This window comes from Centruroides vittatus, unplaced genomic scaffold (genome assembly GCF_030686945.1).
Source record: "Centruroides vittatus isolate TY-2023 unplaced genomic scaffold, ASM3068694v2 contig_651, whole genome shotgun sequence".
Taxonomy (NCBI): domain Eukaryota; kingdom Metazoa; phylum Arthropoda; class Arachnida; order Scorpiones; family Buthidae; genus Centruroides; species Centruroides vittatus.
This window is the reverse complement of record NW_027122405.1, coordinates 2,377,693-2,502,318: the sequence shown is the minus strand read 5'-3', so window position 1 is coordinate 2,502,318 and position 124,626 is coordinate 2,377,693. Positions and strand designations below refer to the sequence as shown.

The 124,626-nt window shown below is 29.7% G+C and overlaps 2 protein-coding genes across 2 annotated transcripts; one reads left to right on the top strand and one right to left on the bottom strand.

Annotated features, from left to right (window-relative positions):
* Nucleotides 1–19,271: 19,271 nt before the first annotated feature.
* Mekk1 (mitogen-activated protein kinase kinase kinase 4) lies at nucleotides 19,272–123,479 on the bottom strand. Its single transcript, XM_067275878.1, has 26 exons — nucleotides 123,432–123,479; nucleotides 123,264–123,320; nucleotides 123,131–123,143; nucleotides 114,810–115,918; nucleotides 110,282–110,530; nucleotides 102,687–102,839; nucleotides 96,975–97,129; nucleotides 94,108–94,227; nucleotides 92,284–92,383; nucleotides 88,463–88,546; nucleotides 83,483–83,525; nucleotides 83,207–83,412; nucleotides 82,981–83,130; nucleotides 76,107–76,268; nucleotides 74,549–74,682; nucleotides 69,223–69,304; nucleotides 67,280–67,467; nucleotides 65,909–65,979; nucleotides 65,179–65,352; nucleotides 31,205–31,275; nucleotides 31,020–31,136; nucleotides 29,568–29,727; nucleotides 25,600–25,719; nucleotides 23,033–23,139; nucleotides 22,306–22,485; nucleotides 19,272–20,467 (listed from the first exon to the last, which is right to left on the bottom strand). Exons 1-26 carry the CDS (start codon nucleotides 123,477–123,479, stop codon nucleotides 20,441–20,443), a joined length of 4,080 nt encoding a protein of 1,359 aa, XP_067131979.1. The 3' UTR covers nucleotides 19,272–20,440.
* LOC136979919 (angiopoietin-related protein 1-like) lies at nucleotides 34,779–65,183 on the top strand. Its single transcript, XM_067275963.1, has 8 exons — nucleotides 34,779–34,929; nucleotides 44,095–44,303; nucleotides 46,591–46,883; nucleotides 47,879–47,997; nucleotides 48,229–48,374; nucleotides 52,822–52,918; nucleotides 58,353–58,523; nucleotides 64,781–65,183. Exons 1-8 carry the CDS (start codon nucleotides 34,809–34,811, stop codon nucleotides 65,035–65,037), a joined length of 1,413 nt encoding a protein of 470 aa, XP_067132064.1. The 5' UTR covers nucleotides 34,779–34,808; the 3' UTR covers nucleotides 65,038–65,183.
* Nucleotides 123,480–124,626: the final 1,147 nt, after the last annotated feature.

Sequence of the window (124,626 nt, the reverse complement as noted above, 5' to 3'; positions counted from 1 at the left end):
TTTATTCTGCTCTCCCATCTTATATTACTTACGGATTTCAATGTTAAACCGGTGATATTACGATTATAGTATGTCTCATCTGTAAGGGAATGCAGAAAAAACGTGTACAATTCCAAGGGCGTCGCCAGCCAATGGGCCAGGGGGGGCAAGATGATATAAATTGATAGAGGATGTGAATTGTATGTAGGTAAAATAAAAACGATTCATAAATTTTAAGAAGCTTAAGATTATTTTAATTAAAACATAATCTTCTTGGGTTTTTCGCGCGGGAATTATAAATCGGGCAATAAATGACTTAGCATTTAAATAATATTTTTCGCATGTCTAGGGAGGGGCAACTGCCCCTCTGCCCCCCTCTGGCGACGCCCTTGTACAATTCTAGTAGTGTTAAAAAATTAACTGTTACTTTGGCAGCATCATTTAAAACCAAATTTAATGAATGAGACGTACAATGGTACAAAAAAAAGCTCTAGAATTTATTTTCTTTAAATTTACGATTTATGTATCGGTTGTCATAAAAATTTCTTTCCTTTTCTTTCCCAAGACTTCAGATATTCAAGTACAAAGTAACTGGTTTCGACTTATTTCTACTAACTTGTAAGAAGTAGTTAAATAATTAAGAGATTAGGGAATGGGGACATAAATAAAACCCTGCTGAAAAAGCCAGGATTTTACTTAAAAGCTTAAGCGAACCAATCACTAGCTCATGTAAGTTCGCCGAAATGGGGGGAGTTTTTATTCCCAACCGTCGGGATGGCTAAGGGCTATTCGCATGTGGGTGGCGGTTTTGAGGAGGCAGAAAAACAAGCGTTTCACATAGAAACCGTTTATTTTAGTCGAAAATGCTTACATAAATTTAGCAATGGTCCTTGAGTTCAGAGCTTTAGGTTGTTTTCGGTTTCGGTCTGGTCCTACGCTGGAGGGGCCCCGTAGCAACGTCGAGTTAAAAGTTCGAAATTCTGAAGAGACAGTGCACAAAAGATGAACGGAAACACTACTATTGGAGGTAAATGAACACAACAGGTAGTCTAGAGGAAGCTCTTCTGTCCTTGACATCGAAGGCTTTATAATTTTCTCGGGATCGAATCATCGCTAATTGGCTAACTCTTCTCCTCCTCGCTTCCCAATTGGTATCCCACCTGTCTCCAGGTGTAAATGGAGCTTCGTTAGATCGCAGGAAAGGTCGACAAAAGAAGGTTTATCCGACACCGTCTTTTAGACTATGATCGCGTTTAATTGTTGACTATGACACCTACGCTCATTTTGATATATATATATTTTTTCCTAGTTTCGTTTTGCTTTCTAAATTGCGTCTTAAATTTTTAATATTTTTCTTTCTAAATTTTCTTTACCTAAAATTTTATTTTTCCCGTTACTCTTTATGAGCGTCGGCATCAAAGTCCGGTGTCGCCGACTCAACACTTATAAAAGTTATAATCTTAGGGTTTGACTTAACAAACTTGTACATATCCCCTTTGGGGGGCTATTTCCGGGCCTCACACTCAGTACAGTGGGGAACTGATTTCCGTGTACACCTGGTATTAAAACGAATTAAGACAACTGACTAAACGAATTAACAAATGACTATTAAGTTTAACATATTTAGATTTTTACAGCTATGGTGAGAAACGTTTAAAATTTACAACAGCCCTGTCGCGTCCTTTGAGATATATTAGTGATGCGACAAAAGAGGCATTTGACATTGACCGGTATCGGCACCCTCGGGATTTGGCAACCTGCGTGCATGCACGCGCCACACATCTACCAGGACGTCTCTGATTCCATTCATTAGTCACTCGTAGGGAGCTATTTCACTAAGTGGATTGTTTTAAGATTTAAAAAGTAAAGAATATTTTGTTATTTTTATATACGTAAGTTATATTTAATTATAAGTTTCCTTAAAATTTATTCATACAATTGAAGAATTTTTTGTACTAGGCATGCATATTCATCACACATTTTGTTTTACCAAGTAAGTTTTTTTTATAATTTTAATTTTAGCCCTTATATCGTGGCTAGTGATTCAAAAATTTATTTTAAAAAAGTTTTGGCTCAAGACCGTATAATGAAAGAGAAAACGTTATTAAAAGAGAAAGACCAATGCCTAAATTAAACATAAATACGTCGACAAAAAAATTTCGACATTTTGACGATAAAATTTATGACGAATGACGATTCTTTCGTAAAATTGAAGCAATTTGGAAATCAAAGCGGAATAGAATTTAACATTGGTAGACAATATAAAATAAATATTGAAAATTATAACAAGATAATTACGATTAATAGATATATCTAAATTAATAGAAGTTATATGTTTTTTCTCAAAGCAAGAATTGGCATTTAGAGGGCATAGGGAATTTATTGAATCTAATAAGAAAGTTCAATATAATTACCTCTGTTATTTATTAAGTACGTCAGATAATCTATTAAAAATACATTTAAAGAAGTATACGGTTTTTACTGGCTTATCGAACAAACGAATACAAACGGGCCCTGACGCGCAATTAATTGATTGCCCTTGTAAGTCGGCTTCTTACAGAAACACAGCTTCCTTATCATCAAATGTCACGGCACGCCACTGATCCACAGTATAAATATACATTAATAGATTAATAACAACGTAAAACACGTAAACAGATAATAAAAATATCTTCTTTACTTGCCATGTCCAATCACCAGGAACAAACTATTCTCCACAGCAGAGACGACCTTTCTTTAGAGGCTACGCCTCTGCCAAAGTATGTAAAACAGTCTAAAACGTCCACAGGTGACAATCCCTTCACAATTAAAAATATAAGATTTCTTTGTAAAATAGGGTTGGCGGAAATACAGTAATAACAACGTAAAACACGTAAACAAATATTTTTATATATCTGTTTACGTGTTTTACGTTGTTATTACTGTATTTCCGCCAGCCCTATTTTACAAATACATTAATAGAATTTACAAAATATCCATCTAAAACGTCCCTTTTACACATCTGAATGCAAATGTATAAGCGAGACGTTTTAGATGCGTGTTTTGTAAATTCTCTTAATGTATATTTATACCGTGGATTCATTATGATTTCGTCAATTTTTTCCGAGGTTATATTGAATTGTACAAGTTTTCATTCAAGTTTATGTACTGTTTTAAAATGGTCTTGTTCGATGGAGTTTTGTCGCATATGTAGGCCTATATATATTGTGAGGTTCTAGCGTGAGATTTTACTCGGCGCATACGACAACATACAAAATGTTTGTCGTATGGGCGTTTGCCATAAGAGACCCCACTGTAATATATGTAAAAAAGAAATTGGCATAATATAATTAAATGACGATTTAATTTTATAAGAGAAATGAAACGAAATGTTGACATAAAAATCGTTAAAAATCTGAGTAACAATCTTATGTAAAAACGCCAACGAAAATAAGAGTATAGAACTGTTTAAAGAGTGCTAAAACAATAAATTTAATAATATGATAAAACATAATCAACATAAATTACTACACAGGCGTTATATATTAATTTACAAAACAAATAATAAATACATTTTGTAAAAAAACTCCTATACCGACAACTCGAAAAACGAAAATAAATTCTTTTGTATCCGAAGTGAGTTAAACCGATTTCGTGTTTAAAAGGTCAATCTCTCCTCTCACGATATAATTATTATTAATATCAGATACACCCGAACTACTAAGTTTTCATGTAACTAGAAATGCTATTATTTCGAATCCAAATCAGAATTTTTCAGGCTCTCTCCTTCGAAATTATAGTTATATCGTACCGCTTTACCTTAAAAAATAATTACAATACTGAATTATTATTATTATGTTCCAATATATATGAGAAGTACATGAGCCAATTACAGCCCGGCACACGGGCTGTGATTGGCTCATGTATTTAAGTGACTCGTACAACACGGATTTATATAACACGGAACTTATCTACCGTGTTATAGGGGGTCTACTGTACAGTCGAACTCGGCAATATTTCCTTGTTATAACCCTTACTCGTTATATCCGTGAAAATCAATGACGTAACTAGGGAGAGAACGAGCGAGCCCGGGCGCCAAAACGTAGGGGCCCCCGCGAGCGGAAAACAGAACAAATAAATAATCGAATTACTTTAATATTAATTTAACTTGCTTGATGCAGGATGATATTTCGTACCCATTAATTCTTGATAAGTATTACATTTTATTAAAAAAAAAAAGTTAAAATGTTAAATCATTGAAACTATTTCAACTGAAGCATATTTGTGTATTACTTAATGTATAATAAAAATTTTAATCCTAAATTTTGAAGACAACGCTGAACATGACCTTTGTCACGTGATAAAAGAATGGCGAATTTACACACTTCTTTTAAAGAGTTGAAGTCGTAACTGCAGCGTTAAAGACTGTGATAAGTATTCGGTAACTAAAATCGTCTTTATTAATGAAAATTTGCCCATTATTAAAGAATACTGTGAACTTTCTATTCATCCCGGTCTAATTAATTAAAAAGAACACCGACACGCTTCTTTCACAACTTTCCTGGCTCTAGAACAGGAGTTTAAGGAGACAGGAAGGAAGTCAGATAAATTTCAATTTTACAACGATAAAAATATTAATAAAAACCTAAGCGTAATTTTATTGAATTATGAGCAATTTCTCTATTTTTCAAAAAAAGAATATTTAAAAGTTTAAATGTAAAACATTGTCTGGCGCCATCTGTTATGAGGTTTTATTTTAAAAGTAATCTTTATTATATTTTTAATTATAAAGCGAAAAAATCTTTATTTTTAGAGGTAAAAGTGAATTTTTAAAAAATTATAACGAGTAAAATTTTCATTAAATCTGAATATCATCAATGCCCCACATAAAGAAATGATTCTTTGTTTTAAGCTTTATGTACTATGACAGTGCATTTTTTTAAAAAATATTACAGCGATACACATTGAATTTGTTATAAGTTATTGTTATAATATACGGTACAGTGTTATGTTAAACGTATTATAATATACCGTATAACAAATTTAATAAACCTCCACGTTTATCGCTGTAATATTTTTTAAATTGTAAAGAAGTAATTTATTTAAAGCATGTACAGTACCATATCATGATTTATTTTAAAGCAATTGTACTTCTCTTAACAAGTAATTTCTCCTTTACATATTTTAGTATCCACCATTACGGTTGTATTCTGTCGTAACAGGCTGAGGAAGGGAGTAATGTTTCTGCAGAAAGGCATCCAGAAATAATTAAAATTGTAAGAATTTTTTTATTTTTGTTTTCATATTTTTGTTAGTAAAATAATTATTAACACTACAACTTAAAAACCTCACTATTTGCATATGACAAGTTCTAAATCATTTAAGCAAGAATTTGAACTTAAAGAAGAGTTTCTACTCCTCTTCTAGAAATAATGCTCCCAAGTTCAAAATTTTTCGTTTATCTATGTCTGAGATAATGCAAATGTGTGGTCCTGTGCTGGGATGAAAAACATTCTTTTAACCATATATCCAAACAAAAACAAATCTTGATCTTCGCGATTAATTAAAATTAAGGGAACTAAATTATAAAGGGAAAGGGAAAAAATAAAATTATTTTAATATTAAAACCACACGAAAAAAACAGAAAATTAGTAAATTAAATTTTTTATAAGACAAGACGAACAAAAAAGGAAATATTAGTAAGGTACAAGGTTCGTTCAACCTCGAACGAAAGACGGTGTCGAATTGTATTCGTAAACAATCGTCTTTCTCGGAAACCGATCTGGTCCAATTTCACCTAGTAACAGAGAAAGACCAATCTGGGATCGAGAAAGGGGATTAATAACCAATAAAGTGACGATTTGAGAGACGAAAAGATATTTAAGCCCAGGCCACAGGGACACTTGGCTCTTTTCTGTGGCGTCCCACGAGGCTATTTTCCCTCGCTGGGGTGCTTCCTGCAAAGTTCTATCTTCGTCCTTTGCCGAAGTATCCTCCGAAAGTTATAGACCTTCGGGAGAGAAACCTTGACATTCCGGTCTGCATTCACTGGACATCGTTTCCTGTTTGAGAATTGGACTTTGAATGCAACATCCGGTCAGCGATGGGAAACCACTCTCGTCGCCGGACTTTCCTCTTCTTTGAAGACTACGAGCCGAAGTATGCAAGGACTTAAACCCTTTGTGACTATGAAACTTTTTTAAGTTAAATTATCTAATAAATGGGTTATGTTTGTAAACGAGGCATCGATCTCTGACTCAACCGCTCCCACATGTCGTGACTGTTACCACTGGGCAGTCCAGAGGCAATGGAGACGATAAAGATATCACATATAATCGTTTTTTCGTTTTTGAAATCCCCTCGGCCCCCTCACACAAAATAGAAGTCGACATAAGCGCACAGAGATTTCTGTGTGGTTTTTATTTACATTTTTGTGCTCCCGGAGTGTCTAAACGTCGAGAATGCGAAAAAAAAGGGGAGTTAAAAATTTGACCGATTACCATACTTTCCCCTTTACGTTCTAAGTTATAACAACCGGAAACATAAAATTGGCTCAGGTTATTTTAAAGTTCGATTTTTCTCTGTATTATTTACTATTTCGTAACCCATATCTCTACTTGTTCATATATTTTCTCAAAATATTTCCTTACCGTATATTTTAATACATCATCATCATCATCATCATCATCATCATTCATCTTCTTTCATATATATAAATACAGTAATGTCTGTAATGCTCTTTGAATCTAATAAACTTACGCAGAAATCTTTCAGCTTACACATTTTTACAAAGCATATGATTTACGATTGGCCTTAATTCTTACCTTTATTTTCTTGGCTGCTATACTCGAATATAACATAATGAGATTAGTCAAAAAAGCCCCTCAAGATTTTTGCAGTTTTGGACTCAGGACCTAGAAACGTCGAGAAATACAAAAAAAAGTAAGAGGGTTTTTTCTGTATGTATGGATGTCTGTGGTGTGGGGACATATTTTTTTTTCATCCATTTTGAAGCTTAATAATTCCTGTGCCTTTTGTCGAAAATTTCTGAAAATTTGCAGGCTGGTTTGTGTGTTAAGGGAAAATGTTTTTTTAAATGTTCAGAAAAATTGGACCTTTGGTTACGGAGATATGGCCCATTATCTTCTTAAATTAATATCTCCCGAACCAACCTGAAGACTTGTAAAGGTAATGGTAACATTATTAGGGATGAAAAATAATAATGCGGGAAAGCACAAAAACAACGCTGCCAGATTTTTTATTATTTCGTAAATTCGTCTACAATTTTTATTTTGTTTTTACAAAAAACGATAACATACTTTCCTTGCTTTCCGATAGAGGCAAAACCATCAACTTTAATTACAGGTATCCACCGTATAACACAGTAGATACGTTCCGAAAAACTGCCGTGTTGTGCGAATCCGTGCTATACGAAACAAAGGACTAATGCAAAACATGGGGTTAGATTCCAGAGGTTAGCAAAAGTATACTTATACTATTTTTTTCGTTACACTAAGACAGTGGCGTGCCGTGACATTTGATGATAGGGAAGCTGTTTCTGTAAGAAGCCGACTTCCAGGGTCAATCAGTTAATTGCGCGTCAGTGATGGTCTAGGCTAGGGTCCATTCGTATAGTACGTGCGTGGCGGCGGAAAAGACAAAGACGACAAGTATATGACAAAAACCGTTTATTTTAACACAAAATAAACATACACTATGTACAAAATAGTTTGCTTTAGGACAATCAGCCGTTCGGACGTCCTGGGCGTAGATGTGGTTCTGTGATCGTCCATCGAAAGTGGTCCCGGGACAGTAGCCTTGACAAGTCTGTAAGGCACGGGGAGACTTCGTCCGTTGGCGTCGGGGACACGGTCTAAGTCCGAAGTGGCACGGGTTACAGGTTGGCACAATAGACGAGAAACTGCTTTTTTTTTTTTTTTTTTTTTTTGCATGTTGACACACGGCGTTTTGGTTATTCGGAACGTTAACCGAGTGCGAAGTGTCCTCGATTGTCGGGGATTATATCAATCTCCATTCTTTCGTCCATTTTGATTGGTCATTCTCCCTCAATTACGCTTCCCGAATGGTTGGTCCCTCGTTACTAAACGTAGCGAGACTCTTACCTGGAGCGCGAGAAAAGTCAAAATCGAAGATGAGTTCGATCTTCCACCGATCATAGGACGACTTCCTTCCGCGATTTATGGTTTCTGCCTGGCAATTTGATATAAACAATGGGTGTCCGACTACAAACGACTTTTCCCTATGTTTTTTTAAACTAATAAATTTTTCTCTAAATTAACCGTTTTTTTGCGTCTTTCGTGACAGTTCAGAACTGTCCGGAACCTCACATTTCCATAAAAATTTTAAACAAATACTGGAAATAACAAAAATAAACAATTTATGTATTTTAGTTCTAAAATACAAATAATACATAATACAAATTGATATGATACAAACAATGATAGAAAAACTTCGTTTATTCGCTTGTGCCAACGATAATCTGACACCTAGCGGTATTAGCGCAAACTACATAATGGCGGCTGCTATGGGTATAGTTTGTTACAATAGAAAGTGTTCACCCTATCTAATATAGGCCTTTGTCAGGTTTAATATTATGTTCCAAAATGGAACGTACCGTTTTCGAATATTTTACATATTTAAAATTCAAAAAAATAATTTAACTTTAAAATAAATTGAAAGAAGTGTGTATATTAAATAAATAAACAAATAAAACAGAAAACAAAGCTAAGTAGAAAGAAATGATTTAAGGGATTTTAAATGCCATTCTTTTTTCTATTATATATTTCCACGCTGTTGTAAGCGCATTAGCATCCATAACATTTAGGCAAAGGTTTTTCATTTTACTTTTATAAATTTCCACCTTTTCCATCTCCAACGCAATGGATGGAGAGTGCACCGTTTAAAGGACTTTAGCCTCTTCCTATTTTACAATCATTCCTTCAGTCTGTGCCATAATTGCTAATAGTGTTGTGTCCTTTGTCAAAATTGTATGTGTGTTCTCGCAGACGTACCGCCAGATATCTTCTAGTCACACCCACAATCTTTTTCGATTCCTAACTGTTGATTTTCAAATGGAATTTTATATACCCCAGCTTTACCTTTCTTTTTTACGCTGTCTTTATCGTTCCGCAGCAAGCTACAGATATTAGGTGCTCTTTTATAGATCATTCTCGATTTTTATAAGAAAAAGAGCATTTGATACAACGTTGACAAACGACACAACAACACATATTATCAGATAGAGTGAAAACCTTTGTATAAAAGAATTTTAAGCTCAGTAAAATTCGTTGTGGTGAAACTGAAGTGAATTGTTTGCTCAGAAAGAACTGAATAGATGTGAAGTTATCAGTTTTAGTATTTCCTCTCCTTCTGTAAGAAATCTTCGATCAGCCAAATATTCTAAAATGTCACAAAGTGTAATCATCACGACTTAAACAACTACGAATCAACTAGGATTAATGTCGGATACAAATGCGAATAAAACGTTTTGACTACAGAGAAAAAAGTTATTAAAAAGACAACACACAAGTAACTCTCGTACGTTGTCAAGCACGTTATACCCTTTGTGGCAGCCATTTTGGTCGACTCATACGCTACCTATATGTACTGGCAAAAGCGAATGAAAAAATTAAAACAACTCTATTCGGCCATTTTTCCCGCAAAGTCGTTAATTAGTTTATGATAAAAGTCGCTGGTCATCGACTCCATCAATGTATTTAAAAGCTATTTTTCTATCGGAAGCAACGCTAGCGACCACAATTTTTCCTCTGACCGAGTGTTCCTGGCCAATGTAGGAATTTGCTTCGTGGTCGAAAAACTGCGCTCAACAGACGCACTGGTAGATGATACAGTAAAAATTAATGATATTAAATCATATAATTCTTTTAGTACGTCTTTGTTCGGATCGTCATTAATTATAATACTTTTTATGTGTAAGAGTTACGTGTCAATACAGTTCGGACACCAATATAAATATTGCGATTCACTACGTAACAGTGGCGTGCCGTCATTGGAAGCGGTGGAAGCGCCGCTTCCTTTGTATTTTCTAAAATATTGGGCGATTATTTTCATATTTTAACGTACTTCGAATTAATTAAAATTAATATTTTATTATAACCGCATTATGTATCTTATTACAGATTTGTTTACTACATGTGAAAAAAACGATAAGATTGCTATTGTATATTCGAATATCAATGGAGGAATGGAAGCGCTGTACTGTCGAAACCGGGTCAGCTTCCACGGCGAAAATAACTGAATAGTGTAAAGCAGCCAGAGGGCATTGGCGCATGCACTTTGCAGAGCATCAACTTCACCCGGTTTAGCTGGTGGAAGCTACACACCAAAATATCGTATAACGCTTCCAACGATTCTATCCCTTATCCACTGGCAGGAAGCTATCTAAGTGAATTGTTTTAAGATTTAAAAAGTAGAGAGTATTCAATGTTATTTTTATATACGTTTCTTTGCAAAGTTATATTTAAATAATTTTTTATATTTTTAATTATTATCGAATGGCAAAAAGCTTAATTTTGAGGGTAGAGATGAATTTTACAAAAAAGAGGTAAAAACTGTAAATGCTAATGATGAGGCTGCCTCACTACCCGGCCGCCCCATTGTGGGCTTGGCCGAATCCATAATGGGCTTGCTAAAAGAGGCACTCAGTGGCCACAGGACGGAAAGAGTAAAAAAAATTCTTTGTCGTGTTATACGAATCTGTGCTATAAAACTATTTTTCGGGACGTATCTACCATGTTATACGAGGGATACTTGTATTCGATATTTTAAAATAAAACCTTCAAAACAGCTAACAAGAAGCAGTCAGCTATCGAAGGAACTATTAAACATATGCAGACTGACTCCTAGATTGTTTGGTAGCTTGTCGCTATTCTCTCTCGTTGTAAATCTAGACAATAAAATACTGATCGCCTACATTCAAAACGATCCAACAAATTTATTCAAAATTTAAGATTTCCATAATACTCATCACGGACACTAAATATTTTAAATTTCATTCAAATGGGGTCATTGTCGTGGAGATATTAAGGATTGAAGTTGGCACTTTAACATTACACCCCTGGCTGAGCTATAGGATGAAGTAGAATCGCACCGTGACATAACCGGATGCGACGATGCGTCGCTATTATCATCGTCCGGAACAGGAATCATTTTCGTCTCGAACAACTATAAACGCAATACTAATCGAGAAAGTATTTAATAAATATATAACTATTTTCAAAATATATGCAGATTACAACAAACTTTTGAATTAAAACGTGCTGTGAGTACTCGAAATAATCGATTAAATCTTCGAAGCGTGTGCAAATAACGGCAACGCTTCCGGTTTGCTGAAGTGCAATGTTAGACTTGTACGATTGACAGAATATAGATCATGTGTCGTAGACGAAACTCTGATTCTGATTGGATGTGTGACATTTTCGATGCTTATTCCTTTACATACAATATATTAGATTTTCACTATAATTTTTTTATGCAAACGGCGACGTAACTTATAACTCGAATAACTTCTAACACAGTTTTTTTTAGCCAGGTGACTATTGGTATCTTTTTTAAAACTCTTTCGAGAGCCTGTTTAATCAATCCTATTGTGAGTTCGGCCAGGCTCACAATAGGGCGGCCGGGTGGAGAGTAACGGGACCACTCCCGAAAAATTCCTAGTTTTTCGACCGGTTCGGATGCGATCCCGAGATCACCTTAAATTGCTCGACCATCCGGCTGTCTATTGCCGTCAATGAGATTCACTCACATTTCATAATCAAATAATTCTAGTTACAGTCCTAAAAATGTGAGTTTAAACTCGAACTTATAGGACTTTGTAACTAGAAAATAAGTTTCCAATAACAATTCAAGTTTAATTATAGTTTTGTGCATTCCTGTCTGCAAATATTTGGAAATGGTAAGGAAATACGGCGACAAGTAACTGGAGATGTCAATGCTCCAACTACATGACACAAATCTTAAAGCTGTCCATAAATTACGTCCGTATTTTTCCTGAAATTTTTACTACCCCCTTCTTGTCCCAGTTTGTCCAAGTTTCCGTAACCCCCTCCCCTCTTCGGACGTCCAACAAAACTCGATTCCCTTAAAACCTTCTTCACTTTATGAATAATACAAACCATAAGTAGAAACGAAACGTAAAAGAAATTTTGAAATAAATATAATAAAATGGATAAATTGTATAAAAAATTTAATGAAATAAACGGACGTCCTTTGAAGCTGGACCCTTGTCCGACTTGTCATAACCCATCTCTCCCTTTCATTGAGGACGTCATTTATGTATACAATCCCTGAGAATGAATAAACGTGTAGTGATGATTGGAATGTTAAATAAGTTAAAAACTGAAATTATTTTTCCAAGATTGATATTAAGGAGATGAGAGAATCAAAATCGACAATTTAATATAACTATGTTACGGTATTTGGATTTTTGGAAGTGTAAAAAAAAAATTTATGAATTGTATCAATGTTTTAAATCTCTGAGTCTTATATATTACTTCGAAGGCTTCTGAACCAATACGGATTCAAGAATTTTCTAGATAGGGACTAAGCTTCGAGTTAGTATCCTAAGAAATCAAATTATATAACCATACAAATAATTTAGCTTGAAATTATGTCAAGTAAATATTTCAAGCACAGAATGTTGTATTGAAGTTCCTTAAATCTCGAAACTGGATTTTCGCCATTTCAAGAAATGTTTTTACAAACTAATCATCAAATTATTTTCCAAAATGTGCTATCAACTTTAAAATTCACCCGACACTTAGGTTTTTTTACGATTTAAATTTAGTATCAGTGGATACTCTATCTTGTTTTATATTAGTTTGAAGTCCGAACAGATAGTTACACGGTCGAATTTCCAATAACGGACACTTCTAAACGGGGAACGTTTCATTTTGAAGAAGAAAAAACAAAAATTCGATTGTTCCGAGTTAATGTTCCCGTTAGTGGCCGTTGTTCGGATGTTTGATCGTAAAAATAAAAACACCTTGATATATGGCATTATTCCAAATAATTTAAATTTTTCTAGAAGTTCTGATTCATCAGTAATATAAAACTATAAAATTTAATTAGCCTAATTATCCTTAGAAATAAAATCTGCTGTAGTTACAGAACAGAAAGAAAAAAATTAAAGCTTAGGATAAAGGGGAAAAACATATTTAAAAATCTTGCTTAAAGGTTTAAATTCATTAAGAATTATCTATACTCTTCCTTTATTTTCGCCAGTAAATTTTTGTTGAATATGAATAATTTAATTATAAGCATTTTAATTTACGCATAGAATTTTTTGTAGCTAGAATACTTCTTACTATAAAATTTTATAATTAATTAATGTAAATGATAACATTGAAATAAAGATTTAATTTTAAGGAGAATTAAAGAAATAAACACCTAAAATATTACCTTAATTATTATGTAGTATAGTTATTTAAAGTACGTATTTTAAAATTAAGACAAATGATAACATGGAAATCTATATTGTTAATGAATCCAAATGTTTAGTTCCAATTTGAAATAGTTGGAATGATGTCAAATATCTATTCTAAGGTTGTTGTTCCGAGAGGGTAGGCCGTTTTCGAAAACATATAAAAATAATGTGCTCCGTGCTCAACTAAAAGCTGCTGCAATGTAATTTTTATGTTAATTAATTAATGTAGTTCGGACAATGTATAAAAATTTTAAATACCGGTAATCAAAAATAAATGTTTTCTCTAAATAAGTTTTGAAGTAGGTTATGTTAAAACTTGTTTCTGCTAAAATAGAATCGTTAACTTATTTTACATCAATAATTTTACTGTAAGATTTTATGGAATTAACCTCTGAAAAACAATTTAAAACTTTAAAATAATGTTTTAAAGTTCTAAATTGAATACGAATAAAATTTAGTATTAAAAAACTAAGCTTTATTTTATATCAGAAACACTTTCTGATGAAAGGATAGAGATTCCATAGCATGTATAATCTGTTTAAATCCAGAATTTTTAGTACTCTGTTATATCGCGCTTTTTCTGTCTCCCAACAAGCACGATACAACGAGGGGTACTGTATATGGCTTCTGTGGTGATAAGGTTTGGCCAGCCCTAGTAATATTTATATACTCGTTGACATAAAAATTTGCGCACGTATCGATGCGAAACTTAGCATGCAGATAAATCTTAAGCAGATTTGGGAATGATTAGAGTTATGGCTTGATGGCTCATTACGTAATACCAGCAGAGGGTGTAACTGCGTTTCATTTGGCTTATAAAAAACGCATAAAGGCATCCTGTCTGTAGTTTACCTGTTGCAGAGGGTCGCTGTATCACTAAAGATGCCTTTATGTCGCAATCGAAGACCATATGAACAACTAACCGAGTTTGAGGGGGGAGGATCATCGGGTTAAGAGAAGCTGGATGGTCATCTCGCTGAATAGCCCACCACTTAGGCCGTTCTGACAATACTGTGAAGTGGTGTTGGGACCAGTGGATAAGAGAGACCTCACACATGGCATTGAGGCTTAGGATGTCCTAGTCAGACCACTAGCCGAGAGGATCGCCTGGTCCTCCGACATCACGCACACAGCCGACCGCAGCGTTGTCCACCATCCGGACACAGGTGCTGCCATCATTATAGGCCCATGTTTGTCTGTCTACCATTTTGAGGCATCTGGGTGAGGAACATTCGGTATCGCAGTATTACATATGCTGCCATTGACACCAACCACCATCACCTGCATTTGGAGTGGTATCACTCCTGACATGGCCCACCAGTGGCGAAATGATCTTTGTTCCTTGAACACTGGGAGTTTGGCCGTGCCTCGCTCAGATGGGCTGGCCACGTGAAGTTTTCCGGGTTTTCTCCATGTCTGTAACACCTAAATAGGGACCAGTTTCCCTCAAGACCTCCGGAAGGCATCTCCCCTAGACAGCTCGCCCAAGTGTTGCGTTGCCATAACTAAACAAACAAACACTCCTGACAGGATTCAACTGCACTGAGTTGTCTACAGCAACGAATCCAGATTCAGTTTGGGCACTGACGACAGCTGTGTTTGTCTGTAGGCCCCAATACCTCATCCTGTCTATGCTTTGGAGCGGCACACTGCCCCACATCTAGTGTGATAATTTGGATGCAATCACATATGATAGCCAGTCACCAATAGTAATGATCTACGGGACTATATGACAACTCAATGGTATGTTAGTAACATCCTACAGCCACATGTGTTGCCTCTCACAGCAGGGCTCCCAACAGCCATTTCCCAACTGGACAATGCTTGATCACACACAGCAAGTGTGTCACAGGACTGCCTCCATCACATTGCCACACTTTTCTGGCCTGCCTGGTCCTGATTTGTCACCGATCGAAAATGTCTGGGATCACCTGAGACCAGGGGTGGATCTACATAGGGACTAATAAGGCTTAATCCCTGGGCCCCCAAGAGTCGAGGGCCTACAAAACTTGAATTATCATCATAAATTTTTAATACTTTTTTTTATTAACAATAAGCACTTATCATATAGTAAAAAATAGTTAATAATGATAATTTATAGTATTATTTATTTTATTGTAATAACTCTTAATCTAACAAAAGATGGGGGTGCCTATTGGACTTCAATAACCCCTAGGTCCCGAAAAACCTAAATCCACCCCTGCCTGGGAAGCCAAGTTGGATAACATTTGGCCAAACTAGAGGACTGCTTGCAGCAACTGTGGACTGAGATGCCGCAGGACACCACATGGCACCTGTATGCCTTCATGCCTGCAATTATCACATCGTGTATTCACACTAGAGATGGCTGAACAGGGTACTAGAACCTCCTTTCATTTGTGGTTTTTTCTTGCAATGAATGATCCTTTTACTTTCATTTTGTAACTACTTAAGTTATATCACATATCATTCCTTCTTGATGTGCTAATTTTTATGGCAATGAGTATATTTTGTAATAATTATTTAAGTGTTAGTATACAATCTTTTTGATGACACAATTTTTGAATTTTTTAACAGGCTATAGAATGAGATTTTTTTGCTGCTTTTATTAAATAGTTCTATTAAAAGAAATAAAGTCAATATTAATTTATAAAATAAATATTTTATTAATGTTCTCATTTTAAAAGAAAACTGTATCATACAGATTCATAAAGAAAACTTCATGTGAGTTTTTCACAATACAGAGTGCTGATTTTTTAGAATAACAAAATTATTATAATAAAATATTTTGTAATGATTTACAAAATATGATAAGTTATAAATTTATAGGAAGGACACAAATTTTGAGGATATTCATTACATTGAACTCATGAAAGGTCAAGCTCAGACATGGAAAAAATTATTAGACAACCACAAAACCACACTATATTAAATATGATGTATGATGTGTTTGTATGCATATTTTTCTTTCATTTTTGGCTTTGGATTAATTTGCCCAGTGGGTACTAAGACCTTTTTCCATACCTACTCTGGATTTGGCCAGGCTCACAATGGGAATGACTGAATGATGAAGGATGAGGGTCTTATATATCTAGGACTTATATTACCCTTGAAAAATTTCTGGGGTTGCTCATCTGGATTTTATTCTGGGTCCCCAGAGTAATGATAGGCCAGTATCTTAACTGCCTTGCCCATCTGGTCATCTCTATACAGGATGTTCTGCTCAAAAGTACCTGATTTTAACTTGCCATGAAAAAATAAATGGTTTAAGATATATAAAAGCAACAAGTAGTAACTGATGGAAAAACCTCATCAAGTTTCATAGAGATTTTTTCATATTGCAAGTTGGTGCAGAAGTCGAACTGTGAACTTTATTGTCCAGTCATGGCTTGCCACAGGATAAACCACAGATTATGATCTGGTATGCCCAATAGTGTGGATGCCAAGATTTCCTGATCTGACCTCCTTAGATTTCTTTCTGTTGGGCTACATGAAAGATGTTTTCAGTCAGAGATATTCAGAATCTCCAGGAGCACATCATCACATCCATTGCCACTGTGAGACAGGATTTGCTACAGCATACTTGGCAGAAAATTGCCTACCATCTTGATGATGTCACTGTGACTGATGAAGTGCACATAGAGATGTGGTGATTTTTTCAATAAAATTTGGTGAGTTTTTCCTTGTATATAAAATCTTTGGTGAATTTACATCTTTAACCATTAATTTTTTATAGCCAAATCAAATTGAGTGCTTTCAAGCAGAACACATTATAAATCATATAATGCTGAATCTCATTTTTGTATTTGCTAATAATTGTGATTTTACATGTTTTTATATAATACAAGAGATGATAATGTAAGTAATCTATAAAATAAATAAGAATAAACAAAGAAACATAAGATGATCAAATCAATTATATGCAATCATACTTTGAAATCCAAGAACATAGGAACAGGCTTTATTGAGGAATCAAATTTTTAAATGCTTGATTAAAAATTCAAAAGTATATTATTTGTTTCAACAGGGAGAATTAAGTTAACTGTTAATCCTTTCCATGTATTATTATTAATGTAATGCATATTTATATGTAACTAAAAAAATACATTAAAAAACATTTCTGAATTCTTCACATACTCACTTTTACACCTTCCTTGCATAAATATAAACAGATGATGTGAAGATTTCAGAAAATTCCTTTTGATGTGTTTTCTGATTATCAATATCTTTAGTAATTCTACATCCTGGTTTTTATCATATATTGCTGTTATTTGTCTTAAAAAATAAACTGATAAAAAAAATGAAAAGTATTCTGTATTTAACTTTTGTTCTTGTAAAGAAATTTGTGAAAAATTTTTAATATTCTAAAATTTCATTTTTATATTTTGTAATCTGACAGCTGAAAACTTTTTTCTTTCTTTCTTTAATACATTGCTAAATGTTCAGTGACATTAAAAATATCTTAGATGCTGATATAAAATGATTAAAAATTATTCAATAAATTAAATATAAAATCCATTTTATTGTTTGTTTTTCTTTTTAAATTTTGATGTTATCCATTATTGTTATAATATTCTGTTTGATGATAAATTGAAGCTCGCATTTCAAATATTAATTATAATTAATAAATCTGAGTTTTTTTAATAATCCTTGTTTCTTGATGTCAAACTACTTTCATTTAAAAATGATTACTGTAGAAACTCTATTAACTAAAGAAATAATGGAAAAGTGGGTTCTGGATAATTGAAAACCACAGATAATAAATTCACATTTACAATACTTCATTTTTATTTATTTGACATGAATTTCAAGAGTGCAAAATATTTTCAAAACATAAAATTTCTCCAAAAATTATTGTAGATGAAATAAAATAACAGTTTACGAACTAATTAATAATTGTTACTAATAGTTTGGAAAATTCAAATTAAATAATACAAATAATTAAATAGACCTAAAGCATAATTTGCCATACAACACTAAATTGATAAGTTAATGTAAAAATTATTTAAATTAAAAGAATGCTTTAATTTAAGCTCATCACCATCATATGGTAGCAAATGCAATTATAAATTTGATGTTATTGCCAACACAACAGATGACCTACTTTTTAGCATGAGATGCCAGTTAAAGGACTTTTCGACATCCAAAAATGAAAAATTTATTTATGACGACAACATAAATAATTTTTCAGAAAAAACTGTACAAAGAAATGTACTAATTTTTTTCAAAATGGATAATAATTATTATTAAGTCAGTCAAGTACTTCATATAAAAAATTTATTATTTACAAAAAAGTATGAAAAATAAAGAAAAATAATGTTTATAAAATGATGATAAACTTCTAGTTAGCTATTTAATCAAGACAGTTTAGAAAGTTTTTAAATGCAGTTTATAAATTTGCAAATTTTCTATGTGGAGAATTCCTGACTATTTCATTTTAATTGAAGCCAACACAAAATAACATCTATTAAATAGTGTTGTAAAAAATTTTGAAATAAAACAGATTTTCTGTTTCATTTTTTGTTTCATCTGTTCTTTTTTAAACTCTGTTTTGGTTTGGTAACCAAGACCAACTCATTCTTACTGCAAATATATAACAATGTAAGTAGGTAGTAATGTAACAAGTGAGTGAACTGATCAGAAACAATAGGGAGAGATGAGGATTTTTCCTCAGGACTGGAGAAAACTTAGAGCTTCCAAGTAGTTCCTATCCCTGTAAATTAAAGTTGTTTTTACTATTAATAACAAAAATAAAATATTTAAGACTGATTTTTATTAATAAAGAAACATCTTACAAATTTTCATTGTTCTAAAAAAGAAAAAAAAAGAAAAAAGTGTCTGCTAAGGGACAGAGGGGATCGATCTGCTTTACACCCTGGGCCCCATACAAACTCTTGGCAGCCCTGAATTTATAATACAAGATCCTTGCATTTTGGTGAATTTCCCCAATTAATGCCTAGAAGCTAAGCTGAGATGCTACTTCATTTTTTGTGACTATCACCATAATATTTTTTTTTCTACTGCAAATTTTCCTGGAGCTGCTTTAATTTCCCTAAACTTTGTTTGTGTGATCAGACATATTCTGCACCCCTGATGAATTCAACACAATTTTCTGATGTTCTCACCTTCATTGCATGATTAATTATAGATATTTTTTGCTTTAAGGATAACAACAAACATTTTAATTTAACATTCTTTCTATACTATGCTAAAGTATAGATTAAAACCGGAGAGGGGGAGTCGTATTCCCTTTCTATCAAGAGTGGATACAGAGTGTGGTGGTGCAGGGCACAGCTGCATCCTCTTCAGGAAGTAAAGTGTGGTACCGAAGGTATTAAAAAATTCTGTAAGACATATTTTCTTTCTGCATCCCCTTCTAAAGATTTCTGGATCTGCTATTGCCTTCTATCAATCTAATCATAATAAATACATAATTTCATTCTCTATTACTAATTGTTTAAGATTCATTCATACATAATCTACAAATTTTTCAAAACAACACTGAATAGCAAGATCCCAACTGATTTGATCTTTAGTTAATGGAGTTTCTATTGCATTATATTTATTTGATAATGTATCAATTCTAATTATAAAGATATTTAATTAATACTGAATATTAATTTCTATAATTATTAATAAACAGATTTAAAAATTCTATAAATAATATTTAATGATGAAAAATATCAATAAATGTACTACTTGTTTCATTTAATAACTTATAATTAAATATTTTTACATAAGAATAAATTATGGAAGACCAGATTATTTGCAGATATTCTAAAATATTGTATTTACAAATGAAAGTTCTCCTCAAACATTAATAGAAATGATATATATAGTATATACAATATATATATATATAATTTCAACAATTTATTTATATCTTACAACTTTCAACAGTCTTTTTATAAAAATTTTTATCATCTGATTGAATTTGCATAAGAATAAATACTTCATGAATTTTCAGGTTTTTTTTCTCATAAATAATTTTGTTTTTAAAATATCTTTTTTTACATTAGCCTATATTGATGAATTTCATATAATGTCATCATCTTCAATTACCTGAAATATTAAATGATACAATTTAATATTTTGAAAAATATATTTGTAATTGTGTGTGTGTGTGTACATACAAACATTAGTATATTTAGAGATCTAACAAATATTTTGAAAAAAATATATAATATCATTTACATAAAGTTGATACATAATATAGAAAGAAAATGCTCTAATAAAAGAATTAAGATATTTTTCCCTTCAATTAAAATTGGACTTGTAACAGAAATAAAACACATTATTAAAAAATAATGTGTTTTATTTCTGTCTATTTCTTTTATTTTAAATGTTTGTCCATGAGGACTGAGCTTATTAATAGGACATATTGCACTGATGTTTTGGTTTTTGAAACCGAGGGAAAAACTTATTCAGAGAAACAAACAATCTTTATTTTCACCTTGTATAATACAAGGTGAAAATAAAGATGCCACCACCAGTGCACCAGTGCAATATATCCTATTAATAAGCTCAGGACAAATTGTAGAAAATAAGGACATAGAGGCATATGAATTAAAATACATTATTATTGATTCTTTTTATTCAATATAAATAAAACAGATAATTTTAGTAAAAATAAAATAAAATAATCAAAAATCCTTCAGCCTGTATGAAAACTCTTGAAGTTAAAAAGTTAACAATTTAAAGAATAACAAAGACCCAAATTGCTTTTTTTTCTTTTGAGTTTATATTTCTCACTCTTTCCAGTGTTTTTGGGTTTTGCAAAACTAAACAGAACATCTTTCTGTTGAACACACACATTGTTTTTGATCATTTTCTCACATGAACTAATATTATCAAAGAAAACTTATACTTTTAGAAAATTTCCGTAATAGTGTTCCCTGATAATGAGCTACAGTAACCAAAATTTACTAGAAAAAATGAGAAATATAAACTCTGAAAAAGTAGTTTAAATATCAGAATTTTTTACTAATCCAAATTTTCCAGAAGTACAAAGAAATTAGCTTGTATTAGAAATTGGAAAATTCCATAATTTCTTCAAAATTTTTTAATAATAATTTATTTTTAAATGGGCATAATAAATTCTTTATAAAAATAATCTAACTACAAATAACTAAAAATTGTTAGGGTCTTCTAATATTCTAATACAATAAGAATAAATTTATGGCTATAAAAAGTTTATGTTGAAAACATATTTTTTTTATATAATGGAATAAAAGATTTTTCTTGTAAATTTAAGCTTAGGCATTTCTGTAGTACAGTACATAACAAATTTATTACATATGCACTCTACATGACTATTGTTAATTAGTATCAACAAAATTCAAATGAAATTATTAAATTTATTACTTGAACAGATGAAACACTTATTCTTTCCAAAGAAAAAAATATTTATTAAATATCTAATAATAAAAATCTAAAACTACTCGATTTCTACTTTAAAGAAACATAATGTTTTTTATGCATATAAAAAAATTAATAAAATACAGGTCAACAATCTCATACTCAAAATCCTTGAGACCAGACCTTTTTGGATTTCAAAATGTTATACTGTATTTAAATATCATACTATGAAAGTAAGGATTCCCTAGGTTCCACTAATAACTGACATAATTGACATAGGCCAGCTGTTTTTGACATTTTATGTTTTCCAATGTTTTCCACATCAAAAAAAAAAAAAATCATCTAAAAATAAACAAAATATCTGACCAGCAGAGATATGTCTGACTTGTAAATGACCATTGCAAATAAGTGTTGTTGTGTACACTAGTAACACTCCAAGCTCAATGAAAAACCTTCAGTTTTTGAAGCTTTTTGGTTTTCAGAGCTTCAAATAAGAGATTGTCAACATGTATTTATAAAATCTTTTCAAACAGTCTACATACTTTTGTGAATGGATGATCTAATAACATGCTAGCTGTCCATCTTTGATGAGGATCATGTTGTAGACAATGATTTAAGAAGTCACGTCCTTCGTCACTAAGGGATTCTGGAATATTTGGGATTTCGCCCATTCCGACACGAAACATTATCTGATAACTATTTTCTAAATCGTGCCAGGGTCTCTATAAAATAAAATTAAATATAATGTATTTTCAAAAAATATTTATTTAATCTATAATCATGAAAAAAATTAAATAAAGAAACAAAAATTAAAGCTAATAACTTTAATCTTTCTTATCTACCAAATAATTTTGCATCTTTATTACTAAGTTAAATTAAGTGCAGTAAATGCTTTAAACTGTAAATTAATAATTAACAATAGATAATTTTGGAGCAACTATTGAAAAACATTTGGCAACATTCTTTAAACATTTTCAATTTAGAAAGTTTCACAAACTATTGACCATTCATATTTTCACAAAAGGTGTATGTAAATTGAAAAATGTTGGAAACTATGATGATTTAGAACATTTATGTCAAGTAGTTCAAATTCATAAATAGATTAAGTGTTCACAGAAGTTCCAAACAGAAAATCAAAATAAACAAGATAACTGTTAGATCAATTTATATAAAATATTCAGTATAATTATGTATTATTTTTTAAAATACTTATTAATTAAATAATTTTTTAATTTTTATATATTACTGAAAATATTAAATATTACTTACTCTTCCTGATGCCATTTCAAGAACAACACATCCTACACTCCAAATATCAGCTGCTCTACCATGTCCTTCTGTTATGCTTTTTGTAAATATTTCAGGAGCCATATAAGCTATGATATATAAATTGATAATAATATGTTAAATTTACATTAAAAAATTTATTTTATTTTTAAAAATATGCAATATTAAAGAGTCAAAACAACTAGTTAATTTACTAAATTAATTAAGTTGGCGTCCGGACCCGAGTTAACTCGGGCAAGTTTCATAGCGTTACAAACAAAACGGTACTTTTGGCCCGGAAAATTTTTTTTTTTTTTTTTTTGCATCTTTGGAATGTTTTCTAAGTCTCCAAATTTTTTGAAAAATTTTTACCCGCGCGAAAAAATTTTATTGCGATTTTAATTAACCTTTAATGACGCACGATTAACGCTCAATTGTTTTTTTATGGGATTTTTTTATAAAACTTCATTCATCCTTCTAAAGTTCTAGTGTGCCGATTTTACTTCGCGGTAAAGTTATTTAAAGCTATTTTCTGTTGTCAAAAACAACATCCAATAGTTTTTTAATTTTTTTAATTAATAGATTTTATTATATATACGTTTAATTAAGTCAGGGGGGTCGGAAATTTCAATTAAAATCGTAATTTTAAAAAAATATTTAGAAATATACCGCCATCTAGTATTCACCCTACTTTTTACCCTTCTCCTCCTGAGAGTTTCATGAGAATGTCCCGCGAAAGAGGACACCAGCTGTTCTCAAGGTCATCCAGCTGTGTAAACAATGACTCATCGGTGTCAGATTTCGCGCTAAGGCGAGAAAAAGGAAATTGTACTTTGAAGCTTTTTCTTCAAAATTAATACATTTCTTTCGTTTTTTTCAGTTTTAAGTATTTTTTATTGATTTTTATATAGAGTTTTGATTGTTTATATATAAACAATCAATGAAACAAGAGAAAAGAACAGCAAACAGAAAAAATACACAAAACTAGTCACAGTTCAATTTTTTTTACAACTTGTTTAAATTCAAATCTTTATATTCTTCTTTTAAAGCATTCCAGTTATATATGAATTGGTAGATTGGTGCATCTCAGCCAAAACAGTGCTTAACTCTTGGTAGAATCAAATTATTTTTCCATCAATAGCTGTAGTTAGAGGGCCTAAAGTGTTTATTTAAATCATCACTTATATAAGATTCTTTCCTGCCAACCTTTATTACTTTAAAGTTGTCTAAAAGAACTTGTTTTTTTATATAAAACTTTTAATTTGTCAATATTGGTCTGGTTATAATAAAAGGTGACAGAAGAATTATAAGGTAACTTGTATAGTGTTCAAATAAAGTTGTTTTGTATGACTTGCAACCTACTAACAAAAGAAGCTGTACTCCCATACAGAAATACCATATCAGAGTTTGGGTTCCATACAACATGTTATAAATGCAAAACAGTCTTCTATAATCGGAAACCATGTTTTGTAATTTCTTTATTGCGCAAACACCATTAAGTGTGACAAATTTATCTCACTTGTCAACTCTAAAGTGTGACAAGTCTAAAAATTTATATAACTCATTATTCTTTTCAGTATTCCAATAAATTTAGATAAAGACAGTGTTAGTTTATTTTTATGATTGTTCCATCATAATTTATCATCAATTTCAATACCTAAAAATTTTACAGTATTGACTCTTTGAATACTTTTATTATTAATTCTTGCTTGTATATCATCTAAATTGACTTTTTTGTTTTTATTTAACAAACAGATATATTTTTTATTCTCTTTTATTCTAAAGTTATTATTTTCCATTTGAATTACTTATCTAAAATTACTTTAAAGTATTATTTTTATACATAAATGTATTGTATTGAATATCATATGTACATTGTAATCTATAGAGGTATTCACAATGGAAAGCTTTTCCCACCTTTAAAAGCACAACATTCTATGAAAGTTATAAACTGTAAACACACTGACAGAAAAATTTGCAATCCTTATTTCATGTTTGTTGGACCACTTTATTAGTTTGCATCATCTTTTTTGAGGGTTTCTTTCTCTATTTTTTAAATCAAAAAATGATCTGGCTCTTCTGTCTGTTGGCGGATATTGACAATTGGTAAATGTTCTTCTGAGGGAGCTTTCCATTAAGCAGTTGGCATTTGCCATAGAGCCTGTAGTAACAAAAATGTGATCAAAAAAGCAATGCTTTTGTGACTTTTGGAAAAGCTGAAAAAGCTGGTATAGTGAGAAAAGCTATGAATCATGAATGCCCTTTTTATCAACTAATGTAAAGCATCAAATTATTTATATTCAACTGTTTAATAATAATATGAAAATTTTGAGGTTGATCAAATGAAATTTTTTAGAAATTTATAAAATTAATTTTTCAAAACATTTAATTCTCATAAAGTTCGTTATTTTGTATTTATTCTGCACATATAATTGTCTAGAAGTTCATTTAAAGACATGTATCTGAATGTAGATTTTAAAAATAATCTAAATCTTTATTTTTATTGCAATTTAATTTTTAAAATTAAATTAATATAGAAATTTATAATTATATTTACAAATATAACATACCTGGCGTTCCTACAAAACTACATAATTCTCCAGGCATTGTGGTGTGATTTTTTAATTTAATACAGCATCCGAAATCACCAAGTTTTAAATTCCCATCAGAAGTTAAGAAAACATTTGCACCTAAATTAATATTTAAAGCAATTTCATAATATATTTATTAAATAAATAACATTTTAAACTTCCTTTAAAAATATTTAATCATGAAACCTTACATCATATTGTATTTAATCTTACATAATTTTTATATTTCATGTTATAAACAGAGTTATAATATTTAATGAGATTGATTTTGATTGAAAATGCATTATTCTTGATCAACTGATATAAATGAATTCATAAAATTAAAGATCATCATCTATTCTAAATTATTATTAGAATCAGTTGGCTAGTCCAAGCATTTTCTCTGTAATCCTAGTGTTTTACATGTTGGATTATTCCTAATATACAATGATCAAATAAAAAGCTTATTTGTGAGAAATAGATTGAAATTCCTTACTCTTGTTGCAAATGTCCCCCAAATCAATAGTATAAATAAATGTTCAAAATTTAAATGCTTCTCATGTTGTACAGCAAGACATTAACAAGTACGGTTGACTTGTTAATCATAGCATTGCAAGTCATACCTAACGTGACCAGACGTCCCGTTTTGAATGGGACTGTCCCTTTTTAGAGTTACGAGTCCCTGTGTCCCCGAAATGAACTCTGGGACGCAAAATTGTCCCGTTTTCTGAAACCGCGCGAAAATTTGAGTAGTCGAGCCAGCCGGACGGCTGTCGCGCCGGCGGCCGAATGCGATCGGTGTGCGAGAGCAAACCGCGTCATCGGTTGACGCGACGATAGCCGAGAGTGGCGAAGACGTCATCGCTCGCGCTTTGTTAACTAATTGTTTGGCAGATTTTTCGTTCGCCCACTTCTCGATATTTGTTTTGTTGTTGTTTGATGCTCGTGTATCTAGTAAATAACTTAAACTTCTTTTGTTTTGGAATCACAAGTTAAAATGCCGAAACGCAAGTATACGTTCAATGTTAACTCACAAGCAAAATATCCGTTTATCAAGCAAATAAATACTCCCTCAGATGTCAGATGTGAAAAGTGTCGTACAGAATTTAGCGTTTCCCATGGTGGTGCCAGTAATATTGAACAGCATTTAAAGTCTGAAAAACATAAAAATGCCGATCGTACCGCCCCTTCGAGTTCTTCGATGTTAACCTTTTTCAAGAAATCAGACGCACCAACTTTAAAGGATTTGGATATCGCCACGGCAGAAGGAGTCTGGGCTTATCACACGATACAAGAAAACCACAGTTTTCGCTCTAATGATTGTGCGTCGAAATTAATTCAATCATGTTTTGATCCCAAATTTACATGCGCGCGTACGAAATCAGAAGCTATTGTAGTAAACGTTTTGACGCCTACAGCAATGAAAGAATTAAAAGATGATCTTGATAAGTCCAATTGTATTACAATACTAAACGACGCTTCAAACCACGGTAACAAGAAAATATACCCTATTCTACTGCGCTTTTTTCAACCTTACGTAGGTGTGCAAGTAAAAATTTTAGATCTCCAAGACCAACTAGGTGAGACTTCTGACATCATTGTCGATTATTTAAACCAAGTGTTGACAGATAATAATTTGACAGCAAAAGTCGTGGCATTTTGCGGAGACAATGCCAACGTCAATTTCGGAGGTGCGGCTAGGCGAGGAACTAACAATGTGTTAACAAAATTGCAATCATTACTGAAAAAGCCATTGATAGGTATTGGATGTGGAGCCCATGTAATTCACAATGCAATAAAATCTGCTGCAGACAGGCTACCCTTGGATTACGAAAGCATTATTGTGAAGATATATTCATTTTTTTATATTTACACGATTCGAGTTGAAGCTCTAAAGGAGTTTTGCGCCGAAACTGAAACGGAATATCAACAAATGCTCGGCTATAGCAAAACTAGATGGCTTGCTCTTATACCTGCCTTGGAAAGGGTTTTAAAAATGTATCAGCCATTAAAAAACGACTTTTTGAGTATTGAAAAATGTCCCCTGTTACTAAAAAACATTTTTGAAGATCCCACATCCGAATTGTGGCTTTATTTTTTACACGCTCTGTCAGCAAGTTTTCATCAAGCTGTATTGAAACTGGAAGGTCAGACTGTATTGGCAATTGAAGCTGCAAAAGAAATCAATCAACTAAAAGACAATTTGACTCAGAAACGGACCAATCAGTTTCTTCCATTTATGGTCCGTCAATTAATAGTGAAATCGAAAGATAATGTTACTGACATAGATGAAGAGTTTGTGAAAAGGGCGGCTACAGAGTTTTATCAAACAAGCCGTGAATATCTGGAGCAGTGGACTTGCTTTCTTACCAAAGAAATGGAGATATTTTATTGGGCAGATTTAAAAAAGGTCCCCGCATGGGAAGATGTTCAAAAATCTCTGGATGTATTAATTGAAAAGGAATATATTGACTGTAATAAAGATGCAGAAGTTTTTGACGAATTTTCGTTAATTTGTAACTACATTACATCGGATAAAGTAACCGAATGGAATAATCTAAATGTTTCCATGGAAACTCGTTGGGTGGAAGTATTCAAACACTTTCAAGCCAACAATCTTCAGCATGAAAACTTTTCTATTTTAATTGAATATATTTTATGTTTACCTGCTACAAATGCTCCAGTAGAAAGAGTATTTTCTATGATGAACAAATTGTGGCCATCTGAGAAGACCCAGTTACAAATTTCAGTTCTAAAGGCGATGTTGATAATTAAGGTGAATATAAAAAAAACGTGCCAAGAGTTTCATTCTTACTTAAAATCATCACCAGCTATATTAAAGCAAATTTGTTCCTCTGATAAATATAAACATAACTAAACGTTTCGGGTATATATATTTTTTAATTCGTAACTTTTAAGCTAACTGACTTTTTCTGAATAAATAACTTTAAAAAAGTGTTTTTTTTATTGACTACCTGTTAATTAACCTAAATAAACCAATGTCCCGTTTTGAGTCAAAAAATAAATGGTCACGTTAGTCATACCATGCACAATTAAGCTTTTCATTTGATTCCATGGTACAATCTCTCATCTTTTACAAATAGATACTTCGGGAGTATTCTAATTCATTTATAAACAGAAAATTTGACCAGAAGTAGATTACAATTAATCAAGAGGTAAAATTGTTTATATCAGAAAACAAAATTTAGTAAAATAAAATTTATTAAAAAAGAAAAATTTCATTTTTTAAATTCAAAGTTATACATCAAATTATAATATTTTATTAAAAAAATCTTTCTAAACACAAAAAACCAATTTAAATTTTTTATAATAATTTAATACCATTTCATTTTTTCAAAATAGTAACTAGTGACATCTGTGAGATAAATTTAAAAATTTGTTAATGATTTTTATTAAAATCATCTAATAAAATTATTGTTTTATCAGTGAAATAAAAAATTCATAAATTAAAAATGTTATATGAAAGCAATATAAGTATACATATATAATTTTCAATAATTTATAATTGTTTAGCTTGTAATTAATATTTTATAATCTCTTAACCTCATTAACCCATTTCCACTTACAGCAACCTGATGTTAATAATAACGTGAAAATATTTATAGTATTATTATTTTTTGTTTTTCTTTCCTTCCTTGATAAATTACAGATAACAAAACAAGAATACTGTAAAATTTCTTCAGCCTCACATCTGATTTTTATGTCAACTTTAATTGAATTATATCAAAAACATACAATATAGAAATGAAACACAGATAAACCTTTAAACCTAATATCTCAATTTGTTTTAGGATTATTTATATTATTAACTAAATTTTCTATTTTCATGTTTTTTGCCAATTTAACCTCTTCGAATCATATGGCTTTGATCATAATTCTTACATACCAAATTTTTAAATAATATAATAAATGTAAATAATGAGTTAAAAATTCATCTTTTTACTCACTTTTGATATCACGATGAACTATGCCATGTTCATGTAGAACATTCACTGCTTCTAATAACTTTCTTGTATACTTTCTAACTAGAGTTTCGGGCAAATGAAGTTGTGAAGCACTTTCCAATGAGCCTTCATTACAGTATTCCATAAATATTAACATTTCTTCCTGAAATGTTTTTATGTTGTAAATTATTTAAATATCTAGATATACCATATAAGTATGTATTAATATATTTGTTTATTTCTGTGAAGAGAGGACCATAGCTCCAAAATGTATTTTAGTTAATTTTGTAGTAATTGTAAATTTTAAATGGTAGTCTTTATGTAATAAATACACCAAAGTGTAATAAATTATTTCAAATACTTGATTATTGTATATGATAAGCCCTAATATTAATATAAGAATTACAACAGTTTTCTTTTTTGTAAAAACAAATATATTAAATAATATTAAATCTATTTACTAAATTAAAATGACAATAAATTATCATTGTAGTTAAAATATAACATTCAAGAATAATTCATAATGATATACAGTGCAATAATATATAGTTTAATGACTTCAATAGTATATACAGTCAAGTCCGCATAAGTCGACACCTGGATAACTCGACACCATCAGTTAAGTAGTCAGTTTCTGTGGTCCCGGCCGACTTACATAGGCATTAATGTTAAAAAACTCCAGTTTACTCGACACCGTTTAACTCGTCACCACTGGATAAGTCAACACACTTTTGCCATCCCACACTCCGATAAGTCATCACCCCCTCCTAAAAAAATGAATTCACTCGGCACGTATGGTGCGAACTCATTTTTTTCAGGAGGGAAGTCGATTTATTTATTAATACATAATTAATGTATTTAATAATATAATAATATATATATATATACCATATTAATAAAAATGTCTTAACATTTTATGTATTTTTATGTATAAAATAATAACAGATAAACAAAAAGAAAATATACAATCTATATCAACGTCACACCAGAATCCAATTTTGCATTTTCTCACACTAGAGGCATTAAGAATCCTTAGACGTTACTTGCCAACAATTGACAATTGCGAAGATGATGTTTTCAAGGCATTCGTGATCGTTGAAAAAGAAAGTCGAGACAGTTAAGTGCTCAAAACAAACAACACTAAACGAATTTTTCAGTTTTTCATCTACAGAGTAATTGTAAATGGAGGACACAATGTATTGTAAGCCTATACTACTGTATAACGCAACTACTGTATTTTCCTAACTGTAGTTTTGTGGTTTTTTTTTTTTTTCCAACTTTGCTCTAGTCATCACATCGGATAACTCTACACATTTTCACTTCCTCTTGGGGTGTCGACTTATGCAGAGTCAACTGTATAATGTTTTAAATTGGTTAAATTAATTATAATTATTCCAATCAAAATAATAACTTTGAAAGTATTTTTATCGCAAAATTAAATAATTAAAATTTTACCCTGTGTATTTCCACACCATAGTATCGTACAATGTTTGGATGCTTGATACCCTCAAATGTACGGATTTCATCCATAGCTTCTTTAATGGCTCTATGGTCATTTGGTTGAAGACGAATCTAAAAATACAAAAGATTTGAAATATGCATATACACATTATTTACAGTACAGTGAACAATAACAATACCTCTTTCATGGCAATTAATTCACCAGTAAGATTATTAACAGCAGTATAAACTTTTCCAAATCGTCCTTCACCTAAAATTACATAATGCAAATTACTTTTAAATTTTAAACATAAAATAATACAATATATTAAAAAATAAATTTATACAAAAACTCTCCAAAATAAGGCTTTACTAGCAATATTCTTTATTTTTCAAACAATTTTGTCTATTTGCATAGCATCATCAAAATACATTGAAAAGAATTTATGAATGACCCATTTATAAATTATAGCAAGAGATAAATATAATTACAAATACAGAATATAGAAACAAAAATACCTTTTTGTTTCATTTGGTCATAAAAAATTTCATTTTCTTCGTTCTTTTAAAAAATATATATTTTAAGAATTACCATAATAATTCAAGTTTAAGATGCATTCCAAGTTTTAAAAAAGGTTTTCAGGAAAATTTTGGATGATAATAGAAATAAATACATTTTAAGAGAATTTATGAAAAAGAGTAAAAACATTAGTCTTTTAAATGAGTGAAAATATAATTAATCATAATTATCAACTAAATAAAGATGGAAATAAAGCCAAGTGTTTAATTAAAACTCAACTTTGGGTTCATAGTCCAACAATCATCAAATACGGTTTCAAAGAAGAAATATAATTAATGTTAAAGACTAAGAACAGTTACACTGCAATAAAGTATAATTAATAGGCTGCTTAGTTTTCCTTTCTTTTCATTGTTAATTGTAAAACACTTATATCTGGCACCTGGGGGTGCCCAAACATTGGGGTATGTGCCCTCCTTTTTTGTTGGGTTGCCCTTTTCTTAATCCTCAAGAGAACTCTAAGGTTTCATTTTATTTTTAAATTAGTTACTCATTTATATCACAAAAAACTTTTCTGATGACAAAATTAAAAATAAAAATATTTATTATTAACTGAAAATTTGTTCTAGTGGATCATGATTGTTTGGTCAAGTACTAAAGTACCACTGTATTTGATTTTGATATACATGATAGCATCAAGGAATTAATTAATTTCATTAAGCAAGGGATACATATGCACTGTAATATATATATATTACTGTATTGGCCTGAATATTGCACAATGTTTTTATAATGCCCTTCTTTACAATCTGTGGGCACAGTTGTCTGGCACAGATGATTAAAACACATTTGATAAAATATAATAAACTAACTCCCTAACAGGAAAACACTCCTGCAAGTAGAAAGTTAATGTTTATAAACCAAATGTTATCAAATATAAACAACCATACTAAACCTGATACATTACAAATGTTATCTTTCTACTTGCAGGAGACATTAAAAATCTTTCTTTACTATTAAGTACTAAGTACTTTTAAACTTTCTTTGTTCATTTTTCAGAGTCCAAAAAATCAACCAAATTCCAGTTACTTAATAGAATATTTGAGTTGGAATTTGGATGATTTTTTGGACTGAAAATGGACAGAGAAAGTACTTGGTTCTTTACAGTACAGAAAGATTTTTAATGACCTACTGTAAGATAAAAATATATACCTTGTATTTTCAAAGATGAAATGGCAAAATTTAATTTTCTGTTCTTTAAAATTTATTAACGACTGAGATATTTTTGATTCCTGTCTCTTTAAAAAATGAAAAAAATTCAGAAAATTAACTTAACTCAAAATTAGACAAATGATTTTTCATAATTAAGCTTACGTTGATTGCATAATTTTATTATCTACATTTTTTATGTGATAGAGAAAACTTCATAATAAAACTTATTTTGCAAAAAATCATAAGAATCTGATTTTCAGATTTAATGATCATCTTTGCCATAAAATTATTAAGAAAGCACTTGAAATTTGTTTTCACTCTATTTTATTTTCTCATAAACAATAACTTTTGAATAACAAGACATACTTTGCAGATTATTACATAAAAATTTGTTAAAAACACAAATACAATCAATATCAAAAAAGTTATCTTTAAATTAAAATAAATACTTGGATGAAATCAATCTTTTAATCTATTGTTAACAAATATGAAAACTATAAAAAAAAGTAAAATATAGATAAAAATACAGAACAAATCATATTACAGACGACAGAATAAATTAATATTTTCTCTTGAATTTGTTAAAATACTGAGAAACGTGTACTTTTTATTGCCATATAGAATGAATATACGCATCAACAGATTTTAAGAAGTTTTAAGAATAGTGTCTTGTCTGCATGAGGAAGGCACATGATGACATAGCTATTATGTGATTAATAAGACATTTATTACTGCTTTAGGATATATACTATATTATAACAGCACCAAAAATAATAATTTTTTTATACTTTCAATTAATACTGAATTCAACTGAAATATGAAAAAAATGATTATGATGATGAAAATGATTTTATCTATTTTGAGTTTTGTTACTCAGATAGAAGGGAAAAATTATCATTAATAACTTGTTTAATTACAAATTTATGACCAATAGGAAGATTCAATGAGCATATGAATATAATTATTATGTTTGTGTGTTTATTGAATCATTTAATTACTAGAATGAACATTCAAATGATATCTAAAAATAAACTGAAGAGCAGTAGTCATGACTATTAAATGGTTACATAAATTTAACATGTTATAAAATTATGACTGAAACTTTGAAATACTTCATATTGAAAAAGCAATAATTCTAAAAACATTCTGTTCAGTATTTCTAAGTTTAAAGAAGGAATATTCCAAAGTAACAGTAGTAAAAAAGTGATTATATATAAATGTGATGTATAAAAATAATTAATATTTTCTTATAAAATTTCATAATTAATTTTTTTTTTAAATTTCAACAGCAGTTTCTATAAATTTATTATTTTAAATTCATTGCTACTATATAAACAATTGGATATTAGAAAATATTTCTAAATATAAATAATTGACTTATTACTTTAAATAAATTTATATAAAATTAATACATAAATTATATATTAACTAACATTATAATATATATTATAATGTTAGTTAATATATAATTTATATTAAATATAATATTAACATTATAATATATATTATAATGTTAATATTATATTTAATATTATAACTAATTAATATATAATTTATATATTAATTTTATATAAATTTATTTAAAATAATAAAGTCAATTATTTATATTTAGAAATATTTCTAATATCCAATTGTTTATAATATATATAATTAAAATATATATTATTTTCTTTACACTGTTATATATTTTCTTTAAATATCTACTATAACTTTATAATTAACCATTATGTTACAAAATTTACAAATAATTAATTAATAATCTAAATGGAAAAATATTTTAAACTTTCTTAATGTTATAAATTTTTAATTTAAATATTTTAAAGTATCTATTTACATTAAAATATAAACATTCAAAAAATATTTTAAAACCTTAGAAATCTTTCCAATTCATTTACTTCAGTGTTATAATTTGTCATTGTGAAACTATATATCTAAGTTTAACAAGAGATGATAAAAAAAAAATTAAGGACATTTCTCTTCTTGACATTGAGCAGTCCAACAGCTGCAGGGACAGGAATTCCAATAAGAGTACTGCCAGTCAGTAGAAATTCCTTTCATATTTAAATTAAAATTACATGGCTTACATGAAGCATAACTTATATATACATGCTATTTTTATTTCATTAATATTGCAAGTTTCTTTTGTTTCCAATCAAAATGCAACAACAACACAATCTCCAAGAAGAAGTGGAAGAGGTAAATATATTTTTTACTTATTCTCTAAAAATTGTCATTAAATCTTCTTATTATTATATCTGTGTTCAACTTAAAATAAGTTATGTAAACAGTAGTTTATATAAATATATATAATATTTTACTATATAAAAGGAATAATGTTGTATAGCAAAATTTCTTAATCACAACCTTTGTGTTATTTTGTTTACAATGAAAAATATAAATATAATTCACAAATAATTTACTTCTTTTTTAAACTCTATGAGGAAATTGCATGTGTATAATTTTTTTTATTTAAATTTATTTTTCAGATTATATTTTTATTCAAAAAGAAAAAAATACCACCTAACAGTTTTCTTTATAGGAACTAATTACATAATAATAATTACATTAAAAAAAATGGTTACAAAATTGAAAACATCCTGTTAAATGTATTTCTTATACATTCACTAATATGCTAATTTCAATTTTAAATGTTATCTAAAATACTTTTAAGCATTTTAAAATTAATATTAAAATTTCATAATTTTAATATTTATTTAAAATAATTAATGTTTAATAATAAAAACTTAGTATAAAATTTGTATTTATATTTATTTTAGAATTTATACTTTAGTAATGAAAATATCATATATATTGTGCAAATGAAAAATTTTATATTTTACCGGTACTCAATATAAAAATTTAAATATTTTTTTCATACATTCTAAATGAATTTACTACATTTAACTTATACATTATTGTATTTGCTAATATAAATCAGAAATGTCATTATCATTATACTATAAATTATTTGTAATAAAAAACAGCAAATTTAGCTTGTAAATGAAGTTTAGATATAGGCATCTTACTAAATAATGTGTTGAATGGCTTTTATTATAGTCAGTCATTTTGTCAGCTTAAAAAAAATCCTATCTAATCTTATATATCTATAATAATAATATAACAATATAATCAAATCTTGGTTTTCAAACATAATTCCTTTCTAAAAGTTGTTCAAAAACTGATTTGTTTTAAAACCAAAATAAATTTTCCCATAAAAAACAATATAAAATGGATTAATCTGTTCTTGATCCCCCAAAACAGAGGCTTTTTTTTACATTTTTTGCTGTATTTCATGCATAAAAATGCCTGCAAATGCAATGTAATATTATATATAACAAAAATTTATTAATATAACAATATATTATTTTAATTTAACTTAAGCATATTCAAACAAATTCTTGGATGTCATTTATATTATGTGAATGTCAATTAATGCAGTTTTTATTAATTAGTTCGATGTAAATTCAACTGCAGATTAAAGATAAGCTTAGCATTATAAAGTGGTACCCTCAAGATTTTTACCTGTATTATTCTTTAATACATTTTGTTTCAAAGTGCCAGGCTTATTTTTACCAAAGAAAAACTCTTATGACAATTTAGACAACAATTAAAATTTTTCTTAAGAGTTTTTCTTTGGCACAATTTTTTCACATCTCAGATGTTTTTGTTTGGATATCAATTATTACATCAAGACAAGACGATGATGTATAATTCAGTCGGTGTCACTGACTGAATGTGTTCAATATTTGTTTCAGTTGGAACAGACTGAATCTGTTGCCAACCAATGCTTTCAATACATTGTTTAAAAAGTTTTAATTTGTATAAATTTGAATTTTATTCAAAATGTTACTCAGAATAACAAAAGCTCATTTTGTTTCATTTGATTACATGAATAGTAGAAGTATTTAAAAGATTGTGAAGTAACAGATAATGATCCTATTCAGGTAGGCTAGCTTCAGCAAAAAATAAAGAAATGATATTTTAAGTTTGCAATGAGATTAAGAGAGACTACAGACAAAAATATACTGGGATCATATGACTGGATGTGCTCATGTCGTCTTCATCATGACTTGAAAATACATTGTGTCTATTCTTATATTGTTCCAAGAAAATTAACAGAAGATGAGCAATGTGAAGAATAGCCATTCATCAGTAGGGAACTGACTGATACAATCGATAAAGACCCAGATATTCGAAACAGAATGATTGCTTGTTTCCTTAATCATCAGACCTAGTTCCCACAGACTTATGTTTTCACCAAAATGAAAGCTCTGTTGAAGGGTTACAGATTCAAATCAGCCAAAGAGGTAAAAAGTGCTGTGATGATTGCACTGAAGGAAGCTACAGAAAGTATTTGTTTTGAAGGCGTATTTTGTAAATGTTTGTACTATTAACATAATAAGTTATATTAAAAATTAGGCTTACTTTTGACTCCACCACCTATAATATATAAATAGCTGAGCACTCAAACAGAACTAAAATTTCCAAAAAATGAAACTAAATTTGAAATAGCTATATTATACTACTATAATAATTATCTATAAATGTATTTTCAATATTCATTATTTTTTTTGTTGTATTTATTTTTAATAATTCTCAATTTATATTTTGTCAAATAATATTATTATTCAGAAAATTTTCTAAACTTTAATAAAAACTTGTTTGGAATGTATTTGGAATATACAAGAATATAGAAAATATCCTAGATTTAGTAAATTCTATTGTGAAAGTGTGCAGTTGTGTCAAATAGCCATGAGGGTGATAATACAATACGATTATAAGACAGTACAAAATTGAAAAGCTTATTTTCAAAGTAATATATCTCCATTTTTTTTAGTTCATGGCACCAAACATTGCTAATATGCTTCTCTATAGTGCCACAATATTTTTTTTCAGAAATGGGTGTTTCTTCTGTGGCTACATGCCATATTTCCAATGTATATTTTGTATAAATTTATATTACTTTAAAATTGTGTATTCCCTGTTTCCCTTCTTTCCTTCCTATTTGTCTATTCTTCCTGGAATGTTCTTGTTTAACCCTCTTTCTTTGGTATATGGATGACTAATCCCTTAGAACAAAAGAGTGGAATGCAACCCTGAGGGTGAGAAGGCGAACACGTGGCTCATTATGGAGTGGGAACCCGAGGAGGTTAGATGATAAAATTTGGTTTCTCCAGTACGTTTTAGCCTCGCATGGTAGAGACGAAAACTTTGGAAAGAGAGAAAAGAATTGATTGTGAGGAATAGAAAACATTATCAGCCCTTTGAACTGATTTTAAGAGAGTGATAGAAGTGAAACCATTCATCAGCCCAGTAAGAAATCTCATTCCACGATATCATTGGAACTAGAACGTCGCACCAGGTTGTGGGTACCCTTTTCTGTCCCCTGTTCTTATTCTTCAAGTTTTCTAATTAATCATCTTAGTTTACTAGTATAGTTATTTACTAGTTATAGAATTTTTGACAGGAATTGATCTTGTACCAATTCTCGTGTGATTACTTGTGCGTATTATTTGGTGGAAGAGGTGTTAGTTGGCATCTTCAAAGAATCTTGTATTGCATCGAGCAAAACAATAAATTTTATTTTATTTTTGTTCCTTTGTCTACATATCTCCCTCATTCACCTCACACTTCTGTTGAAAAATGTATCAAAAAATTGGTTTTATTTTCAAATGTGACATTTTTCATTTTGTATTTATTTCCAAACTGTCACATTTCCATAACAGCCAATTACAGTGTATATTGATCATGTGACTATTTTACAGTAATGACTGCTTTCTAAAGTGCAAATGCTATTGTGTTCCATTGTTTTCTTAATTTTTCTTTAATAATGGCCACATTTTCTGAAGAAGTTCAAAAAGTAGTTAGTCAATATGCTAGAAAGAGGTTGCGTCTTTATTTTGTAGAAATTTTCATAAGGAAAATCCAAAAATCAAGAAAATTAATTTATTTTGTGATGAATGCAGTGCACAAAACAAAAATTACACATTATTAGTAAATTTTCAGATATATATAGTGTAATTTTTGAAATTACATATCCAGTGTGGGGTCACAGTTATTTACCCATAGAAGGGCCTTTGGAAGGGTGGGAAAAAAAATGTTAAGAAAAACTGAACTGCTTCTTTTACCAGAAGATTACAGTAAAATTTTGAGCGTATAGGAAAATTACATGTTCTTTGTAAAGACTGGCAATTTGGTAATTGGAAACTTGCAATTCATTCACACATTAAGTCAAAAATGGATTTTAAAGTATCTGAAATGAAAGTAATCAGAATAAACTCTAAATATGTTTGTTGCAAACAGCACTATTCTGATAGATCGGGAATATGCAAACATACAATGTTAAAAAGAGGTAAATAAAAGGTCATATCTATTAGTTGATTTGTTACCATTAGAGAATAAACTTAAGCTGGAAAAGATAGATGATGTGAAGAAACTTTTAAATAAACTGAGAATAAGTGATGGGCATACTGCAATGACATTTTACAAAAAGTGTTTTCTTGTTTAGAAAGTGACTGATTCTAATAGGTACTGTGACAAAAAATTACAATATGATTTTTATTAATTTTATTAACTCAGAACTTCAGATAAGGAGACATTAAAGAAATTAAAAGAAAAATTAAAATATTTCTTTTAATTTCTTTAATGCCTCCTTACCTTATATGAAGTTCTTACTTGAGTTAATACAACTGTTGGTGTGATGTCCAATCTAAGTATTTAGTGTACCTAAATAATATTAATTTTTATGTAATCATTAAGTTTTTTTTTCTTTCTTTTGGAATTAGTATAGTTTTTTAAATACCATTTTTTATTATCTTCAGTCATATGAACAAGGTTCATGTGATTTTATTTTTGTTTTGTATCTTATTTTGTATATTCTCTTTTGTTTTTATACATTAAAATTTTTTGACCATTTATTCGTTGTTTTTATTATATTATCTATTTAAATGCTGCAATTTTGTTCCAAAGTGGTGTAAAGTCCATGATTTGAAGTACCTATACCATTTCTTTTACCTCAGAATTTTTCACTGTTAAACCTATATTCAGAATATAAAAATAAAGTTCTGTACCAATAATTAAGTTTTTCCTTAATATTTAAAGCAATTACTCATGCAAAGCTGCACAATTGGGAATCTTTTCTGGCCAATTCTTAACAGTCAAATCCACTCTTCGTCAATTACACTTATGAGTTTCTTCAAATTCTGATTTCCAAATGATCATCTGTTTTCATGTGGAAATGAATTAAATTTATATCGGGCTCCCGTGTAATTTTGGAATTCCTCCTATTGCTATTCATCATTACTCCTGATAATACACAAGAATGATTCAAACGACCCAGATAAAATACTATAGTTTTTAAACACCAGAAGGTGAGAATCCGGTAAAAAAAGCAAATATACAGTTTATAAAAACAAAAAGAATCCTTTGCTCGCATGTATAGGACGACCTAGGTTTTTGAAGCGGTGAAAAATGAATAAAAACCTCGTCTTATATGCGAATAAATACAGTATTTAAAATTTGTAGTTTTTGGAAATTTGTATTTCCTGGAGATAAGTCACATTGAAAATAAGCTTTTCAATTAAAATAATTTATTTAATAAGAAATGATAACACAATGCAAAAAAAAAAAAAAAAAAAAGGATACTCGACACATGGACTCACATGACAAAACAAAAAGATTCCTGCGTCTTATAATTTCATTAAATGGGCATGACTATGCATTACAAAAAAAATTTCTTACAACTAATTTAAAACTAACTTATAACTATAAAGATGAAATAGAAAATTAAAACAGACAAAGGAAAGGGAAAAGAAAGGGGTTGATTTCTTTTTTATGTAGTACTCAGTTGATTTCTTTTTTATGGAGATGATTACTTTCTATGATTCTCAGTGAAATTTCCTTGTTTATCCTTTTGGGGAGGTTAACATATTTTTTTATCAGAGAACAAAGGAGACTGTCTTCATCAATGATTAATTGAAGCCTCAAGATGCTTGCTGCACGATGCCTTCAAGAAAAAGCCCCTTGCTATGGTCAGAATCGACCTCTCCTCTCTATGGTCTCCCCCAGTTTTGAACTCTCCTTTCTAGTCTGAAAACCGTTACCTCTCCCCTTTTGGTCCTTAGGCATTTTCTCTCCCCACGGGACATTTCAGAACATCAATCATCAACCAAGTGAAATAGAAATGAAGACAAGAGAAGATACTAGAAACAGGAAAAGACAAGAATTGAGGACAGAAGCTACAAACTAGAATATTCTATTATAATATTCTATTATAACTTAAAAATTTTGGCATACAGCCACACTATATTTTGTCCACTAAATGCAGGTATCCATTACAAACTTGCCAGCATTAAAGCAGAATCTACTTATTATAATCACTTTGAGATTCACCTAAATATTAGCAATAACTGACTAACAACATTAAGCAGGTAAATATTAGTATTGCCACCCATCCTTACTTGGTAAGGACAGTCCTTATTTCAGTTGCAGTGTCCTTTCATTCTTATTTAGTGATAAAATATCTTTCCTAATAACAAAATGGATAGGAAAAACAAAAAATAATGCAGCTAATACTGATGGCCAGTGTTACCTAATGTTTCTCAACTATATTATAGAAAAGTTTATAAAAAGAGCTTTTCTGGAATGTGTCATAAGACATTCCCCACAAAATTTTTGACTGCAATGCAGTAAAGTGAGAGCTGCCATTCTTGGATGCCAAGTTAAGATTCCCTCCCCTCACACACCACACACACACACACTGTGGTGTGACGGGTTAATGAGAACCACGTTATATAAATAATATACCACGGATAAACACGTATTTCAAATAAACGATAGTAATAACAATTTATTTTTAGTCAACATAAATTACAGAATTTAAACCGTTTATTTCTTCCCATTCACAATGCTTGTAGATCTGGTTGCACGTTCAAGCCCCGAAAGCGGTCAGTTCACAATCAGTTTGAATCATCTTATAATACTAATTAAACTACCTAAATTAAACTAAGACTACTGTTACTTAGATAAAAAAAGAATATAGGACAGTTATATTAGAAGAGGGTCCCTTTTCTTTGTTTGGCGAGTTGGGCAATTTGCGAAGTCTATTACGATTAATTGAGAATACAACCTGACCACGTGGAATTCTTTCGGTGGGACGAAATATCCAATGACAAAACCTCCTTTATATCTTGATCATTCCAGTCCTTTGACACAACTCCTCTGAACCTCTGTTCGCTGAATCTCTCTCTCTCTCTCTCGTTCCTTTCTCATCGGTGCTCCTCTCTTTCTCACCATGTGCTTCTCGTCTTGCAGTCGTTTTTCAAATGGTCAAAAATCATCCTTCTGCCCTTTGACACGGGGTAGGTGACTCCGCACTAGCCCAAAACTCGCCATGAGGAAAATATTTTTGTAATTGAGTAAAATAGTTAGAAACAATAGGGTTAGTAGAATCAATGTTAACGTTAACTTATAAAAATATAGTAATAATATACATAATTACATGGGGGGGCTTTACCCACCACAACACCTCATCATCATCATAATCATCATCGCCTTTACTTTGGAAAATCAAAAGATAGCAACCCTAGTAAATACATAAGATTACAATTAGTAGGAATCCTGATTTTATTAACTATGACATTAAAGAAACATGGTAAAACAATCTAATTAATAAATCTTTCAAATTGCAAATTTTTAACAGTAATTCATCCAGTATTATTTGTCTGCTACTTTGAATTACTTTGTAATATCACCTCCAACAATAGCTAATGCATAATACATGTAACTAAATTACAGAATTTTAATGCTATGTAATGTAAACAAATAACAATTAAAACATTAAACAATTAAAGCACTGGTTGAAACTGATCACATAAGCATTTTTAAGCTGCTTTTTTTATTTACCTGGAGTTAAGGATAACTATAATCAAAACTCTAATTACAATAAGCAAAATTTTATCAGTGGATTTTAACTTGCATCTTTTGGGATGTGATAATTCTGAAAATGTTAGAAGACTGATAACAATCAATGACAACAAGAAGCAGTGTCTACTTTTTTCAATATCTGGCAGCTTTTAAATAATCAATTTACAGTGGAACCTCACTTAACGAGCATAATTTGTTCCAGAATCTTACTCATAATGTGAAACACTCATTAAGCAAAACAATTTTTCCCATATAAATTAATGTAAAATACAATAATGCGTTCCATGCCAAAAAAAAAAAAAAAAATACTCAAATATTTTATGTATAATGTTTATTCAAAGAAACTTATACAATATACATTGTTAAGGAGTGCAAATCATCATCTTTTCTTCTAGCCTGGAATGCAAATTCGAGTTGCAAAAAAAACAAAAAATAATTGAAATACAGTACTATCTAATATTTAATTATAGACTTCACATAGCTGAAGAATTTGGCATATTGTGTGGCACGTTTATTATATAACGGACTATGGTTGTTGATGTTTATATGTAATTTGTGTGAACACAAGTTTGAAAAAAATGAGTGATCACAAACAACACTAAGATGCTAGCGGAATGAGTGCTAAACACAGACTGATGGAGCATGCGTACAATCTGGGACTTCTCCTCTCCTCGTCAGTCATTATGCAAAACGTTGCTCGTGAGTCACTTTTTTACAATTTGTTTTGCTCACTATGTGAGGTGCTTGTTAAGTGAGGTTCCACTGTATGGTTTTCTTTTGTGAAAGTATATATGATAAGAATGGAAATCAGAAACAGTCAAAGAATTGCTGAAGTTATATGGTTATTTTTATAAGACAATTAATTTACAAAATTTGGCAATAAAAGCATGTTAATAAATTCCTTAGAAAAAACAATAAAATTTCTTCTTCAATAATTTTAAAAACTGACAATTTATCAGCAATAGATTTGCATTTAAAAAATTCTTTTATACCTTTATTTCAAATTTGAAAATTTTAATTTTTAAATAGAAATTAAAATTCCTAAATAATTCAAATTAGTTGAATCACAATTTATAATCAAATCAAAGCATTCTTGTCTTCGTGAATTTAATCAAATATAATTTAATAATTCTTTGTTGATAAATTTTTTTTATTGTAATATGACATTCTTTCCATTAAACCTGACTATTAAAGAATAAAATGTATGTATAGCAAAAATATTGTAGAAATAGAAGGCTATTCTGTAGTTATGATAATATAAATTACTTTAAATATTTATACTTATACTGTCTAAATAAAAATTAATGATTATTCTATAGTATTTAATAAATAAGCGTAAGATGATAATGCAATTTCCAAAACTCGATTTTAATGACTAATAACTAATCACTATATTAATAATCATATATAAATTAATTAGCTGCTTAAATTATTTAGATAACAATATTATGGCTATGTTGCAACAAATAATGCAAAGACTGGGAATTGTGGAAGCAGAAACTCAGCAGCAAACTACACAATTACGAGACACCACTACGGCATTAACAAGATTAGAAGTACAACGTCAAGATTTAATATCTGTAATGGATCGCATAGAATCTCGACTTACTCAACGGCTAGATGATATGAGAGGAGATATCAGAAAAGTAATAAATATTTATATTTATTTCTCTTTTTATAATTTTATAGATGAAAGGATGAATAATTAATTACAAACAAAAATTGAGTTATTTTATATTATAAAAAATATTAGTTTCATAATATTAGCAATACTTTAAAATCAACAATTTCTTATTCTAATTTAAAGTTGTCATTAGTGCACTTGAAACTATTAAATTTTTTAAAATGATGTTTAGCAACAAACTTATTTTGCATATTGACACTTCTATATAAAATTTTAAAATATTTAAATTTCTTTAATGAAACAATACAATTCTATATAAGAACAAACCAGCATAGCTAACTAAACTAAACATTTTAAGAAACTTTCTTTAATTGAGATTTGATATACATATTTTGCCATATTTTCTAACTACTTTCAATTTAAATTATACAAATTAAAGTCATTATTAACCAAAAAAAAAAATTCAGTTGATATGTTGAAAGAACCATAGCTTGTAATTCATATATTACACACAAAAGGATCTGAACTAGAGGGGAGCAACTCATATTAGTTTTGAGGAAGTGGGAAGGGAGAGTGAGATTTCATGACAAATGGCTCTAGTCTAGTCACAATATTCATTATTCAAACTAATATTAAATTGATACATCTGTGCTGTGTGTCTGTATGTCAATTACTACACTTTAATTTTTCTTCTAGAGAGAGGCAGCTGGTCCCTCGCTGGGTACCCCCTTGATCAGATAATTATAAATGATCAAGTTCATAAATAAATACTTAAATAATGAACTTAACACATTGCAGGGGATGTTAATAAGCACATAGAGACAAAAAGTAATGTATGGACAAACAAATTTTAAATAAAACTTCAAATACTTTTGTGGTTGGCTTTAATTAAAGTTTGTTTATCCATACATTACCTTTTATGTTTTCATGTTTATTAATACCCATTTTAACATGTTTCTAATGGCATAAACTACAAATTTATCATTTGTAGTTTATGCCTTTACTAACTTAAATAAATACTTATAGTTTTAATAATAAATTTCCTCAAATGCAATGATATTTAGAATAAATGAAAATTGAATTCTAATACTGTACCATTATTAAATACAATAGTAGAATAAAATTTTCCTTTATATTTAAAAACTAAATAAATCAATTAAAAAAATACATTTTAAAAATTATAATTTGATATCCAATCAACAAAATACTATTTATTGAATAACTCTCTCAAATCAACAAATACCCAAGTACTTTTCAGCCTCCAATCTGATCATCAAAAGTGCCAATTATTAAATACAGTATGACATAAAAAAGCAAAGTTTGAACTTCAATATCTTAAAATTTAAAACATTCCAAGCTCTGTTAAATTCCAAACCTACAAGTAGATAAACATTAAGATTGCCAGCTATCAACATAATTTAATAAATAATGAGTGTTTATAAACAATTATTGAATATTTAATTCAGTACTTGTTTATAAACACTCAAATTTCTGTAAGACAGAAATAAGAAAACTATTATTTTTATGTCCTACAGATATTAGATATTTCTGTATTTTTATTGTCAAGTTCAGTTATCAGAATTGACAATTTGCATAAAGTAATCTTAAATAAAGTTTAATTTTAATACTTTTTAATAACTCAAAGCAACAAAATTTGCCTTTTAGACCTATAAAGCTGTAAAGATTGACAGGAATTTGTAAAATTACCTCTCTACAGAACCTTTATGAACAGTAGGAAAAAGATATCTATATATCTCAACTTCAGAGAAAAAAGAATAAACAATTAATAAAACACCAATTCTACAACATGATAGATATTTAAATATACTTGATTATATTTCTCTCTTCATTCAATATTTTCCTCTTCTCCCTTTCTTTCCAGCCTGAACTGCTGAGTAGGCTTTTGTCTTTCTTCAATATCAATTCAATAGGCATAAAATATTTTCTTCCCTGAATAAAAATGCTACTTATTTTTAACTTATCATAAACTTTACCAGAAAATTTTTTTAATTTTGTATTTAATTTCATTATGTAGAATTTAAAACAACAGTAAGCAATCAAAACATTACTTATAAAAATTCTTGTGAGTTTTGTATTTCTCCTGTGTGTATAAACTAATTGATACATTCAAAAACATATATTAAATAATTAACTGTTCTAAATCTGAAAGCTCAAATTTTGTAATTCTTATATAAATAAATAATTCTCAATTAGAATTTTAAATTCCAGATAATGCCCTCAACTAAAACTAATTTAGTCTAAATTACTCATAGATCATTTTTAATTTTTTATTATTATTATTCTCACAGATGATTACATTACAAGAAGTTTTGAGAGAAGATGTTGATAAACTGCAACAAAATCAACTCGTTAATAAAGTATGGTTTGAAGAGCAATTACGACAACTGAAATTCCAATTCAAAGACGAGAAAAAAGAAATCATACCAGAAACAACAGTTTCTCCTTTTGCAAACAGTGATGTTCTGGCAAATTTGCAAATTGTTCAAACTACATTATATGGTTTACGTAGAATGATTGATTTAATTCAAAATGGAGTTGCAAGTCTTCGAGCTAATGTAACTGATCTAACTAATTTTACTAGGTGATTTATTTTAATTTTAATTTTAGTATAACACAAATAAATTCAGTAATTTATTTATAATATAATTGCTGAAATAATTAATATATAAAACAGAAAACAAGTTTGAAAAGGAAAATTATTGGATAAAAGAATCAATAAATTTACACCAATAAATGATTAAGAAATTTACTTTTATTTTGATATTACTACTATACAGTGATACCTCAGTTTTCAGCAATAATCTGTCCAAAAACAATCAGTGAAATCTGAAACTGACAAAAACCGAGGCAATTATTTCCATATGAATCAATGTAAATCCAATTAATTCATTCTAGACACTCCAAAATACATACCAAAAGCACATTTTATAGAGAATTAATATAGAGTTAAATACTAAAAGCAATAAGAAATTAATATAAAAGACTAATTAGCATAAAGATAAAACATAATTAGCATTAAGATAAAAGCAATGGAATTGTTCAGCTAGACACGTGGAATACTGTCTTGTCTTGTAGAAGCTAGTTGGACATGAGCTTCTAGCCTATATTGCCTGTGATAAAGTGTGACGTAATTGTTGTGTAGTTGTATGCGTTTATGAAGGTCGTATCGCAGGGAATAATGCCTTCTGGGAGGTCTGTTTAAGGGTAACTGGCGCCTATTCAGGCATTACAGATGTGGAGAAAACCCAGAAAACTTCACGTGGCCAGCCCGTCCTTGTGAAGCGTCAACCCACGACGAACTCCCAGTGTTCAGGGAACGGAACCATTGGCCAATGGTGGGCTGTCGCAGAGTAATGCTCACACAATGAGAAATAATGCCACACTGAGTCGGAAAATGCATCGGTCGACTGATTTGCAAATGATTTAGTGAAGTAGTTGTATATCATTAATAATGATATACAACTACTTCACCAAATCATTCAGCCAAAAAACAATCTGTTTTTGGATGAATGGTTTGATGAAAATGATTTGGTAATTTGATCATTTTTAAAAACATTAATTTTATCTTATTTTCAGACTGATATATAATCAAACAGAAAATATGCCAAGTAAACAATATATTCTTTCTATTATAAGAAACACTTTATCTGAACAGGAATCACCTCAGATGACATGTGTCATGCCTTTACCACCAGGTAATAATATATATGAATCATATATTCAGTTCATACATCTATTTCTTTTGAGTAGATATTTATATTATATTGGTTATATTATGATGTTATTTATTAATCAATTAGCCACTTGGTTTTATAAGTTTTATTATTCTTGTTGTTGTTTCTGAAATTTTACTAAAATATAATAATAATCTATTTCTGAAAATATTAAGACATTGAAATTAGTAAGCCCAATATATTAATTAACAGATTCAAAGAAACATATATCTAGAGATTGCCAAGAAATACTTGAAGCAGGCTACAATAAGAGTGGAATTTATAGAATCCAACCAGAATTTGCAGTTCGGCCATTTTTTGTATATTGTGATATGGAAACTGAAGGTGGTGGATGGACAGTATGTTATATTTTCATTTTAAAACTTGTAAAATAATAATAATAGTGTTCAAATATAACATAATAGTATATGTATATATCATTATATGAATCATATAGATCTATATTTAATTACTATAATTTCCTGCAAATAACCCACAGGTTATCTGTTTTAAATCAACTTGAAATAAGATACAAGTTATCTGTAAATTTTTAAATTGTGATTATGAGATTTTCTATACATCAGTCTACGTGCCTTTTTTTTCACAGATTGTCTGGTATATTGGTCTATCCAGGAAACAGTGGTGTAGCGAGGAGGTGCAAAGGGGTCTAACATGCCATGGGCACCCCTCTGCGAGTGGCACCCAAATGGTCTCCAAGACAAACTATATGTGTTTCTGGAGAAGGGAGGGGTGCCAATAAAATGTTGTGCCCCGGATGCCAGTTATGTTCGCTATGCCACTGCCAGGAGAGACCATAAAATCAGATATTTCCATATGTTAAAAACTGGCATGCTGGTTTAAGTGAGATTATACATTCCTCTCCAGAGGGCAGCTGAAACTCATAGACACTAGTTTTTATTCTAAAATTGTGAAACTCAGCATTATATCAAAAATTACAATTACAGTAGAGCATCGATTATCCGACCTCCGATCAACCATCACATCGGTTAACCGACCACATTCTAGTCGGCAAATTCAAATGTCTGCTAGTGATGTGATGCTACAATATTTGGCTATGTCTTGGCTATTTTAGTGTTATTTTTGTTAAATTTTTGCGAGTTTTAGCTGGCAACACTGGATTGACCATAAAAGGTAGGCCAGTATTTAAACTAGGCTTAATTTTCTATTTTTTTCTTTATTTTTGTATTTATTTTGTGCAAAACAAAGAAATAATTTTTAATGATACAATAATGATGATTATTTTTTTTTTAAAAATTTTGTTAGGCTTAACATCGATGAAAATTCAACGCGAAGTAGGTTAATAGCAATATACTAATATACTAATTACATGGGATATACTATCATCATATTTTTTCATACTTTTCGGTTATCCCTTTTTTTCAGTTATCCAACCAACCCCAGTCCCCAATTGAGTCAGATAATCGATGCTCTACTGTATATGTTTAATTTCTGCATTTTGTCTTCTTTTTAACAATGTAAAATACTCATAGATTGCCAAAAGTGCTTTTTTTATGTTTATATTATTGTAAGTTGATCTAAAAATGTAAAAACAAACATATCAAATTTCAGAAATTCACTATAAATTATCTCAACTTACACTGATTAACATCTGCTTTGTATGAAATTTGAGAGGATGCTGTTATCTTTCAGGGTCAGAGTAGATTGTCAGTGTAGCCCACACTGACAAACTACTAATATTACTGATGTTAATAAGCCACTAATTGTTTTATTGCCCTGTAAATGAAAACTCTCTTCAGTCAAACTACAATGCTATTATTTTATTGTACTTGGAAGAATGTTTTCTTTAAGATTTATTTAACAATTAATTTTGTTAAATCTGATTAATTTTATATTTTAGTTACAGTTTAACCAGTATGCTGGTAATCCCAGGGTTTCTGGCATTCTGGTTTTCTCAGTTATACACAGCATGCCAGTCAATCCATGAAAATATGGTATTATTACACATTCCTACTTATACACTCATTGACAAAGAATTACACACAAAGATAAAAATGTCTGATTACTGCAAATGCATGTGTCTCAAACAAATAGTTATGATTACAATTGTAATCTTATTGCACTCCATGTAATGTCACCAGAGTATCATATAAAAAAGCTTGCAGAGACTCTTTTTTCTAGTATACTTGTTGTTTGGAAAACTTCCAATTCCAGCATGCCTCTACGATACAGTCAGACATGAACAGCAGACAGTTTGAGAAAGACTACATCATTAGCCTGAAGGAAGCAGAGTGACCATTTCCCCAAATTGCCTGTATCTGAGCAATTCTGACCTGACTGTTAGCTGTTAGCAGATATAATAAGAATAAAAAATAAATAGGAAAGATTTTAACATGGATAACATCTTTATTACATACTTATTGACAACTAAAATTATGCACCAAGAAGGCGGCTTTGAAATCAAATAAAACTTTATTATTGCAAATATAATGTTATCCAGAAACAGATAGAAACCTAGTTATAGAATATGTCTCTCCTTGTACCATTGACAGACAAATTTGCATGAATGGTAATCACTACATATTTTGCCATTCACATCTCAACTTTGTTTGCAGTGGTGCCATAACAAAACTGTGACTTGATATGAAATGGCAACATATCATCTTTAGCAATGAATTACTCCAAGTTTTTGATAGTAAATACATATTGTAGGGCAGCGTAGGCAATGTGACATAAAATAATGACTGAATGGTGATATCATAGGAGAAGGTGTAGTGTGTGTCACAGTTTATTAAGAAAAAGTTTGTTTATGCTGTGCAATCAAACTTCCATCATATGCATCAAAGAAATTTTCTACATTTCAGGAGTATCAAACATTTGCATAAAAATCTTAAGAACACTGGTTCAATTAGGTCTTCATGAATAAAAGCTGATCCTTGATAAGTCATTGAATGTTGAGCAAGTGCATGTTGACTTCCAAAATAGCCTGAAGAAATTTATTTGTGGGACATCTCATGAGCTGGGAAAATCAAAAATAACTTTGCATAATGTAAATATTGATTAATCAGTAATTGCCTTATGACTGCTGAGAAACATTATTCAGGCTGAAAAGATTTGTGCACTTTTAAATTAATCAATATTTCTCTTATCTGCTGACTGTGATTTAGCTTGCATAATGTGTTATGTAAACATCGCTGTTTGTATGCCTACAAACTGCAGATGCTAAAGGCACTTCAATTTACCAGATGACTATCTAAGCCAATGCAACAAATGTGTTGGAGAAAATCAAGAATGACAACTAGTACCTGGCAAGTGTGGGTGTCTAAGAATCTTCAAGTATGCTAAAAATATGCACATGACAACTAGTTAATGTGTAGTATACTTTAAGATTGATCATCAAGAAATTCCTCAACCAAGAATTTCCAAAATGCTAGATTAGTCAGAGAGGATCTATCCCTGGCCAGCATCATTACCAAACTCTCTCTCTGTTCAATTTTTCCTTGGAGTTACATTAATTAAAAGCAATGCCTATTCCATATCCATGCAGAATGGGGGAATCTGGAGTTGAGAAAAGCTTGTTTCTCACTCTTGTTTGGCTTCAGATTGGGAAGATCTGCCTGCAGTGTCACTAGGATAGGTTTTTAGTAGTATTTGATTTGGGGAACAGGAAGCTCATAAGATCTACCCGTCAGTTTTTCCTGACACCAGCCTAATTAGAGCATTAGGCATGCTAATGAATAAATTTAAATACTTTTCCAAGGAGGACGGATCGTAGATCCATGGTAAGACTTTGGCGTTGAGTTGAGTTCAACAATGAGACCATTTAAATCAAACAAAACAAAATTTAATAAGGACAAAACACAAAAGAAAATAATAATTGATACATAAAGAGATACTAGACCCTTACCTAATCGTGTGAAAGAGAGAGAGAACTTACAACAACTTAGACATATCAATCGAAGTCTACTAGTGAGGTAGTGTCTTCTTATTCTATGATTTGTGTCAAAGTGACGAATTGTTGTGATGGACGAGGGTCACAGAGGAGGAAGATGAGTGAAGGAACTCTTGTTAATATGGCCCGTTCAAACTATCACAAACTGCATCAATTATGTGGCGAGTGCCTGTTGTTTATGCGGCAAATCTGTTCATCTGTAGACTGCCTCAAATGGCAGGAAATCTCCCCTTTTATTGTATCCCTGAACCAATAGCATTAAAAAACTTATGTCTGCTGATGGGATGTACAGGAGGGTTAGATACACAGATGGTTGTCAAAGTTGGAGATAACTTGTGAGGGGAAGTGGATTTCCCTTTCTAACACAACAGTGTCACTTTTGTATTCCATTAGAGTAAACAATAGGGAAAAATAAATTCACTTTCTCATGCTAAATAAATGATATAATTCTGATTCTCACATAGAACATGGGAACTGAAGACACACTGTGACAACTATTAGGCAAGTCACACCTCAGATGCAGCAAAACACACAGCAGGAGTTGGAGCATCATTTGGACATCCTAAGGGCCACCAAGGATTCAATGTCAAACTGGACTAAGGTGAACAACTTAGATACATTATGCATAAAGAGCACAAGTCAAAAAAGAAATAAGTCTATATCTAAATTACATCATAAAATGATAACAAAAGCATATGTTGTTGTATTTCTCATACACCCTTCATTATGTTATAGCTAACAACAACTAATGTAAAATTATAAAACAATATATTCAGCTATAGAAAAATTAATGTAAATTTATAAAAATTTTTAATTCAATTTAAAACTGGCTTAATTATATACCCGATATCATTTTACAACTATTTTTAATATAGGTATTTCAACGGAGAAGTGATGGAAGTGTGGATTTTTTGAGAAATTGGATAGACTATAAACATGGATTTGGAAATACTGAAGGAGAATATTGGCTTGGTATGTTTTAATTATTATTAATTCTTTAATTTCTCGATAACTGATGTTATTAATTCACCTGTTGCAAAATTATCAGAATACAGTGATACATAATCTTACTAACATCATTTATTATATTTCAATAATAATCTATTTTATTTGAAGATGCAGGAAATATTTCTGGTTTTTAATATAATATGTAATTGTTTATTGCAGTGTGAGTATAAAAATTTAAATAAAAGCATAAATTTTTAAAGAAGTTAAATACAATTTAGTAATTTTATAGTTTCAAAATCTTACAAATGGAAGGCTTTTTATGCAATTTATAGTCTTACAAAAATAAAAAACAAAATTAAAATAACTAAAAATATATTTGTTATTTTTATTTGTACTTATATCTTACATATGTATTTTCTTTAATTCATGTTATATTGTTTTGTATTTTATATTAATTTAATTTTTTCAACATTTTTTTACAGTTGTGACCACCAGCACAAATTTAATGAGTTCTATTTTATTTAAATTTTGTTCTATGTAACATTCCATAACCTAAATATGGCTGTTAAAGACAGTTGAAAACATTTGTTCTTATACTAAATTGGTCCATTTTAACTTGATTACAGGTGTTAGTTGGTGCTTTTAATCCAGACATAAGTTAAATACAAATAAAAAGAGCATACACTTAAAAACTAATTCATTCATTCTATTCATTCATTGTATTCTATTTTAATTTATTTTAATTGAAAAAGATATCTGCAATTTTGAGATTCTAGAAATATTTATGTTTAATTTTGTTTAGAGTTTTGCTTTCAATTTATGTTGCTTTCTTTAATATATTGAACTGTAATAAAATTTAGAGTTGAATTACGAATTATAATATTTTTATTGTATCTAATTTTGTCCTTTGAATTTAGCAATTAATTCTATTGTGACAGCCAGATGGCCAAGACAGTTAAGGTATCAGCCTGTTGCATTGGGGAACCTAGGATTGAATCTGGCCTGTCAAAAACCCCAAAAAGTTTTTCATAGATGATCTGTTCTAGATATATTGAGCTCCATCCTTCACCATTCAGACATCCCCATTTGGGTCTGGCCAAATTCACAATGGATATTATTTAAAAAAGGGTCATCTTAATGCCCACAGGACGAAAAGGCATTAAAATGAGAAAAAAATTCTATTACCATAGTTTTTTTGATTCAAGGATAATATTTCTGTAGAAACTGATGGTACCTGCATTTGTGAACATATTGAACAAAAAATGGCTTTAAACTCAATCTTCATGTTATATAGATTAAGTTTATGTTCTAAATTATATAAAATACAAAGTAATTTCTAACATTTCTAATAAGAAATATTTAATATGAAAGAATGGGTAACATTATAAACATGCAGCTATACATCAAATGCCAAGTATAATGTAACTTGAAAAACTTTCTTCTTCACATCTGTTGAAAATATAACAAATATTGATTTTGTATTCTGTTCAAAATATACAAGACAATTTGAATGTGTTGTATATTTAAGAAAATGTCTAAATCTTTTTTAGCTGCCTAAACAAACATATAAAATGCATATTTCTCTTCTTTAACACACCAAGTTTCATTATTAATATTAAAAAAATCAAAACTTTCCTTTGTACTTTTCAAAAAATTAATAATAATACTAATAATATATTTATTAATTAAAACTTAAACATTAAATCTTAATTATTATCAAATTTTAGTCATAGCTATCATATACTATTTAAACTTGCAACAAATATAATATGAAATAATTTTAACAGCAAATTTTGTGCTTTGAAGATTTATTATAATAGTCAAATGATTACAGTATATGTGTAGAAATTAAAAGTAACCCAAATAAAAAGTTGATGTTCTCAGTTTGAGTTTTTTGAACTGTGTTAATCCAAGATCATGAGTTAGTAGTGATTTTCTGGACCTATTAGTTTTTCACAGGCATTTTTCACCAAATTGCCTTACTTAGCTGTTTTTTCATATCCTCATGCTACATGTGATTCATCTGTGTAAAAAGTTTTGTTAAAAGAATTTTTTCCACTTATCACAGGCCCTCAAAAAACTGCTGCAGAAAACCATTGCCTTATGCATGTGAATGCCTACAATTCTTCTTTGTTGTCACATGATTTTTATTGTCACATGCATAAGTCAGCAATTCTCTGCTCCGATATCATCTTCAGTGACCTTATGTCATCACAAACCGGTATTCAATAAATGCCCCTTGCATTTATTGGATATCTGTTTTTGAAGACATAAGGTCACTGAAGTTACCTTATTTTAAAATAAGGTATTAAACTGTCACAAAATGAAATTAAGGTATTAAACTATCAAACAATAAAACTTAATTTTTATATTTCTGATAATTAGCACTGAGTTCAGCGTTAACGTAGTTTCTTCTTTTTATTGCAAGCACTTTCGACGAAAAATTACGATCGTCGTCTTCAGGCGAATGTGGAAAGAACAAATTTGAAAGAGGCACGTGCCGAACGTTCCAAACCGAATAACGGAAGATTTTCGTTGGCGAATTTTTAAAAAATATAATGTATTCTTTTAGCGTTCGGTAACTTCGCCGGTTCGAAGGAGATTTTAGATCGGCACGAATTGACGGTGCATGCGCTGAAAAGCTCACACGCTACGTGTGCGCTTGTCGGCGTGTTTGAGTGTTTATGCGCTTGTAAAGAGTGACCCAAATTTCGGGCAAGTCCAGGGTGGGGACGTTGCATGCCTCTGCTGTTATTGTGAGGATCGCTTCCCAGATGAATATTATTTTTCTATTGTTAGAGCTTTTTAGGAGCGCTGTTTCTGACCAAAGCGGAGTGTAACCTTGTTGTAGAACTTTTTTGGTCAGCTCTGTTGTTTGCCTTCCTTTATTTATATCATCCTGGTGTTCCGCGATACGGCAGGCGATCATTCTTGTTGTTGCCCCTATATATTTCTCTATTTCTCCTGTTGTTGGATTTTGTAGTGGCACCGCGTAGACCCCCGATTTTTCTAATGCGCTGATTTTGTCTCGGTCGTTGCATATGGTTCTGCGTAGGCTGGGTAGAGGGGTCAAGGGGAGCACGAAGCCGTACCGCCGGAATATACGGCTAATGAGTATGGACTGTGCTCCTAGATATGGTAATGTTGACGGTACTATTGCCATTTCTTTTTTGTTGTGTAGCGTGGTGAACGGGTGGATGGAATCGTTCACTCTACGCAGTACATGCGTAAATTTGGCGCCTGTGAACCCAGCGTGTAATACTGCCATTCGTATGATTTCCAATTCATCATTTATTAGGTCCTGCGATGAGGGAAGCAGTATCGCCCTTCTGATGAGAGCTGCTATGGCGGCATTGATATACCGCGATGGTTGGAAGGCGTCAGCTGGAGTGATGTGGGGAATCATGTCGGACTTGTGGTATACCGCAAACCGTGGTCCTTCCGGCGATTTCTGTATCTGCATATCCAGAAATGTTATTGTCTGGTTCCGCTCCTTTTCCCAAGTGAATTTGATGGTGGGATAAACGCTTGATAGTCGCTGCATAAATCGGATAAATTCTTCCTCTGAATTCCCCCATGCTACTAGGATGTCGTCAACATATCGTAGGTATAACAGGGGGTAGCAAATAGTGAGCGGTGCGTTGAAAGTTTTTTGCTCCACGTCCCTCATGACGAGCTCGGCCAAGACTGCAGAGAGAGGGGAGCCCATAGCAAAATTTCTACGAGAGCTGCTCCCGGAGTCACCATTTGTCACTCCCTCCTCCATAGAAGCCAAGACCACCATCGAAGCCAACATCACAAGAGCAAACATCAACGTCTGCACCTTCTACAAAATGGACGTGATATCGCTATACCCTTCCGTCCCCACGTTTGAAGCCGTAATGCTAGCCAATACTATGCTCCTTAAGAAAGGTCTCACAGTTCAGCAGGTACTAGATATTCGCGAAGCGTTGATCTTCGTCACTGAAAACAATTATTTCCGCTTCAACCAGAAAATCTATCTCCAGAAACAGGGTGTCCCTATGGGCTCCCCTCTCTCTGCAGTCTTGGCCGAGCTCGTCATGAGGGACGTGGAGCAAAAAACTTTCAACGCACCGCTCACTATTTGCTACCCCCTGTTATACCTACGATATGTTGACGACATCCTAGTAGCATGGGGGAATTCAGAGGAAGAATTTATCCGATTTATGCAGCGACTATCAAGCGTTTATCCCACCATCAAATTCACTTGGGAAAAGGAGCGGAACCAGACAATAACATTTCTGGATATGCAGATACAGAAATCGCCGGAAGGACCACGGTTTGCGGTATACCACAAGTCCGACATGATTCCCCACATCACTCCAGCTGACGCCTTCCAACCATCGCGGTATATCAATGCCGCCATAGCAGCTCTCATCAGAAGGGCGATACTGCTTCCCTCATCGCAGGACCTAATAAATGATGAATTGGAAATCATACGAATGGCAGTATTACACGCTGGGTTCACAGGCGCCAAATTTACGCATGTACTGCGTAGAGTGAACGATTCCATCCACCCGTTCACCACGCTACACAACAAAAAAGAAATGGCAATAGTACCGTCAACATTACCATATCTAGGAGCACAGTCCATACTCATTAGCCGTATATTCCGGCGGTACGGCTTCGTGCTCCCCTTGACCCCTCTACCCAGCCTACGCAGAACCATATGCAACGACCGAGACAAAATCAGCGCATTAGAAAAATCGGGGGTCTACGCGGTGCCACTACAAAATCCAACAACAGGAGAAATAGAGAAATATATAGGGGCAACAACAAGAATGATCGCCTGCCGTATCGCGGAACACCAGGATGATATAAATAAAGGAAGGCAAACAACAGAGCTGACCAAAAAAGTTCTACAACAAGGTTACACTCCGCTTTGGTCAGAAACAGCGCTCCTAAAAAGCTCCAACAATAGAAAAATAATATTCATCTGGGAAGCGATCCTCACAATAACAGCAGAGGCATGCAACGTCCCCACCCTGGACTTGCCCGAAATTTGGGTCACTCTTTACAAGCGCATAAACACTCAAACACGCCGACAAGCGCACACGTAGCGTGTGAGCTTTTCAGCGCATGCACCGTCAATTCGTGCCGATCTAAAATCTCCTTCGAACCGGCGAAGTTACCGAACGCTAAAAGAATACATTATATTTTTTAAAAATTCGCCAACGAAAATCTTCCGTTATTCGGTTTGGAACGTTCGGCACGTGCCTCTTTCAAATTTGTTCTTTCCACATTCGCCTGAAGACGACGATCGTAATTTTTCGTCGAAAGAGCTTGCAATAAAAAGAAGAAACTACGTTAACGCTGAACTCAGTGCTAATTATCAGAAATATATGCAACTTTGGCGTGAGTTAACTTTTATTAATTTTTAATAAAATCATATTGCTTTTATCAAATAATCATGTTTAATATTGTTGTTTAATCACAGGTAATGATAATCTGCATCTTCTCACAAATCAAGATTTATATGAATTGAGAATAGATTTGTATGATTTTGATGATGGAAAAGCTTATGCAAAATACAGTGCATTTGCAATTGGAAGTGAAAAAGAAAATTACATGTTAAAAATATTAGGAAAATTTACTTCTGGAGATGCAGGTGAGGATAAATTTTTTTTTTTTAAAATAATAATAATAATAATAATAACAACTCTCCCATGGTCATCACCTGGTTGTGGTGAGAGAGCCCAGTAATTTTACTGATCCATAGGGCAATGCATAGACCTTACTGGCAGGGACACTCATGCCAGTAAGATCTATGGGGAGAGATGAAGCTAAGAGTGACCACACCCACATTCTGTGGAGATATTTATCATGGTAGTAACCAGATCTAAGTATGATACTGGCTTGGACGTCTCCTGGGTTAAGAAGGTCCGCATGCGTGGGTTAGGCAGAGGCTCACGTTCAAGAAATAGGCCACAGTCTCCCTTGGTTACTGGTGGCAAAAGCAGCACCAGCCCAAGCATGGCTACTGCAATGCCCTCAACAGATGTGAAGGCATTGCAGTAGCAAATACATACAGCAAAAAATCTACAGATAATCAGAACACTCCCACAAAAAATATCTTGAAAATGGATAAGGTACTTATCACTCCTTAGTCCTTCCTTGCAAAGGCATCATACTGAATACACTACACAAAAATCTGGAAACATGAGGCCTTAACAACAGCACATACATCCTATTACAGAAAGCAGCCATACTGAACACATGCCACATAGGAAATTCTTAAACACAGACATACAGAAAAAACTTACTATAGTGATTTTATAAGTATGCCTTGACCTTAATCCAGCACAGCAGTAGTCACTAGTATTAACCAAATAGGATACATTCCACCAAAACTATAATAATAGAATACATGAATTGATCGTTTCTCATTTCAGTGATATTTAGGCAGTTCTAACAAACAATCTGTTTCAGATTGTTTATTAGAAAATGTGATAAATGAAAATACATAAAATGCTAACTTCTTTATTATTATTATTTTATAAAATTATTAGCTGAATAATCATAATTCATCACATATGCAGTAAAACTTTGTTCATTTGAACTTCCTTCAATTCAAATTAAGAAAGCTTTATTGTATTAAGAAGTAATCTAAATTAACAAAATAAAGTAGCATGTGCAAATATGAACCAAAATTCTGAGCAATGAGCAAGATGGTATTACAGTGAATTCTCAATCTATTGTTTTTGGTGGGACTTGGAGGAAAAACGACTAATGCAGGAAAATAATTAACATGGGAAATTTTTGACATTGATGTTTTTATTGTTTATCTGTATGAAATGTGTATTTTCTAGTGATAAGTTTATATGATGGTTTTATGTAATACTAAATGATATGGAGCATGTGCACAGACATTCATTTATTCTACATTATAAAAAATTGTTAAGAATACTGAAATTCATTCTATTTTCTTTTGGTAAGAATACTTAATGTATTGATTCTTTTCTTGCAGTTGACAACAATACTGTAAAAGCGTGGAAAATGTTAGTGATTTTATAAATTTTTGTCACTTACAATGTGATGATTCTCTTACAGAAATGGGTTCTGACTTTTCTCACTTGTCCAGATATGTTTGCCCCTACCACAACACAATACAGCATTGCCAACCTACAGGAAAAATCATTGTATCTGCCCCTTAAAATTATTGTACATCCATCTCAATCCTTTACACTTATGCCCTTTATCTGTAGAAATGTTAACAAGGTTTGTCCTATGTCAAAATCTTGTAAACTTTTTATCAACAATCCTTTCTTACAACAAAAAAATTTTTAGACCTCATTTGGCAATGAAGTTTCTACAACTCTCTCTTGAATGGGCATAAGCTAAAATTTAATTTTTTCTTACAATTTCAACATACCAAACATTAACAAGTATGTAACACAAATATGTAACACATTCCTTTATATACCATACTTATTTCATATGCATAAACCTTAGTTTTTCAAGTTTTGTCACAGTCTAAAATTTTTAGTCCACTCAAGTAATGGTGACTCCCTATGCCAAAAAAGTTTTGGTTCTAGACAGTTTACTAGATAGAAACTACTCTATAGGAACTATATTAATACATTCTATTACATTATGCACATTATTTGCTCAGATTTTCTTTTCACAACAAATTGAGCATTTTATCAGTAGTTCTAAAAGTATAGCAGTTGGTGGTCTCAAAAATATGATAAAGGTCACCTTATAATTGAAAATATATGGTAGTAGCCAATCTAAAAACTTCAAAAATTTAGTAGCCCTCTAGCGGCAAAAAAAAAAAAAAACAAAATATCAATGAAGGTGATCAATGTATAAAAATAGTGATTGCAAATTGGTTTTTTCAATAATTAATGGTTGTTTCAGAATTACGCATATTTATGAAATAATTATACAAAACCCAATTATTGTACTGTACATAGTATAGCATCCAAAATAATCATACAAATACGATAATTATTGTACAGATGGCAAACCTGCAACAACGTACTAATTTTTACAGTGTTGCCCAGTTTTAAGAGGAAATGTTGCCAATAAAGTACAGTATTTTGTAAAGCAGTAGACAAAAATTACAATAAAAACTGGTTATCTGTAGTCCAGTGCTTCCTAAATATTTTCATTCGTGACCCCAGGCCAGGTATTAAATATAAAATAATAGATACACAAATATTGCCCATGACTACTTTATTTATTTGCAAGCAAAACATTATACATACATAAAAAAACCAGTTTTAGGATTTGCTTTATATAAGTACACAAATATTAATGAAAGTAAATTACATTTTAATGAGACTGATGTGATTGTTTTTTGCAGCATAACAATTTAAACCTAGGTGCAATATTCAACACTGCTGGATGTAAAACATCTTCAACCTTTTTCAACATTCAATGATATTCAGATTTAATAAGAGTTAAAACTGAAAAAGTCATTTCACATAGGAATGTGATGCTGAATGGCAGAACAACATTTAATGACATTTCAGAAATTGTAGGAAATTCAACTCTAGCACCAGTCCAGAATTGAGTCAAGTATTTTTGTTGAAATTCATGTTTTAAGTTAGAGTCACTTGATAGCTCAGCAAATTCCTCTTGTGGCAAATGATTACTATCATCAATGTTAATTAAAAATGGTTTCTGAATCCAAGCTAACTTTTTGAAATCAAAATTCGATATAAAATATTTGTGAAACAGTGTTTCTAGGGTAGAAACCCTAGAAACACTGTTTAAAATTATTACAGATGCATTAGAAAATACATCTATAATAATTTTTGTAACTAAATTTTTACAATTATTCTTTTCAATTATAAAATTGTCAATGGTCAAAAACATTTCAAATGAATCACTTTTCACCCTATTCATCCAAATCTTGATCTTTTTAATAAAACCTTCAATTTTATTATTGGAAGTAAATATATTGCAATTTTTTCCTTGAAGAGACAAGTTGAGATGTTTACTTTCTCAAAAATATCTGACATATAGCATAACTTTGATAACCATAAGTCATTTTGAAAGAGAGCTGCAAGATCAGAGTTTTGTTCAGTTAAAAATACAACTTCTTCTTTTAATAACAATAATCTGTTTAAACTTTGCCCTCTGGACAACCACCTTACTTCTGCATGTAATAATAAGTTTTTGTATTTGAAATCCATGTTTTTACAAAAATTTGAAAATAAATGGCTGTTAGGAGCATGGCTTTTAATAAAGTTTATAATTTTGACAGCATCCTGAAACACATTCAATTCTGTTGGTAATTTTTTTGCTACAAGGGCCTCTCGATGTATCACACAGTGTGTAAAAGTTACATGATCAGCAGCAACTTTTACAGATGATTTAAAACCAATATTTTCTCCCTTCATTGCTTTTGCACCATATTCCAATGCAATTTTTCCATTCTAAACCTTCAGTTTTATAAAATTTGTCAACTTTACTATATATGTCTTCTCCTCTTGTATGTTCTTCCAAAGGATGACAAAATAACAAATCTTCATTGGTTTTTTTTTTTCATAAATGTATCTGATATATACTAACAACTAAGCCATCTTTGTACTATCAGTTGTTTCATCCTACTGCAATGAAAATTTTGGACTTTCTTTAATTCTACTAACAAGTTGCTCAAATTGGTTGTTGCTGATTTCAGTTATTCTATTGGCAACAGCATTGTTTGATAAAGGAATTTTTTCAAATGTCATCACCATATTTACTTCTGTGAAGTATTTCTGCCATTTTAATAGCAGCAGGTAATACAAGATCTTTCCCAATAGTGTATGGCTTCTTATTTTTAACAATCAGATATGAAACTTCATATGACATCAATAAATACTTTTCGTTGAAAGTCATATATTATTTTTCTTTATTTGAAGATCTTAAGGTCCTTAAGATCTTAAAATAGTCCTTTCGTTTATTGATGTAAGAGGGATGCTTCTCTCCATAGCCAAAACATTATTACAAATTAAACAAAGAGGTTATTCCTTACCATTGCAATTATTAAAAGTAAGCCAAATTGTAGAAATGTCTCATCGTATTTTCTTTTACACATCTTAGGTACCTCTTTCTGACTACTGGAACCTGATTGAACAGACTTTGTAGCGTTGCCATCTACATCATTACCTTTGTTAAGCAAGTTCAACCATTTATCCATAGTTAAAAAATACCTAAAAAATTCTAAAATATAAATAAAATAGCATCTCTTATAATTATTGAGGTTGGTATTTATTTGAATAAAGTAAAACAATAAAATACAATATTGTATCATTAGCAATACACTTGTTACAGTGAAACAGAAACTAACAACATACTGGAAACACATCAATTCTACTGTAGTTGCATTAGCACCACATGCAAATTTATTTCGGTGTGCTTGTGTGATACATCAAGTTATAAGTTATTTAACAAAGGCACAATACATATACCAAATTACAATGCGTCACCACAATTATGATGCACTTAGTAAATTATATTCAGATATTAAAAAATACAACTATGAAACTTGGCCAGTATTATTATTTTATAATGGAGTTTTACAGAAAATGTAATACTTTCAATTAACAACAATGAAAAAAATCTGATTAATGTTTCTTCAAATTCTATTTATTTGAATTTAATTTTTGTGACCCCAGCATTTTGCTTTGCAACCCATAGTTTAGGAAGCCCTACTGTAGTCAAAGGGTTTAACTGTTAAATTTGATGTACTTTTATTTTTAGTACACAAAAATCAGTGTTTCAATTTAGTGCCCTGAATTGTGAGTAAAACAATTGATATGGGATAACATTTTTCTTTCAGTTAAAATACACAACAAACATTGCGGGAACAAAGAATATGGGAAAAATTAACATTTTATATATGGTTCCTTATTTAAGACTGGAGAAAACAACTGATAGATGCAGGAAAACAATTGATACAGGAACGATAGTTCAAGAATCCATTGTATTTAAGAACATGTCTGAACAAAAAGTAAATTGAATATACATATGAGTACTCATACAAAGGATCTTGAGCATTATGTAAATTTGTAAACAAACCAGAAACAATTCAGACAAATCAAAAATAATAAATTAAAAAAACATATCTAGATAATGATCCAGACACGTTTTTTCAATATGTTATTTTATTTTTTGAAAAATCTGTTCAAATAAGATAATATCTAGTTAAGTAATATTTTACTGTAAAATTTCTTAAATGATATTATGATCTGCTACATTATAAAGTGAAAGTCTTCAGAAAGTTGCCTTAAATTTTATCTTAAAATAAGAATTTTCATCATTCTTATTCTAGCAATATGATCATTAATTCTTTACTCTCATCTGATGATAAATAAGAATTAATTCAAATTTTTGCTTAACAGTTTGTTAGACAGTTTATAAAAAAATACTACTAAAAATATTTTCATTATACAGGGTGTCCCAAAAAGATGTACTAACTCTTTGATTGTCAAATATATAAATATTTTTTTGTAAATAGACGTGTCTTGACAAACACACAGTCCTAAGAAGTTAAATCAATAAACAATAAATAAATACATTAATTTAAAACCTATTACTAAATTAAAAAAACATATTATTAATCGTCTATCAAAGAGTGAGTACATCTTTTTGGGACACCCTGTATAATATTTTACATATGCATTTAGCTATCATAACTGTTAATTTCCATACACAGTATGCTTATCTGCATTATTAAAATTAAACAAAAAATAATATATTTTATTCTAAACGTGAAGTCAAAATACTTTTTAATTATTTCTGATCATTTTAACAAAGATTCATATTTTTATTGATTTAATTATAACATTTTTTCCAAAATACTTTTAGATCTAGATATATATTGATAAATAAATATTAGTATAGAATGTAATTAAAAAAATTTTTCTTTAGGAGATGGAATGAGTTATCATGTTTCAATGGAGTTTTCAACTCTGGATGCTGACAATGACAAATGGGTTGGAGGAAGTTGTGCAAAAGATCATAAAGGTGGATGGTGGTATAATCAATGTGATGCAAGTAACCTAAATGGTCAATATCTTGGTGGTTTAACTCAACAAGAATACCAAGGTATTTATTGGTATGAATGGCAAGGCCCAAGTTATTCTCTTCGTGCAACTGAGATGAAAATAAAACCAGTCAGACACTGACACAAATTAATATACAATAAAAAGCATTCAAATTTCAAATGAACCAAGTGTCTCAATTTTAATCATATTCTAAAAATTGCTATTGTAAAATTACAAATTCTTTTCTAAGCATTTATATGTAAGTAAATAATCAATACATACCTATTTTAAAGCCTCTCTGCCATGGAAAAGTTACTCTTCTGGCACTAATATGTAGCGGAGGTGTTTGATGGACAACATCACTTACCCTGCCAACAACTTTTCTGCTTTCAAGTTTATTTTGAAGTTTCTCTTCAAGTTTACTAATGGCCATTTTTAATCGCCATTCTCGATTTCCTGAAAGTCAATTAAAAATTTGTCACTCCATTTAGTAAAACCAATATATTATATCAAATTAAATTTGATTAAAATAATACAATTTCTACAAGTATTATTAATGTTAAAAATATAAAGATATGTCTGTATTAAAATCATTACTAATACATATCTTATTAATTAAAAAAATAATTATTTTCTGTATACAGTAAATTCAGTTTATATGTTTCTTTTTTAAATATGAAAATATGTGATTTTAAATAAATAAAATAATTTAAAAAGAAAACATTTTAGTTGAAGAATATTTATGAATATAAGAGATGAAGCTTTATTGTGTGCTTAGCTTTTAAGTTATATCTAATTAATTATTAATCAATTAATTTAAAATTAATAACTAACTTAATAAAACCAAATTTATTAATTATTATTATGAATAATATGGTATATTTTCATTTTTGGCAATTACTTTTATCATTTATTGAAATAATATGAGAAAAATTTAATGTTAGCAGTGTGATAAAACTGAAAAAAAGAGTTATTTAATTATTAGTTTTAATAAATAATAATTAAATCTTACCTGCCATTTCTACCATATTATTAATATTATTATTTTTAGATAGTTCTTGTAAGTACATCTCATAATCAGCACTAGAAATATTAAATTTAAAATTCAGCTAATCATAATTTATCATAAAATTTTATTTATTTTTTACATTATTATATCTTATTAAATTTAAATAAATACTGAGTAAAAATTATTCATATTAATAAAATTATTTTGAAGAGTATCAAAGAAAGACTGAACATATTTTAAACAGTTCTGCTGAGACAATAAATGAAACTAAGAGAGTGCAATTTTCATTATATGAAGCAGTAGTTTGATAAAAATTTATTTCTACTTTACATGTTATTTTAATTTGAGCATCCTTTGTTGTTTACATAATGTCCATTTAACAATTAATCTTCTGAAAAGAGTTTTAATGTACAGTATAAAATACATTAGAAATATATCGTTTCTTTCACAGCATAGACAATTGTTTATAGCTTATTTAAATTTTGTAAAATAATCTGTAAATGATTCACTCTTGCTTGTTATATATCCTTCTATTCTCACTCAGACTCTTTTAAATCGTAAAACAAACACACCTTAACACTGAGAACTTTAAATTTAATCATAAAAACAAACGTTTTCAACCCATTCAATGGGCCATTATCAGGCTAACAACATTCGAATACCATTTTGAACAACCAGTTCAAATTGAAATAAATTACAATAGAACTCACGCGCGATACTAGACTAAGTAAACCAAATACCACGCAAAACTACATTAAACAAATATAAATAACATAGAAAAATACAACAAAATATGCTAATTGTACATGTATACATTGTAAAAACCTATAGGTCCATAGGCAATCCTTTGCGCCTAGTGAATGTTTTCTATGTTATTTATATTTGTTTAATGTAGTTTTGCGTGGTATTTGATTTACGTAGTTTAGTATCGCACATGAGTTCTATTGTAATTTATTTCAATTTGAACTGGTTGTTCGGAATGGTATTCGAATGTCGTTAGCCTGATGATGGCCCATTGAATGGGTCAAAAACATTTGTTTTTATGATTAAATTTAAAGTTCTCAGCGTTAAGGTGTGTTTGTTTTACAATGTTATATATCCTTAGAGAACAAACTGATTCACATCTGGGGATCAGGAAACAATGCACTGGGTCAATTTCATTTAATTTCTCTTCTGGAAAAAGTTATATTACACTGTTGGTTGATTTGATGTATATGTACCTTTAAAATAACTAAAAAGTTTTTGAGTTACTGTTTTATAAGATGAAAATTTCATTGTCGTAGTTTTTTCTACTTTCTCAATAAAACTATTTCAACTGTACAGCATCCATTCTTTCTCATACACACTATAGTATAAACATATGTAAATATTTACCTTCTACCAAGATTCTCTGGACAGCTAATTGGTGATGATGGCAACTGTGCCTCACTCTTCACAGAATACTGACAACAGACTGTAAAATTAGGCTGTGCTGCTATATGTGTTGGACTGGTTACACGAGAACCAGAGAGAGGCGAACCAATTAAATGAGTTATACAATTATTCATGCTTTTCTTTAGTTCCTGAAAATAAAATAAAATAAATTAGACACATTTAGTATATTTATTATAAATAAGTTCTAAAATAAGTACCAAAAATTTTGATAGATAGATAGTATAATTGCATCACTTAAAATATAATATTAAGTCATCAATATATTTCTTTTAGCGCTATAAAATGCTAATTTCATATATTATTACTAAGACTTATTCTTAAATTTTTTCATTAATAAATCACCTAATAAACATGTTATCAGATATGACCTATATGCAAATTGGGTCCCTTTATTATGACCCATATGAAAATAACTATATATTTGGTTATTAATATAAAACATTTGTGAAGAATAGTATTATTTCTAAAACATCTCTTAAAGAATTATCTGAATTATTTATAATAAATCACAATATAAGAATGCAAAAAGCAAAAAAACCTCAAATTTAGTGGAATCAATCACCGACTATCATTGTATCACAATACAATAATTATTATCTGAAAATCATTTAATAAAAATTACTGCAATTTCCATAAATTTTTTTATAGTTATGATACTCTTACATATTTTTAATGACTTTTTCAAGAAATGTTGTATAATGATAATAAAACTTTAAAAAATTTAGTTTGGTAAGTATAGAGATATTTTTCCTTTAAGTATGCCAAAATTTGTTTTTTCAATCCTTTATCAATTAAAATTTTAAAACTCACTTTACTCTTGTTTAAAGAGACTTCATAAAATTCAGACATGTTCATGATTGTGTAATTCTTAAATTTCATCATTAGTTTCAATATATGATAAAATATCCAATAGGATTTGATCATCATCAAAGAAGTTTTTAAGTTCAACACAAAAAAAATACTTAAAAAAAATTCAACTAAATTCAAATTATTTAATAATGAAAAGACAGTTCTTATTGCCTACAGAAAATTGTAAACTCTGTGATAATTCACATTTGAGAAAGCATATTTTATGTGAATGTATAAAGTTAAAGGAGTTAAGAGTGGACACAAAGACAGAATTCTTAGAGAAAAATTAACTCAAAGAAAGAATTTTATATATTATTTGCAGCAGAAGTTATTTTGTAATTATATAACTATTTAAACCAGGATGAAATTAAACTTAATTTATAAGTAGTAATTTTTTTTAAATTTAAAGTGACAAAATTAACAAGAAAAGTTAATTTAAGTGTTTCCATGTCAATCTAAAAGTAGCATGTATTTGTTGTATGTGCTGTTGTAAAGACCTAAAGTTTCTAGACTTTTGTACACTGTTACAATAAGTATAGGAACAAACAATACATTACAAAAAGTAGCCATACTAAACACATCATAAACTCAGAAAATTTCTTAAACACACACAGGATCATATTTAGACATTTATCATTGGGGGCATAGGGAAGCATGGACGCTGATTTTGTCAAGAAGCATCGATGATATTAATAGTTCACAGAAAGTACTAGTCAAGAAGGTTAGTTCTTCTTCCCCCATTCTTCCCATCTTTCATGTCCCTTCTTTATACTACTGTATTTCTCTTAATTCCAAAAAAATATTGTTTGTTTTGTTTTTGATGGCACAAGCACAACTCTGCCAAATATTCAGCAAACTTTCTTGACATCTTGACATGAAGGCAAGATGCCCTCTGAAACCCTCCAGCAGCATTGCCCCTGAACATGAACATAAACATACACATATATATTCACACAAATAATATAAAACAAATTTTGGATTATAAAAGTTTAAAATAAAAGAAAATACAAAAATTTATCATTTAATAATTTCACCTGAAATTCTTCATCAGTCAGTGCTTGTAAATATTGTGGGTCACAAGCAGCTATTAGAAATTCCAAACCTTGACTAGCCCAACTGAAAATTATTAAATATCATTAATATAATATAAACATTAATTTATATTAAAATATTATTTAGTATTTTAATTATACTTTAACCCTTTCCATGCGGAAAACCTTTAGCATTAAGAAAATAGGTGGAATTCATTATGCGGCGCATTTTTGCGTTTTTTGGGTAATTTTTTAAATCGCGATATTTCGCTTCAATATTGTGCTATATTCAATCTGTTTTTTGTGTTTGATTAAAAACATATCATAGTTTACGATTGTTTAATTTTTAGTTTAATACAAATTTAAAATAATATTAAAATTTGAAGCTTAGTAACAAAAGAAAAAAAAATCCATTTAAAGGGAATCGCTAAACTTTTCACATCTATTAGTTAGACACATCTGTCTTCTTGTAAATAAAACAAACCGCAACTCTCTAGCTGGAGCAGGGGAGAAGTTATTGCCATTATTCACACTATGTCTCTAATTACTTAGCTGGGAGAGTAGTCGATTGTTATTGTGAAGCGACACCGATTAGTCAGCTGTACGACGTGTCAGTCGTAAGCTGACTAAAGTAAGAGCAAAGCTGTACGACTGTGTTAGTCGTACAGCTTTGCTCTTACTTTTGTAAAATAATTAAATGTATTCAAAATATATATGAATTCATTTGACAAAAATTTTAAAGCCAAATTAACAGCGCGAACACTTTCCATAAACTTACTATAGGAAGGTGGAGTTTCCCGGGAATATTTATCGCTAGATAGTTTTAAAAACATATTTACTCGCCTAAATATTGTCGAATTAGCTAATTTAATGTCTAAGTGTTAATTAGAATTAAATCGATTTAAAAAGCGAATTTACAGTGATTGTTTACATTTTACTTCGAAGGTTGGAGGCGGGCTTTTGCGGCAATTTTTTCGTTTCATAAGTCTGTGATTAGTTAAAGTAACGTCAACAAAGACAGAAGAGACTCAATAAAACTGTAGAAGGAGTTTCCCTTTGATTGTTTTCAGCCAACTGTGTAGTTAACTGCGAAGATTTACTGTAGAATAGTAGGGGATGTATTTACCAAAATATTTATGGCCCAGGGGTGGTAACAAAACGTTTATTGGCTTAAACAAAGTCAATCGACATACAGAAGAGCGAATCAAAGCAAAGATCTCTGGAAAACTCGAATATAGCACAAATTAATCGAATTTTTTAATTTGGACCGATCGGTCCGTTTTGCATCACCGATAAACGAAGAAGTCACGTGATACGGACCGATCGGTACCTAACCGCATGGAAAGGGTTAAGCAATATATATTTTGAAAAATAAATGAATTTTAATTCTAATTAATCAAACTTTTATATTTTTTTCCACCTCTCAATGGGTGCAATATGATTTATAATTTTGCATTTTACAAGATTATTTACAAACACTTATTTTAAGGCAAATAAATATAAAAACTACTTTGATATAACAATTTACTTATTTTTAAACAAAGCAGTTTAAAGATTATTATTGTAAAACTAAAAATTCCCCCATCAAGCATGATGAAATACTTTTTATAAGAAAGCAGAGATTGAAGAATTGAGAAGAGTAGAGATTTCAAGAAATTTAAGAGTTGTTAGTATAAACTATGTAATTTGTAGAAATATTATCTGTTGTAACATAAAGGGCAACAAAACAAAATTTCACCTGAAGTGGGCAAAAAAATTAGGAGTTATAGAGAATTCACTTACACTTACACACACACACACAATGACCTTTATAAGAAAAAATATTAAAATCTTTATAAAATTTCTTTATACACTACATTCCAAGTAAAATGTTGTGATGTTGTTTCTGCAGCCCTTGACAAAACCATTCTTACTCGATGTTGCTCAAACCAGACTTCATGGCCTTTGGGGATCTCTGTTGTTGTTATTCTGTTAGATCTACAATTTACCTGACCAATTTTACTGTTATGCTTTCCCCTAGGCAAAATTTGTTCTTTTTTCTTTTTTTTTTTTGACAAAATAGCAAGTCTTTAAAAAATAGCAAGTTCCTTTCTAATTCCACATTGATAAAACAAAGATGAATTGTGTCTACTGTACATTAGTTAGATGAGTGATAACACTTTCTAAATAATGGGCTTGTTACATCATTACTTCTGATTGGATAATAAAATGTCATGTGGTCACCATGAAAAGATTTTTTTAAAAATTTGTTATAGAAGTGGCACAATGAGGCTATCTTCTTTTTAAAGTTTAAATTTTTAATTTAATGAAATAAGTTTAAAATATGCCATTTGCCAAAATATTTTAAAATGCAACTTAAGGAAAATTCCATCATCAAGCATGAATGAAATGAGGTCACTGATGTCACTTCAATGTAAATGCAATCACCAATGCAAAATCTATAAAAAATTTATTCTATTCTATAGCTAATATTTCTGCAAAATACATAGCCTATACTTTGTCAAAACATGTAAAATGAATATAACTGAAATTTCATCTAGATTGGACAAAAATTGCAGGAGTTATAAGGAACTCACTCACACACACACACACACACACAACAGCTTTTATATTATTAATTTCACTATAATTCATATTTCAGAAGATATTATTTATAATTAAAAACAATTTTATAAGTAACAAAATTATGTATTACAACAGAAAATATTTTCTTTTAATTATAATTTTTATATTATTAGTTTAAAGGTAACATTTAAAGTAATCTCTATAATTGAATAAAAATTAATATTTTCATTATTACATAAAAACTAATCTTACTAAATTAATATATTATAGCTAATTCAATGTTATCCTTCATAAAATCAAAAGTTTTATTTCATAAAGGTTTAAATTGTTTTTATTAAAGAAATAAAATTTTTCATCATTGTTTCTTAATGCTTTTAGACATTTCTATCCAATTACCAGTAATTACACCATGTAACAAATTTTTACTTATTTTTATTTCCTAAATGTTATTTCCCAATTGCTATACCAAAAACGTGTATAGTAGAAAATAGTTATTATTTCCCTCAAACTTTACTTTGTGACAAAAACAGCAATATTTATAAATGAATTATTTTCAATGAAGAACCAGGTAAATTTGCATCTCTTCATTTAAGCTACGTAAAGTCATAGAAAACAATATATTATTCAAAATAAACATTTATTTTTTTAATCTCAAAATATCTATTTTATCTTAAAGTATGTAAAACTGACCACAAAACTTTGAGAGAGAGTGGTTTTTCAAGATTTACTATTACAATGTAAATTACTTTCACAAATCAAGCTACAAATGTAGTGCGATGTGGAGTCACTGCTGTGACTCTCAATATTACATAAAAACCAATAAATCTCTCTTTACAACATACAGTCAAATTCAATTATAACAAACACAGATATAATGAGTTTACAGTTATAATGAGCACACTATAAATATTTTAATTTACACATGTTTCCACAGATTTTCTCATGGTTAGAACAAGGGAACTTCAAGGATATACTGAACAAATTTTCAGTAGCTATGCAAACACACAAACATTCTTAATTATTCAAGTAGTAAGAAATGCAATACCAAATTCTTGGAAGAGATAAAACTGAAAAGGTTACTTAGTTTTATAATTAGTTTTACTACCTGTATTGATTCCGACCTATAAATTCCACTATTATCTGTCTGTCATCTGTCCTTCCTTAATCTTGAGAATGGAGTTAGATAGATGAGAGCCGAAATCAGATATGAAAACTTTAAAGCAGGAGTCCCTGACTAACTATACATGAACTTCCGATGCAAACCAAAAGTCATTTTATTTCAATTCAAACATTTTTTTCCCCAAAAGGAGTTAGATAGCAACATAGTCATGCCAGTCACCTAACGGGATGTAAAGGGGCAAGATGCTACTAATTTGAGGTAGAAAATATATTTTAAATTAAATAAAATTTTAAAAAATGATTAAAAATTGCAACCTATCATTGTGACGATGTCATGATAACTTGCTTGTAATCACTTAACATTCTTTTTGGAGACTGTTCTCCTCTTTCTTGACTAACTTCTGGCCCTACTTTGCCAATTTACCTAATCATCACTGATTGTAAAACTACCATATACTCTAGTTAGAAACGAACCCTTATACAAGAAAATATCTCCTGGTTTATAAAAAAGTAAAAATTATTCATGAGTTAGAGTGTGGTGCTAAAAACATTGAGTGTGTAGAAAGTTTTCTCTCTCATCTTTGACAGTATCAACATTATCAAAAAATAAAGCAATCATCAATTTTAAGATTTGTCGATAAAAAGACTAACAGAAATCAGGCATATTATTAATTAATATTATCTTTAATTTACAAAAAATTAAATTGTTACATTGTTATATATATATATATATATATATATGTATGTATGTATGTATATATATATCTATATATATCTATATATATATATATATATATATATATACATACATACAGTCAAACCTGTTTTTATGCGCTCTTTTTATGTGCGATTTTTATTTGTGCGATTTTTTTAATGCGAATTTTTAATTTGTGCGGTATAGTTGGCGACTAGTCTCGTGCGATTCGTCATGTCTTACGTTGACTTATTATAGCTAAATAAACTTATTATAGCATAAATGCACTTATTATAGTAATATTATTGCATGAATATGCGAAAAATGAAATAATTTACTTTTTAAGTCAACAAAACACCACCTGGACAAAAATATGTAAAACAGACGATAGACCAGACGATGCAGTCAAGTGCTGACATATGTTGTCAATAAATTCTATTTCGTACAGTTTTGAGTTATTTTCTATGCGAGACTTTTTTTTATGCGGTCCCTGTTGACCGCATAAAAAAAATATTTTTTAATTGTGTTGCGAAAACTATTATTTACAGCCATTCGTGAAGTTTCGTGAGATTTTTTTTATGCGTTTTTTTTAATGCGGTCCCTATCCCCCGCATAAAAACAGGTTTGACTGTATATATATATAATATAATATAATATAATATATCTTTTTAATTAACTTATTTAGAATTAAAAATTAAAGATAGATTTCACTAATTATCAGTGGCATAGTTATAAATTTTGCCAATTACAGGGCACCTCCTAAGTGTTTACGCCCAAAGCACCAGCCATTCTCCCCCTTGTTGCATCACTACTCTTCACGAATATAATGAGTAACAGTTATAAAGAGAAAATCTTGCTGGTCTCCTAATGAACATTAGGAGACCAGCATAACTGAGTTCAACTGTATTTAGTATAACTACTTACAGTGTACATACATCACTGTCATCTTACCGAGGTCTATGTCCTCTTCCTCTTTCACACTTTGAAGAAACAAATTTCATCCACTGATGGGCAAACTTAATCAATAATTTTCCAAGTTTTGTTCTCCCTTCTCCAGTTATTAATCTAGCAACTCCTTTTTGAAACTGTAAAAAAAAAAAAAAAAAAAAAACAATTTATTTATGTATGAAGATATATGTGATGTATATGAAGATATATAATAAAAATCTACAAAAATCCTTCTAATCTTTTAAAAGAAAACAAGTAAAATAGCAAGGCCATTTTTGGGACAAGACTATGTCTCAGAGACTCAGGGCTCAACTGCACACCATTTACTAAGGAAAAGAGAAAGATGAGCACTAACCAATGAGGAAAAGCCAACAGCGGTACTCGGGGTCCTGGTGTAAATTACTGTGGGCTTCATTGCTGCCATGGTTATGACAGGCTGCATTGTTACGGGCCTGTTCTTGGCTACAGTAAGTGGGAAGATATTTGTACCCAAATTGTTCCAATGTTGCTCTCATCGTTTCGCCATCTTGCAAAATGACGAGAGCAAGAAAATACATGCGTAACGTGTGCCACACATTTGTCAAAATTTGATTTCACAACGTTCGCATTTCAAAATTCCCAACGAGCAATGTATGCACAAATCTTGCACTAGTGCCTGTTGTAGAAATAGTGTCACCATTTTGTATTTTATTTTGACTCAGTTCTCAGTCCCCTGACTACATACAAGTCTGTTTTTTTTATATGCGCTTGATTTGGGCACCAAATATGCTGTGCCAAATTGCAACTTCTGACATGTACTCCTTCACATCTCTAAGGTGTGCAGCCATTGACATCAGTGCGATTTTATAAACGAGACACAGTCTCATCAAAAATAGTCACAATGTATTATATAATTTATAAGATATATTTAACTCTATTGTTAATAATGTATTAATATGATATTTTCAAGCATATTTGATAAAAATTAAATTTTTAATGAATTTTCAAAATAAGGGGCTGCATTCCCTGAGTGGACTTGTTGACATGTATTGCAATAATCTGTTTAATTCTGATCTTCTTAAAGGCAAGGGATTTCAAAGAAAGAACCGGATCAGCAAAAATGCAGATGAGGAGCTGCCATGTACAATGGCTGAATTGGTGAAAACACACTATCCAGGCAGGTTTTCAAACATTTTTCTATTGCTAAAACTTTGTGCCATAATCCTCACATCATCATGTGAATATGAGAGGTTGACTAGTATGTTGAGAAGACTGAGCAACTGCATTGGAACTACAGTGACTGAATGTTGCCTTACAGGACTGACCCTAATTCATTGTCATTATGATTTTCATGTCGACATTGATAAAGTTGTAAATATATTGTAGAAAATTGAAGATTTTCTTCAAGATATGAAATGTTATTTTGTAATATACTTAACATGTTTCTTATTCCATTAGATCCCCCCGAGGAAATTTCTGACGATATGCCTGCTCTAATATTTTAATGGTTATAAAAACTTCTTTTTTGAACACTTTATTTAAAAAAATAATATACATAACAACAAAGCAATAACAGTATTACCTCAAAACCAAATTTAAATCCTTGATGTAGAACTTCTCTGTAACTAGCTAGTATATTATTACGATCATTTTCATCCAGTTCTTTTAGTACTGCTACATCTAATTGTTTTTCAACTTCTTGAATAATATCAGTAATTTTTTCACATAAATGTAGTGCTTCTACCTATTAATAAATAATTAAAATTAAATAATAAATATAATATATTATTATATTTATTATTTAATTTTAATTTTATATTAAATATAAATATTTATATTAAAAACTATGAAACAGATCTTATATTTTTGAGAAAAAGGTAAGAATTATTAATAAATATATGGTATACCTCTAAAAATATATATATAAAAATTATAAGTAACATCTTAAAAATTTCTTGATTATATTAGTTATCAAATACAATGATATTAAAGATATAAAATTAATTAATTTCTACCAAAAATGTTAAAATTATTTAGTACAATTTCTATACATTTGATAGTAATTCAAAGTAGTTTTCTTCTAAATTTCTTAATTCTTTGCAACAGTTAACATTTCAATGAAATATTTTCTATTCTAATTTAATTTTACAAAAACAGATATACAAGCAGTCAGTTCAAATAAAAATCAAGCACTGTTGACATTATAAGCAAATAATAAAGAGTATTTTGCTTAAATACTTGAGAATACTCTTCAGTGCTTTAGTGAATTATATGACTAATAAGGGATTGTTTAATGATCCAGTCATTTTTGAGTATGTTTGGCATTCAGTGCCATAACTAGCCTTTTGTGTACCTGCACAAGATTTTATTTTTGATTTCTCTTCTTTTGGGTGGGAAATTATATAATGTTGTAATGTTTACATTACCAGGTATTTGTATATCAGAACTGATGAGGGATGTAACACCTGAAATGCATATTCTATAACTAATAAAATCTATTTTTTACCATTTGCCTGAAAAGTTCCTGTACGATAAGTTTGTAATAAAAGCAAATTCATGCTAAATTGAAATATCAAAAATGATAGAACAAGAAGTTATAGAAACAATAAAATATTTTATCTATATTTTAAGAAATCAAAAATTATTTGACTTTACACACCAGATTATGCAAGAATCTGATACTATGGTCTATAGTAACTGCTTTTATATGTTCCAACAACATGCAAATCACGTAGAAGCAATTTATATAATCTATCTAATAAGAGCTTCAATAAAAGTTTATGCATTACATCTTTGAATACATATATATATATACACAGTGGCGTAGCGTGGGTGTCAGCCGCCCGGAGCGGAGGAAAATTTCGCCCCCCCTTAAATAAAATATGGGGAATCCCTACAAGTCAGTACAGACAGTGTTGTCAGTCGATACAATGAGCAAGATGTCATCATTATACATTCATTTAAAGAAAGGGGATTCCCCAGTTTCATCATAGAATAAGTATTGAAAAATTCCGTGTTCATTTCAATCAGTCCAAATTGTAGGTGTAGGCAAAAATATGAAATGAAATGATTCAAATTTTTACAAGATATTATTATTATTTATTGTAAAAAAATACCGCCTGGGGCGAGCCGCCCCTGCCGCCCCCACTACGCTACGCCACTATATATATATATATAGAATGAAAATTCAGTTTGATATATCTGCAATTTTAAATGCTGTGTGGTGAAATAATGTGAAATTTTGAACACTCTTCAAAAGTAAAATTGCAACACTATGAAGGAATGCACATAGCCACATATAAATTGCATGACCAGTGGAGGTGACAGAGATATGCAAATGTATAAGTTTGTGTACACATCAGATCATGTGGTACCAAGTTTCAGGCTATAAAGACCAAAAGCCAGCTCAGGTTGTAAATGCTATCAGCAATGGTTTGCAGCCAGCAATGGTTTGAAGGCATTTCCTATGCTTCTTCAAACTTTTGAAGAAGCATAGGAAATGCCTCAGAGATGACAGTGAGCCGAATACTATCAATTAACAGCTGGGAAATGAGACCATATCCTAAAACTGCATGACCTGTTTGTCAATGCACACAATTACCAATTGTGTTGGGTAGGAAATAAGTACCACTCAGTGATATGTGACATGACGAACTTAGGAACATCTGCAAACACACCAAAAAGGGAGTAATTGCACCAGCACATGACAGAGTGCACAGACTGGCAGATTCACCAAACAGTCCACCAAGATTTGCCATGGCATGTGACATTTTGCTTCACAGATCCATCTGAAATCATCTACAGATGTCTCTGTGTCCACCCAAACCATTCACAACAGTTTGCATGAAGTCAGGCTTCATGCATGCTAACTATCGACCAGGATGCCATTAACTGCTCAACACAGGGCTGCATGGCTGGTGTGGCGCCGTCATCATTGCAACTGGACCACTGAATGGCATCGGGTATTGTTACAGAATCCCGTTTCTGTCTGTGGAAGAATGACAGGTATGGTGGCATCCTGGGTAACACTATATGCCAGCCCCTTTTGCTGAGCATCACACTGGCCCATCATCATGCATCATGGTTTGGGGAAGCATTACATTCAATCAGCAAACAGCTCTGGTGCACATTTCTAGTACTACGACAGCAAACCAGTACATCAAATGAATTGTGTGGCCTGTGGTTCAGCCTCTAGTGCAGACTGCGCCCAACAGTGTTCCAGCAAGATAATGCCCAACCACACTTTACATGGTGAACTGTCACCAGCCTAAATAAAATTCACATCCTTTCCTAGCTGGTAGCCTCACCAGATCTCTCTCCCATCCTGTAGGACCTGGTGCACTTCCGCATGAAGTGCACCAGAGATGACCATCACATATCATAGACGACATGGATGCCACAGTGAACACAGCTTGGCAAGAGATATTTCGGGCAACCATTAATTGCCTCATTAATAGTATGCCTTGCCATATAGTAGCCAGTATAGCTGCCCATAAGGGCCATATTCATTACTGAATAAACAGGTATCTGTTGCATATCTTTGTTTATTCTTTTAATCATTAGCATATCTCTGTTACCTCTACTGGTCCTGCAATGTACTGTACTGTACATGTGGCTATACACATTCCTTCATGGTGTTGCAATTTCACTTTGAAGAGTGTATAAGGGTTGTTTTTGTTGATATTTTAAAAAATTCCTTTATATTAGATTTATATCACCAAATAACATTAATATACCTAATGTAGTATCATGTTGGCATGAAATGAGCTTCATACTTTCTTAACTTGTCTTGTGTTATTCCTTATATATCTCAGGTTGCAACCTGCTGATCATGACCGGTGGACCCAAGATATTTCATTTCTGCTTAGGAACATTTTTTTAACATCAGATGTTGCTACTTGTACAAAATTCCAAAATTAGTGACTCATATCACAAGAATCATTATGTTATCTAGTTTTTGCACAGCGAGATATTACAATAATAGGAGTAGATGTTCAGAAGAAATAACAAATTAAAGTAGACCGTTAGTTAGACTCTTAGACTCTATTTCGACAGGGAAACAGTTGGGAGAAATAATGCTCTGAATAAATCAGAAATGATCGAGTACTTGTTTAATTTAGGTTCTGATGAGTCTGAATTATCAGACAATAAGGATGAATTTCTACAAAGTGAGAATGTGAGTGATAGTAGTAGTGATATTGATCATGAAATACTAACTACAAATGGAAACAGAAGCCAGTCATGTAGTCATGCTTGTGGAAATAGTAGTGCAAAACATCCATGTTTTAGTAATGATAATGGCTGGATCCGTACAAATTTTACAAGTCCTCAAGTGAACACTTTCACAGGACAAGCAGGAATTCAATGTAAATTACAAAGTGATGCTACACCATTTGACTGCTTCAATGTATTTTTTGATGATGAACTTGTAGACAAGACTGTTGAAGAAACAAACAGGTATGGTGATACTTTGATGAAATATGACGGTTTACATGAAAACAGTTGCATAAAACACTGGAAACCTACAACAAATCCAGAAATTGGAGAATTTTCAGGTCTTATTATGATTACAAGTATTACTAGAAAACCTCGCCTAAGCACATATTTTACAACTGAAAAAGTGTTTTCTACATCATTTTTTTTGAGTGCGATGTCAAGAAATTGATTTTTGCTTTTATTGTCATCTTTGCATTTTACAGACAAATGATCAAGCATCAGGTGGTGATGATATATTGCATAAATTATGCAGTGTTATTGATCATTTTCACCACAGATTCAAGTATGCTTATATCCCAGACGAAAATGTGTGTGTAGATAAAAGTCTTATGTTATGGAAAGGTAGACTGGGATTTAGGCAGTATATACCTAGCAAGCGTGCTTGTTTTGATTTAAAAAGCTTCAAACATTGTGAGCCACAAACAGGATATGTTTGGGATTTTTTAGTTTACACAGGAGCTACAACAGAATATGGCAATTTTGAAGGTGGGCAAGGTGAGAAAGTTGTTCTTATATTATTAGAACGTTACCCAGTAAAAATTACAAGTGTGAGACTTAGCATTGTTTACCCGACCTAACAGTGTAACGAATCACTGTCAACTTTCACACCTGGGAGTTAAGCGTTCGGTAAGTTCTCAGTAAATAAAAGACGCTTTCTCATAACCTTCCAACCTATTGTCACAAAATTGTCAATTAACTATAACAAGAGATGGTTTTCCGGGCAGTCATTGCCCGTTCGTCTGATAGTGCAGTCTTCACCCAGTTTATTATACACATCGCCACTAGCTATTTCACCTTCTCGGTTACCATATCGAATTTTCCCGAACCCTTATGGAATTAGTGAGTGCCCCATCTTTGGATTATATTTGCTGCTGAATCGATGTTAAATGCCACTGAGCAGGACTATTTCGTCCCTTCATCACCGAACTTTCCAACTCTGGTCAATGAGGTGTGATCAACCACAAAGAAGACTCACCACTACGTCAGGTATTTATCACCACGTGAAATTTTACATAAACTCTCTCTCTCTGACCACGAAAGTACCTTAGATAATTCCCTCTTTAACGAGGACTGCTGTATTCTAACGTCATGTTTCAAATAAACGTTGTTTCGTTATCCTACTCTAATCTGTGTGAGTCACTTCCAGTTCACTGTCTCTGACTCCATTCTGAATCCGATTGCCTGAGCACGCGGCCACTCACGTGACCGAATTAACCGCCATCTCAGCTTCCGTGTCCATCAAGACACAGTGGTGTCTAGCCTGACAAGGCATCGAAGAGGTGCCGACCCTCTGGTCACGCAAGGTTTTTTAGACAGGTTTTTTCACCTCACTGACATTAGCAAAAACACTTCTTGATAAACATATGTATATGGAACTGTGAACAAAAATCAAATTGGAATGCTACACAATTTTCCTGATTGTAAATTGAAGGAAGGTGAATTTATGACATGTCAGAAAGATGGTTTCTCTGTACCTTGTTGGAGGAATAAGAAGGATGTGTCGATTCTAAGTACAATGAGTAATAATGAATTCTCAGATTCTGATAAATGTAACAAATCAGGAGAAATAATAATGAAACCGAATTGTATTCTAGACTATGATCATAATATGGGTAGAATTGATCTGTGTGATGAAGTGATACACAATTATCCATGCATGAGAAAAACTGAAATGGTATTAAAAAAAAGTGTTTTTTCCATATGCTGTATATTGTACTGTATAATGCTTGTGTTTTGTATCAACAACTAATGAAAAAAACAGATGTCATTTCTTGATTTTCTTATGGCTGTTATTAAAGAAGTCATGGAAAAGTTTCAAACAAGCAGATATGTAACCACTGCGGTTGACCATCACATGAAAATCCATTACATTTATCTGAACGGCATTTTCCTAGCCACATACCATCAACAGAAAAAAAAAACATCCAACCAGAGTTTGTAAAGTATGTTTAGCAAATAAAAAGCAAGTAGAATCACATTACCAGTGTGAACATTACCAATGTTCTGTTCCACTATGCATTGTTCCTTGCTTTGAGATTTATCATACACGAATTAACTTCTGAAAAAAAATGTTTGTTTTTACATTTATTAATATGTCTGTTTTGTGTGTGCAAAATATAAAGTAATTTGGAACAATACAACAGCCACAATTATCTTTTTTCTAAAAATTTTGGATGTGATTGCATTAGGCTTAACAACAAAAAATATTCAACGTGGAGCGACACGTGATGAAGAAAATGTTCAGCACATGATAGGTTAATACTAGTTCATAAAGTGGATTAGTTATTCAACTTCTCATTCTTTATGTGTATCATCATTAAAAGTCAGAAAGAAGAAACAATATTTACAAAAAAAATATAAAATAAAACACTAAATTATAATGCAAGGTGTTTAAAAATAAAAAGGAAATACATATTTTTACCATCAAATTTGAAACATTAAACTTTTTTACACACTCTTTTAAGCCCTTCTCAATTGTTATGTATATTTTTAAAAGGGGAAGGTTTCTATCGTCTTAGATCAATCCCCTTGTAATAATATTTAAAGAATTACAACTAAAGTAAATTAAATCTTTAGGAAGTGAATTAAATAGTAATCCTTATGTAAGTCATAAAACATTTTATTTTCCTTTTACTAACTATAAACCTCGATTTTCAAAATTATTTTACTTCCAATAAAATATTAAATTTTGACATGCAAAATTTAATAATGCAGTATTTTTGAACATTGCTATACTTTTTTCATCAAAATAAAATATCTTATAAAAATTAAAAAGATAAATTAAAAATCAAATTGTAACTATACGTTATTATTTGCCACAGAATAATTTTAAAATAATGGTTATACAGTTATTTAAATTATTTTCAACATAAAGTGTAACATAAGATATTAAAATGCATTCTGTAATATAATAAATGAAAATAGCACTTAAAAATACTTTAAAATTTTTAAAAACTTACTTTAAGAGCATTGAGAGCTTCAGCAATAGCATGATTACAAGAAGTTTGTTGTTTTTCAATTTGCAGCGTATTGCCCATTACTTTTTGAAATTTACAACATTGATTCATAAGTTGAGAGGAGTGATTTACAACAAGTAATAAACCATCAACCTATAATTAAATTAATGTTCTATTTAATTTTATTTATTTAATTTGTATGTATTAAAGAACTTAAGAACTTATTTACATCAATTTGAGATAAAGTAATTGTTGCTTCTGCAGTTGGCTCTAGTAATATAGTTGGACCTTGCCATATATTAAGACCATTATTGCAAACATCAAATCGCATCATTATTAAATAAATATCCTGATCTTGATTAACATCTATATTTTCATGGCCACAAGTCATATCAACTAATTGCCAAATATAAGTTTCATTATACTGTAAATGACCTTTAATTTTTAAAAAAGTAATTAGTATATTAATATAATTAAAAAATAAATTATTAAAATCTAATCTTACCTGGTACAAACATAATATGATTGGAATTATGAGGTGGAATTACCTGAAAATGAATAAATTTTATTATAAGGTAGAGAAATTAATTTCAATGAAGTGTCTACATAAAGGGAAGTAAAAAGATATTAAACGTTAAATTTAAAAATAAAATTAAAAAGAAAAGCTTGTTTAAACTTGTAAATATTTTAAACCATAAAATTATATTTGTATAAACATATAAAATAAAATTAATTTAAATTACTCTATAAATATAATATCAAATGAGTAAATACCATAAGTAATTATTTTAGTATAAACCTAACATATTTATAAATTACAAAAAAAAAATTACAGTTTTTTTTTATTTTTTTAAATCTACAACCCTGCTTGCAATGAATTTCACTCATCAATAAAAACTTAAAATAATTCATAATACAATGCACAGATGTTTATTTTTGTAATGAAAAGTAATTTATTATAAAGATTTTGCAATTAAAATATTTTGCTATTTTGCTAAATATATATTTTGCTATTAAATGTATATAATTCGTCTCTGTAATCCAAAAGATTTTTGGTAGACAGTCTCACAGCAAAACTTTAAGTTAGGAACTCTCTTTTATTCCTTAAAAAATGACATATGCATTTCGGGTTGGTATATTCATCCAACCCCTCCTCAGTGCTAATTTTTCAAAGACAAAAAAAGGAAGGGGGTATAATACCCAATACATGACACAAATACATTACAAGATGTCACACTTACTCTTAAAGTAAAAGTTGTGTATGAGTTACCACTACATCAACACACCAAACCATTTGCTTTCCATTTAAAATGCACTTGAAGTGTTTGCATAACGTCACTTCTAAAAACCATTATACATTATGACTATTTTTGTAAACAACCAGTATATACAATAACTAATACAACACATACCTCTAAAATATAAATAGCATGCGAACAATCAAATCAACTAGTGATACATTAGAATACCACTTTTAAATTAATCGCAACAACATCACCATTCCATCACTATATAGCGCCCTCTATCACTTTGTACCATCTAGAATCTATTTGCATTCCATCAGAAATATTTATTAAATTATTTTGGTTTTTCTTAATTTCTAAATGTTCTTTAAATTTACGTTTATATATATCCCTTTCATGATGTAGAATTTTAATATTATCGCAATTAATTTTACATTTATTAATTTCCGTGTGTTCATACCAAGGTGAATTTTTATACCTCAACCTAATATCCGCTTCATGTTCCTTTATTCGTATATCTAATACTCTACCAGTTTCTCCTATATAACTACATGGATTCATACAGTTACACTCTATTTTATATACAATACCTGTCTTTTTTAACTGATCTATATTATTAAGGTTACTTCTATTAATATATCTAGAAACATTATCTGTGATCTTATTAGTCACAGATTTGCTATTAAAATATGTAATTTATAATCTTCAGAGCCTTTGCAACATGTTTCTTTGAACTTCTTTTAATGTTTTAAGATTCTGTGATCACTATGGAATAGCATCACATTTTTGCTTAATAAGAGTTGCAAGGTGGTGGAGACATGGAAGATACAAACTTGAGCAAAAACTGCTTGGAAATTTTTCTCATTTTTAACTTAAGTACATATGTAATTGTTCTAATGTGCAAGGATGATGATGAGTCATCTTTCTTTACAAAATCTCCATACATTTTCTATTGGAGAAAGGTGTGGACTTGTTGCTGGCCAGGAGAGTACATGTATCGATACACAATCAGACTGCAGTCACACTTTGGTTTTCCTAGTGTTGTGCAAACAGATGTTGCCATGCTGAAAAATACAGACTTGCCTTTAGAAAAATTTACATTTTGATTTGTAATACTACTTAAACTGATATATAACATCAGGCTATAAATTGGTGATAATAATTATAAATTACTAATAAATTTCATTCCTAGAGAGAAGCGTTAGACACCATTTCTTCCAGTTTAATCTAAAATTATTTAATTAAATTAAAATTATTAAATTTAATTAAATAATGATGGTTATAAAATAATTAAATAATGATAATTAAATTGAGATGGCACCTAATGCCACCTTCTAGGGTCAAATTTATTAGTGATTTATAATTATTATCACCAATTTACAGCCCAATGTTATACGGTAGTTGAAATAGTCTTATTACAATGTATTGGGTTTCATAAGATGTTTATATTTTGATTTGTATAGGATGTTATTGAAAGATTAGAATATAAGCTTCAAAGTTCACAGCATCATGACAAAAAATGAAAACCTTCAAGTCCTTCTGCATTCATGCATCCCAAACCACTAGGAACTGTGGCTTCTGGATTCATCTGGATTATTAGCTTTATCTTTAGCACAAATGACTTCTACATGCTATTCTCATGCTTTACATGAAATGTTGATTCATCTGACCATAATATTTTCTTCCAATCTGTGTTTGTCCACTTCAGACAAGTTCTGACCCAAGCAAGATTCATTTATGAGAGATTCCTCCTTGGATTTGTACTGCCTGTATTTTCATCATTGGATATATATCCACACTATGCATTCAGATAAAGGGATATTAAAGTATTTCCTTGCCTACTTTGTCAAATTTGCTATGGAAACTTGCCTGTTTTAGGAAATATAGTGTCTAAAGGTCCATAATTTTCTGGAACTGAGTAGTAGTTTTCTGTCTAAAGTTTTTTCTGGATGAGTGTTTCCCCTTTCTTAAAAACATTTTATCATTCTCTGGACTGTAGACTGAGATATCTGAACATCCTTCACAATACTATGTTGAGAGACTCCTCTTTTATACTTTTTGATAATAATCTTCCAGATTGGTTTGTTTATTTGTTAAGTTATGGCAATGCAACACTTGGGCGATCTGCCTAGAGGGATGCCTTCCAGAAGGTCTTTTAAAGGGAAACTGGCCCCTATTTAAGCATTACAGACATGGAGAAAACCTGAAAAACTCCATGTGCCAACCCATCCAAACGAGGTACAAACCAAACTCCCAGTGCTCAGGAAACAAAGACCACTTGGCCACTGGTGAGCCTTTCCAGATTAGTTCCAGTACTGCCTTACTATAACAAAACCCCAAGAGATCAAATAACTCTTCCATAGCAGACAGATTTCTGCTATATACAGGATATCTACTATAGATATCCCTTAATTAATGCAATTTATAAATTTCTCAATATTACCATGTATATCAAAATTGCATTAATCAAATAAAGTGGTACCTCAGTACTTGACCAAACAATCAGCACCTGCTACAACAGATTTTCAGTTAATAATAAATATTTTTATTTTAACTTGAATTTTTTCATTCATTCATAAAAAATGTTCTCTAAAATAAAAATAAAATAAAACCTTACAGCTGCCTACCTTTTTCAGACAAAATTATGCTCAATTCGTTTTTTGTTTCATAAGTGAAAAAATAAACTGAGTGTGAAACACAATCATCAGCATGTTTTACAATCATTTCAAGTGTTTCAACAATACATATCTGTGATACGCTAAGATTTGTTGCAAATTCACGAGTTGTTATTTGTCAACTTATAACAATTTCTTCCCACAATTTCTCTTCAGCAATTTCTCTCCAAAAGCTTTCAACAGCTTTTGGAGCTCATACAATTTATATCTTTCAATTCAAAATTTACGAATATTTTTTACTGTTTGTATAGCGTGATATTCCCTATGAAACTTAAACACATGCATAACATGCCCGATGTGCATTTTCTCTGCAGACATTTTGACTTGATTTTATTCAAATGAAATGTGATGTAAAAAAAGTTTAAAATAATCTTCAAAACAAAGAATACAATCTCACAACAGGAATAATATGTTAAATTTCACAACTTGTAATTTCATCACATATTTATGTTAAGTAAAAACAGCTGTTAATAAAAATACACAAAAATTTTCCATTTAAAACACAATAAAATTACTGTAATATTAGTCGTATGAATACAGTATTTTGCTATTCTGTATTGTGTATGTGTATTTTTTGACATTTTTTTTATGATTAACATGCTAGTCTTGTAAACTTCTGTGTCTAAATTTGTGTTAAATCAGCTAAAGATACAGGTAACCTCCATATAACATGGGAGTTATGTTATGTTCCAAAAAATTGCCATGTTATGTGAATCCATGTTACACAAAACAAAGAACTAGTATGAAAAGGGGGTTAGATTCCAAAAATTAAAAAAACATGCTATTATATTTTCATAATTAAGATAAATATCTTTATTAAAATTTTCTTAAGAAGTGATACATATTAATATAAATTAAACAACACCAAAAGTAGAAGCGTCAAGATCTGGCAACACTGAAACAAGTTTCGAGAAGGACCACATGTATCGACAGAAGGCGGGAAAAGAAAATTTACATACTGTACTTAAGTACTAGTGGTTCACGAAATTATGCATGAAAATCTGATAGTACGTATGTGCTCAAATGAAAAATGTCAAATGAGGTATCTTTTGCACTTAAAAGCTTTATCATATTTATTGAACTGTTGTATGGGATTTCCCTAATTTCAAATTAGATAAAGTTTGCTTTTAATCGTTTTTATTACATTTCATGTTGTATAAGGGTACCAATTCTCAAACTGTGTTAGAGTAAATCCGTGCTATAAAAGCACTGTGTTATACGGAAATGTTCCCAATTCTTGAACTGTGTTAGAGTGAATCCGTGCTATAGAAGTGCCGTGTTATACAGGGGTTACCAGTACCTATTTTTCCACTATATAACTCAATTTCCCTTCCTGTTTCCATGTTACATCATGTACATGTAAAAGTGCCCATACAATTAAAATATTTTCATATAGATTTATTTATTCTTCATAGTTATATAATGTAACAAGTCAAAAGAAATATAGTTTAAATGAAATTAAACAATTAAAAAAATTTATTAAAAAGTTAATACAAAATATTCAAACACTAAAAATTTTATTAAATATTCATAATTCAAATCAGAAGTTATTTTTAGTTCACTTACTCTTATATGTCTGGTATCTTTTAATTTCTGAAGTAAACTGGCAGGATGAACTAAAATCTTAAATTCAGTAGCAATTTCCAAATCCTATAAATAAAATTAAATTTAATAAAGTAGATACACTGAATAATGCATCATGTCCTTCATAAAATAATTTTATAATTAATACATTAAATCAATTTTATTAACAGAAAAATCCAGAGCTGGTTCATTGGGTGAGGTGACTTCCTCAAGTGACAAAATGAACAGATGAAAGTATTCAAAAGAAGAAAAATAAATAAATAAAATTAATAAGCCAAAATACAATGAAATCTCATAAATGTACTTTAAAGTTGTTAATAAACAGTTCATACAAAAATGTCAGTGTAAGTGCTTTCTATTGACAATCATTCTGGAATCACAAGTGGCAAAAAGCAGTATCACTTCAAGTGCAAGTTACCATTGAGCCAGCACTAAGAAAATCTATAAACTAATAAACTAAATAAAATAAAATGTCTATAGTTTATAAATACATTTTAATTATAATTAAATGCATTCACTATACAATTATAAAAAAATAAGGTATACTAAAATGTATATTACAATCATCTCTTATTAATTTCATTTCTAGACATATATTAAAGAATTTTTGATAATCTTTTTTCTCTACAAGTCACAATAGTTTTACTTATACAAAAATTTCTCTAAGAATAAACCAAATACCTTAAATTTTAAATTCTAACTTTAATGCTATAAATTTAAATATAAAAACTTTTTTACTGACTTATTAATAGAATTCAAACACATTCAGTTTTGTTTTCACCAGTCAAAACACAAGATATAAATCAGTTTTATATTTAAGAAAACACAAAGCTGATTACATACCATGTTTTTAAAAACCAGATATAAACAAGTTGCAATGTTATTAATAATTCTGCTGTGTCTTCCATAAGTTTAAAAAAATCAATATATTTCATATATAATTGATTCCAATAACTGGGACACATTGGGACCTGACTAATTTGTCCCAATTAAGTGGCTGTCCCAATGAAGTAAATTTTATGAGAACAGAGAAAATTTAAGGTAAGAAATGAACATTGAAAACAAAAACTATTTATTAAAAAATGTAATTAATATTCGGTGTGAATACATGTATATAAATAAATCTGTAAAATCACCAAGGCTTAGCGTGCTTCCAATGATTATCAACTTATGTTTATTACTTCCTGACATATTACAGCAGCACAATATGGTAATGCAATCCATTGCTTTTTTCAATCTGACAATATTTCTTGTTTAAAACACGGAACCATCAGGGTGGCATGGTAAAACAGCCCTGTTCATCTGCATTTTAAATTTGACCAGGACTAAATTTCTACAGCAATTCAGGCAAGTTAGTTGATTTTCACTGTTTGGCACTCATAGTCTCAGCACTGTTTTTTCACTGCATGTTCTCTTTAATTTTACTTCTTGATGGGTTTTCCATTGTAATAACCAACCATCTGTAGCTTTGAAATTTGTATGACCCATCTATGAAACTAATTTTTCTAATTTGTTTTTAACATCAGGTTTAACAACCCATTAACACATACTGTATACCTCTTACTCCATATGCTATACTGATAAAGCAGCAGAATGTCTCAAATAAGCAAAGTATATTTGCTTATATTATCATTTTTGTTTCTGAGTTTCAAATGTGTTCCAAATAAGTGGCAGTCCCGATTAACTGGAATGCACTGTACATAATAAAATATTTTATGAATTAGCACCAAATGATCAGCCGAATTACTGGGCTATTTTTGGGCGGTGTTAATGATTAGTTACTAATTAACTTGACTAAATCATTTGGTATTAATTAATTAAATTGAGCTGTTGTTGTTGTTAAATATTTTATGAATAAATGCAATAAGCAAAATATGTCAATAAATTTCATTTCACTTATCTCACTAGCACTAGAAGACAAAGGACAGGATGATTCTCTGTAAGAAATGTACAACAAAAATAAGTAATTAAAAATATCCTTTAATGAAGTTAATTGAAAAGATGGACTTTATGTTAAAGATGCTAGCCAACTGCTGTTTTTAAATTACAATACAGCTTGAAGTACTGGAATAAAGGAACACTAGCTTACTTGAAGAAAGACCTACAGCCCAATTCACCACTATAAAAAGAAATACAACAGTCAACAGCCGGGCCGCCGCTAGCTGTTTAAACACCCGCGTGCAATACTGATTATGCCGCCCCCTGGTTAACTACGACTACCTACGCTGACCTTGCCAGCAATACCAATTTGCCGCCCCCCTGAACGTGCCGCCCGTGTGCGGTGCACGCCTTGCACGCCCGGTTATGGCAGCCCTGGTCAACAGTAATGACAGGAAGGTTGAGAAAAATGGGCATATAAAGTTGAAAACTAATTTCTATCTATGCTAATTCTAATATTTATAATTTAATATTGAAGAACATCAGGTGAGGTTGTCTCTAGTATCTATACAGTGTCTTGACTACACAGCTTCTAACTGCATCCATAAATTCAGAAATAAAGCAAAAGCTTTAACATGACTGATATCCATATAAATGGTTTCTAAGAGTTGTACTACAAATATAGATTAATATGATTCTTTTCTATGTATCAATGTTATTCTTTTATGAAAATAAATTCAGTGTCTCATTTCATACTCTCCCTCAGTGTGTATTGTAGATATATTTTAATGTTGCTGCTTTAAATTTATCTTGCCAATGATATATCACTTTAGATTTAAAAGTTATTTTATTGTAATTACACCATTTATAAAGATTTAGTGAATAAAATTCAGTTTTATCTTAAACCACATATAAAATTTAGTTATCATCATAAATTATTTTGTTAAATTGATTGTAAAGTGTTTCATTGTAGTTGGAATATGCTCACAGGCTTACTTAATAATTACATTGATATCTATTATTTAATGTGTTTAAATGTTCTTTGAATGTTGCTATCTAATTATAGATTGTTAAAAACTATTTTACTTTTGCACAATAACTCACTAAAAATGCTTTAATCAAATTAAAGCAGGCAAAGTATCACTGTAAATTATTTCTAAATCTATTGATATTCTAAAAATAGCTCTTAAATTGAATGAATAATTGAAATTGTTAAATTTTTATTTGGTATATTTGACAGAATGATAGTTTATGGAAATTTGAATGTTATTTCAACAAATATCAAATCTGATAAAAGCAATAAACTGCTGGATAGCCAAGGGGGTTAAGGTATCAGCATTCCACTCTGGGTGCTGAAAGCTGGTCTGTCCCAGATATATTGGGCCCTATCCTTCAATGCCCAGCTACCCCATTGTGGGACAGGCTGAAACTATGCAGGTATAATTAAAAGATCCCTCTTAGTGTCCACAGGATAGAAAGAATCAAAAACAAAATGATAACTTTTAAAAATGTTTTTAAATCAAATGTCTTTGAAAAATCTTTTAATTGTTTATTAACTTGTTATTTTCCAACATAGTAATGAAAGACTAACCAAAAACAAAAACAAAAAAAAAAAAAAAAGTCATTTAAGAAAGTGATTTTTCAAATGGAATAAACTGGTTAATGAATTATTATAAGTAATCAACCTTGAAAACCAGCATACAATTTTATATGATAAGGACTCTTACAGGTCTACATAGTATTAAAGTAGAATATAATATTAACTTGCAAAAACAGATCACATTTTATGTAAACCTGAAGTTGATCTGTGTAAGATCAAAAGTATTCATCATATAAAATTATGTGCAAATTTTCAAGATTGGTTATTTCATATAAATTGATTTTTCTTTTGAATAATTAAATTTTAAGTAAAAAAAATGTTTTACCTTGCGTAGTGTTTTAGCAAATGCAACAGCTTGTCTTGCTTTATCTCCTGCATCATTAAATACAGTTTTAAACATACGACATGTGCGAAGAATTCCTTTTCTATAATGAAAAATTTTAATTAAAAAAAGGAAAAATTACAAATAGTATTACATAAAATATTTACATAAGTATATGTGTTTTTTAATACATATGATGTAATCTGTAAAAAGTACCTAAAGTCAGAAAAATCAATTTTCATTTTTTGAGTATATCTTATTCCACAGACTAAGAAGAATATTTAATAGGGCATTTACAGCTTAAAATGTTGTCAAACATTACTAGAAACATGTTCAAACCTAAAAATTGATTATTTTGACCATGTTTAGATTATGTTTTTTGTTCTATAGCCAAATTTACTTTTCTGACTTTTCATAGATTGCATCACATATATTTTAAAAATTATAACTTTATAAAAATTAGAAAACAATTAAGAACACATAAATAAATAAATAAAAATTATCATCTTAAAGCTGCTTATATTAAAAATAATTTTTCACAATTCCAAGCAACTTTAAAAATGTCATTCAAAATAATAGCAGACTAAGACAACATACATAAGAATTAATATTTGATTAACCCTTGATCACATGCATAAGATAATTTTCTGTTGATTTTTATATACAATTACTCTGCACATAATTGCCATTTCTTGAATTTGACAATTCTGAAAAATTCTGTAATGTATCTTCTCTGCACCTGCCAAATTTCAACATCATTGTTTAGTTTTTAATATATTGTTTTGTTTACAGAACAATGTCTGTCCTAGAAAAGGCTACCACAAGGATCCCTTCAAACTTTGCAACAGTATGGGTTAATTCAAAATGAGTTCTGTTAGAAATAAATGACAGAGCTGAGATGTTTCTCAGCAAGACAAAGATATGGTTTTTCTGTATTTTTGGGCATGAAATAAACCTGCATAAACATTTAAATTTTTAAAGGTCATAGTACCCTAGTTTACCTAGACAAGTGTTTAATCATAGCAACTTGCATGCCATTATGTCATTCCTAGCTGACAAACTTCTATGATTTCATGTCTACCTCTTGTAGCAATTGTGAGAGACATCCACAAAGTCATTTTTGATGATGTCAGGTCACTGAAAATGACATCAGAGTGGAAAATTGCTGCCTCTATCCATGCATTCATAAAGAATGTAACAATAAAAAAAAATTATGCATAATCACAAGTAAGGAAGTAATTTTCTACAGTTTTTTGAGGCCTATGGTAAGTGGAAATAAAATCTAATCAAAATTTTTAGTCAGATGCTTAGCATGTAGCATAAGAATATCATGAAAGCACAATTAAGTAAGTCAATTTCATAAAAAAAATGCTGCAAAAAATTAGTAGGTGTAGAAAAAAATCACTGCTATACATGTGATTATAGATTGCAGGTTAAAATTGTTATTTAACTTAAAATGCCTAATTATGTATATTACTATTAATGCAATTTATATATGAAATATAGTAAAAAAAAGTTTTAATTTTTAAAATAAATAAAAATCTAAAAATTATTCCTATAGATGAAGTAAGCTATATTTCATACTACATGCTTCTAGGGCATCTTAATTACAGATCTACTCCAAAATGAATATCTTGTAAAGATCATTTTTCTCACAATGAGGAAACTCAAAAGAAAACTCACAATGAGGAACCATTATGGCTGAATTTGTATAAATTTATGTAAGTAAATGTGTGGGGCTCCTCATATAAGTTATGAGAAGTAAGAGAAAAAATTGTTATTATTATTTAACTTTAAATGAATAAATATCTTTTAAAAACTACTTACCTGTAAGATGAAGAATTAACTTGTTCTTCTGATAAACTTGAATTAAGAGCAATTAATGATTCTTTAATTCCACTATCAATATGAGACCCAATACAAAGTAATAAATCACTTGCAAGAAAACTAAAAATAATTAAAACATAAAATGTATCTCTATGCTATTAACTTAGTTTATTTTATATAATGTAAAATCAATACAAAATTGTTACTTTCAAACAATTTACTGAAGAGAATAATGCAAAATGATCAAAAATGCAAAATATATCTTTTAAGCATTTTTTTTTTTGTTTAAAAATTAACTTTGAACATTCTTTCAAATAAAGTTTGGAACAAAACATTTGAATGGTGAGAGATCAAAAAGTTTATATTAATGGAGAAATAAATTTTATAAAAGATGCTTATTTCAAAAAACATGCACGCACACAAATTGTCAGCAGAGAAAACAAATTTTTCAATTTTATAAAATAAAATAAAAGAATATAGATAACAAAACAACCAGAAATCTACAAAATAAAAAGAAAGCATTGCATTTGAGAAAAAATATTTTATTAGAAAGGTGAGAAAAAATATTAAAATTAAATTAATAGAGGAAACTTAACACACTTAAGAAAATTTAACACAAAAAACATTGGAGTTTGGAATAATTGTGAGTAGTTTTCTGTTTTAATATAAATCCAATATTGTGTTGTCATTGTTCTTACAAAAAACACGTTTTAATTCTTAAAAAAGGTTAGTTAAATAGGTGATTGATATTTTTGAAACATTTAGGGTAGAATAATAACATAAAAATGCTAGATAAATAAAGATACATACATAAAATTTTGGGAAAATATTAATACAATTATTTTCTAAAATACCAATATTCTGAAAGAGATGAGTTTCAAAAAAACATTTTATCAAATAGTCTCTGCATTTCATATTTTCTTTTGACCTGGTTCTCAGTCCCGACTACCTACAAGTCTGGTTTGTTTTATGTGCACATGATTTGGCACCAAACACTCTGTGCCAAATTGCAACTCCTGACATGTACTCTTTCATACCTCTAAGGTGTGCAGCCGTTGACAACAGTTTGATTTTAGAGATGAGACATAGCCTTGTCAATAATTATAAAACTACGCACGCACATCAAATGCAGGTGTACAGTAATAAAAACACAAAACAAAAGGTCTGGGAGTTCAAAACACAAACTCTATGCTGTAGAAAGTGTATCTGCCTCTGAATTTGACCAACTTCTGGTTTCTAAAGCATTGTAAAGTTCAAGTGTTTGTAAATATTTCAAGTGTGGGATCCAACATCTGATGTAAAAGATTCACCTCATCAAAATGACTCGCATATCACTGTCAAACGAATATGTGATGTTGGACCATTTCTTACTGATGTGCACATGCTCTTTAAAACAAAGCTCCTGGCAGTCTCTCCAATGTATACTAAAGATTAGTCCACTCAAGTGTTATGTAACAAAATAGCATATACCAATATTGTAATTTTAAAGGTATAATTTTAATTTTGCTACTTGTTTGTTATTTCCATTTCACTCAATAACACATAGAAATTACAATTTACAATAGCATTAGTACATAGAAAAACATTACTAAGGATTTTGTATAGTCTGGTACAAAAAGAAATCCATTTGGCTTGACACCATAAGTTACCACACGGGGTGATACCAACTCTAGTGACATCACTTCAATCAATCCCTGGTAGCAAAATATAAGTGGACAACCAAGTCTCTTTTAGACATCTTTCCATTTTCAAATATAAAGTTTTTTAATTTATTAAAGAAAATGAATATGTATGAAAGTACTGTAGATAATGTTATAATTAAACAGAAACTGAATAAAATTTTATCATAAAATAACAAAAAATTAATAAAAATACAAGAAAAGAAACTAAATAAAAATCTACTGATAAACATAGATAATTAATATTCTAAAAATAATTTTATTAGTCAACAAATCAAAAAGTGTTTAAATATGGAGAATAAGTTAATATAGCAATTTTTCCTGTTAATAACTTTTTATAATTATGAAAGTGCTTATCATCAGATTATCAAAAGAAATGACAAAAAAATCACAATTGTAATGTAATCTATAAAATTTCTAGTATTTTTCATCCCAAAAGTTTTTTTATAAATTCTTCAACATTAAATTTTCACTTATAATAAATACATTTGCTGGTATGTAAAATAATTGCATTACAATCTATCAGACAAAGTAAGAAAATTCTTATAAAGATGCAGACCTAGAATTATGAAGTTTGCATTACTTATGAAGTGTGTAATTCCAATTAAATCAGATAAACCAATAAATATAAAATAAATAATTAATTAAAATCTATTAATATTAATAAATAAGATTACTAGCTAGAAAGAATTTTGCTATAAAAATACCATTATGTCAATCTATATACCTAAAATGCTTTTGAAATGTTTTATTATTTAAATATCCTATATTTTATTACATTTCAAAATAAATAAATTTTAATGGAAAGACAACTGAAAATTGTTACGTTCGTTCTAAAGTCTTTCTAGTCATATATGAATATAAATTTCATAATAAAAGTTATAGAACAATCTTAATTTCCCACAGAACAGAAAGTGCTAACATTTAAAAAGAATTACTGAAATGTTCTAAAAATTTTTTTGTACCTGATTTTATTTCAATAATTTTGACAGAATTTGAATGAATTCTTTTTGGATCTGAAGATGAAAATTTGTTGCTTAATATATTTACCAAGTTTTGGATATGAAAACTTTAGTTTCTTATGTTTTTGATATTACAAAAGAATAAAAAAAAAAAAAAAAATGTTACATTGAACCAAAAAGATATTTTAAACATTATACATTAAAAAATAATAAAAGTAAACATTACCAAAACTTATTTGCTGCCAATGCTTCCCCTCCTGGAATATGAGGGCATGTTGCTCTTACAAATGCCCATTCTTCTTCCAAAGAATTCTTTTGATGAACTGTAACTGGTGGTAACCCTTCTGTTATTTTCTTTTTCTCCAAATATTTTAAATAAATCTAAATTTGAAAAGAATTTCAGTTAAAATCATTTTTAGAATTGTTACTGTATAGACAGGATGTCCTGTGTATATAAGATAAAGCTAATACTTCACTCAAACAGAAGAAAAACTTGATCAATGCAAATCATCATTTTTTTCTATTTTTTTTTTTATGGTTTGAAAGAAGCTTCAAAACAATAATGAAATTATGTTACTCCTTGCCCTCTTTCATATGGCTTTATTGATTATGAAGGAAATACATTTTGAACATATAGTGTGAAATGTGTTTCCTTCACAATCAATAAATCCTGTATATCTATCTCAGTTGTGTTCCTGTATGAATAGTTCTCTTAAGCAATCTTATGCTTACTTCTAACAATATGAAAATAAGAAAAAGAGGCAATCAAGTACAAATGAACAATTTGAATCAACTCAAAGCTTCAATTGTCTGTAAGTTCTAACAGATGCATGTTATTAAAAAAGTTTCAGATAAAAGTATCTTGCTTTTTTTCTGTAAAATTCAAAATATGTACAGGTAATCCCTCATATAACAAGGCAGTTATGTTCTGAAAAAGTGCTATGGTATGTGAATCTGTGCTATATGAAAAAAAAAAAAGACTAATACAAAACTTGGGATTAAGTTACAAAAAGTATACTATTCTTTTTTTGTAAGTAAGAGAAATATGTTTATTATAGCAATCAATAATTTATTTCCAATCAATAATTAACTAACAATCACAATTAAAAGTACTGTATTATGTGTTAATGTTAATTTAAGTTAAACAAGGGCATTTTCTTTTTATAAAGTATCATCATCTTCTGAACTCTTTTGTTGATCTTGATCAGAAATATCAGCAACTATCTTCATTTTTTTTATTTTTAACAAAAAAATGAAAATGTTCAGGGTGTTGGGGGTGCATGTTCAATTGAAGACAGACTAATTTTTTCCCAGAATTTGTGTTTGAATATCAAATTGTTTGAGTACTGAGATACCATTATATTTTGTTCATCATTTTTATAAATGATATAAATGATTACTTACCTATGGTTAAAAAAAGTTTAACAACACTTACCTAAAAATGTGTTAATAGACTAAACAAAGTTTAAATGTTGTTTTATATGTTTAAAAGTTTAAAAATGTTGTTTTATAGACTAAACAAAGTTTAATCTATAAAAACAAAACATAGTAACAGTTGTAAAAAGTAAAATCTGAAAGCAATGACAACAACATCTGGTTGATATGAAAGCTAAGACAAAGAAGAAAAAAACTGCACTATCAGTTATCAGTAAACCTGAGGAACAGTACAAAACAAATTGAAAATTTCGATATTCTAAAATTCATGGACAAACTTGAGATAACATGCATGCTTATTTGAATAAAAAATATTGAATAAAGGAGTTTGCACTTAAAAGTTGTGAAATTTTGTATGAAGAATTTCCCCATTTTTTGAACTGTGTTGTATGAGTGATACCTATACTTTTCTCTAGTGTTTCATTTGAAATTACAAAGTTGCATTTGTCTACCTACAAAAAAGCATAAGGAAGCTCCTTAGAAACCATAAAAAATGTTTTGCATCAAGTTGTTCTTGAATTAGTTTGTAATATCTTATGTAGGACACTCAATATAAAAGGTAATTTATCAAAACAACTGTTAAATAATTTGTGATGGTTTCAAATATATAAATATATAACCTTTATTAATTTATGCAGAATAAAATTAAACCACCACTTTCTTTCTTTATAACTAATTCTCTAGCAAAATTAACCATTTTTATCCGTATTCAAGTCTTTCTAAGTACAACAATCGATACATTGACAATCCCATAAATAATTTAATTAATGTAAATTCAACAAATGTTTTTGATCTTACACAAGATCTGAACAACGTTCAACAGCCAACAATGTTCTAAATTGGAATGCCCAGAATATTTCTATTTAGAATGTTGCTTGTCAAAGTTTTGATTGATGTACTTAGTTATAATTATCCATCGAGTTAAAATGAAGAAAATATTTAAAACCTTGGCTAACAGTATTTCATTTGTTTCAAAAAATATAAACTTTATATAAATATTTACTTTATGTATTTTATTGTGAAATTGGCTAAATTACCAGAAAACACTGTTTCCATTTACATGATGTTGCAGGGGTGTAGCTGCAAAGAAAAGGTCGTTTCTATATATAAGAATTCTGTTTTACACTGTTGCTGGTATAATAATGGAAAAAAGCAAATATACAGTAGAGCGTCGTTTATCCGAAAGCCGATCAACCGAAAGCTTTCCAGTCAGACTGTGTCCTGCTGAATCGAATGTTTTTGATACTAGATTAACTTCTAAAGTATAATTTTTTTTGTTTTTATATTTTTCAATATATTTATTTTGTTCTTGTTGTATAAAATAAAGAAATAATTTTTAACAATTCAATAGCCACGATTATTATTATAAAAAGTTTCGTTAGGCTTAAAATTGACGAAATTTCAATGTGAAGCGACACGCAACAAAGAAAGATTTCAACATCAGATAGGTTAATATATTTTTTTGTATATAATCGGTTATCCAAAAAATCAGTTATCTAAACAACCCCAGTTCCCAATTGATTTGGATAAACGACGCTCTACTGTATTTTGCAATGTTTATATTTTTTTAATAAAATGAAGAAGTTGAATTCAAGACTTTCTGTTGAATATTTGCATTTCATGAATTTATAGATAATGTTTTTATTATTTATATATGTTACAGTCAAAACCCGTTTTTAGTTAGAACGCGTTTTAACTAGTTGAAACTAGTTTATACTGGATGTCTTTGTTAAAACCCGTTTTGTCTAGTTAATTTACTGCTGTACATGTTTTGATTTTAGATAAAACTAGTTTTAACTTTTAACATTAGTTAAAACTAATTTTAGCTACATAAATATGTTTGGGAGAAATAAATAGTTATGTATAGTGATTCGGGGGAAGATGCCTAACATTTTGCTTATGAAGGAAATTATAGCAATAATTTGGAGGCCTCTAACGAAAATATCATATTCTTGAGCATGTTTTCCAAATAAAACTTTGGAGTATATGAAAAATAATTGTATATTGTGTTTGCAATGACAACTTTTTTACTGTCTGGCATTTTAGGTATCTCACCCCAAGTATCCGGGTGAGATGCCAAATGCCATTAGGGTAAGATAACAAATATAATTGCATAAAATTAATTTTCGAATATCTTAACCAAATTTAATTTATTGCATATGTAGTACAAAGTACTTCATAGTAAGTATAACAGCACAGTATAAGTATTGTTAAGTTTCCGCCCGTTCTAACATGCTCTATAGCTAGCTGAAAGCTTTTTTCAGTCCAAAAACCTTTTTGAGAAGTCCCTATATAATTTCTATGCATATCCTGCAATAAAACGAGAAAACAAAAATTTATTAAAAATAGGCATATTGGAATTCAATTAACAAAAAATAGGCATGTTACCCCAAGAAAAATGTGGCATCTTTCCCATTTGTCAGGGTAAGGTGCCTAGTGGAGTCACGTGTTCTAGCATGTCCGATCGAGATTGGCGGTAGCTCACAATGGAAACTTTAGAACCTTAACTATATCACACATTAATTGTTTTTCACAATTTTTAATAAATTCTATTTTAACTTTTAGTTTTAAAATGACTCTAGAAACATTTCACAACAAAAACTTCGTTCTTATCTTGCTTTTATTCTTCTCAGATGTAGAAAATGAGGTAACGGTAGCCAACTACAGGTTTCCGCACTCAATATTGGCCCAACGATTCATCATACAAACACATGACAATATCTGACGTCACCGTTTGAAAATATCAAAAAGTAGGCATCTTCCCCCACTTACCATCTTACCCCAAATCACTCTATAAATGTCTTTGTTAAAACCAGTTTTGTCTAGTTAAAACTAGAATTTACTGTTAGTCAAAAATGAATTTGAGTTAAAACTAGTTTTAACTAGACAAAACGGGTTTTAACAAAGACATCCAGTATAAACTAGTTTCAACTAGTTAAAAACGCATTCTAACTAAAAACGGGTTTTGACTGTAACATATATAGTATAATGAAAATATTGTAATAATTTATAATTATAATGATTACATCTGGTTATTAATACAGTAGGACCTCTATTATCTGGACTAATTGGGGATGAAGGTAGTCCGGATAAGGAAAAATCCGGATAATCAAAAAATAATAATAATTGGCAGTGAAAGACATGTACCGGTACATACAGTATGAATCATTTTTAATTGTCTAGATTTACAAATAGCTTCAATATTAAATTATTTTTTATTAAGAAATTCAATTAATGATTTTTGTTTAAAGCTAGCTGTTCTTTTTGAAGCTGCTAAATCGCAAATACTTTTAAGACATATAAGTTGTCCTGAGTTACACTCTTCTTAGCTCTCAAACCACTTCATGGCAACATCTAAGCATTGAAAAGCTTCAGAATGTGTAGGACCAATATCTCTTATTTCACAAATCTCTTCTTCGTCTTCTCGATCTTGCTCATCTGAGGCAGATATTTCTTTATTTATTTCCTCACCATTCAAAATTTGGAATCCAGGATCGTTCGCATCGCAATTTAACCACTCGGTTACATCTTCGTCACATTCAGCACATATTGAAATTTATGCTATTGCTTCCGCAATGTCTTTTATACCACTTTCTACTGTATTACTGGAATTTACTAATGGTCTTTTCAAAATTTTGTTCCATGCATTCCATCACGTACATACATAAACAGTGTCGCAATTCGCCAAGTGCAAATCAGTAAATTCGTACAATTTTTGTTTATTTTGAACAATCCAGATAATCGAAAATCCGGATAATAGAGGTTCGGATAATCGAGGTTCTACTGTATTTATACAAATTGTAATTTTTAAAATAGTAATTTAATCATGTTAAATTTTTAATAGTAATCTGGTTTGTCATTCTTATAGATTTATCAAATATTGTCAATGAAGCTCTTATAGTAATTAAATGCAATTAAATGAATAGCATGAAATCAATAGATTAATTTTCAAATAATGGCATGAAATTATAGATTAATTTCCTGCAATTCATTTAATTGCAGTTCACTTCTCAAGGAAGTGTTTTTATTGTTGTTATTTAATTTAGGAAATTCATTTTAATTTAATTGGAAGATGTTGAACATTTAAAAGCATTTAAAATCTTTAGTAAGCTTATATCTCTAATAGACTATGGAGATGCAGAATTTCTAAATATAACATTAAATGTAATTTCTGATAGCTTTCTAGATATTTAACTCTTATTTATAGTTATTCAAAATTCCAAAAGGAAATATAACCTATTATAGTAATTTATATACAGTAATTCTTCTATATTTACAAGAATTACATTTCTGGAAAACATTGAATATTCAATTCACAAATTTCTATAGATTATTAAATCTATAGAAAATCAAATTTGACTCTTTGATGCAAAAATTTCCCTCACTAATACAATTCAATTAAAATGATATAATAAAATATTTGTCAAATCCTAATATTCATTTAAATTTATTAAAAATAAATGTATATAAACTTATAAATAAAATCACGTAAATGAGAAATTACCTGCAGCATTGTTTTCAAATCTTTGTCAAATTCATTTAATTGTGCCTCAATTACATCACTTCCATCTTCACCAAATACAGTCTGAGCCAAATTTATATAACGCTGTCTCATTTGAATTCCAGCTCTTAAAACTTCTTTGCATTCTTTTATTAACTAATAAAAAAAAAGTTTTTCTGTATTATAATAAAAGTAAGTTACTTTTCAGTAAGTGAATTATGGCTTAAAATATTAGGCTATCTCAAAAATGTTCTATGTTTTGAAAGCAAGTGACTTGATGACTGGTGTAAAATCATAAAAATCTCATATTAAATATATTATAGCTCATTTGAAAGATACAGGCAGACTATCAACAAAAAGTTGTTGTTGTTATTTTTCATTTGATTTAATGTTTCATTTAGTGATTAAAATGTAGAATAAAAAGTGCATTGTCAACATTGTGTTTACAATTCTTGCTCATATCGGCTATTTCATGTATTCATTTTAATACATGAAAATAATGTAATACCTTAGATGCTGGTTGGGATAAACAATGAGGCCAAACATTACAATTCTTGTTTGTACAAGAAAAGATTGTTGTAGCAGTTGCTAGAAAATATTGTGAAGTCACAAACAGAATAATGGAATAAACAATGCTGGCTGAATGGTAACTTACACCTGAGACAAAACTGATTTTTACCTCCCCTGCTTATAAAATGGTTGCCAATAGAGGCAATGCACTTCTAGCAATGTCTCTCTTGTATAAACTATTTATAAACAAATTTAAAGTACATTTATGGGACTTCATTGTATTTGGCATATTATTTTTATCTCCTTTTGAACATTTGGACTGTGCATTTTTCCACCCCTCTCATTTTGTCACCTGAAGCAGGCACCTCATTGCTTCACCCATCAAGCAAACCCTGGAAACAGAAAATGTGGCACAATATTGATTTAAGAACTTAAACAATGAAAAATCAATGTTTAAGATGAGCCTTCATTAGGCCTTCCATTCAAAGATCTTCAATCATTCTACTTAAAGAAAAACAAATCCAAACTGGAAAAATGTAGATATAAATCACCTCATTAATTCAATCATTCACAAAAATCTAACACAGGGGTCGGCAACCACTTTTGGCTGTGGGTCAAAATCAACCAAAATGTGTGTATTAAGATGCTTCAGGTCAGTGGTATTTTCATTTTAAAACAGTCTTTTTTGGTGAATAATAAAATAAATTTTATTGAAAAAAAATTACAATACGCATTAAACTTTAAACATACAAATTATAATTATAATTATAATTATTATAAAAACAAACATAACTGAATGAACTATATTTTTCTGATGCTGAACTTGTGACGTCAATTTAGTCAAGTCTGGCTTATAGTTAGACGTTTTAAGATAAATACAAGCATCTGAATTTTCAGTTGTAAAACTGCTCCTGTTCTTATTTAAAATAAATTTTGTGTGAAAATATTTGCTTACATTTATAAGTTGAACCAAATGTGGACAAAATGGCAAAGCCAATTTTTTCAGAGATGAAAACTTCATAGGAAGTGATGCCCAATACATTGACGAAAAGATCATAATCTTCTGATTTTTCCAAATCTTTCTGCAATGTCTTGAATTTATCCATCCATAATGCTGAACTTTCAAAATCAATCATTTCTAAACTAAAATTGTCAACTTTAAGATATTGAAAATACTGCAAATCTAAAACATTTTCTTATATTTCATTGAGCTTTATTATAAAAGTAAACATTTTGCCATGCTTCTTAAAAATTTGAAATAGACTATTAAATTCACTTTTAATGCACAAAATCCAACTTTCGAACATATTAAGATTGCTCTCATCGATATTTTCTTTTTCATGTTGCCCTTTTAACAAGGGAAATAAATGAAATTCTTTCTTTTTTGTGTGTTTCAAGTAATATTAATTTCAAAGAAAAACTCTTCCATTCCTCATACATTTTTAAATTGTGTGGTTATTTCCTTGGAGTCATAGGTTGAAATCATTATAATGATTCATTATGTCTGTTAAGAACAAAAATTTTAACCATTCTTCAATCATCGAGTCTGAGATCATATTTACTGATTTCGTAAAGAAATATCTGTATCTCAGCAAAACTCTACAAATCTATTAAGAACTTTGCAACAACTTAACCATCGTATTTCCGAATGTAACAGCAAATCTCCATATTTCAATTCAATTTCCATCAAAAAAGCTTTGAAATGTTGCCAGTGTACTAATGCTGATCATGCTACTATAATGTTTACAATCCTAACAACCTTTTCCATTACATTTTTACATTGTTATGGAGATGCCTTTGCAAATAAATTTTCTTCACGTATGATACAATGAAACAATAAAAGTGAGAGGCCAAGTTCATTTTTCATTTAGTTTCACAAATCCAAGTTTTTCTTCTCATAGCTGAAGCACCATCAGTTGTTAATTTACTTTTAAATCCAATACTTTGCCAATTTTGAAATTAGTAAACCCTTGTACTTGACAAAAAATGTCAGTGCCTTTGGTTGTGTCATTCATAGAAGCAAGACTACAAAGTTCTTCATTGACTTTTGAACTATTTATTGATGCATATCTAATAAAAATTGCAAGCCTACCCATACTATATACATTAGTAGTTTCAACGAGTGCAATGCAAATTACGTCACTAGATAACAAATCATTTTTGATCTGTTCATCAATATTTTCAGCCATATCTTCAATGCGATACTAATGTGTTCTAGCTGACAATGGAATGTCTTTAATTCTCTCAATGATTTGTTTTTTATTTGCAAAGTCATTAAATAAAAGTTTGAAACAATTTATGAATGTGTTTTTCAAAAATTCACCATTTGTAAACAGTTTTCCATTGATACCAATGTTAAGAGCTGCAACAAAGCTGACAGATGTAGTATGATTGTGGCTGGTAACAAAACTCCTTGACAATTTATTTTGTTTTTCAAAATTTAATACACATTTAGCAATGTATTCAGATTTTTTTTTTCATTTAGCATTTCACTCACATTTTTATGTTTTGAAGAAAAGTGATACTCAATATTGCAAGTTCTGGCGATAATTACATCTATGCATAAAGTACATATCAATTTGTCACCATTTTTCGACACATTTATACTTTTCTTTCCACACATCTTGAAATAATCTATTTGCTTTTTGTTTGTCCATGGTAATACTTTGTTTTAAGTAATGATAATTATTTCACTGCATAACTATAATTGCATCACTATTCTTTCACTACTGAACAAGAGCTACAACTGAAAGTTAACTGAGAGAATGACAGTCCAGTGTTACGAGATGTCTGTCAAGGAATTCTGAATCAGCTTTGCCAAACTTATCAATTTCTGCTAGAAATTATGTTACAATTTTTAGTTTTTAAAAATAAAAATGCATGTTTGTTACTGCAACTTTGTAATCAAACAAAAATGTTATTGTTATTATTCATTTTCAGTTTATCTTTTTATGTATTCTTCAAGTGTTCATTTCATATTTATGTTTTATAATTTATTTTTAAATATTATAATTTATTTTCAGAACTCAAGTGGGTCACTTGAAATTATGAAATGTGTCATTCGGTGACCTGCGGGTCATAGGTTGCTGAGACCTGATCTAAGGATTAAAGCTGAAAATAATGTAAAAATGATTATAAGAAAATCTATCAGTTCCAAAATCAACAGATTTAAGAACCTAAAAGAATTGGGTTATATGAATTCCTTGAATGTTTGTGTGCATCATCAGTTCAGCAAAAAAAATTTGTTGATAAAACAGCACCTACTGAACATTCTTACACTAGTAAAATATTCAGTAGATATTGTTTTAGTATGTTCTATAAGTAGATCGATTTTTAAATCACTGGCAACAAGGAATGAAAAATTATTATATAACAATGCTGTACAAAAAGGAAATAGAACCAAGATTCCATTAATCAACTCTGAAAGTTAATGTTCACCAAAAAAAAAGGATCATGTCTGTTTGCTGGAATTGCATACTCCTTATGAACTAATAGGAGATAATGAGACAATACATAGTGTAAATATTGAAATGTAAGTCAAAAATAAAATTACCCAACAGTTACATGCATTAAGTAATAGATTAATCATATTCCATCAAGACAATGCTTCTCATATAGCATTAGCCATTCAGAGTTTAATTAATGAATTCCAGTAGGAAACATTTGGACATCCACCATATTCACCAGATCTTGCTCTCTGATTTTCACTTATTCTGTTATACAAAAAATCTCACGAAAAACTAAGAAACTTTCCAGAACTGAAAAAAAACAAATGGAACATGAGAGGGTTATTTTGATGGACAAAATAAACATTTTTATTTCAGAGATCCAAAAATTTGATCACCGACGAAAACTAATTGACAATAATGATGAATATATCATTCACTAAAATAAAATAGTTTATGAAATACAGTACACTTGCTTTATTGCAACTCTCAATTTACTGACTCAGCATAATACAGTGGAACCTCGCATAACGAGCAAAATAAATTGTGAAAAAATGACTCGCTTAACAAGCAAATTTTTGCATAACGAGTGGCTAGGAGAGGGGAAGTCCCGGATTGTGTGCATACTCCATCTAGCACTAGCTCAGCTAGCATCTTAGTGTCATTTGTGATCAAACATTTTCCAAACTTTTTCCAACACTTATTACATATAAACATCAATAACCATAGCCCATTATATAATAAACTTGCCAAATGATATGCCAAATTCTTGGGTTACTGTAAAGGCTATAATTAAATATTAGAAATTAATTAATTTGACTAGAAGTAGGCAGTTATGCTGCCATCTCGTATTAAATTTAATGACCAATTCCAAATAAAATTTTAGAAATGTCCAAATTAAAAATTAACTATTTATAATTATTAAATTTAATATGAGATGGAAGCATAACTGCCTACCTCTAGTCAGATTAATTAATTTCTATTATTTAAGTATAGCCTTTACATAGCCCAAGAATTTGGCATATCATTTGGTATGTTTCTCAAACATATTATCTGTGATTTTTTTTGTTTTCTGCAAATCAAATTTGCATTTCAGGTTGGTTCATTCTGCACTAGAAGAAAAGATGATGATTCACGCTCCTTAACAATGTTTATTGTATAATTTTCTTTGAATAAACCTTATACATGAAATACTTGAGTATATTTTTCAGCGTGAAATGCATTATTGTATTTTACATTAATTTCTATGGGAAAAATTGTTTCGCTTAACAAGTGTTTCACATTACGAGTAAGATTCTGGAATGAATTATGCTTATTAAGTAAGGTTCCACTGTATAGCAACCAGAAAGGATGGTCCAGACAGTTCTCCCATAAATCTAATGTTATTTTACTATCAATAAAACTGTCAGTGGGCATCTGACTTTGTTTTATTCTGAAGTACTTATTTTTGTTTAAACACATTTATTTTGGGAATTTTTAATTATTTTAGGGTGACTACTTCACACTCCTAACTAGAAAGATGAATAATTAAACCAATCTTACATTACATCTTACATTATATCTTATATTATAATACATCTTACATTACAGTCACTTTTAAATAAATTGTAAAATACTTCATTAGTCATTATGAAATGCTAATATAATAATAAGCTTTCAAATTCGTTGACTGCATTCAATTCATTATAATTCTTTATCTGATATTAATCCAAATCATCATGATATGTTTCATAACATTGTCAGGGCAAGGCTGTCTTGCAATACTGCAAAAGGTATATTCATTACAGCTGTAGCAGTTAATTGGTCTGGGTTCTGCAGGTACTATTGAAATCATGTGGGACATTCTTTCCCTCTCCAGAAAAGAGAACAAAGAAACTACATGTTTCTGTCAAAAGACAAGGACAGTATGTATTTGGACTCATATGTGTTTATATTACAGAGAGAGTGCAGTTTTATATATATATATGTATGCTGGCACAGGCAAACATATGTCTTGACAGTCTGCAATTGTTAGTTTTTCATTGGCAGCATGCCTTATAAAATCAGTTTAGGTAGATATTATGCAGTGGTTGGCTGCTGTAATAGCCAGAGAGTTCTTTATAAGTAGTTTAAAGCTGTATGCGATACATAAAAAAACATGATGCATTAAGATTGTCCATGTAATCAATCGTTCCAGTTACATTCATTTCCATGTGATGAAAATTTAAGAAGAGAATAGGTAACCTGCCATGCATTTACATCCAGGTAGATAAATAACTTTGCCATCATAAGACACACAAATCCATACAACATGATTACTTGCAGAGAGGGTTTGTAATGGCTGTACATTTATCTTAAAAACATAAATGTTTTGTGAAAATTTATCAAATAACATTTCATCTACTTTACCACTTGAAAAATAATTACAAGAGTCAAAACTCCTATAATTAAACATTTCTTGGTAATCATAAAATTTTACTTTTAATAAGGTATTCAAATATAGATGGATATTCCAAAGGTGACTATTTCTCTCAAGTTATTATTCCATAATTTTATAGGAGTAATTGGTGAAAACAACTGTCTATTTAAAAATAAATTAGAAAATACAAGTTTGTAGAAAAAACTATACAAAAATCCAAAAACTTTGCTTAGACTTACTTCTATGATATTCTGTGAATATTTTGAACTACTTTATAAATTAAATGGCAATATAATATTTTCTGATAGATAATAACAGTAAAATATTAGTAAACTTATAGAAGCCAATTTTGCCAATTATTTTCTAGAGAGGAAAAAAATTATAAAATAGGATTTAGGTTTTCTTAATTTTGCTTTAAAATTTAAGATATTTTCCACCATGCAAGTAGCATGCCTTTTTTCTTTACATTAGAAAAAATTCAAACTTCTGTAAAAATGATTGAAAATACTCTCTTTATAATTTAAAATATAAAACAAAACTCTTATCAATTACTAACAGAGTGGTTGTTATGAATGAATTTCTATTAGTTATTTCAAAATCAATTATATTCTCAATTGTATAGTTCTGCAGTTCCATTGTTCTTGCAGTATCGTGTGGTGCTACAGTATGGGAAAATACATGAACCTTCTCTGGAAACTTGTGGATAGTCAAGAAAGTTCTCTCTTGTGTCAGAACTTACAAAATATTCACAAAAGATATCAAATGAAACATAGAATATAATAAATAATTAAATAATTAAAATAATAAATAAATGCTTTCTAAATTTTTAATTTCTTTCAACTTCAGTCATATCTTATTCAGTTTACAACATATTTTCCATACAATTAACACACTGATTTTTTTTTACAACTTTAGTAATAACATCCAAGCTACACTACAATATGATAATGAATTTTGATTATGTTGCATTGAGAATTTTTACAAATTAAGTCAATATGAAAACATATTTTTTAAGAAGTTCAAAATATTGTTACTAAATGATCCAAAAGATAACAGTACTCAAATGTAAAATAGTAATAAATAATTACTGAATGCATAAGAAGAAAATTGACATGTATGGATAAAAATTATAAAAATTAATTATGCTAAATATCTTATAATTTATATTCATTCATATTTAAATCATTTAAAATTGAATCACCTTATTTTATTAATTCTATTAAAATTAAAAAAAAACCTCTCACTTGATAAATACTTAGTGATGATGGATCCTCTGGTTGTTGTTGAATTCGTAGCTGTAGACATTCATGAACTATATCTAAAGGAATACGTAAAAGAAACAAGAATGGACGATGAAATGTAGGAAGCCTCATTTTTTGATAACTATCTGACCAAACTCCATATGTAGATAATTCTTCACAATATTCTTTATTTGGGCAAGGTAAAATGGCATCTGAAAATTTTGTAGCTGGATTTGGGGAATCTGTTACAACCTATGAAAAATTGTATAAAATATATTATTATTAAATAATTATAAAAATTTAGCCATAAATTTAGCCTAACATAAAATGATTTAATTAAAATACTAAATATTTTTAAACATATTTTAATATATAAAGTAAACTGCTTACATAAAGTTCATAAATATATCAAAGATGCTGATTTTTGACTAATAAATGTAACATCTGGTATGAAAATAAATTGTATTTCTACCAATCATCACCTTCAGGGCCGGATTTACCAATTTAGGGGCCCTGGGCACAAATTCTGTGGGGTCCCCCCTTAAGAGTAGGCAAATTTGATGATTTAGAAGTTTACACAAAATACTGTACTTTCAATTAGATTTGAACTAGGAAGTTGTAAATTTCATTTTAAAAAAAGGTTATTGTAAACATACATATATTTTATAGCGTAAAACTAATTATTTTAATTTAACTGAAAAATACCCATGTGAAATTTTTTCCCGAAATTTTCTGATGTTTCATAGGTTTTTTCCGGGTTTGGTTTTCTCTGCCTGTTGCCCTCATGATTAGGCCACACTAGGCTGTCGCGGTAATAGAAAAAAAATTATGTTTAAACATAATTTTTTTTTAGTTTTGTGGGGGCCCTGGGCACAGGCCCCAAATGCCCTTATGTAAATCCGGCCCTGATCACCTTAATTAAGAATTTTTATATTATGGCGGTAAGACAGAGTTGCTAGAAAGAATACATGCTAGAGAAAATATCTCAACAGCTGAAAAATAATGAATTTACAAAAGGACTTTATCACAAAGTAATTAATTTATGCAATGTTATATCACTACCTACAGCATGGGATGGTTCACATTGATAAACAAGTGATATCTGATTCATATAGACTTATTTGGAGCATAGTCTCAGTTTTACCAGAAGTTATTTTTGCATTTCTGCTCACTATTATGTGTCCACTGTTCCTACAATGATGATAAACTTTCTAAAATGAAGCAATTAATTCCAGACCTCTTAAACAGCAATGTAAACGAATTGTAGTTGATTTTGACCCTAGAATGAGCCAAGCATTTAAAATCATAACTAAGAAGGTCAAAGCTGATCTTACATACAAATGCAACCCTACAATATATAAACTTCTGGCTAATACCAAGGATAAATGCAGCGAAGCCAGAAGACCGAGGATTTACTCGGTTCCGCTTGAGAACAATAGATTTAAGCCAAACAAAAAATTAACATACATAAGCTCAACCAACAGATCACTTACAAAAAGGATAGTTGAATACAAATATGACACATACAACAATAAGTTTAATTCCACCCTAGCCCAGTTTGCAAGTGAACCGAATATAACGGCCAAATGGAAAGAGGCTAAGATTATTATACCTATGCTTGATTATAACAAGTTTAGAACAATTGAAACAATAAAAATCTTTATGAAATCCCTCAAAGAGAACTTTATTAACAACAGAGACGCAGACTCGCTCTCCACCGCATGGCAATCACTCCTTGATAACCCCCTAAATTAAATAGGCCAATCCACCCTCATCGAGCCTGTTGCAATCTTTCTAGCATTTTCTAAATTTATCTTGTTTTTTATTTTCCACTGTTAACAATTATCTTATCATCAATAGTCATTCACACATCTTGGTTTAACTAAAAAGATAATTAACAATGTTGATATCATTTAAACTCTCTTAGCAATGATATCACTAGTAAAGAAGAAACCTTTATAAACAGTGACGTCATTTAAATATCTGCTAACCGACATTCCAACTGACCTTACTGTACCTGAAGAAGGCCATTCAAAACAGCTGAAAACATTTGTACTTAGTGATTAAACTGCTAGAAACAAAATGTGAAAGGTTTTTTGTGTTACTGATTTTAAGTAGTTCTAGCTTCGAGTGCAGAGAATTATTACATTTTTAATTTATTTCTTCATAAATTTCATGTACACAATTTATTTATTTATATTTCTGATGGAGTGTGTGAATTATTGTTATAAAAGTAAAGATCTTTATTGTGTTTAAATAAATAATTGCAGAAAAAAATTAATGAAATTAAATAATAAGTGTTAATTTTAATAATAATAATAATTTTCATAATCATTTTGTTTACAATTTACTATAATAGTTATAATACAAATATTACTTTCTTAGATTTTTGTGATTCTAAAAAAATTCTATTTTTTTATTATTATAAATTAAACATACAAATTTTAAACAATCACTCATCACACCGTGATATAGTTAATCATGTACTCCGAACCAATTATGGTGTGCAGATAAAGAAAACAAACGTTTCCGAACTCCTGAGTTCTTCATCAAATTTTGTAACGAATCCTCGATGGTTTAATAGTTACCATAATCAGTTTGAAGTATGTACGAGGTACAAATTTTCTAAATTTCACTAAAATTGATCATTTTTAAACTTTTCCAGATTTGCAAATTTTACTTTTAAATGATTATATTAGTCATTACAATATTTATTTTTATTTTTAATCCAAAAAAATAAAGATGCATAGGCATGAGATGACTACACCTAGAAACGACCACCCCAAATACAATAAAAGCAAAAATGAATAGCACTAAACCAAATAATACAATAAAAACAAAATAATAAATTATATTAAAATTTTACTTGAAAAAAAATTATATATATATATATATATATATAATTAAAAATATAAAAGAAACTAAGTTGACAAGTTATTTCATTTCTGACCATTTAAATGGTCAAAAACAAAATAATTTGTCTAGAATGTTACACCACTATCTCATGTTAATTTTAATAATCATAATATATTTTAAATTTAGAAGCAGCAGCAATGTTGTCAGCTTGAAAGAAAAATTAATCCCTCTGCATAGTGTGCTTTCCTTTCCAAAGGGATTTTAGGGATTTTTCTAGAAAACAGCCAAAAATGTAGAGATGCTTAGAATACTGATTTTTAATTCCTGTAGAAGGAAATGCAACTCTGAAGAAATAGACTTTGGCTAATAATGACAATATGGCATGAGTACATAACTTTATTCAACATTGGCTTCTGAATCTGTAATGAGAGGGATATTTTACATATATAAAAGGAATTTTGTTTGCAATAACCTAACAACACTAAGTGGCAGTTGTAGTTTTAAGTCCCGCTCAGGGCCAAGTATTTTCTTCCAGAAAATTCTAGTTTGATAGTCCGATAATTCAGCAGATCATTTGGCTTTAATATTTTTGATTAGTCCCACATCTTCTTAATTAAGTATGTGAAAATGACCAAAAAAGTGAGAAAAGTGAGCAAATAACTTGAAAAGTGAGAGAAGCGAGGATACTTCTGAAAAGTGAGTGACTCTGAGGCCTGTAAATGTAACTGTAAAGCCACTTACACCACAATGAATTTGGGTAAGTGCAGTGGAATCTGGTGATGCTTTTGAATGTAGCAAGGTCAAAATGCAGTAGCTATGGAGAAATGTTCCTTTGAGGTAAAAATGTGGATCAGTCCACAAGATCTCCCATGGCCAATCATCAACAACTTCCAATTAAGAAAAGAAGTTTAATATAAAGGTCAGGTAAATTTTCTTCCTTATCAAGCAACTGTTAGACATAGCTAATTTTGTATAGAAAAAAAATATATCAGTATCTTTCCACATAATGGAATAAGCATAGTTAATTGCCACAACACTACATGTGTACTGCTGAAACTTGAAAATGGTACAGTAGATGAGCCATTAATATTCTCCAACAATCATAGTAATATTCTCCACTACTTGTGTAGCAATAGGTTTCTATCCTTGCGCTCGCTGTAGATATTTTCCTCTAATTGAGCAATTTAACAATTAGTAATGCCAATAGCACCAAGGTCCTTCAACACTAAACAACCTTGGTGCTAAACAGCTTCTCAAGTAAAACATGTTCCAGCAAAGCCTTGACCATCATGGCTGATCTGTCATAATATAAATGATGTTCCACATACCATAGGCAATGCATGTTTTTTGCTACTTACAGCACCACAAGTTTCATAGTGGTGAGTTTTGGAACTAAATTCCCCCTCACAGAAATGTCTTCTGAAAATCCTGAAATATCAGTATACAAAATTTGGTTGTGTTTGGATTGCTATATATTCATCAAGGCATCATTAAACAAAGATGTGTTAATTATAATTATCTTGTATATCCTACAATAAAGTTAGCTATTATTACAAACCATATTAGATAAATATTACATATATATTAAAATATTTTGATATTATTAACTAAGTAATTCTTTAATCTTAAAAATATACAATTAACAAGTTTAATAATTATAATGAAAATATTTTACCTTTGCAACAGCTGCTGCATATGATGTTGGTTTTGGCCTTTTCAAAGCAGCATGAACATGAAACAGAATAGGACGGAGAACACTTGTAAGCTGAGAATATATGTATTTAAGTCCTTTATGACGAAGTGTTTTATCAACATAACGATGATAGATACGAGAACTTTTGAAATATTTGAAATCTAAATTAGCTGTATTTTGATTACAACTCGCATTATTTACTGATAAATCAAACGGATTAATATTTTGAACATCAGGTGAAGCAGATGTTGAACAGCAACCTCTATCAGATCCAGTTGTATTTGGACTACTTGTAAAGTCTGATATATTTTGAAAATTTACTTTTAATGAATGTTTAGATTCAATTTTGTCATTATTCTGATTTTTAACTTCTTCATTTATAACTAATCTTTGTATTTCATTAAAATCATAACAAGGCCAACCAGCTTTTAGTTTATCACGAATACCAAATAGTTTAGCCAAGGAATCGATCTTTCTTCGTAAGCATTGTGTAAGATTTAACCAAAGATTCAGTGTTTTAACTCTGATTATAAATTCTTCACTATTATATACAGGATATTCATTTCCTAATGCTTTAGAGCATGAATAATAGTGTTCGACTTCATCAAGTTTTTCTAATACTTTTGTAACCTGATGTAAAGCTTCACTTTCACTATTGATACAATTCTGACAAAGTCTACTCAAAGCTTCATTGCAAGAACAAGCATCACCTAAAAAGCAATTAGTTCTAAAATTATCCTTGCAATAACTATTTACTTCATAATTATGTTCTAATGGAAATGAATCTTTGTGACTTTTTTCAAGTGATTTAACAAGACTTCTTATTGTCCTTGTTTCTTTATCATTAACTTTATTACCAAGTGAAATATCATCATATATTTGTGCAACATTAGAATATTTAATTGCAGATATATCTTCATTTGAGTTCTGATTGAATGGTGAGGAAACTTGATCTATAATGACATTTCCACATGACACATATCCTGAATCAGTGCTATTGGTTACATTTTCAGATATATCAAGTATAGTAAAATTTAAAATTTCTTTTAAAACTTCTGGATAGATTGTCTTTGTAGACAAATAGTCCTTTTCTCATCACAAATGGTAGAACCATTATGCCAAGCTTTTAATTCTAGCCATAAGCAATCTTTAATAGCTTGAAAAGATAACTGATCTTCATTTACCTGAAATTTATAAAAACATATTAGTTAAATAGTATATGAATGCAATACATGGCAAATAATTAGTAAAATACAGAATAGGCCATAATTATGTCCCCTATCTTATTTTAAAACAACTGTGTTGAAATTCATACACATAAAAATAAATGATATTACAAAGCATTTCTCAATAAATGATATCAAATATTGTGCCTTGTGAATTTGAAAAGGACAAGACAATCTTCAACTTGTCTGAAGGTGAATCAATGTAATTCAACATATGGGCAAAGCTGATCTTTTTCAATAGACATCATCAAGATTCACTAAAAGCTAACACATTGTATCTTTTGTTGGGATGACTATTCTGGAACCATACTTTTTCTTGGGAATACCATCACAGCAAAATCTTCTCATTCTCTCCTGATTAAAATTGTTTTTTTGAACATGAGGCAACAGAATTTTCTCAATAATGAAGTCTTCCATCAGTTAGATGGAGCTGCACCTCATTGGACAAAAGAGGTTCGTGCAACTCTGAATAATATCTTCCCAGAATACTGAATTGAGTGATATCCCATGACCTCCAAGATCAGTCAACATTACCCCTGGATTTCTTTCTCTAGAATTTTGTGAAGAACTGCATTTATGAACAAGGCCACTCGCTATTCAGGAGATGATAAACAGAATTGCAATAACTGCATATAGGAACACCAGAAATGTCAGTAGTCTTTGAGGAAACAAACTGAAGTTACTGACTTTTCTGGCATGAATATGTGCATTGACATTGCAGGAGGATATACTGAAATGAAGTGAGAGTCAAAATCAGTCATTGGTATATGTTTTGTAATGTTGTGTAATTTAATGTGTATGAATTTCAACACAATTGCTTTAATGTAAAACAAAGAACAGGACTATGCCTTCCCCTGTATATTTCTAACATAGTAAATAAAAATATCAAAACTTATTATAATTTAATTTAAATCTGAAAAATTTATTAATTGAATTTTAGTCCACACACTAAAGAATAATTCTGATATGAACATTAAAAAAGTTAAAGGCTTAATAATTTTAACTTAATTAGATTTAATTTAATTTTTAGATTAATTAGATTAATTAAATTTTTTAAATTCACCTCTATCATATTACTAAGATTCATTGTTAATGACAAAATTTGTTTATTAAAGATATTTTTCAAATAAATACTTAATAAATTCTATTATTTTATAGTTATACAAGAAATTTATAATGTAAACAATTACAAAAATTTTGTTCAAGAAAAATATAGATATAAAAAATTCATATTAAGTTGAATTAAAATCTGTTCAGTAACAATAAAATAACCAAGACTTTCAAAAATCAAAAGACACTAGACATTACAGAGAGAATGAATAGTAAAATTCCATGAGATTATATTTAATATGTAAGATACAATCTAGTGAAATCTTGACTTGATTAATTACTAATATTAATATAATATCAAGAATTTCATTGGTCAATCTTCTGTATGTATAAAGCACTTACAACTGATTAAACTTAAGACACCAACGAAATGTTAAGAGACTTAAGAGTCCAAAGAAATGATATACATTTATGAAACAATATTATGATTGATATCTATCATTTTTTTGAAAGAATTACTTTTAAGTTTTACTTACAATTAACTGTAAGAGACTTCAGAAAAAGTAATTCTTTCAAAAACATGATAGATATCAATCATAATAGTGTTTCATAAATGTATATCATTTCTTTGGAAGAAGTGTCTAAGTTTTATGACTTGTAAGTGCTTTATACATAACAAAACTTAAAACTTAACAATCAAAGCCAATCTCTCTTTTTGATTTAAAAAAATTACTTTTACCACTTAAAGAAATAAACTCAAATTACTACTGCAATTTTTGCTAGAGTTTGTTATTTAAATGAACTTGTCTGAGGATGAGAATAAGATTCAAAGTATAAGCATAAATTTAATTGTAATTTTAGATTAATGCTTTATTAAAGCATTTCAAATTAAGAAATACTTTGTTCAATATACATAACTATTCTTTTTTGGAAGTTTTGTACCAAATTAATTAAACTTGTATTCAAATCATTTTATTATTATTTTTTAGATTTTTACATTTCCTTGGATTTCAGTTTTTAAAATTATTTTACAATTTCTATAAACATTTAGTTTACCAATTTAAGTTATAAGTTTTACAGTACAGTGATATCTCGGATTTTGTCGATAATCCATCCAAAAACAATCAGCAAAATCTGAAACCGACGAAAACCAAGGCAATTATTTCCATATGAATCAATGTAAATCCAATTAATTCAATCTAGACACACTAAAATACATACGAAAAACACATTTCATAGAGAATAAATATAGTGTTTAATACTAAAAACAATAAGAAATTAATATGAAATGAATATAAAAGACTAATGTAAAGAATAAATGAACATTTAACATGGCATTCGAAGGGTGCTGGCTCTCGAAACTTCCTTTGGTCCCATGATGAAGCTTGTTTGTTTGTTTGTTTAGTTAAGTTACAGTAATGCCACACTTGGGGAATCTCTCTACGGGGAATACCTTCCGGGAGTCTTTTTAAGGGTAACTGGCCCCTATTCAGGCCTTACAGACATGGAGAAAACCTGGAAAACTCCACATGGCCAGCCCATTCTGGAGAGGTGCTAACTCACAACCAAACTCCCAGTATTTGGGGAATGGAACCACTTAGCCACTGGTGGGCCTCCATGATGGAGCTAAAAGGAAAGGAAAGCAATGGAATTGTTTCACTAGATGCGTGGGATAATGCTCATACAATGAGAAACAACACTGCACTGAACAGGAAAACGCATGGGTCACCTTTGTTTTCGCAAAATTAGCAACGAGGTCATCTGGGCACGCCAATGAAATCTGAGGTAACCGACAACAACCAAGACAAATTTTTTGCAAAAAAATTGATGGACACTGAAACTGATGATAACCAAAGTTAACAGAAACCGAGGTATTACTGTATATAGTAATGGACAAGTTATTTATACATTACTACTATTTACAGTACCTTATATTTGCAGTAACAGATTTACTGAAACAAGGTAAAAGTGCATTGATTTAGCATCTTAACCAAATTTAATAGACCTGGATAAATCTGTTATTGAAATCCATTTTAATGTGATTCTACTGTATACTAATGAACATGTCCACAAGAACAAGCAATCACAATAAAATAGACTTTTATTATAACAGACCAATTTCTTCAGTCCCTTGGTGGTCAGTTGCATTGAACTTTTACTGTATTATTATTATTATAAACAAACTGCAGACAAACAAACGGCATCTGTCAGTGAGAACCTCACAGATTGTCAGGTAAGTTTTATAAAAAGCAAAGCAGAATCCACAAAATATAGCCCAAATTATGTTTAAAGTAGCAAAAAGTAGTAAGTTTCCCAAATCTAGCAGCATAGAGACCTACAAATATCTCAATTTGCTACTTATAGCCCAATCTTGCAATCCCAAAACTCAGCTGTATTTTATGAGATAAGAGAAAAATGATAGTTGATGGGTAAGATGACATCTGAAAATGTGGTCAATGACTACTAATTAATACTGGTCTATTATTAATATTTGAAAAGTGATCCGTGTAGGATAGGTCATGATGGTCCCATATGTGATCAAAGTTGCTAAACTTAGCATCCAAAAGACTTCATATGACTTGTTTAAATTAAAAAAATCTCATGAATGCAAGAATAATTGCTTTTATGTGATAATAAAGTGCTTATATTTTTGCAACAGATTGTATAAACTATTTGGGAAGTATGTTCTCATAAATATCACATTTATAGAAAAATTATTGGGCTGCAAATTGTAGACCTATAAATTCCCGCTGTCGTCCCAGTCTCTCTGCCTGTTCTTCCTTAAACTCAAGAAAGGAGTTAGATATATGAAAGTTGAGACCAGATAGGGAAAGCTTGGGGCTGGAGGCCCAGTTTAAATATATAGGAACTTCTGGTACAAACCAGAAGTCATGATACTTCAATTCAAAATTTTTCCATGAACAGAGTTAGATATATGACCAACACAACTCTATTGCTAATAGGAGAAGTTTGATATAAAGGGGCAAGACACTACTAAAAGAATTTAGAACATTCTGATAAAAAGTTTCAGCTTGGCATTGTGACGATGTCACAATAAATAATCTCACCTTAAAATTAGTTTGGTTTATTTGGTTATGACAATGCAACATGTGAGCAATCTGCTGAGGGGAGATTGCTCTCTTTCCATAAAAGTCTTCCTGCATCCCAGGAAGACTTTTATGGAAAGAGGGACCCTATTTAGGTGTTACTAACATAAAGAAAACCCAAGAAACTTCACGTGGCCAGCCTGTTAGCCATGCCTGAACCCATCACTAACTAAATAGAAGTGTTCAGTAGTTTTATCCACTCCGCTACTGGAGGGCACTTTTTAGAATTAAGAAAGTACTGTTCAGAAATGAAAAAACCTGAGTCGTTATATGTAAAAAATTAAATACTTATATACTTACTATAGACTTTTCACAAGGTAACATTTTTGATTCCATGCAGGCAAGTGTTATATGCTACCTGTCTCAGTAATGATATAGCGCATCTATTTCATGCTATATCATTGTCACAATAATTACTAATATAAAATCCGTCATCTGTGTGTGAATTCCTTATAACTCATGCAATTTTTGTCTAGTGTAGATGAAATTTTGGTTATATTTGTTTTATGTTCCAACAGAAAGTATAGGCTACTTAATTTACAAAAATATTATCTATAGAATAAACATTTTATTGATTTCAGATCAATGATCACACTTATGTTGCAGTGATGTCGGTGACCATATGATATGATGTTCATGCTTGACAGGGAATTTCCCTTAAGTTGCATTTTAAAATATTTTAGCAAATGTTAAACATACTTCATTAAATTTAAAATTTAAACTTTAAAAAAAGATAGCCTCATTGTGTCACTTCTATAAAATTTTTAAAAATTTTTCCATGTGATGTTCCAATCAGAAATAAAAATCTAACCAGCTCATTATTTAGAAAGTGTTATTGCTCATCTGACTAACGTACATACAATTTATCTTTGTTTTATCAATGTGGAATTATGAAATAGCTTTATCAAGGGCTGCAGAAACATAATCACAATGCCAATTATCAAAACAATATTAAGGTGTGTATTACTAAAAGAAGATGATAAAAAAATTTTTTAAAAGACAATAGAGTGTTTACTCAGAATTTGTGTATAAAGTAATTTTATAAAGAAAGATTTTATTATTATTTTAATATAAAGGTCTAAATCTGTTTGTGTGTGTGTGTAAGTGAATTCTCTATAACTCCTAATTTTTTTGCCCACTTCAAGTGAAATTTTGTTTTGTTGCCCTTTATGTTACAACAGATAGTATATACTACTTAATTTGTAGAAATATTAACATCACTCTTTGAATTTCTTGAAATCTCTACTCTTCTCAATTCTTCAATCTCTACTTTCTCATAAAAAGTATTCTGTCATGTTTGATGAGGAAATTTCTAGTTAAGTAGATATAATATAAATTTTTAAAATTATATTCTTTTTTTTTGTAAGAATTATATTTAGTATATTATTTTGTTAAATTTTTTTCCAATGGATGGCACTATGTGTAAATGAGCAAATCGGATGTAGATATAAGTTAATCGATTTACAAAAATCCAATAGATATTTTGGGATGGGAGTATGACATTATCTAAGTTAGAAGTATATGAACATAACTGCCTAGTTTTGTAGCAATCAGTCTAACAGTCTAGGAGTGTATAGCAAATAAACAAACAAACATCCTCATTTATATAATATATATAAAAAAATAATAAGAGAGAGCAAGATCATTTCATCACAAAATTATAAATGTAAGTTTATATTTACCCAAGAAAAGTGATAAATTTTCACAGGATTTAGTTTGTTCTTATAATTTATTATCTCTGATATTCTAATCAAACACACAACTTTTCCAAAATCCATTCTAGCTAAACACAAATAATATAAAAATATCTGAAACCATTCTGCTGTGTAAACATTACAACTTACAAACCGATTATTATAAACTTTGACTTTGATAAGAAAATATTTCCTAATAATTTATTTAGCATTATAAAAAGATCTTGTTTTAATTTTTGACAAAATTTAAGTGTTATAAATGTTGTACAGTACATCTTATATATGAATTTTGATATCAGAAAATATCATAAAATAAAATAAACAACCATTCAAACTTCAGCAAAAATTCTTTAATCTCAAGAACGTTTTCAAACGCATTAAGCGTCCATCTTCAGTTACTTCTTTAAATCAAATATGAAATTCAAACAAATATTACATAAATTAACGGTACGATTACAATAAATAAATAAATAAAAATAAAATAAACAGGATTATCGTAATCTACAAAATTATGCCAATATTTCATAAATATTGGCATAATTTTGTAGATTACGATAATCCTGTTTATTTTATTTTGAACTTACAGAAGATTTAAAGAAGTAACTGAAGATGGACGCTTAATGCGTTTGAAAACGTTCTTAAGATTAAAGAATTTTTGCTGAAGTTTGAATGGTTGTTTATTTTATTTTATGATATTGTCTCTTCAGTAAGCAAGTATAGTTTTATTTATTTTGATATCAGATTTTAAAAAATTGTAGAGAAAATAATTTGTTATTGATTTCTAAAATGGAATTTCCAAATTAGTATAAATTTCAATTATTTTATTACAGATGTAAATATCCATTATCATAATTCATTAATATATTCAATATGAAACAGAATACTTATTGCAATCAGTATAAGACTCATCTACTTTATACTAATGTTAAAGACCAACTGATAAAGATAAGGAAATAAGACTACAAGTGGAAATTTTTCTTTTATTGACTCTGACATTAAAAAAGGTGTGTTAATACGATTAAAAAATGTATAACTTGAAGATTTATTAATTAACCATAGTTCATCCAATGTATAATTGAAGTAACAAATGCCAGCAACTTATATGCTTCTACTACAAGCAAGCAACAATTAAAATGAGTTTAACATTTAAAGCAGACCAGTTAAGACTGATGATTACATTTTATCAGCCAATGATGAGACTAGATAGCTTAAAAATGACTAATTACCTGAAGATAACAACTACCATAATCAAAATAAGTGATGTTTTTATAAGTGAATATTAACTTATATATTTTAGAATGTGCTAATTCTGATAACATTAACATTTGCAATTATAATAAGCAGATGCTATTGTATTACTTTGATATTTTTTAATAATTTCATTATAACAAAATTATAATTATCTGAAGATATATGCTAAATTAAAAATATTTTTATGATTATAATATAGATTATAAAACGTAGATTTTCATGAAGATATTTAACTGAAAAAAACTAAAACTCAGTCTAGGAAATAATTAAACTTACTATTTTGTTTTCATTCTCAGCTCCAGATTGTTTCTCTCTATTTCCCATTCGTATTAAAAGTGAAAATGTTTTGTAAAATTGAATTCTCTCTACGGGGCAATCTGATTCAATTGAAGACCGGTGATCCAAAAAAGACTGCTTTGAACTTACAGAAAAGTTTTTCATTTCATTTTCTTCCTATATTAATAAATTATTTATGTAAATAACCAATATATATATAAAAACAAACATATTAAAGTCATACAACAAAATGTATAACTTTATTGAAATTTAAAATAAATTTATAAGAAGTGATCTTAATTTAAAGCATAAGATAATTAATTAATAAATTAAGATTGCTTCACTTTTCTGTGATGTCAGTAATTTAAATGAATGAATGAAACAATGGTATAAACTACTCTTTATGAGAATGATATTTATTTTTCTCTCATTCCATATGCAATTATACAAATATATGAATATTACACACACATACACGAATTCTGCTTGGTAAGGTTACCAAACGTTTAATTTTCTTTAATTTAAAACATTTTAAGCATTTTAAGCCATCTTCAGTACAAAGTACTTTACATTAGATAATCTAAGAACAGCATATAGATGATTCATAAACTAAATAGGATGGTTAAAAAAAATAAATTCATATTGAATTTAAAACTTAGAACAAACTCTTTAAATTTTGAACCTAAACTTAAATTTATAACTAAATTTAAATTTTACAAAAAATATTTATTAGTCAATTTAATAGCATAGAAAAACCACACAAATATAGCATTTTTCTTACCATCTTCTATAATTAAAATTTTATTAATAATAGGTGGTTGTCTCTTTAATCCGAAAACATTCGGTAGACTAACTTACAGCTGAACAGGCTTAAAACTTTTTTATTGGTTCTTCATCAAATGCATTTCGGACCAGTTTTATGAGTCCTGGTCCCTCATCAGTGCTACAGGAAATCAAAGGTTTTTTATTAACATGGGTGACGCGAGTACGTACATAATAAGATTTACAAAAATTCTTTAAATCTTATTATGTACGTACTCGCGTCACCCATGTTAATAAAAAAACCTTTGATTTCCTGTAGCACTGATGAGGGACCAGGACTCATAAAACTGGTCCGAAATGCATTTGAGAAGAACCAATAAAAAAGTTTTAAGCCTGTTCAGCTGTAAGTTAGTCTACCGAATGTTTTCGGATT

Coding starts and splice junctions, on each gene's coding strand:
- LOC136979919 (XM_067275963.1), top strand. CDS start 34,809: ATGGCTTACATGAAGCATAACTTATATATACATGCTATTTTTATTTCA. Junction 34,930..44,094: donor TCCAAGAAGAAGTGGAAGAG/GTAAATATATTT, acceptor TAAATTATTTAG/ATAACAATATTATGGCTATG. Junction 47,998..48,228: donor TGTCATGCCTTTACCACCAG/GTAATAATATAT, acceptor ATTAATTAACAG/ATTCAAAGAAACATATATCT.
- Mekk1 (XM_067275878.1), bottom strand. CDS start 123,479: ATGGGAAATAGAGAGAAACAATCTGGAGCTGAGAATGAAAACAAAATA. Junction 76,269..82,980: donor AAGCTCTCAATGCTCTTAAA/GTAAGTTTTTAA, acceptor ATTTATTAATAG/GTAGAAGCACTACATTTATG. Junction 23,140..25,599: donor TAGTTTTGTAGGAACGCCAG/GTATGTTATATT, acceptor TATATATCATAG/CTTATATGGCTCCTGAAATA.